Source organism: Phocoena phocoena, chromosome 10 (genome assembly GCF_963924675.1).
Source record: "Phocoena phocoena chromosome 10, mPhoPho1.1, whole genome shotgun sequence".
In the NCBI taxonomy this organism is placed as follows: domain Eukaryota; kingdom Metazoa; phylum Chordata; class Mammalia; order Artiodactyla; family Phocoenidae; genus Phocoena; species Phocoena phocoena.
Genome location: NC_089228.1, coordinates 91,303,693 through 91,447,871, shown reverse-complemented (window position 1 = coordinate 91,447,871; position 144,179 = coordinate 91,303,693). Strand labels below are relative to the sequence as shown.

At 40.9% G+C, this 144,179-nt stretch overlaps 4 protein-coding genes and 1 pseudogene across 5 annotated transcripts; 2 read left to right on the top strand and 3 right to left on the bottom strand.

The window, feature by feature from the left end:
• Positions 1 to 4,579: 4,579 nt before the first annotated feature.
• NHLRC1 (NHL repeat containing E3 ubiquitin protein ligase 1) lies at positions 4,580 to 5,929 on the bottom strand. Its single transcript, XM_065886217.1, has one exon. It carries the CDS (start codon positions 5,927 to 5,929, stop codon positions 4,742 to 4,744), a length of 1,188 nt encoding a protein of 395 aa, XP_065742289.1. The 3' UTR covers positions 4,580 to 4,741.
• Positions 5,930 to 10,172: 4,243 nt separating this feature from the next.
• Positions 10,173 to 33,688, bottom strand: TPMT (thiopurine S-methyltransferase). The gene is made up of 9 exons (XM_065885412.1): positions 33,641 to 33,688; positions 28,402 to 28,585; positions 27,278 to 27,370; positions 23,245 to 23,377; positions 19,814 to 19,866; positions 19,070 to 19,144; positions 14,666 to 14,751; positions 11,548 to 11,592; positions 10,173 to 10,888 (listed from the first exon to the last, which is right to left on the bottom strand). The coding sequence occupies exons 2-9, from the start codon at positions 28,539 to 28,541 to the stop codon at positions 10,776 to 10,778; spliced, it is 738 nt and encodes a 245-aa protein (XP_065741484.1). The 5' UTR covers positions 28,542 to 28,585; positions 33,641 to 33,688; the 3' UTR covers positions 10,173 to 10,775.
• A 3,901-nt stretch (positions 33,689 to 37,589) lies between these two features.
• KDM1B (lysine demethylase 1B) lies at positions 37,590 to 87,421 on the top strand. Of its 2 annotated transcripts, XM_065885872.1 has the most exons (20): positions 37,590 to 37,676; positions 38,531 to 38,658; positions 39,754 to 39,843; positions 40,372 to 40,483; positions 43,262 to 43,378; positions 52,585 to 52,623; positions 55,900 to 56,104; positions 58,107 to 58,291; positions 60,861 to 61,037; positions 61,407 to 61,481; positions 64,645 to 64,782; positions 65,674 to 65,845; positions 68,609 to 68,736; positions 69,751 to 69,882; positions 70,281 to 70,355; positions 79,342 to 79,458; positions 80,190 to 80,315; positions 81,226 to 81,348; positions 83,128 to 83,280; positions 87,338 to 87,421. In XM_065885872.1, the coding sequence occupies exons 1-20, from the start codon at positions 37,590 to 37,592 to the stop codon at positions 87,419 to 87,421; spliced, it is 2,463 nt and encodes an 820-aa protein (XP_065741944.1). The 2 variants fall into 2 exon arrangements, with proteins under 2 accessions (XP_065741944.1, XP_065741945.1); XM_065885873.1 differs by lacking the exons at positions 55,900 to 56,104; positions 58,107 to 58,291; positions 65,674 to 65,845; positions 68,609 to 68,736.
• Positions 87,422 to 89,657: 2,236 nt separating this feature from the next.
• Positions 89,658 to 120,282, bottom strand: DEK (DEK proto-oncogene). Its single transcript, XM_065885395.1, has 11 exons — positions 120,130 to 120,282; positions 119,618 to 119,771; positions 116,235 to 116,336; positions 115,885 to 115,994; positions 114,447 to 114,541; positions 113,443 to 113,563; positions 108,996 to 109,184; positions 96,413 to 96,548; positions 95,967 to 96,115; positions 91,900 to 91,968; positions 89,658 to 91,220 (listed from the first exon to the last, which is right to left on the bottom strand). Exons 2-11 carry the CDS (start codon positions 119,760 to 119,762, stop codon positions 91,209 to 91,211), a joined length of 1,128 nt encoding a protein of 375 aa, XP_065741467.1. The 5' UTR covers positions 119,763 to 119,771; positions 120,130 to 120,282; the 3' UTR covers positions 89,658 to 91,208.
• An 8,646-nt stretch (positions 120,283 to 128,928) lies between these two features.
• On the top strand, positions 128,929 to 129,576 carry LOC136129992 (frataxin, mitochondrial pseudogene; annotated as a pseudogene).
• Positions 129,577 to 144,179: the final 14,603 nt, after the last annotated feature.

Here is a 144,179-nt window from a genome sequence, read left to right as displayed (position 1 = left end):
GTTGTGGCCTCTCCCATTGCGGAGCACAGGCTCCAGATGCGCAGGCTCAGTGGCCATGGCTCACGGGCCCAGCCGCTCCGCAGCATGTGGGATCTTCCCCGACTGGGGCACGAACCCGTGTCCACTGACATCGGCAGGTGGACTCTCAACCACTGCGCCACCAGGGAAGCCCTAAAAGTTATTTTTTAATTGATAAACTTCCTGTTCCAGTATGGCTGAGTAAACTCCAACTGGCTCGTCTTTCTACAGAAAACAACTGTAAACTCTGGACACACACACACACACACACACACACACACACACAATAAATCTCCTAGGCCACTAGATTTCACTGGTGAACTCTATCAAACATTTAAGAAGAAATGACATCAATATCACACAAATTCTTTCAGGAAATAAAGGAGGAAGGAACATTTCCCAACTCATTTTATGAGGCCAGCACAACCTTAATGCTAAAACCTAAAGACATCACCAAAAAAGAAAAACAAACTCCATGAACTGATAAATTTCGTCCATGATCAGAATGCATTTGGCTATCCTCACGTGTTTGACGTGTACAAATAGTGCTTCCAGCAAATTTATATAAAGTATTTCTTACTGATTTGTCAGAGAAGAAAAATTACTAATTTTAAGATTTGTATTTTAGGGCTTCCCTGGTGGTGCAGTGGTTAAGAATCCGCCTGCCAATGCATGGCACACAGGTTTGAGCCCTGGTCCGGGAAGATCCCACATGCTGCAGAGCAACTAAGCCCGTGCGCTACAACTACTGAGCCTGCGTTCTAGAGCCCGTGCTCCGCAATGATAGAAGCCACTGCAATGAGAAGCCTGCGTACCTCAACGAAGAGTAGCCCCCGCTCACTGCAACTAGAGAAAGCCCGTGCACAGCGACGAAGACCCAACGCAGCCAAAAACAAACAAATAAATAAATTTATCTAAAAAACAAAAAAAAAAGATTTGTATTTTAGTGTCCGCCAGACGGGCCTGTATAATTTTGTGGAAATTAACTCCAAGATGTAATGGAATTGGCCTCCTGTATCACCAATTTCAGTCCATCCAGATTTATCCATCAGTGGTTTGAAAATGGAAATAGATTATATAGCACAGGGAACTATACTCAATATTTTGTAATAACCTATAAGGGAAAAGAATCTAAAAAAGGATGGATGTATATCTGAATCACTTTGCTGTACACTTGAAACACAACAGTGTAAATCAACTGTACTTCAATTAAAAAAGAAACAGGCAACCTCCGCCTCAAAAAAAAGACTCTAATTGGATCTCCTTGCCCCTTTTTGGAAAAACCTGTTCATCCCAGGCCAATTTGTAGGCCACTTTCCTGGTCTAATTAATATATTTGATGGGACATTAATGGACAGGCTGTTCTTCCGTTGGGTGCACACCCCTAATCCAATCAGCCATTGCTGGAGGGGGTCGGGTAGTAGGAAATATGGTGGCCAAGGGCTGGCTCAACAGCAGGGCCTGTGGGAGGGGAGGTTTTCCTTAGAAGGGGTTGTGGGCACAGCAGACACCATCATTGTTCAGCACGGTAGCTGTGGTGAGTTGTGGCAGCCTCCGTATCATATTTTCTACATAGTCTTCAAGAAAAGAGCTCATGTCCTTCTTAACCATGGCACGCCACCACAGTGGTCACTACTAGTAGAGCACTAGCCACCAGTCTACATTCCTTCTTTCTGCGCCAGGTGTAGGATGATTCAATCGCTATCATCAGGGGTTCCTCCTCGCTTTTCTGAGGTATATGGAATACTGCTTCTTCCTCAAAAGGCACATAATTCACTTTCAATGAGGTCTGCACTCCACTTAGCAGGAAAGGTCTAGACGAGGCACAAGCAAAATGGTGATGCTTTGGGTTCTGGGATCCGGAGTGTGTCTTGCTAAGGGAAGATTTATGACGCTGAACCAAAGTCCTTAGAAAATGCCAAGGAAAAAGACTGAGAAAATCAAGTCCAGGTGGCAAGTCCAGAGGGCAGAACAAGGTCAAAAACAGGAAACAATCCAAGGATCAGGTATCGAGCAAAACTAGAACAGATGGAAGGTGATGTGAGCGCCGCTGAGTATGCCTTTGCTTGCTTTTATGGATTCACCAGGTGGCGCGGGGTGGGTAGTGCTGGCCGAAGGGCACATGATTGAGGGGGACATTCAGGAAAAGTCTGTTCCTTCTTCTCCATTTACCCCTGGTCTCTGGTCTCTGGAGAGTCATTCCAACTCTCCTCCATCACCTTGGAACGGTTTACTTTCTGCTGTGATTACTCCCTCCTGCCTACCTCAGACTCCCCAATTCCTCTAATAACCTGGAGTTCAGTGGGGCATGGTTTGAGCCCTTTAACCAGCTTGCTTTAAAGAACACAGCCCGGAAGGTGAAGTTAGCATCTGCCTTGCGGGTTACTGAACCTGTTCCTTCAGCATGTGCACTGTTCGGCCTGTTCATCTGCCAAGGAGAGGCAGCCGTTAGCAAGGTCACTGGTTATCACCTCTCTGATTCGCTCCCACATCATTTTAGGAACTCACGCCCCGCCCCATTCTTCCGGTTGGGTAATCCACATGGTAACAAGTGATATCTCCACACGTGCTGCATATACCACACGTGGCCTGAAGAAGACATACGCACAGCTCTATAGGCAAATACGATGCCACTGATAATTCCAAATAGGAGAAGGTGCCTTGATTGGCTCAACTGACCCAGAGGCCATTAAAATGTCATTGTTGGGGCTTCCCTGGTGGCACAGTGGTTGAGAATCTGCCTGCCAATGCAGGGGACACGGGTTTGAGCCCTGGTCTGGGAAGATCCCACATGCTGCGGAGCAACTGGGCCCATGAGCCACAACTACTGAGCCTGCGCATCTGGAGTCTGTGCTCCGCAACAGGAGAGGCCGCGACAGTGAGAGGCCCGCGCACCGCGATGAAGAGTGGTCCCTGCTCGCCACAACCAGAGAAAGCCCTCGCACAGAAACGAAGACCCAACACAGCCAAATAAATAAATAAAATGAATTTATAAAAAATAAATAAATAAAAGATTTAAAATAAATAAATAAAAAATAATAATAAAATGTCATTGTTCCCGAGGAAAATGTTTTTAAGGTCAATCCACGGTTGCCCTACTCACAAATGACCAAGTCTGAACCCGTATCTCCACCTGAGACAACTTTTCTTGTTACGCAGCCCAGAATACCTGTGATGTCACAGACCCAAGGGCGATTTCTAAGGGTTGGGTGAGCGTGAGGGCTTGGGGCTGTTCCCAGAATCCCTATCTGGAATGCGTTTACAAATGGTGATCCGTCCAGGCTGCCTGAAATCTTATTAGCACTGCATGATGGGCTCATTGAAGCAAAATGGGCTTCTGTGGACTGGCACGGGAGCCAAGCTCACTCTTTCAGGACAAACTATAATCTTATTCATAATTTGGGGGCTATTCCTAGAATGTACATTCTATCTATTAAAATGCTTTGTAAAATAGAAGCCTATTGCTGATAAAACATCAGCTATCACCTAAAACAAACTCTCACCTTTCAGAACCAATATTTTCTCCCTGAGAAAAAATTTTTTCTGCTGCTTCTGAGGTGTCAGTTATTTGGTACTATTCCAACAGCCCTCAACTCTGAAATGTTTACACTAGCTAAACACACACAACTTACAAAGAACTGGCCACTTCACCCAAAATTTCCACCTATTCACTTAATCAATTGCAACGTTGAAGCAGGCATTACCTTGGTCAAGGCTATACTTCAATTCAAGAAGTATTTAACTGTTTACCAGTGGCTAAATGCTGACTCAGGAACAAGGGAATTGTTTATCGAGTACGCAGTGTTTGCAACACATGGGACAGATTTAAACTGGACAGAGAAAAACCCCATCACCAAAGTGCTTCAAGTTACCACTGATCATAAAAAGGCAGGCAAAATCACTTCTGCCATGAACTGATTGTGGTGACTTATCTCTTTATTAACATGAACAGAAATATCATGCAGCCCTCTAACACAGAGTATAGGGGTAGAGCGTTCAGCAGGAGTTTACGTCAACACAAGCCTTTCTCAACCAACCAAGTAGTATTTCCTGAGTACCTACAGCGGAGGAGATACAGGTACTAAGATACGCGTTGACCTTTTGAATAAGCAATTTCAATAGTTTTTCTCATTCAAGTAACTCAGGATCCACAGTTAACTCCATCTAATGAGCCACCAAAGGAACTGCAAGTTGAACTAAACTGATGTCCACCACAAAATCCTTTTTCTCTTGAACTCTATAGTGTCTCCTTTCTCTGTGCATCTAACTAAATAGCTACCTGTAAATAGAGTACACATAGCAACAATATACACCCACATATATTTTCCCACATCTGTTACCTTATTTAAGAGCAAGGGGTTTTGGAGTCAGAATTGAGTTCCATTTGTGACTGTCATAGTAAGTAAATGTGACCTTGGGTGAATCACTTAAGCTCTCTGGGTCTCAGTTTTCTCATCTCTAAAATGGGATTCGTAATAGAAATTGGGTAATTGTAAGGATTAAAGGAGCTAATATTAGCAAATTTCTTAGCACAGGGAGTACATAATCCATAAATCATAGATTTAATTATTATCCTTTAATAATTGTCCCAACCTTTGTAAGTCTACCAGGCACTTATAATTATCTCTGTTGAACAGATGAGATTAAGTAATTTATCTAGGGTTCAACAATTCAGCAGTGGCAGCTCCAGGGCTTCTGATGCCAGGCCCCAAGACTCCCACCATCACCCCCAGTCAACCTTATAGACTTTTATAGAATGGGCTGCACTGTCCAGCACAAGAAGAGAATTTTCCTTGGTGAAGGTCAGTGCCACAGGATGGGAAAGACCGTGGGTGATGATGGGCTTCAGTACTGGAAACTCCTCAGGTTTTCCTAAGCACAGGACAGCCAGATTAGAAGTATCGGCAACAATCACGTTCCCCTGGTGATCAAAGGTCACAGCGGAGGCGGTTATTTTGGAGGGGAAAAAGAGGCTCAGCCCAAAGGCATCCACCTGGCCGATGAGCTGCATACTTGCGCTGAACACCTTCACCGTGGTGCTGCAGGCCCCGGTCCCCACAGCCAGGGGGTGCTCTAGGACCGCAATGGCCCCGGTGAGCCAGGACACCGCCACCCCCCGGGGATGGCACAGGTGAGTTTGCAACCGTTCAGTTCTCCGGAGGACCCCTTCTGGAAAGTCGATTTCCAGGAGGTGCAGGGACCCCGCCTCCGCATCAGTTACCATGACCCCATTCTGAGGGGTGGTCTCCACACCCCAAGGCAAGGAGAACTGGCCTCCGATGACAAGCTTAATCTGGCCAAAGAAGTCAAACACTTTGATGGAGCGGTCGCCGGCGTCGGTGACAACCACATGGCAGTCGTTTGTGACGGTGACGTCAAGTGGATACCTAATGTCCTGAGCAGCGTCCCCCTTCTCTCCAAACTGATGCGCACATCCTCCCCCCGCGTCAAAGATCTTGACACGCCTCCTGCCGTCGTGCACCACCACGACCCGCCCCGTCTTCGGACACAGCGCCAGCCCAGTGGGGTTGACCAGGGTCCCCCAGCCTCCGAAGGCGTGGTGGCAGGTGAGGACCCCGGGGGCGGAGGGGGCGGCGCGGGGGGCCGCTGGGGCCGGGCGCAGCGCGGAGCCCAGGAGCTCCAGGAGGTGCAGCACCGGCAGGCAGTCGCTGGTGTCGCAGCCCCTGCAGGCTCGCCGGCAGAAGGGGCACTCGAGGGCCAGCGTCCGCGGGTGCGCCAGGGCGGCCACGCAGGCCAGGCAGACCACGTGGCCGCAGGGCAGGTTGCGTGGGCGCCGCTGCTGGCGGTGGCCGAACCGCTCAAAGCACACCTTGCACTCGAGCAGGCTGGTCTCGGCCTCGCGCACCAGCTCCCGCAGCGCTGGCCCGCTCCCGGAGGCCTCGGCACCCATCGCGCGGCCTGAAGGACTCCCGCCGCGCCGGCAGCCTGCGGAGCTGTACGCTGCCCCCGCGCCGCCCAGGGTCACGGTCACGGGGCGGGGCGCTGGTCCTGACGTCGACGGCGGCCGGCCGCTCGGCCGAGACCTGCTGCCCCCTGGTGGGCACTGCATCCTGAGGGTCTGACAGTGGACACTGACACGCTGTATCCACAGCGCATGGTCAGACCTGTAATCTTCACAACAGTCATGGATGGATAATCTCCAATTTACACTTGAGGAAACATACATATTGAGGACAAGCGGGTTGCTCCCTGGTACCCAGCAGAGTGCCCTGCAGCTTCCCGTCGGCAGCGCTGGGTGCTGGGGCCTGGGGCTGGCCAGGCATGAAACCTGGTCTCAGAGCTCACGATGCTTATGATCTGACTGGGAAAACACAGTCGTACAAGGGAAATTAAAATCCAAGGGGGTGAGGCAGGTGCACGTACTTCTTTTGGGTCTTCTATCACTCTTGGAGTACAGTAGATGCTTCATGACTACTTGTAAAATGAATTTATGTATGAATGAAGCAATGTTATAGGAAAATACATGCAATCCACTAGATGAATTTGTGTCAAGGCGGGGACTATGGCTGGGGATGTCTCCCAGAGAAATTAATATGAAAGAAGAAAGCTGTTAGTTAATAATAGACTTACTCCATGCCTGCCCTCTTTTAAGTGGTTTCCATAGGTTACCTTATTTAAACCACATGACAATCCTACTAGGTGTGTTACTTTCATCACCCATTTTCTACCATAGTCCCACACATGACAGCAGGTTAAATTCTTTCCACCTCAATCAATATGGAAAGCACAGAGAATCTACAATATGTTCAAAGATCCTCAAACAGGAGATAGCACAATCTCTCTCAGGAATCGCTGTGGTACTAAAAGCAATCATTTTCAGGAGTCTCCCCTCAATGGATCACGTGAACGTTGTCTTTGGCAAAACCACTTATCAGATCACTTCTCCTCATTTAGAGATAATTACCGTGATCATTCACCCTCTTATTTGCTAGACTTCTGAGAAAACAAGGGATTTTTATCCCATTAAATCCCCTGGAGGAAGCTTTAATGTAAGACAAGAAAGAACATTTTCTTATGCAGTGTTACAAGATTCAAAGATTATCTGTGTATTGGGACACAGTAACCAACTTAATATTATAATTTCAGACTACAATACATTTTCATTCCAAATAGAAATTACTTTCTGAAGTCATCCTTAAGTCAAAAAAAAATTCAGGAAATCTAAATCCGATCTAAAAATGGAATATTTTTAGAATTAGTACTAAAAGATATGTAATGAGAGCCATGTATAGAATATTAAATTTTCTAGTAGCCACATTTTAAAAAGGAAAAAGAAACTAATAAAATGAATTTAACTGCGTATTTTATTTCATCCAAAATATCCCAAATGATATCCTTATGACATGTAATCACTGTAAAAATTATTAGTGAGATATTTTATTTTATTTTATTTTATTTTATTTTTTTAGCACTAAGTTAAGTCCAGTATGTATTTCAAACCCACAGCACACCCTAATTCCATTCAGTAACCACATGCAGCTGGAGGTTACTGCGGGGAACAGAGATCTAGACCAAGTCTGTGATTAATTACCTTCTCAAGATGCTTTTCATACGGATTTCATTGATGTTTGATGTGCTTCTAACTTGCCTCTGCTCCAACATTGTTTTAAAACGAATCCAAAGACCCCCAACTCCTTGCTGACTGTGACGGAGCTTCTACCCCACCCCTCAGCGACGTCTTGCCAGTGAGTGTGAGTCTCAGTAGAGAGGAGCTCTGCTTGGTGAGTAGCCTGCCTTCTTCTTCTTGATCCTGTGCTGCCCCCGTGCGGCAACCAGTAGTACTGCACCAAGAGGCTGGCGGTGTTTAGCGAGGTAAACCAGACAAATCTGCAATAAATACGACTTATTTAAGAATGTTCACAGTCATCGCTCTGCCACTTGGTAGTTAGCAAAGCGGTTCTGGAAAGCATTGTGGCACATACACTGACAATCCACCCTGACGATTTGCTGTCAAGACTCTAATTGGTAAATTTAAAGTATGGAAATGTAATTTTGTGGCGTTTGATCAGAGTTAAAGCTTTCTCAGTGACACAAAGCTTCTGAACTAAACACAAGTAGGTTTGCGTCTTTCACACTGAGGATCCCCACATTCTAGCTGGGCATCGTTAGCAATCATTTTCTTCACTGTTTGCTGCCTCTCCATGGAGTTAAACAAATTCTGTTCCAGCGTTCCTGTCAACCCAACCCACACCCTCCCCCTCCCTTCCCTTTCCACTTGTCCTTTTTCTACTTTACCAAGTGTAGAGTCCAGTTTCTTTTTATCCAATCTTTAAATTGCTCTTTATCTTCATCCTTTCTTTCTTTTTCTGAAGACAGAAACTAAGTTCTAGGAGAGCAGGAACCATATCCGCAGTGCCTAGCGCATGCCTGGTACACAGCAGGAGTCAATACATGTTTTTAAAATGGATGAACTAATGAATACTTAAAAGGATACTACTTACAGGCAGCAAACTCCAGTGTTATACCTTTCCTTTGATAATTCTCTAGTATTTATAGGAAGTACTGTTAGGAAAATAGCACTTGCTTATCTCTAGAGTCGATGTTGGAAGGTTTCTCAAATACCTTATATAGTGCAATCCTCGTCGCATATATACACTGATTAATGAAAGAAATGCCCTGGGGACTTCACTGGTGGCCCAGTGGTAAAGAATCTGCCTTCCAATGCAGGGGACGTGGGATCGATCCCTGGTCAGGTAACTAAGATCCCACATGCCGCAGGGCAACTAAGACCACGTGCCACAACTACTGAGCTCGTGTGCCTCAGCTGGAGAGCCCACGCGCCCTGGAGCCTGCGCGCCACAACTAGAGAAGAGAAAACCCACACGCCACAACCAGAGAGAAGCCCACGCACCACAACGAAGATCCCGCGTGCCATAACTAAGACCCGTCGCAGCCAAAAATAAATTAAAAAAAAAAAAGAAGCGATGCCCTGAGTCTTAACATTCTGAGTTTCCTAGGAAGAATCATCCCTCCTCCATGGTGAAGTCTCCATGGATTTCCTCTGTGCTTCCCTCCAATACTTCTTACTTAGAGGGTCCTGGAATAGCATGACCGTCTCTTCCTCCTTCCACCTAGAACAAGCCCTGAGGCCTGTGGAGGGAAAGGATTTGAAGAATACATCTTGTGGTCAGTGGCTGACTCCTGTGCAAAGGACCACGTGGCAGAGGGGGGGAAATGGAGACCCAGCTCAGGGTGGTTACAGCAGAGAGGAGGGGGCGGAGGGCGACAGGCTGAGGAGTCTGGGGGAGGGAGTTAGTGTTTAGGCACATGGACTGCTGGTTTTGCACGTGTGGGAAGACATGCCACATACATGCAGTTGAGAAGGAACCCCAGAACGAGTCCAATGACACAGTTACATCTCAGATTGTACCTGACAATGACCAGAGAAAGGAAGAGAGCAAGCCACATAGAAGCATCTCAGTCCAGGAGAAGAGATGCAACCTTTGAACAGAGAAGGAGCAGACTGTAGGCGCTTTAGCATGGGCTTGTGAGCTCACAGGAGCAAAAGCTTGCTCCCATTACGAACCTGAATCCCTCCTGGGTTGGTGGGCTTTGAGTTTCAGGCAGCCTCCGGGCACCTCCTTAACAGGCAGATCTCCATCACCTGTGTGGTTCCTTGGACCCAACCTGGGTTCTGGTCTCCAGCTTTGCTCTCCCCCAAGGGCACCTGGTCTTCCAGCACCCACTCTGACCACCTATCTAATTTCACAACTCATGCCCCACGTGCTTGGCTTCAGGGGTGAGGGATTTGGTGGGGAGGGGAAAGTGGTGCAGGCTCGAAGGTTTTGAGCACACACAGAAAAATGAGCTGGAGATGTATGGTTGAAAGTGAGAAGCTGGAGATTTCAAAGTTTCTGAAATTTTCATAAACACACAATGAAATAATTTCTATAATACACACCATCCCATTAACATGAGCTAAACAATCTAAATCATTTAAATATTAGGTAGTGCAGTAAGAAAGGAATGTCTGATTTATCAAAATGTGATTTTTAATGAAAAAATGAAAAGTTCTGAATCTAAACTTTCATAATGAACAGACATGAATCCAGCCCTAAGTACACTGCACTTCGTAAGACTATCATTTAAACAAGATTAAATTACGAGAAACAAAAAACTGCCAAACAGAAAACAACTTTTAAAAATAATTTCTTTTTACAGTTTGGGAACAATATTTTTTCCATATAGATTGGTTAATTTCATTAATTTAAAAGTTTATTTCTTCATTCTGTCATATATAAAATTATATAAGGAGAAAAAATGTGAAAAGGAGTGCTAGGATTGAGTACAATATGAGGGTTTACAGTAAAAATTAATGTTTATATAATGTCTTAGACCATTATCTTTTACCTTGGACCCCATTAAAGTGTTACATTTACTCAATGGTTCTAAATTTCATAAAGAATGCCAATGTTTCTGTCTATTATATTTAAGTTATATGCATTATATTTTTCTTTTATTCTTTAATTATACAAGTAATACATGCTGATTGTAAAAAATTCTTGCAATCTGTAAGTAAGACACACAGGTATAATCGTTCGCCCCCCAATCACAGTCTCTTTTCCAAAGTACATGTTTTTTTTCCTAAAAAGTTATAAGCATTTTTGAGCAAAGATCTGTGATGTGATTTGTGAAGAATTTTTTTCCAAAAGTCACCTATTATATTTTCATGCCTTGGCACAATTTTCAATTGCTCAAAAACATGTTGATATTACTTGCTTCTATTTACATCTCATTTACTTTTCTATAAATAGATATAACTTTTCAATAATGTAGTCAATTCCCCAATTTTTATGTACTTCTTCAAAAGCATCAACCTTCTCCAGACAATGAATATTGCACACTGAACCTGAAACAAAAACAAAGTGTGACAAGTTAAAACTTTATGAAGAATGCAACCAGTTCTAAAAACATATCAGATGATTTTTATTTTTATTTATTTATTTTTTTTGCGGTACGCGGGCCTCTCACCGCTGTGGCCTCTCCCGTTGCGGAGCAGAAGCTCCAGACGCATAGGCTCAGCGGCCATGCCCCACGGGCCCAGCCGCTCCGCGGCATGTGGGGTCCTCCCGGACCGGGGCACGAACCCGTGCCCCCCACATCGGCAGGTGGACTCTCAACCACTGCGCCACCAGGGAAGCCCCTCAGATGATTTTTAAAAGAGTGTGCACTGAAGATCTTTTCTTTCTTTTTAACGAACATGGGGAAATAAATATTAAGGGTAAATTTTCTGCGCTCTGAATTGTTATTATCACTTATAACTCCTAAGAGCTAAAATAAACATACCATCTCTCTAGAAGAATTCAGATGTCTTTAACATAAGCATACCATTTAGCTAAAAAGTCCTATTACAGAGATGGGTTCCTTTTTTGGATATAATAGTCTCCAATTAATAGGCTTCTGACTTTTAAATTTTATATACTTCTAGATATTAATAGTTTGCTAACAGCTCAAAACAGTTAACTGTTGACTTTATTTCAAAAGTTACAGCACATGTCTGTAACTTACCAAACAATGTTTTAATTTCAGCATCTGGAACGTAAAATGGTGGACCTAAGTAAAAGAGAAACATGGTGAAGAATAAATTCTAATAGATCTAATTGTAAAGAGAAATAAATTCTCAGGGCCCACTTCTCAGCTTATTTCCAATGACCTTGGTATACACATTCCATACATAACTCAATTATCCAAATAGGTGAGGATGTGACAGGTTCTTCTGCTTCTTCTTTTGCACATCTGATACCAAAGACTGGCTTACTGAGGGGACTGGTAATGTTAGATGCCCATCTCCAGCTTACATGAGATGGCTGAGTCAGCTGGAACTTGGGAACAGGAAAATCAGAGTGGAGTTCATGAACAAATTTCCTTGGGGCTTCCTGCTTCCAGGGTAGAGATTTTCTACCACTCCTTCACTTACCCTCATCCTACAAACTCTGCCCACTTTTCTGTGGGCCATTTACTTTAGAAGAAATAGCTTCTGCCCCTTCCTAGAAGGGAATTCTTAGCCTCCACCCCAGACAAGGCCTGTTCTATCTTCTTCCTACAGGCCCTTCCTTAGGCCTACTGTTCAGGAAGGGAACTTATATCACATTCACAGAGTTGACATCTGTTTCCCTTATTTTCTATTTCCATCTGATTGTCCCAGACTTAATTATGGACACTAGGTCTCATCTTTTAATGAGTTTTTAAGATCTGACTTATTCAAACAGAAAAAAATACTAACACAGATATTTATAAAACAAAGCACTTTTTTTAAAAGGCTCAATTAAAAATCAAATAGGGTATTTTTACAAATTAAAAGTATATGTACTTCGTTTTCACTTCTTCCTGAAAAGCCACAACTTAAAGATCAGGCTTTGCAACAAAAACAATAAAATACCTAGGAATAAACCTACATAAGGAGACAAAAGACCTGTATGCAGAAAACTATAAGACACTGATGAAAGAAATTAAAGATGATACAAATAGATGGAGAGATATACCATGTTCTTTGATCAGAAGAATCAACATTGTGAAAATGACTCTACTACCCAAAGCAATCTACAGATTCAATGCAATCCCTATCAAACTACCGCTGGCATTTTTCACAGAACTAGAACAAACAATTTCTCTATTTGTATGGAAACACAAAAGACCCCAAATAGCCAAAACAATCTTGAGGAAGAAAAACGGAGCTGGAGGAATCAGGCTCCCTGACTTCAGACTATACTACAAAGCTACAGTAATCAAGACAATATGGTACTGGCACAAAAACAGAAATATAGATCAATGGAACAGGATAGAAAGCCCAGAGATAAACCTAGGCACATATGGTCACATTAATTTTGATAAAGGAGGCAAGAATATACAATGGAGAAAAGACAGCCTCTTCAATAAGTGGCACTGGGAAAACTGGACAGCTACATGTAAAAGAATGAAATTAGAACACTCCCTAACACCATACACAAGAATAAACTCAAAATGGATTAAAGACCTAAATGTAAGGCCAGACACTATCAAACTCTTAGAGGAAAACATAGGCAGAACACTCTATGACATAAATCACAGCAACATCCTTTTTGACCCACCTCCTCGAGAAATGGAAATAAAAACAAAAATCAACAAATGGGACCTAATGAAACTTAAAAGCTTTTGCACAGGAAAGGAAACCATAAACAAGATGAAAAGACAACCCTCAGAATGGGAGAAAATATTTGCAAATGAAGCAACTGGCAAAGGATTAATCTCCAAAATTTACAAGCAGCTCAGGCAGCTCAATATCAAAAAAACAAACAACCCAATCCAACAATGGGCAGAAGACCTAAATAGACATTTCTCCGAAGAAGATATACAGATTGCCAACAAACACATGAAAGAATGCTCCACATCATTAATCATTAGAGAAATGCAAATCAAAACCACAATGAGATATCATCTCACACCAGTCAGAATGAATGGCCATCATCAAAAAATCTACAAACAATAAATGCTGGAGAGGGTGTGGAGAAAAGGGAACCCTCTTGCACTGTTGGTGGGAATGTAAATTGATACAGCCACTATGGAGAACAGTATGGAGGTTCCTGATAAAACTAAAAATAGAACTACCATACAACCCAGCAATCCTACTACTGGGCATATACCCTGAGAAAACCATAATTCAAAAAGAGTCATGTACCACAGTGTTCACTGCAGCTCTATTTACAATAGCCAGGACATGGAAGCCACCTAAGTGTCCATCGACAGATGAATGGATAAAGAAGATGTGGCACATATATACAATGGAATATTACTCAGCCATAAAAAGGAACGAAATTGAGTTATTTGTAGTGAGATGGATGGACCTAGAGACCGTCATACAGAGTGAAGTAAGTCAGAAAGAGAAAAACAAATACCGTGTGCTAACACATATATATGGAATCTAAAAAAAAAATGGTTCTGAAGAACGTAGGGGCAGGACAGGAATAAAGACGCAGACATAGAGAATGGACTTCAGGACACAGCGAGGGAGAAGGGTAAGATGGGACAAGGTGAGTGAGTGGCATGGACACATATACAGTACCAAATGTAAAACAGATAGCTAGTGGGAAGCAGCCACATAGCACAGGGAGATCAGCTCTGTGCTCTGTGTCCACCTAGAGGGGTGAGATAGGGAGGGTGGGAGGGAGACGCAAGAGGGAGGAGATATGGGGATATATGTATATGTATAGCTGATTCACTTTGTTATAAAGCAGAAACTAACAAGCCATTGTAAAGCAATTATACTCCAATAAAGATGTTAAAAGAAAAAAGGTCAGGCTTTAATGTTCAAACATTTAAATGAATCCAGAAGAAAACATCCCTTCTACACGTTCAAAACAAATACAGTTATTTTTAAAATGCAATAAATTATAAAGTTCCAGAAATTAAAAACAGCAATAGTTTAGAGATTTTCCTGCACACCCCTACCTCCCCACGTCCACGTCTCACCCCATCCTCCTATGAGGATGTATTTGTAGGCATCAGCCCAATACATCCCATCCCCACCACCATGGATGACACAGACTGCGTGTATATCAGCAGTATGCCTCACAGGAGAAAATAATGCTATCCAAGTCATAGAATTAAATCACGAAACAAGGCAACTGGAAAAAAGAACAAGAAACTTTACCTGCATGTTTAGTTGGATCGTAAGAAAAAACAGACAAGAGGTACTGAAACCCAGTTCTTGTTAGGGACAATATTATATCTGCATAGCTGAAAAGAACATTGAAAGGCATGTGTTACATTTCTTTACAAAGAACGAGAGGCAGGGAGGGAAGCCAGCTTTTCCTTTCATCTCTATTACTGAGTTTAACTCTCCTAAAAAATCACATGAAGTAGATTCTCATTCTAAAAAGCTAGAAATGGGCTCAGCAAGTGACGTTACCTGCCTAAGCTGGGAAATAGCGAAGGATGGGAACCCAAAGGAGGCCTGGCTCTGGAGCCCATCAGACCCTAAGATGTCAAATTAAGCAGAACAGAGGCTCCTTCCAACGTGATGTGGTCCCCGGAGGCCCATCAGCTTTGAATGTATATTTCCTGAAGCACTGCCAGCTTTGGGGCAGTGGTTCCTAGACCAGGCTGGTATCAAGATTACCTGGGCACCTGCTGGAAGAAGAGATGCTCGAGCTTCATTCTTCCCAAGACTGAGTCAGTAGGTTTGCTGTGGGGCCTGGGATGCTGCAGCTTAACAAATATCCTGGATGACGGGGTCATCACCGGGGCACGAGTAAGAGGTACAAAACACAGTCCCTTTCCTCTCTTTAGTTGGAGAGAGAGAAGACTAATAAACAAGCCAAAATTCAAGGTACTATGACATTACAGCTCTGCACGGGTGGCATAAACCCTGAGTGCTACGGCGACTACCCTTTGGAGTAGGTGTCCTGAGGAGCAGGTGATGCCACTTCCCAGCCGTGTCTGATGGGTTCAGAGTGGGGACCTGCCCTAACAGGGCCCATCAGCAGACAGACCAGGAGCCAGACCTGGGTCTGGTACAGAATGACAAGTTGGACCAATCAGATGACTCCACTGGGAAACTGAGTTAAGAGATCCAAAGAGGAGCTGCTAGTTCGCTGTGGTCATTGGACCAAACGCTGGAGTTTCTGTGCTGGGTGGAGGCTGGAGCAGAGGAAGCTGAGTGCCGAGGTAGGAGGGCAGAGGAGGCATGCACAGGGAGGTAAGAGGCCATGAGAGACAGACAGACAGACAGAGGTGGACGAGCTGCACGGCTCTGAGTGAGGAGCCTTGGCTCTTTCCACGGGGTCCGGCTGTGCTGCCATCCCTGTCCAGAGCCCTGGGAGAAATCAGGGAGGCTGTCCTGCATGGGGGTTAGGAGTACGGACTCTGCAAGGTCCCCGAGCTCAAAGTCCAGCCCCTCCACTTACGGGCTATGTAAGCTTGACAAAGTCTTAACCCCTCTGTGCCTCAGTTTTCTCATCTGTAAAATGGGGATAAAACTAGTAAGCAACTCACAGGTGGTTGTGAGAATTCAATGAGTGCACACACATAAAGTGCTTAGAACACTGCCTGGTACGTGGTAAATGCTCGGGTCAGTAGCTTATTCCGTTAGCATCCTCAACATAAACTCCCTTAAAACTTGAGCTGGCTTGAGCTGGTCACTCTTCCTTGCAAGTGAAAGAACCAGACCTAAGCAAACTTCTGAGCAGAAACCTTTACTTTTTAACTTTAGATTCTTCTTAAGAAAGGAGGGACTTGCTGTCCCGATGAAGTGATCAGTCAGACAGGTTTGGCAGGGTTTCAGAGGACTCACAGGCATCCTTCCTCTTGGAATGCGGACTTTCTCTGTCAACCAGCCTCAAAAAATTCAGAAAAATGAGAGGTATGATTGATGGTAGGCAAGAAACCTGAGAGTCACAGCAGAAACCACATACATCCGTTCTCGCCCATGTGTAATCTCAGCAGGAGACACGCCGTAGTGATGGCAGGACTGGGAAAAAGCACTAAGTACTGTAAATGCTAAGATAAAGTCATTTATCTTCCTAATGGCTCAAAATAAGCAGTTATTCCGGAAACAAAGGCCAAGGCATTCTTGGGGCTGTGACAAGACACACACACACACACACACACACACACACACACACACGCGCGCGCGCCTGGAAGGGGAGGAAAGAGAATAGGGGGACCAGGAAGACAGAGTCTGTGACCAAACTAGAACTAGATTCTCCAAGAGCTCTGGAGGGGCCTCATGACTCTTTCTTACCATGAACTAAACAGTTCAGAGGCCACTTAGATGGCCTTTATTTCTAGGAGAGAGGAGGCAATGGTGGCTGGTGGGAAACAGTATATTTTCCTTGCTTTGAGTCAGGTTTGTTTTCACTCATTTACTCAACAAATATTTATTAAGCTCCTACTATGTGCTAAAATTTTATATACATATATTTATATTTATTATTATGCCAGATGATATCATTATCTATAAAAATTAAGCCAGATGGTGGAGAAATAACTGAACACAAGGTGCACGGTCTGTAGAGCGAGCTTTGTGATGTCGGGTTTGCTCCCCACTGCCTTGGGGATCTGAGTGACGCAACCAAAGCCTGCAGAGAGACTAACCTCGAGGAAGAGGGTAGACAACCTTAGGAAGCGGGGAACACCTACGATCTTAGAGACTCAGCAGAACTGAGTTTAGTGTATAAATGTGGTGTTCTATGGAGACGCAGAAGTCACAGGTGGTACTTTTGAGTTGATGACGGACACTGATGTCACAGGGAAATGCCGAGCAGACACTGGATATGGGATGTGGGTGTTTAGGAGAAAGAACAGAGCTGGAAATACAGAAACAACAAGGGCCAATACCATGCGTGACTTGTTCAGTTATCTCCCCAACATCATGTGTATTTAGACATAGTACGAACTTAATGTGTATTTGTTGAATACCAGAACGAAAGTAATAGGAGAACTGAAGCAATCTTTGAAGGAGCAAGTACAGGAGAGAGGACAGCACAGCCGTGCTGAGGGTGGTCCCTCCGGGAATGATGACTTCTAGGCATGTGAGGAAGGTGAGGGTCCCAGAGAAGAGAGAAAGGAGGAAGGTGTCAGAAAGAAAAGGGAAAAAGGGGTGTGAATTATCACCAGAGGAAAATATATATTAAGAAGATGTGGAACTTCCCTGGTGATGCAGTGGTTAAGAATCCGCCTGCCAATGCAGGGGACATGGGTTCGAGCCCTGGTCCGGGAAGATCCCACATGCCACGGAGCAACTAAGCCCGTGCATCACAACTACTGAGCCTGAGCTCTAGAGCCCATGCACCATAACAAGAGAAGCCACTGCAAGGAGAAGCCCGCGCACCACAACAAAGAGTAGCCCCCGCTTGCCACAACTAGAGAAAGCCCTTGTGCAGCAACGAAGACCCAGCGCAGCCAAAAATAAATAAAATTAAATCTTTAAAAAAAAAAAGAGGATGTGACAATGTCTAATTAAAATAAGATTAGGTTTGGCAACAAGCCTTACTCACCAAACAATTCTTTTTTTTTTTTGGCCCACGTGCAGCATGCGGGATCCTAGTTCCCCAACCAGGTATTGAACCCCCTGCGCCCCCTGCCATGGAAGCTCGGAGTCTTAACCACTGGACTGCCAGGGAAGTCCCAAACAATTCATTTTTAAAAAGAGAAATTTCATTTTGCTGATATGTTGAGTCTACCTCCATACAACGAAGTAATTCAGTATTTATGTGTTACACCCAAGTAAGGCTGTGAATGATATTTGGGTTGGAAAGTACACAGGAGGGGTCACATTTTACTCAGTATACTTTTGCATATTTTAATTTCATTTTCTAATAAGACCAGGTACAAAAGAATGGTCACCCAAAATATCTAGACCAAAAGCTCTAATACAATAGCAGCTAATATTTAAACAGTCATTTAGGGTCAACACGGCACTTGTTACACGTGTTATTTCTTTCCATTCCCACAACAACCGTGTGAGGGGGCCTAGTCATGGGCGTGACTTTAAAGCCAAAGTCCTTGGGTTTTAATCTCAATTCTGTCACGTACTTGCTGCCGCACTTTGGACAAGTAACTTAACCTCTTTGACCTTAGTTTCCTCCTCTGTAAAATGGGAATAATGATAGCGTAATACCTCACAGGGTTGCTTGGTGGATAAATTGTGTTGTTTCACATAAGGTATTTTAAGAAAGCTTGGCATGTGGCAAGGAGTGAACAAGTATTACCTGGTACTCTCAGTGGAGGTGGTGAGGGTGGTATTAGCAGGAAAATTACAGTTTTGCAGAGGAGTAAACTAAGGTGTAGAGAACTTGACTTCTTTGACCAGGGCAATACAGCTTAGAAGTGACAGAGCCACAAGCCTTGCACCCATGTCCCCGTGGCTAAATACTATACTTTTTAGACCAAGATGCTATTGGATTTAGGTCTTCTAATTCCAAATACAATACGCTATTTCAAACCAGCAGAAGTCTAGTAATCTTCTGGAAACCAGAAAAAGTACAATATAGCAAATTAAGGAGGCTAAAAAAGGGGGAAAAAACAACATAATTAAAGGAGCCAAATCACTAACCGTTTGCGATCACCTGGATTAATAGCGACTAATGCTCCTCTATCCCAAATTCTGTCAAATTTGCCAATATTTGCTCTACCAGAAAGAAAAAGATAAAAAAATTTACGTAAGAAAAATAAAATCTTTAACAAGACAGTGTTCCCCATGACACATGTCAGAACCTCACCAGCTGTTAAGGAACTGGGATCTCACATCTGCTTTTCCTCAGAGTCTCTAGGGATGTGCTGGGGTGTGTGTGTGTGTGTGTGTGTGTGTGTGTGTGTGTGTGTGTGTATGTAGCTGTCCATCTCCTCCTAGATCTAGGAGCTGGTGGCAGCAGCTTGGACTTGGGGGCACAAAGGAGGAACAAGGGACAGTTTGAGACAACTCTCCTCCCAGCCCCTGGAACAGGTATCAGGGACTTTTAGGAGATGAGCTCTCACCTCCATCCACACCCTGAAATGCATTTCTGTTACAGACACAGGTGTGAAGTAGAAGACACTTTCTTGCTCTCCCCTCCTTTTCCCTACCTTCCTAGGGTATAATAATTTTTCCAGAGCCTAGCAGCTACCCAAGGGCAAAGATAATCAAGTGTGCAGACATACAGGCTGCAGTTAAAAATAACTGCAGAACAGAGACTCAAATCAGTGCTTCATGGGTGCTACTGCAAGGGAATGGGAGTGATAAAAAGACCCTCAGCCCACCCCAGCATTGCCTAGCAAACACTCAAGTTTTTAAAAGTGCAGAGGTAGACATCAGTCCTACCTGGGAAGATCAAAAAGACTGCAACAGTACAATGAGATGTTCCCTGAAGAACTCTGCAATGAAAAAGTCAAGAAAAAAAAATCCACTTAATTAGGAGGTACTTGAATGGTCAAGGGAAAAAAAAGAGGGGCAAAGCAGCACATGGGTGGTAGAGAAAGAATGTGTAATTAAACATAAAGAACATAGTTTCACGGCAAACAATTTTTTTAGACATCTTACTTTAAATTTTTATTTTGGGGGGACTTCCCTGGTGGTCCAGTGGCTAAGACTCCACGCTCCCAGTGCAGGGGGCCCGGGTTCGATCCCTGGTCAGGGAACTAGATCCCACATGCCGCAACTAAGAGTTCACGTGCTGCAACTAAAGATCCTGCATGCCGCAACTAAGACCCGATGCAGCCAAATAAATAAATAACATTATTTTTAAAAAACACTAATCTATAAAAAATATAAATTTTTATTTTTTTAATTTTGAAATAAATATGGACCATGCTGCAGAGAATTTATAGAATAAAGAAAAAACCTGCATGCCACCCTCTGAGCACAGTGATTTTAATCATTTTGGTGAATTCCTCTCCATCTTTCCCCCCCTCACTTCCTGCACCTTGCAACCTATGCAAATATTTTTATAACTGAAAATAAAATACAATTTTACTGAAAATAATTTTTAATGGGACTTTTTAAAATTAAAAACCTATATGGGGTTCTTTTGGATCAACTCAAAAAGGAAAATCAGATTGGTTAATCCTGAAGATCAGTTAACTATTACTCATTTTGGAGCTTGTTATGTTTTAGCAATGTTTACTTTAGCAAAATCCTAATATTTTGACACCCCAATGACAAGTATACACATCAATCAATTACCAGGCAGACTGAGAGAGAAAGGGCAGACATTTTAAAAGTTACTCATGAAGGGCTTCCCTGGTGGCGCAGTGGTTGGGAGTCCGCCTGCCGATGCAGGGGACACGGGTTCGTGCCCCGGTTCGGGAGGATCCCACATGCCGTGGAGCGGCTGGGCCCGTGAGCCATGGCCGCTGAACCTGCGTGTCTGGAGCCTGTTGCTCCGCAACGGGAGAGGCCACAACAGTGAGAGGCCCGCGTACCGCAAAAAAAAAAAACAAAAAAAACCAAGTTACTCATGAAAAGTGCAGTTGTATTGACTCCCCAGTGTCCTCTCTTTCATTCACTGACTGATGAGCATTTATTTCCTGAGCACCTTGTAGACAGGACTAGCCCAAGTTCTAGATACTGCAGTGAATTTGACAGTCTCTGACCCCAGTGAGGACAGCCTGCTGGAGCAGAGAGGTGCGGGAACAAAGAACCATCACGGTACAGAATGGGCTGTACTGTTCTGGTTGTGTGCCCAGAACTGTGGGAACACAGTAGACGGAGCAGGGAACTCACTGCCCGAGCACCAGGAAAGGCAGAACAAAAGGTGGCCGAAGAACTGGCTGGATGCATCTGCTGACATCACGGGTATGGGAGGTGAGAAGTCTGGGAGGTGGGGGGAGGAGCAGTGTAGGAGATGTACTTCAGGATGTGAAAATGTTGGATTTTATTCTGAAATAAGGTGCAACAGAGGTGGGTGGGCCTTTGAAGACCAGTCTGGAAGCACAGTGGGGGTCAGCCCTGAGAGGAAGGGGTCGGGAGGCAGGGAGAACAGCCCGTGAATCTTAACCTTGGCTGCAGACTGGAATCCCCCAGGAGCTTTAAATAGACCTGATGCCAGCCAGGCCCCATCTCTAGAGGTTCTGACTGAATTAGCTGGAGGCAAGGCCTTGGCACTAGGAATTTTAAAAGATCCACAGATAATTTCAAATGTGCCACCAGGGCTGAGAACCACTTCCTCCAAGGAGTCTGGAAGAGGGCTAGCCTCTCCGGACTGAGCAAACAGCACTTCTTAGATGATCTCAGAATGGAGTGGGAGGAAGCTGTAAAATAAAGTCCTATCAAGTTTCCTAGTGACCTGAGCAATTAATTTCAATATCTAGAAAAGAGAGTGCTTTGCGAGAGACCGAATGTACAGACGGATGGTGGCCAGACCACATCTGGTAAGAGCTCGGACCCATAACCTCTGCATCAACTAGCCAGGGAAGCCTAACCACAGCCTTGCAGGATGTGGTCAGTGACTGCCAGCCTCCCTGATTTTTACGCCTTCCCTACACCCCTACGCCTCTCTTCTAGCTCAAAATCAAATACGCTTCCCAAACCAATCACAAGGGATGCCACTTCTAGTTAGCCAACAGCGCCAGAAGCCTTCGCATTTTTCTCTAGAAAGCTTTCCTACCCACCCCGCCAGGCTTTGAGCCTCTGACAAATTCAATTGGCAACTCCCTCTGAATTGACAGCCTCTGCTTGTTCTCATTTGGGTGGTCTCTGTTTATTTCCACATTATTACCCCAAGCTAGCAAAGCAGTTCCACTGGATCATTCTGGTCACAGGAGGAGGACAACTCCCAAATCTATCATTTCCAGCCCAAATGCTTGGCGCACGCTTCAGAGACGTTTGCCAGTCATCCCTTCATCATGCCACAGGTCTTTTCAACTCACCTCCAGAACAAAACTCATTTTCTCTGCTCTTCAACTTGCTTCTCCTTTATTCTCTGCTATCCAACCAGTCATCTGAGCTGGAAATGTGAACTCACCACCCCCTGGATTCCCACTCAATTAATCACTAAATCCTCCCAGTTTGACACCCTAAACATCATTTTAATCTATCTGTTCCTCTAAGTGCCCCATCACTCTCGTGGTGCAGCCCTTCAGGATCTCTTTCCTGGACCACTGCTCACAACCTCCTATCGGGTCTCTTTGCCAGGAGGCTACTGCCCTTCAAGCTCACTTCCCTTGAGGCCACAAGGGTGGTCGGTTACAAAAGAAAATCTGGCTGTGTCACGTTCAGGTACCAGCTTTACAGGACATCTGGACTGGATGACCTGACTCTCTGCCTGTCCTAGCCCTATCTGTCACCACACTTCAGGAAGCTCCTCCAGGCTGGGTTAGGAAACATTCCTCGCTGTTCCCTTAATACCCCGTGTCATTACACTTCGCTCCATGTATGACAAACAGCCTCCTCTGTTTCTCTTCTCTCCTAAGCTAAGCCATTCTTTAGGGCAGGGACTGTGTTTTCATCTCTTCAGTGTCTTATGCAGGGTGTGGCACAAGACAGGTTCTCAGAAACACCTGTTTCTATATTAAAAATCAAACAAACCCAAACCAAAATCACGACAAATAAGCTTTGACCTTGGCTTTTATATATATTTGTTCACACCTAGCTACTGTCTATCTTTTTATGCTCCTTACACTGTATAATATCCAGGTGAATCTGGTGATAAAGTGGGGTCATCTGACACTTGTATAGTATCCTCACTTACTCATGCTGAGAAAAACCTTCTTCTGGGGGTATGGAAATAACTATTTACCAAAATCAAAACACACCTTGAATACTTTGGCTCCAGGAATTTCCATAATTTGTTCTTCTGAGTAAGAAAGATTCTGCTCCATAAAAAATTCCCGTATCCCAAGTTCACTGATTTCCACACCAACTACACTGTGTCCTCGGTCTGCAAACCTGCATAAAATCATATAATTACACTTAATTTTTTATTTCAAATACAGTACTAAGTAAAAGGATATGTACCAATAAGCATACATTTTCCTTAATTTTAAGGGATTTATTTGAATTCAGACTCACAACGTTTCACAGAACATGTAGATACACAGAAAGTGGATCTATATATTCTCAAACCTTATGCTATGCGGAATTCTGAAAAAATGATTTATATGACCTTAGGAAAAATTTAACAGTTTGGAAAATTATACCTTAACATGTTGATTTACTACAAATGGATTTGACTGGAAGAGTTTCTGATTTAAAAGCATCCTATGAATTAGATATGCTTTTCAAGTTCTCTAAATCAGCTCTGTCCATTAAAACTTTCAGTGATGATGGAAAAATCTATACCTGTGTTGTCCAATCCAGCAGCCACTAACCACATAGGCTATTGAGCCCTTGAGACGTGGCTCATGTGACTTAGTTTAAACAGCCACATGGGGCTGGTAGATACCGTACTGGAGCACTCGGCTCTAGGACATTATCATCCATTTCTATAATAATCTTATAATTTCCACTTACACTAAACCCTATCCAAAAATTTATTTGATTACCATACGTAAAAGCTTACCGGTATTTTTCTGGTAAGGTTTATAATTACAGAATTCAGTCTTGGGATCTTAGACTTCAAAGAAAACAGCACTAGTGGCACAAATACCCAGGTACAGTATTGATTTTATGTTACATTAAATAACACATAAGTCAGTTATGCAACATATGCTTTTTTTTTTTTTTTTTGCAGCACGCGGGCCTCTCACTGCCGTGGCGTCTCCCATTGTGGAGCACAGGCTCCGGACGCGCGGGCTCAGCGGCCATGGCTCACGGGCCCAGCCGCTCCGCGGCATGTGGGATCTTCCCGGACCGGGGCATGAACCCGTGTCTCCTGCATCGGCAGGTGGACTCTCAACCACTGCTCCACCAGGGAAGCCCAACATATGCATTTTTAAAAATCACACACCATGCAAAATCATGCAGTAAAAATCATGAGGCTTATGGGGAAAATGGGGGCTGGAGTACACATTGAACAACTTTGTCCTAATGGAGTATATTCAGCCATAAACAACTGAAATCTTGCCATTTATGACAACACAGATGGACTCTGAGGGCATTATGCTAAGTGAAATGAGTCAGACACAGACAAACAGCTTATAATCTCACTTATATGTGGAATCAAAAGAAAACAAAAACCAGAAACAAGCTCATACATACAGAGACCAGATTGGTAGTTGCCAGAGGCTGGGGGTGAGCAATGGGTGAAATGGGTGAAGGAAGTCAAAAGGTACAAATTTTCAGTTATAAAATAAATAAGTCATGGGGATGTAATGTACAACATGGTAACTATAGTTAGTAGCATTGTATTGCATATTTGAAAGTTGCTAAGAGAGTAGATTTTAAAGTTCTTATCACACACAACACTATGTAGTTCTGTAACTATGTATTGATTAACTAGATTTATTGGGGTGATCATTTCGCAATATACGTATATACAAATATCAAATCATTATATTGTACACCTAAAACTAACATAATGTTGTATGTCAATTATACCTTAATTTTTAAAAAGGTTTTTTTTTTTTTAAGAAAAAGCTGCTGCACGTTTGCCATAACTCGTCTCTGTGAATCAGGATTTTCTCAATAATATGTAATTAAACAGTATTTAGAAATAAAATGGATTAAATAGTACTTAAGAAAAAAGAAACTTAGTGCCACATTAAAAAGAAAAAAGACAAGAACCTAATAGACATGGTGGCACAGTTTTACATGTTAAATGGTTACAAAATATATAAATACTACAACATGGCACTTTACCTTGAGAGAGACCTGAAGTTTACTTGTAGACTTGTAGGCGTTGGAAGGGCTGCAGCTTTTAAGTTATTGTAAAGTAACGGAAGGGGGATTATTGGCAGCCGTGGAAAGTTCCAACACTGGCTGTGGATGGAAGCAAGTGGCTCACAGCACACCGAGGTGAACTGAGGTATCGGGGAGATAGTTGAGGTTTGTGCATGGGTGCATTTTGTCTATTTGTACACGGTTTAGTAGAGCTGGGTGTTTCACCTCATGTTTCTTGCAGACAAAATTACATATAAGCAGATGTGAAATTCAAACCATGCTCAAATTGTTCCTTAATGTATTAGTGGAGTTAGAATGCAATTAGCATTTTCAAAACAATTGAATAATAGCAGAACTGATGGTACCTATTCCCTACACAAGAGGACACACTTTCAATGTGGTCAGAACATGAACTGTTTATAGTTCTAAAACGTACATATTAATAACTTGTCTTTCACATTTCCTGGGAAAATTGTAAGTTAACATACATGGAATATTTTTTTTTATTCTCCATACATTTTTTGTAGTTATAAAATATAAACAAAAAAGTTGCCCAAACCAGCTGCATGGATTTTTACTTCTACTCAACATATGGAAAAATGAACCATAGCCTACTAAAGACTGGCATAGGCTGGATTCTACTGGAATATACTGTCCTAAAAGAAACCCAAAACCTAAGGAAATGTCTTAAACATTTTATGTTAATGCTTTTGGGCTTCAGCTCATAGTTTATTTATTCACATCTGATATCTGTATAGACCTTAATAAACAAATTTGTTACATAAGTGAAAAATCCTCTAATATAATAACTTTTATACAATTACAGTAGCTTAGTTCTGGCATTTTTATTACAAAGGACTTTAGACCCTAAATCTTCAACAATCACATTTAATTGGCTGTTTCATAATACCATTTTCTAACCTTGTATCAAAGCCTCTGCTAGAACTAGATTGTTATCACTTATGACACAGCAATAAGACAATCTGCTCATAGAGTTAATGTTTTTCTTGCAGGTAGTTTGCAAAGTAATTCTTTCTTCTGCTTCAGTGAGTTGGTTAGGATATAATGTTCTCAATTTCGTGGCCACCCTAGAATCTTAAGCCACAGCAGCCACTCACAAATGCTCTCAGCTACAAGTTGAGGGAGCAGGGGGCTGGCTGCAAAAATGCCACCATCCCCACTCAGAAATCCACTCCCAATGCACACATGTTCTGTAGTTTGCCCACCTGTATTTATGTAGGGCAGAGAGCATTTTTAAGTTACTATATTTTTCATTTACTAATCATTTTCATATATTTTATTTTTCTTTCCTGCTTGACGATCAAAGTTCTCAACGTTCAAGCTTATACAAGCTTATGTCTTGGCATGTACGATAGCCTCTGTACATTATCATTACAACAAATTCTGTATAGGAAACGATTGCCAGGTTTGTGACTTTAGGGTAACCCATAGTGACAGTGGCTTGTGAATTAAAGTGAATTCTCACAAGAGAGAATTACTCACAAGAAATACTTTCTTTATCACTGGTTTTATTAGCAATGATTCATGAAAACAAAACCTCCTATGTGCTCGTAGAGGGACGGGAGAGTTGAGCTGAACTGTGGACTATACACGGTTTTGCCAAAAAGCTGTAATTCATTTTGAGCTTTTCTGTCCACCTCTATTTAAAATACCTAAAATTAACTTAGTTACATTCCAAAACCACCTACAAAAACTAAACCACCACAAAGATGAAGGAAATTTAAGAGGGAAGGCTGGTCCCATCCTCTGCCTCCCCCACCACTTTGGTTGTAGACTAATTCTTTTGCTTAGAAACTCAATACAGAAAGACTAGTTCTCCCCTCTGTTTCTGCACTGTCTTCCTGTTTGAGAGTATTATCTCTATGAACCCATCAGTATTAGTCTACTAAAAATATAGAATCCCTGTGCATTTCCTGAGAATGGAATTTTTTAAACTTACATCCTATTATTCACCCAAAGTGTTTACCATCAAGACAAGAAAGTACGTTCATGCTTATCTGCTCATACCATTTCATCTCAACTGCTTTTCCACAAAGAGGAAAAAACACCCTCAGTTCTTTCGCGCCTTTAAGAAAAGTATCCAAATGCTTCTTTAATAGCCTGGGGAGGAAAAAAAAAATTGTTTGTTTTAATTAGCCCAAGACACAGAGGAAAGGACTACAATTTTACAATGCTAAGTACATTTCATGTATTACCTCACTTAATATTTCCCAACCACTTTATGAAGTAGGTAACATTATTCATTAAAATCTCCAGTTCATACATGAAGAAACAGGAAGGTTAAGCAACTTGCTCAGTCAGGTAACTGGCAAGCAGTTAACGTGACTCAAACCTGGGGCTTTCCTGATTAGTAATTAAACATAAAAAATTATTTTTTCCTTGTTTGATATGTTTTGAAAACGTATATGTGTGTGTGTGTGTGGTGTGTGTCTTCTAAGGCCAGCTACATGACAGAGATAACTCATACAATGGTTCTAGGACCCCGACTACTACTTAGTGTGCAAATGTAATAATAATAATGATGTCCCCTGGGCAGTCAGGGTGGCTGCCTGGAAGAAGGAACATCTGTCGCGACCACTCTACTCAGCACTGACCCATCTTTATTGCTGCTGCTTCAAAGCCCACTACTACTACTACTATTACATGGCTTAGCATTCAGCTCACTGATTAATTTCTCTCAACTTCTCTTCTTCCACCATATAGATAATACTTTAACATTTGAACACATGCTATTGGAAAGCAAAGTCAGAACACCACCACTTTTCAGCATAAAGAGATGCCAGCATTAATATAACCTGAGCATCTGCATACGTATAAACGTGTATGCCCAACAAATAAATGTTATCGGGGATTAAAAAAAGGACATATTTCATAAATCTAAGATGTCATCAACTGTAAGTCACACCATTACTTATACTCCATGAGAAGAAATATCACTGCCAATTCACCTATGACATGCCACAGATGCATCCTGATTTCAGGGATGCTCCAATGTGAAAATCTAAAAATGTGCATCTTAAAATCAAATAATGGATATCTATATTATTATTTCTATTTCCAAAGTCAGTTTCTGATAGAGCATTTCTGTTATAGACCAACATTTGTTATAAAGAAACATAAACATTTCTTACTGATGTCCTCGTTCTTGGTGAAATGCAATTTTGTGATTCACCCACTTCTCTTGCCATTCTTCCAGAGTTAGCACTCGGTTTTTCTGTACCTCAGTGTTGGGGTACTCTTCAGCATCAAGTACTGCTCTTGTATTAGCCATGGTTTTGTAGATAGCTTTGACTCAGAAACAAATGTCTCCAATGCCTAAATGGAAAATGTTTGCAAGGTTGTCACTTAAGTGTATTTCAATTCTATTGATGAATGAAGAAAAAAACTATTATTCTCAGCAGTACGGCTTTTATTTTATTTTTTAATTAATTAATTTATTTATTTTTGGCTGTGTTGGTTCTTCGTTGCTGTGCACGGGCTTTCTCTAGTTGCAGCGAGCAGGGGATACTCTTCGTTGCGGTGCGCGGGCTTCTCACTGCAGTGGCTTCTCTTGTTGCGGAGCACGGGCTCTAGGCGCGCGGGCTTCAGTAGTTGTGGCTCGCAGGCCCTAGAGCGCAGGCTCAGTAGTTGTGGCACATGGGCTTAGTTGCTCCGCGGCATGTGGGATCTTCCAGATCAGGGCTTGAACCCGTGTCCCCTGCATTGGCAGGCAGATTCTTAACCACTGTGCCACCAGGGAAGTCCCAGCAGTATGGCTTATTTAAAAATATTTCAATATTCACGGAAAAGCTATACAAAAAATTACTTTTCAGTGAATCTGATGGTAGAGGCATATCTCATAATACACATTAGGAAAGATCTTTAAATAAATTGAATTACATCTTAGAGTAAAAGAATTTAAGTTTAAAAAAAAGAGACAGGGCAAAAAAAAAAAAAACAGGCATTATAACTTTTGTAAGCTTAGAATCTTTCCTAGCATCTCACTCTTCAATTTTTAAAATTTCCTTTAATGTTTACTTCTTATTTTTTTAATCAATGTTATAATGCACACAATTCAGAGTTCAACAGAGCTATGAAAGCAGCAGTCCCCATTTCCAATGAGACAAACATCTTTAACTCTTTTAGCTGAATCTTGAAATATAACTCAAAATATAACTCAAATAGCATGCTTATTTTGTATCTTCTTAATTTTTTATTTCTAGGAAGCATCTAGAAAAGATAAGCATTTAGTCCTCTTTCAACTTCCCAACACACACACACCACCTTCTCATTTTTCCTATCCTTTCCATATAGGTATAGCATATTCGTGATTAAACATTTCAAGTTCACATTATTAGGACTAGGTAAATACTATTCACAGGTAAGCCATATAGAATTCTATGATTACTTTTCCTTTTCTGTACAACTTTTTATTCTGTAGTTAATAACTATCTGGCTTTTTCATTTATAAAATTTCCATATATTTATTACTAATTCAACTCTAAGTTCTCCCAATCTCCTGTCAATACACTCTCAATCTCTTGGCTTATCAGATATCCTATCAACGTCATCTCAGAGAATAGCCTTCTGACCTGGATGCTGTCTTCTCCTGGTACACAGCTAGCCTTCTGCGATCTTTATCTACCGCCATCCTGGAGCCTTCCTTCTTATCTTTTGATGAATCTCCTGTTTCCTTTATTGGCCATTTTCCTTTTCTTTGGTTACCACCCTTATATTGGTAAAATACAACCTTTGGCAGCTTTCTGAGAAAGAGTGCATGGGAGAAAAGGTTTTTGGCAATTTTGCGTGTAGAAAATGTCTTCACACTATTTATTCCCCATCCTCGATGTATAGTTTTGCTGGGTAAGAATTCTTAGTTAGAAAACATTTTCTCTCACAATTCTGAAGAAATCATTCCCTTGTCATCTAGCTTGTAGAGTTACTGCTTAAATTCAAAGACATTTGGATCTTGATATTTTCCATGTGGCCAATATTTTTCTCTCTCTCAAAGCTTTTCTTTGCCCCTTAGTTTTTGCAATTTCGTAATTCTATGCCTTATCCTGGGTCTGCTTTCATCCATCTGGCTGACTTCTTTTAATCTGGAAGCTCATATCCTTCAATTATGGAAAAATTCTTGAATTATTCAGATGATGATTTTGGTCCTTTTTTTCTATTTCTCTTTCTCGGACCCCTTTTTATGGTTGTAGAAGCTCTTGACCCAATGCTCTAAATTTCTCATATTTTTTTCTATTTTCCAACTCTTCATCGTTTTGTCCTATTCTCTGACAGCCCACCTTATTTTTATCTTTCTACCTTGCTAGTTAGTTTTTCTTTTCTGCTCTCAAGTCTTTAATTCTCAAGAGCTCCTTTTTGTTTCTGATGTTCTCTTTTCATTTTATTTTGTTGTTACTTCATGTATAGAATGTATATAATGTTTTCTCTTATTTACCTGCATGGTCTGTTACTGAGTCATTTTTTTCTGTTGGTTTTGTCTTCTATCTTTCAAACTAGTGACTGTCCACAAATTCCTAGCAATTCTTATTATCTACTCACATTTAAGAGTAAATACCAAAAAGCTGATTATAAGTTTAAGTTTGTGGATGGGGCTTATTGACTGTAAGCTTGTCTGTAGGATAATATGAATAGATATTATTTGGAAACTTAGATGTCATTATCTTTATTCTCTTTGGACTCATCAGACTTTCCATAGATGGACTTCCCAATTCCTGTTGAAAGTTTGAGTCCTTGGGACTATGGTTCTATACTCACACGAGAAAAGGATAAAAGTGGGAAAGGGCCCCAGCATTCAGTTTGCCTGTGTTCAATTAATCCCCATATTTTTCAGTATGGTACTCCCATCCCCAGCTGTGAACTGTATCTTCCCAGTCCAAAGACTGTACCCTCTCCAGGGAATAAACCCCCCAAAGTCTGCTGGTGTGGTGAAGAAGAGATACTTGTTGCAGGGAATTGGGAAAGGGATCTGCGGACTTAGCCTTTTAGGAACCAGAATTTCAAGCAATCCTCCTAATTTCAACCATACCCTTCCATCTCCCTGAGGTACCTGGTGCCGCTAATTCCTGAGCATTGGGGGATTCTATAATGCAAATAGGATTGCTCATTGGCTTTCCCCATTGCTGGTTTAGAATTTAGCTTTCTTCAGTCTGCAAAATCCTTTATCACTCATCCATCTGCTTTCTAGTTTCAAATTTTTATTGCTTTTATCTTCTCTTCTGTCTTCCCTTTATGTCTTTAAAAATCCTACTGTTGTTTTGGTGGAGTTTCAGGAGGAAGCAAAAGTAGATGCACAGATTCAATATTCCTTATCTACCCTACAAGTTTGCATTTTCAAATAATTTTCTTATAGCTTTTTTTTTTGGTATGGGAAAATGCACACAAAGGCGTTGACCTAAAGAAAAACACACAACATAAGAGTTGTGAGTTTCAATTTTATTCGGGGACCTTACTGAGGATGATAGCCTGGGAGAGAGCCTTTCAGATACCTGAGGCACTGCTCCAAATATATATGTTCCACATGTATAAGATTTTTTTTTTTTTTTGACTAGGAGAAACATGTAGTCTAGCATACATTTTGGTAAAAGACTACTTTTTGTTTTGTTGTTTTTTTTTTTTGCGGTACGCGGGCCTCTCACTGTTGTGGCCTCTCCCGTTGCGGAGCAACAGGCTCCGGGCGCGCAGGCTCAGCGGCCATGGCTCACGGGCACAGCCGCTCCGCGGCATGTGGGATCTTCCCGGACCGGGGCACGAACCCGTGTCCCCTGCATCGGCAGGCGGACTCTCAACCACTGTGCCACCAGGGAAGCCCCCAAAAGATTATTTTTAATCACAAAGAACAGATACCTCAAGTTAATGATTTTAGTGATTTCTCTGTACAAGAAGATGCAAGAATCTGGGGCCATTGAAATTCTCCCTGAGGCATGCTATCTAGGGGCCATTTATACAAAACCCAGAATGCCTCACCCTTATTTTCCCTCCTGAAGTCCTAAATCGCCTGGGGTACATAACCCTCTGCAGGGGGTTGTGTTTTAACCCTTAGTATAACTGGTTGATGAGCAACATTCTTTGTTCCTTTTTTTCCCCCCTTTTACAAAGCGAACTGAGAAAAAAGGACATGTGAACATAACTGCAAATCTACCTGAAGGTATGAGGAAAATGTCTGTCCTTTCAACGTGAAATTTGTCATGTGAGGACGATACAACACAATAGTTGTAACATATCCTTTGAGTCGTTAGTGAAACTAATTTAGTTTGGATTACACTAGCAGGCTAATCTTGGTGGAGTTAATTTAATGATTCATCCATGAATCATTATTCATGGAAAAGCAGTTATTCAAGGATAAGTTCCCTTTATGGCAAAACTTGGCTTCAGTGTGCTTAGGATTTAAGAAGGCACCTCTCTTGGAATTGGGAACACAAATTCACTTCCCAGCAAACTTTTGTTAACAAATGGCTTTTGCAAGGCCCTGATGATGTCAAGAGGTGATGCTCAGGGTTTTCTGAGAGGTCAGAGGGAAGTATCTGATGTATTGGGTACAGAAAAGCAATTAGAGAGTTGCAGTTTTCCCATTTCCACATTCAGCCAGAAACTTTGGAACCTGAACTTGAGCCTTCATAAACGGTTCTCTACTTAAAACAAAAGGGAAGCATAATTTTATCACTAAGCCAGGGCAGCCTGGAATTGTTCAACTCTACCCCTCTTACACAAACTTGAAATATAACTTAACATCATGAATATAACTTAATCACTTCTTAGGTGTTCTCATAGCTTCTCAACCTGTACTTAACTTGTCCACATCCTTTTCTGGGGAAATAAAAAGTTTCTTTCTACAAGCAAGATAAAAGTGCAAAATTATAAGCATCAGGAAAGGCAAATTTCACAATCATTCTTACCCATACACAGAAATAGCAGATGTGCTAGTTTGGTCGCCCAAGTTCTCCTTGGGTGGACTCCCAAGACTGGTTTCCTCCTCACCTTTTCAAAAAGCATGTTTCTGCTTTAGATTTATTTTAAAATTTTGGTAAATTGAAGAATAACTTCCCTAAAGTGCACACATTTTTAAGAGTATGGCTCAGTGAATTTTAATACATGCATACAACCTATGCAATTACCATGGAGCAAGACAATACTTACAGCATCCCAGTTCCCCTCACTGTCCCGGCAAGTACTTCTCTTTTCTTAAAATCAACAATACCCGACAATGCTTTGGGGTCACTTTAACCATGGACTCAGAAGGATCATTCACTACCTGATCTCGTTATTTCCCGTTCCAACTCGGCTCCCTGAGCCCATTTCAGGGCGCGGATGGCTGGGACGCCCCGTTCCGGAATCCGATCACACACTCACACCTAGCAAACGTCCCATTGGTCATCGCACCCTCTCTGCACCCGGCGGAGCCTACCTTGTGCGCTGTCCATCGCCTGCTGCTGGTTCTGGCGCTGCCGCGGGCCTCACCGGCTGAGTCCCTAAGCCCCAGGCTCAGCCCTGCTATTGGACCCGCCCCTCCCGTGGCGCACAGACCCCGCCCCCCCCCCCACACGCTCCCCGGCTTGCTCAGCGGCGGAAATGGCCAGGGCGGGGCGAGTAGCGCGGCGAAGGCGAAGGCGGGGACCCTACTCCTCCCTCTTCCCGCCGGCTCCTCCCACCCCGGGTCACGTCGTGACAGGGGCGGAAGCAGCGGCGGCGGCGGCCGAGCGGGGGCTGCGGCTTGCTGCGCGGATCCTGCAGTCTCGTGCGCTCGGCGCGCGGTTTCGGAGAGGCGCCCGCAGCTCTGGGCGGCGCGCGAGGTCTCGCCTGCGCTCTGAGGTGGGGGGCACGCGGCTCCGGGGGCGGGCGTGAGGGCGGCGGCGGATTTCGGGTGACAGCTCTGCACAAAGCAGCTTGGCCGGGGTGCACGCTCTCCTGCCCCTGTGCAGCGCTCCTTGCCCGGGTGGGAGGCGGACCGGTGCCCTCGGGGCTATACCTCCTTCCCCGGATTGGTAGGGGGTGAGAGGTGGGGATCCCAGCCTAAGAAAGGGGGAATTCCCGGGCTGGGGTGTTGCAGCGACCGGGTTCCCCGGTTCATCGCGGTGCTGCGGGTTTCTCCTAACCCCCCCTCCCCGCAATATTTCCTTTCTGTACAGCGGTGCCTTCTCGCCGCGACTCCTTGCACGTCTCCAGCGCAAAGGTGAGCCCGGAGAGGCTGTTGCTTCGACTTCGGAGAAGAGACGAGAAAGCTTTTCAGAAAGCGTGGCTGCTGCATCTGGCACAGGGAACGTTGGGGCTCCCTCCTGGGGGCTGTCAGTGCCCTGTCACCTGGGGAGTACCTGCTGCGGGGAGTAGGAACTCCCTGGCTGTTCTTCCCAGCCGAGAGCGTGGCGCCGAGGAGCCGGCACGGCCTCGCAGGTGTTATTAGTTCGACTGCGGCGCCGCGACCACGCATTGAGACGCGATCGGCATTGCCAGGTTGCTGGGGTAACTCCGCCGGGACCTGGGACCCCTAGGGGGCGGCCCGATTACGGTAGCTGTTAGTCAACAGCCTAGCAGCTGGCAGGTGAAAGAGGAAGGAATGGGCAGGCCCAGCTGTAAAGAGTTGGGGTTCCGTAATCTGGAACCTAGCCAGTTGGAGGCCCAGCCCTCCCTCGGGAGAGCGTACGGGCGTCCATAGACCACTCCCTTTGGGGAGATCCGTCACTCCACCTGTGCACACACAACTCGAGGCTTTTACACTTTGGTTGGTTTTTTGGTTTTTTTTTTTTTTAAACCTATTTTAGTAAAAGGAAAGCGAGTGGGAGGGACGGTTTCGTCAGGAGGTACAGGAGAAAATGACCATTAATAATTATCTTCCACGCAGAGAAAGTAGTCAACAAAGCATTTGGGCAATTGAACTGGATCCATATTTCGGAAAATTTGATTATTGTGGGTAAAATTTCAGGTGGCCCAAAGGGAAACTTTTGCTCTTTTTGTCTCTGAAGAAGTTTCTAGTATTTTGTCCAGTTTTGAGAAATTACGCTAACACCACTATAAATTTTTATTCCAACCTGGAGTTCTTTAGATTCATATTTTTATGAATTCTGTGTCTTTTAAAAAAGTTTTTTGAATAAGCTACTTCTGAAAAAATCCTGGGAATTATTAAAGTAGAAATCTAGACATTGATATGTTCACCTATATATTTATGCCCCCCCAACCATTTTTTTCTTTCTTTTGTCACATTGAAAGAAAACCAAAGCTATGAATTTAAAATTAGGAAGAGATATGCCTATAAAGTCATACTGAACCTGAAACAAATTGATCATACTTAACGTTAGGTGAGTTTATTAATTTGAAGAAGCAGGTGGGAAAGCACTTCCAGTAAACTAATTTGTTTTAATGACACTTTTGATCATATTTCTAAGACTATATTTAAAAGCACAATTAACTGTAGTCCTTCCAACTTAAATATTTTTCCTCTATTTTAAGCCCCAAGAACCCAGCAACAGTGAAAATACAGAGATTACAGTAAGTGTCAAAAAAAGGATGAAGGTACATAACTGTTAATTGTATAATTAACTGAGACAAAATTACTGCCCTAAAAATCTTCAATCATATTTTTCCCAGACAACACAGGTTTCTTAATGGCTTTTATAGCTAATGTTTTCATTTCCTGTTAACCATTTCTTGAATTACATATTTCTTCATTGCAATCAAATACATGTTTTTCAGTATACAGTTGGGTTAAAATGTTTGATGAAATTTCCAGAATCTATGCTTTCTTTTGGGAGAGCTTTCTTTTGAGAGTGCTTTCTTGCCCAGGTAACACTTTCAAATGTTGCGTGAACCTGATTTTATTTATGTCCCTAAACCCCACATTAGACTCAAATATTTTTGCTGCAATACTTAATGTATACTGTATACATGTTTACACATGCTTTATTCATGGTCCATTTTATTAGTAATGTGGGATATATGTTTTACATAAAAAGATTGGTTAGATTGGACAAAATTTTGAAAATGTGATCCAGAAAGCCTTCTCTGGGTATAAGTATAGGTAGACAGTAGTACTTTTAAAATCATTAGTTCTTTATCCAACTGTATAATGAGTGCTGTGGCACTAATGGCAATTTTTTTTAATGGTTAAAGAACTGTAATGCATTTCAAAGTATGCGTAAGGTATATTTGTTCACAACTAACATAATGGTTTTGAGAAAGTGAAGACTGAGTCAAAGAAAAACCATCCATAACATCGGTGTCAGGATTTCTCAAAGTTGTTATAGATGGCAGACTGAAAGTCTTCACACGTGATGTTAATAATCCATGAAAAATGCGCTTATGAATGTTAGTGCAAACAATAGGATTACACTTTATAGTGAAACAATAGGACTACAGGCCCTTTAAAGCTTTTCCCCAAGATTAAGATCATATATGTGGGATTTATATCTTAAGATTAAAAACACTTTTCCACTTTTCATTTTCTTATCCATAGGTATGTCCTGTTTATTTCTCATGCTATCGTTTTTTGTAAGTGTATGTGTGTGTAGTAAATATGGATCAGGGAAGGAGATGTGTGATAATTGTAGGATCCATACACTGTTGAGTACTTATGCTAAGCATTTTTCATTCCTTATCGAATTTAATTGAAAAAATACTAATATGATAACTTAATCATTCATGGTTTTATGCATTATTTTTCTTGTAGACTTTTGGTTCTTAATGTTTCTTTAACTGTGCTGTTATTAGACTAGTTTGAGAACTCATAAAATTTGTCCAGTGGAAGATATTAGTGACTATCTAACCCAGATTCCTATATTCAGTAGTGACTAGACAGTGTGCCTAAGATTTATTTGTTGGGTTTTATTGAGAAGGAATGAATGAGTGTTCTTTTTAAAGTATAATAAGAGAGCAAAATTCAGGAACTAAGAAGTTGCAGTGAGATAGAGAGGAATATTACAAACAAAAATGAGATATTTTTACTCATTGAATTTTATAAACAGTAGTGTCAGTTGTTTATTGGCCATTCGTGTGGTTACATTTTTATATGTAAATATACATACTACTAATGGATAACATTTACTGAGTACTTATACCAGGCCTGGTGCTTTAAATTAGTTATTTTACTTAATCTTCACACCGATGCTAGGGTACACTCTGGCTGTGCCCATTTTATATATGAGAACACTGAGGTGTAGTCTTAGCGAGCTTAAGTAACTTGAAAGCAATAGCTTCACACTCAGGCCATCTGACTGCGGAACATACACTCTTGCCAACTAAATTACATAATAACTTGACTCCAGAGTGTTGAAAGTATTAGCAGATGCTAATATGTAATGTTTGTTTGGTTTTTTTTTTTTTTTTCAGATTTTCTGATACAATGGCAACCCCACGGGGGAGGACAAAGAAAAAAGCACCTTTTGATCATTCTCCAGATAGCCTTCCTTTGAGGAGCTCCGGTAGGCAGGTATCACTCATTTGTTCATTCAATGCACCCGTTTTGAAGGACAGGCTACTGTGATTGGGACTGAAGAATTAGAGTTGATATAATTCCAGCCCTCAAGGGGCTTGCGGTCTAGTGGAGAAGTTCACCTTGGGACAATCAGTGTGATAAAGTGATAGAATGTAGGAAAAAAGTGTATCTGGCAGAGGGAACTGCGGGGATAAAAGGCGCAGAGTGTGAATCAGCATGGGGTGTTCAGAGAATCACAGCTGTAAGGTTGCCTCCAGGATATGAGCTGGGGCCAGATCATGCTTCGCTTGGTGTCGTTCATAGGAATTTGGACCTCAGCTTGTAGTTGGTTGGGTGCTGTTAGCAGGTTACTTGCTGCCGTCTCTCTTGTAGGACTTTTTTTTTTTTTAAAGAAAAATATTGAATGATAGAATTCTTTTTCTAGAATTTGTCTAGTTTTTAAAATCTATAATACTGAGAGGATATAACTGCTCTAAGTAAAGAAAAAATCTTAATTTGAGAGTGGCTTTTATTTTTGATGGTGCAGCTTTTTAAAATTTTTAAAATTTTTTTATTGAAGTATAGTTGAAACAGCTTTTTCCTAAGAGAAGCTCATACGCATTTTAGTTCTCTACTCAGAGAGCTGTTGTCAAAGTGCTAGTTCTAAATTTCTAGCAAATTAGCGAGTTATTTGCACAGTGCAGTCTCAGGGAAATGGCTGTATCATCAACCCCTCCCCCACTGCCAGGATGCTGTTGATCTTCACGTTTAGAACTTCTAACGTGGAAGTGATTTCAGTAGTAAACCTCCCACCGCCTTTACCTTTGGCCCTGCCGGTGTACTCTTAACCTCAGCTGGTTCCTTCTCAGGTGAAGAAAAAGGCCACAGAGACGACAGACGAGGATGAAGATGGTGGGTCAGAGAAGAAGTACAGGAAATGCGAAAAAGCCGGCTGTACAGCCACATGTCCCGTGTGCTTTGCCAGCGCTTCTGAAAGGTCTGTTTAGATGGCGGGTCTTGGCCTCACCTTCCTGCGGGTGAGAGCCTTCATCCTCAAAGATAGTCTTCCTGAAGATACATAGAGATACTTGTTATCTAACAACAGAGACATTGTCTGTCTATTTTGTATACAGCACGCCCAACTCTGCCATTCCGTGTCCTCCAGTCCCATCCACAATGGCTGTACCTCTGGTGGTAGGGGATGGCAGGGGGGACAGTTTGAGGATGGGATGGGGGGTAAGAGGTGGAGGCAGAGGAGAGAGAACCTTGACCTCCCTGGAGAGACAAGTATACGCTTATTTCCCTGTGCTGCTTTTCTCCCTCATATAACATACCTTCTCCTCCAGCAGATATATACAGGTCTCATTAAAGCTGTGTAGCTAACTGTACTCTTGCCATTCTTATTAGGATGACCCAAGCATAACCTTTTACTTCCAGAGAAAAATCTTCAGTTAACATTCAGTAAAACCTGGAAAACATATCCTGGGTTGTTTTGTTGTTGTTGTTTTTGGTTTTTTGTTTTGTTTTTTTAATCACAAAGAGGTGGTGGTGTTACTGTTCATAGCATTATATTTCCTTCTTTGACTACATGATTGGCTGTGTGGTAGGTTGTATTTACTAGATTGCATGCTGGATGGTCCCATTCCAGCTGGCCAGATTCGTTCACTGTTCAGTATCGGGCCAGATGTTATCACTAAAGACCGCACTTCGCTCCTTCACTCCCATGCAGCAAGGCCACTGGCATCCCTTCTTCATGTCTAAAACCCTATCATCGCTCCGTGGAGTCTTGATAAAACTGCTAAGTCCCAGGCCCTTCTGATGGGTACCACTGATCTAAGTCGCTGTGTCCTCACCATGCACTGTTATGTATCAGTTGGCCTTTCCATTTCCCTTGTTGTAATCTGGTTGTTAGGATTCCCCTGTTATAATTCTGGTGGTTGTAATTCTGTCTGTTGGAGGTAAGGCAAAAGGGCTCCTAGGAGGTGCTTGATTAATTTTTTTTTTAAACAATTTGATAAATGTTAAAAAAAAAAAACAAAACGAGAAGAAATGTTTATTCATTACCAAAGCTACCCGTTTTTGCTGTTTTCAGATGTGCCAAAAATGGCTACACATCCCGGTGGTATCACCTCTCCTGTGGGGAGCATTTCTGTAATGAATGCTTTGACCATTACTATAGAAGGTTTGTTCTGATAATTGTTTGAGGTTTCCGTGGTGGAAGGGATGGTGGCTTGGGTGGTGGAGGGGGTCAGATGGTTATGACTGAGCCCCCAGGCTTACCGAATTATTCCACTGTTTCAGCCACACCTGTCCTGACTACCGGTGGGCCAGGACTTTGATGCTGTAGTTTGCATGTGTGTACACACTCAGCGCTCAGAAAGCATCTGCTGTGAGACAGTTATTCTCCTTAGTTTGCAAATTCTGAAAAATCTAGGAGCTGCTGCTTCTGTGCCAATGCCTGGGGGCAGAATGCAAAGATTAGGGGGAGGATGCTGACAACTAGAGGGTGCTGGACAGACAGGTAACCATCCCTTCTTGATAGTTTTAAGTACTAAAACTGATAGGAATGCCACCTGTTTTATGGGTGCCATGATAACTACCCCCCTCCTTAAAATATGGCTGGTTAAGTCCTTTATGTAAGATTTCTGCCACCTGTTTTGGAAACCTGAATAACTTATAGCTTGATATATTTATTTTTATTCTTTTTCAGCCATAAGGATGGATATGACAAATATACTACATGGAAAAAAATATGGACTAGCAATGGAAAAACTGAACCTAGCCCCAAGGCTTTCATGGCAGACCAGCAGCTTCCCTACTGGGTAAAGAAGATAACAATGCTTTACTGTTCTGTAAAGGATTTGTAGAGCTAAATGCAAGAGGAATGGATGAAAATACCAATTTTTAGGAAAGTTTTCTTTAATTACATTTATTCTTTCTGTAACTGTTAAAGCAAATCACATTTTTGATTTTTGTACAGAAATCACATAATTCAACCTATGGTGTAAAGAAGAAACTAAAGACTCATTACCAGCTGGTGATAGTCAGTGCCGTTTGGTGCATATCTCTCTCATCTTTTTTTCTATTCATGTTTTTCTGTGTATGTTTAAACACAATTTTATGCTTTATATACAAATCCTAATTAGGTTTAAAATCATACTTTGCATGTAAGTGTTTGCTAACTGAGTTTTTTTATTAATTTCACTTTATATCATTTTTCCATCTAGCCGTTCTTTGAAAACATATTTTAGCAATTGCATATATAATATAAATATAACATCATTTAATAAATGATTTGCTAATTTATTTAATATTACAGGTAATTTGAGCTTCTCTCTGCATACTTAAAAAATTTTTAATTGAAGTGAAATTCACATAACTTTAAAATTTATTTATTTTATTTATTTATTTTTGGCTGCATTGGGTCTTCATTGCTGCAAGTGGGCTTTCTCTAGTTGCGGCGAGGGGGGCTACTCTTCACTGCAGTGCACGTGCTTCTCGCTGTGGTGGCTTCTCTTGTTGTGGAGCACGGGCTCTAGAGCACAGGCGCAGTAGTTGTGGCACACAGGCTTAGTTGCTCTGTGGCATGTGGGATCTTCCTGGACCAGGGCTCGAACCCGTGTCCTCTGCTTTGGCAGGCAGATTCTTAACCACTGAGCCACCAGGGAAGTCCCCACATAACTTTCAATTCACAAAAAATTCACATAAAATTAACCATTTTCAAGTGTACACCTCAATGGCATTTAGTACATTCAGTGTTGTGCAACCACCACCTCTGTCTAATTCCAAAACATTTTCAGCATCCACAAAGGAAACCTGTGCCCATTCAGCAGTCACCTCCCATTCCTGCCTGCCTCCAGCCCCTGGCAACCACTAATCTGCTTTCTGTCTTTATGGATTTACCATTTTGATATTTTATATTAAGGAATCATGCAGTATGTGACCTTTCATATTTGACTTCTTTCACTTAACGTAGTGCACTTGAGAATCATCCTTGTGGTAGCATGTATTAGGACCACATTCCTTTTCATGGGGGAATAATATTCCACTCTACGGATTTGCCACATTTTACTGATCACTTCATCTGTTGATGGTCATTTGGGTCATCTCTACCTTTTAGTTACTGCAAACAGTGCTGCTGTGAATATTTGTATACAAATATTTTTGAACATCTGTTTTCAGTTCTTCTGGGTACATTCCTAGGAATGAAATTGCTGGATCATAGTAAATCTATGTTTAACTTTTTGAGGAACTGATAACTCTTTTCCATAGCTAACTGATGCACCATCTCTCATTCCCACCAGCAATGTATGAGAGTTCAGATTTCTCCACATCCTCACCAACTCATGTTTACCAATTTTTTAAATTATAGCTGTCTTGGGGCTTCCCTGGTGGCACAGTGGTTGAGAGTCCACCTGCTGATGCAGGGGACACGGATTCATGCCCGCCACAACAGAGGCCTGCATACCACAAAAATAAATAAATAATAAAAATTATAGTTGTCTTAGTGGGCGTGAAGTGGTATCTCATTGTGGTTTTAATTTGCATTTCCCTAATGACTAATGCATCTTTTCTTGTGCTTGCTGGCATTTGCATATCTTCTTTGGATAAATGTCTATTCAAGTCTTTTGCCCATTTTTAAATTGGGTTGTTTGTCTTTTTGTTGTTGAATTGTGAGTGTTCTTTATCTATTCTGGATACTGGGCCCTGATCAGATAAGTGATTTGCAAATATTTTCTCCTATTCTTTAGGTTGTCTTTTCACTTCTTGATAGTGTCCTTTAGTGCACAGAAGTTTCAAATTTTGATGAAGTTCAGTTTATCCATTTTTTCTTTTGATGCTTGTGCTTTTGGTGTCATATCTAAGAATCCACTGCCAAATCTGAGGTCATGAAGACTGACTCATATTTTCTTCTAAGAATTTGATCATTTTAGCTCTTTACGTTAAGGTGTTTGATCCATTTTAAGTTTTGTATGTGTGTTAAGTAGGGGCCCAACTTCATTCTTCTGCAGATGGATATCTGCATGCTTTTTTATTTTGGAATAATTTTAAATTTATAGAAAATTTACAAGGATAGTACAGAGTCCCTGTATATCCTTCACCCAGTTTCTCCTACTGTTATCATCTAACACACCAGGATTATATTTTGAACTAAGAACTTAACATTGGTACAGTACTAATAAGTATATTACAGACTTATTTGGATTTCTTCAGTGTTTTCATTAGTGTCTTTTTACTGTTCCAGGATGCAATCCAGGATACCACATTGCTTTTAGTGTGATACTTTTTGACTACCTGCAACTAAATTTAACTCTGTTTCCTTAGGTTAGAGCTAGAAAGCATTCTGACAACAGTACTAAGATCCCCTTTGCACTTCTGGGGGCCTGAGCTAGTATTGAATCACAAATTAGACTGATGGGGTAAAAGTGGATTTTATGGGTGGCGATGGCGCAAGGGGAAGAAAAGGTATTTACTTGGAAGTGCTGAACGGTTGTTGACCAATCATGTGAAGAAGATGGCAAAGTGAGAGGTGGAAGATAGAAATGCTATAGCTCACGAGGTGCCAACCCATTGATCTTGACTTCTTACTTTCCATCTAGGTTCAATGTACAAAACCTGAGTGTAGGAAATGGAGGCAACTTACCAAGGAAATCCAGCTGACTCCACAGATAGCAAGGACGTACCGATGTGGTATGAAACCAAATACTGCTGTTAAGGTATGATCTCTGTTGGTTTTCCTTCTGAATTAATTGATGTGTTAGTTTAGTTGTCAGTAAATAATAATGGTGTATATTTTTCAATAACTCCGTTGATCATTGTATCAGGATTATATTGTCCTACGCATAACAGAATCTCAACTACAATGGCTTAACCAATTAATAAGGCTTTTATTTTTCTCTCATTATAAGCAGTTTAGAAACAGGCAGTCCAGAGTTGGTGTAGGTATCCAAGGAAGTCTCCTTTTAGTTTCCAGTTCTGTCACAAGATCATTACTGCACTGTCAGCCATCATTCCAACTTCAAAGCAGAAAAGATGGGAAAGGCTGGGGTATTCCAAGCCAAGTCTCTCCCTCTTTTATTGGGAAACCAGGAGCTTTCCTGGAAGTTCCAGCAGTAGATTTCTATTTATAGCTCATTGGCCAGAATAGTATCATGCAGCTACTCTGAACAGCAGTAGGGACCAAGGAAGAAAATATTTTATAACTGTTGCGTGTTTTATATTTTATAAAATATTTTATAACTGGAAGAAAATATTTTATAACAGAATCAAAATTAGGATCTTGTTAGTAAGGCGAAAAAGATATATATGTTTGGACTGTTAGCAGTCTTCCATAGTTGGTATAGTGTGCCTGTTTTGAGATTTGATAATTACTTGCGTTTAGAAATGTGTTAATTGCTTAAATGTGTTAAAGCACTCATCTACAAAATGTCTCTAGTTCCATCAGCACATTAAAGAATATTAGGAATCATTGTAATCTCAGAAGCAAGAGGCTTTCTTTTTTGAAAATTTTGATTTAATTCACATAGCATAAAATTCACCCTTTTAAAGTATGTAATTCAGTGGTTTGCCGTATATTCACAAAGATATGTGGCTATCATGAGCAAAATATTTTCTTTTTAAAGAAATGATGAAAAGCTCTAAAGTTTATGATCAAGTTTTTAAAAGCCTGGGATTTAAGATACAAATATTATTACAGTGACTCATAATTATTGTAAATATATTTGGAAGATTTTGCAAAGTGAAATGGTGAGAAAAAGGGTATGAACATTTAGGAGTTCTGTGTTTTACTGTTTTAAATTTTACACAGTTATTACATGAATATAATCTCGGGTTTAAAAAAAGTAAATTGAATATATGTATGTATATGTAAATATATACACACACATATAATTTACAAATAAAAAATGAAAGTGCCCCTTAACCATCTCTTCCTTCCCACCCTAATAGATAACCATTCTTAATGACTCATTTATCCTGCTAGAACTTTTTTGTGCTTTGATTATGTATTTATGGTAGGCACTTTTTTTTAGCCATGCCATGTGGCAGGTGGGATCTTAGTTCCCCCACCAGGAATCGAACCCATGCCCCCTGCATTGGAGGCACGGAGCCCTAACCACTGGACCGCCAGGGTAGGCACATTTTTTTAAGGCACTTGATACAAATATCTAAAACTTTTTAAAGGTTTAAAGAACTATAGCTCACAGTGATCATTTTGTCAAAACCTTACCTACACTGAGTGGTGATATTTTTAATAGATGTAAAATTACATCTTGTTTTTTAAATTGAGGTATAATTACATATTGTAATTACATGCACAGATCTTAATTGAATTTCATTGAGTTTTGGATAACGTCCACACTGTGTAGCCAGTACCCCAGTCAAGATACACGATGTTTCCACCACCCTAAGAAATTCCAGTCATTTCCTTCCCTCCCTCCAGAGGCAAACACTAGACTGCCATACCCTAAACAGAGTTTTGCCTGCTCTTGAACTTTGTAAAATGGAATCAGTCAGTATATACTTTTTAGTGTTTGGTTTCTTTCACCGCGTAAAACAGCTTTTGAGATTCATCCATGTTCTTGCATGGATCAGTAGTTTTTTCCTTTTTATTGCTGAGCAGTGTTCCATTGTATGGATGTATCACAATTTGTTTATTCTCCTGTTGGAGGGCATTTGTGTTGTTTAAAATTTTTTGCTGTTATGAATAAATCTGTATGAACATTCTATGCAAGTGTTTTTGTGGACTCACGTTTTCATTTCTGAAGGGTAAATACACAGGAAATTGCTGAGTCATATGGTAAGTTTATGTGTAAGAAACTACTAAATGGTTTTCCACAGTTGTTGTACGAGACTACAACATTTGGAGGTGGTACTTTTTTTTTTTTTTTAATGTTAGCCATTCTAATGGGTATGTATTGTTCTATCATTGTGGTTTTAAAATGCAATTCCCTGATGACTAGTGATGTGGACCATCTTTTCATGTGCTTATTGGCCATTCATAGTTCCTCTTTGGAGAAATATCTGTCCAAGTCTCCTAAAAATTGGGTTTGTCTTGTCTTGTAGGAGTTCTTTATGTAATCTGGAAATGAGATACGTTATCTTGAATATTTTTCCCTGTCTTTGTCTTGCCTTTTCATTTTCTTAATAGATCCTTTGATGAGCAGTTTTTAAATTTTGCAGCCTAATGTATCCATTTTTTTTTTATGCTTAGAACTTTTTGTATTTTTTCTGCAAAATCATTGCAACTCTCAACTTGCACAGACAGTCTCCTATGTTTTCTTTGAGGAGGTTTATTATTTTAGCCTTTATATTTAGGACACTAGTCTATCTCAAGTTAATTTTTGGTTTTGATGTAAGATGTGGGTCAAGATTCAAATTTTATTCATATAAGTATCTAGTTGTCCAAAAGACAATTTTTTTCCCATTGAATTATTTTGGCAACATTATAAAAAAGTCAGCTGGCCATACCTGTAGGCAATTTCTGGACACTATTCCATTGATCTCTTTGTTTATCCTTAACCCAGTACCCTGCTGTCTTGATTATTGTATCTTTATAGTAACTCAGGTAGTATAGATTACTCCAACTTTTTTTTTTCCAAGATTGTTTAGGCTATTTTAGGTCCTTACATTTCTATAAAAATTTTGTTATCAACTTGTCAGTATTTACAAAAACTTTTGGAATTTTGATTGGAATGGATTGAAGCTATAAATTATTTGAAGGAGAATTGACATCTTTACATTTTTTTGTCTTCTAATCCAGGGGTCAGCAAACTATGGCTCATGGGTCAAATCTGGCCCCCTCCACCTGTTTTTGTAAATAAAGTTTTATTGGAACACAGCCATACTCATTCATCATGTATTGTGTATGACTGCTTTCATACTACAATGGCAGAGTAGTTGCAACAGAGACCATGTGATCCGCAGAAACTAAAATATCTACCATCTGGCCTTTTAAAGAAAAGGTTTCCCTGAATGTATGGGCACAAAGTGGGGAGCAAGGGGACGGTGGTGGTGGTAGGATAAGTTGGGATATTGGGGTTGACATATATACACTAATATGTATAAAATAGGTAACTAATAAAAACCAGCTGTATAAAAAAAATAAAATTCAAAAAAATAAATAAATAAAAGGTTTCCTGACCCCTGTTCTGACCTATGGGTGTGGTCTGTCTCTCCATCTTTTCAGGGTCTTTAATTTCTCCCAACAGTGTTTTCTAGTTTTCACCGAGAATGTATTCTGTTAAATTTATTTCTAGATACTTATTTTTTCTGTGATTGTAAGTAGAATTTATTTTTAACTTTTCAAGTTGTTTGTTGCAGTTATATAGAAATAGAATTTAATTTTGCATATTGACTTTATACCCAGAGACTTTGTTGACTTCATTTTAAATTCCATTTATATTTTTGTAGATTTTTTTTGTTGGGAGGAATTCTACAATATCAACTGTGAATAAAGACTGTTTTGCTTTTTTAAAAAACTATCCTTTTGCTCATTTTTTTTCCTTACCTTATTGCATTGGTCAGGACTACCAGTACAGAGCTGAATAGAAGTGGAAGAGCAGACTTCCTTGCCTTGTTCCTGACCTTAGGAGTGATGTGTTCAGTGTTTTATCATCATGTGTAATGTTGGCTGTGGCTTTTCACAAATGCCCTTTATCAGATTGAGGAAGTTCCTTTGTATTCCTAGTTTGCTGAGAACTTTTTATTATGAAAGGATGTTAGATTTTTTCAGATACTTTTTCTGTATCTTTTATGATGATCATACAGTTTTTCTCCTTTAATCTGTTAATGTGGTGAATTACACTGATTCTTGAATGTTAAAGCAACCTTGCATTCCTGGGGGGGAAAAATTCCACTTGTTCTCAATGTATTATCCTTTCATTGTGTTGGATTCAGTTTCCTAATATTTTGTTAAGAATTTTGTATCTGTGTTCATGAGGTTTAGTCTCTGTCATTTTCTTTTCTTGTAATGTTCTTGTCAGGTTCTTCTGTCAGAGTTACACTGGCTTCATAAAATGAAATGAGAAGTATATCTTCCTTCTCTATTACTGAAAAGTTTGTGGATGGTTAATATTATTTCTTATTTCGTGTTTGGTACAATTCACTAGTGAAGCCATTTGGACCAATTTTCTTTGTGAGAAGTTTTGAAATTACAAATTCAGTTTCTATAACAGATACATAGCTACTTAGGTGGTTTATTCTATCCATTTTAGAACATGGTGTTTTTCAAGAAATTTGTCTGTTTCATCTACATTGTCAAGTTTGTTAGCTTAACGCTGTTTGCAGTGTTCTCTTAATTCTCCTTTTAATGCCACTGGTATTTATGGTGGAATCCTTTTATTGTTGATATTGGTGATTTGGGAGTGAAGAGTGGAAAGCGTTGATCTTTCAGGGTCAGGGGTCAGGGTCCCGGAATTAACAAATCCTGTTCTAAAACCTTTCAGTTTAGCCCTAAATTGATTCTTGAGCTCAGCCTCCAGAGTAGAAGACCTCTCTGAGGGATAGAATAGAAAAAAATGGGAGGGGGCTTACCCCGAGGGAATGGGTAATTGATTTTCCAGACTGAGTGGGTACACCAAAGGAAACTGGGGTTTGAGTGATGAAGGGACCGTGAGCTTGTGTGGTGAAGGGGAGCATGTCCAGCTGGCGGGAACAGTATGGTTGCACTGAACTTAACCAGCACCTGTGCTCCAGATTACTTCTCAAGGGAAAAGTAGACTCAGTGGCATGTTATTATAACGTTTGAAGAAGAGTTCAGCCAAGGAGCAGTCAAAAATAGCAGACCGTTTTAATAGATACTAGCCTTTGGGTCATTTTCACTCAACCTATTTCTGTGAAGTTTCTGAACAGTTCCAAATATATATATATTGGAATATTTGCATACTAATGTTACCTTACTAAATACTAGGTGTGATTTTTATATTAAAAGTTCACATTAAATCATTTTGTACTGTGCTTTGACTAGCTTTGGTTTAACCACTGTTTAGAGTTATCCATAATCGCTCCTCTTTTTCACTTGCAGATAATTGAATCTAACTTTGACTTCATCTCTACTAATTGTTCAGATTATCCATGTTGTTTTTTTTGATTACTTGATTTTTCTTCAGGTTTGTCATTTACAATTTCTTCAATTTATGTTTTTTTGTTTTTTTATTTGTGGTACACGGGCCTCTCCCTGTTGTGGCTTCTCCCATTGCGGAGCACAGGCTCCGGACGCGCAGGCTCAGCGGCCATGGCTCACGGGCCCAGCCGCTCCGCGGCATGGGGGATCCTTCCGGACCAGGGCACGAACCCACATCCCCTGCATCGGCAGGCGGACTCTCAACCACTGCGCCACCAGGGAAGCCCCTATGTAGTTTTTGAAAAGTCTGTTTTCTTTATGTTTTCAGACAAATGATATTTGTTTATCATTGAAAAATTCAAGCAATATAGAAAAAAAGATTTTAAAAATTCATGCAGTCATCATCATGAAATAACCATTATTAAATGAGATTCATTCAAGAGAATTCATGCATGTATACAAGGAGGAAGCCTGGCAGATAGATAACTTCATATTAAGGAGGAGTGCTGTATATGCTTGTTTTATGTAAAATGATTCAGTTCAATACAACATAATTTAAAGTAAGTAAAAGAAGCCAAAGTGAAATACGAAATTGCTGGACATAGGACGGTTATTTCTTCATCTCAAGACATAGTAGTTTCTAAAAACTCCCTAAAAGGTTAAGAAAATACATGATGAGGATAAGTTGGAATCGCTCTAGCTTTTTAACAAAATTGCATGTTTCAATTTTAGGTTGTATCAATTGACACCCTGCTAAGACAGAGGGAAAAGTAAATGACACCATACTTCAGCCCACCTCCCCTTTTTCTCTCTCCCATTTTTGTTAGGGTTTTGCTGTTTTGTGTTAGTTTAGTTTGCTCTGTTGGAATATCACTTTTTTTCTGTGACCATATCCCATTCATTGTTTACTCTTGCACTTATATGCAATTACTGCTGCCCACAATTTCTGTTACTACAGTTCCTTCTGTCCCATTATTTTGATTCATCACCTGCTTGGATGTATTTTAACATCAAGTACTTTTTTCCAGGAGAGCTCTGAGGTGTCAGAGTCCTTGTTTTTGAAAAACTTAAATGCCTTTCTCTTCTTCCATCCATCTTCAAGTTGAAGACTTTATGATCTTCTTAGATCCCAGCCTCTAAGGATGGTATCACATCTTTTAAATCTCCTCCCCCACCCCCGCCCAAGAAATCCTCCTTTGAGACTCTCCTGCTCCATTGCGATTGATTACCACCCAGAGCCTGAACTTTTGAAATATTTATTTAAAGGGTGTTTATTGACCCAGAGTCCTTTTGGTTTTCAGTTTGATCTTCTGTCAAGGACAAAGTCTGGAAAGGTTTATTTGTAGAACAGCGTTAAAAAGAATTGTAGCAAACAACACACACTGTTTTGGAGCTTTTTGTCATTTAACATTTCTTAAAGATGCTTCTTAAAGATCTTTACGTACGCTTCAGTATGTAAAGATCTCTTTCTCTTTAAAGACTGTGTAGTAAATAGTCCACTGAATGGATATGTCATGATGAATTTGGTGTGACTGAAGGGCATTTAGGTGACTTTTAAACATTTACCGTTAGTGAGAGTGCTGTAATGAATAGCTTTGTATCTGTGCTATTTTTCAGTGTATTTGTAGTATCAGTTCCTAGAAATAAAATTGCTGTGTCAGAGTATATCCAGTTTTTTGTTTGGTTTTTTTTTTTAAATATTATTTATTTATTTTTGGCATTGGGTCTTAGTTGTGGCGCACGGGATCTTTCATTGCAGCACGCAGGCTCTTCTTTGTGGCGTATGGGCTTCTCGGGCTTCTCTCTAGTTGTGGTGTGCGGGCTCCAGAGCGCGTGGGCTCTGTAGTTGTGGTGTGCGGGCTCAGTAGTTGCCCCGCACAGGCTCAGCTGCCCCGCAGAATGTGGGATCTTGGCTCCCCGACTAGGGATCGAACCCATGTCCCCTGCATTGAAAGGTGGATTCTTAACCACTGGACCACCAGGGAAGTCCCTATCCAGTTGTTTTTAATATGAAATAATTCTTAGACCCAAAAGAGTATTTATAACTTGTGTGTGAGGAATAAAGGATGAAGGTGAACACTCACTGTGTGCCCCCCAACCTGGTTTTAGAAACAGAGCGTTACCAGTGCTTCTGCAACTCCCTGGGTTCCCCCCAGTAGTTTTCTTCCTCTGCCTCTCCTACAAGAGCAAACAGTATTTCGCATTTTGTATTCATTTTTCCTCTGCTTTTTGTTACAGAGTTGATAAATATGTATGACACTCTAAATAACATGTAAAGTTTTGCATATTTTTATATTGGTTGTAAATTGTATCCTATTGTGTGTATTCCTCTGCAGCTTTGTTCTCTTACTTAACTTTGAGGTTTTTCAGCTGCATCCATGTTGATGCCTGCAGGTCTGGTTCATTCATTTTCCCTGCTGTGTAGTTTTGCGTTGTGTGAATCTACCCCAACGTGTCTATTCTCCTGTTCATAGGTGTGAGGGTTGTTTCTGGTTTGGGGCTGCTACACACAGCGCTCTGTGAGCATTCTTGCACATCTCTTCCTAGTGCATGCACACATGCAAGAGTTTCTCTGGAATATATTCCAAGGGCCAGATTTCCCAGGCCATATGGTATGCCAGTCTTCAGTTTATTTAGGTAACTTTTTTTCATTGAAATATCACATACAAACAGAAAATGCACAAGTCAAAATGCATAGCTCAGTGAATTTTCAGAGTCCCCATTTAGCCAGCTCCCAGTAAAGAAACTGAACACTTACCAACCCCTCAGAAGCCCCCCTGCACCCCTTTTCACTCACAGAGTCCATCCCTTGCCTCCCCAGAGTAACTGCCTACTAACTCTTCTCCCCCATGCAAGTACTAACCAGGGCCACCCCTGCTTAGCTTCTGAGACCAGAGAGACTAGGCACATCCAGGGTGGTACGGCTGTGGATCTCTACTTACCCCTCTGACTTAACAACACTATGGCTGTTTTGCTTGCTTTTGAGCTTCATGTAAATGGAGTCAGACAGTATGTATGCTCTTGGGTCTGGCTTCTTTCGCTCACCATTATGTTTGTAAGGGGCATCCATATTGTAACATGTAGCTGTAGTTTATTCTCTTGACTATAATACAGTTTATTTCTCCATTCTACTCTCGATGGACTTCTGGGTTGTGTTTATCTTCTGTCTCTTAAAAACAGTGCTCCTTTGAACATTTTCTAATCCTTCTCTTGGTACACATGGATGAGGGTCTCTCTAGAAAATACAGGTGTGCCCTGTCTTATTGTGCTTTGCTTTTTTGCGCTTCGCAGTTATGCAGTTTTTTTTTACAAATTGAAGGTTTGTGGCAACCCTGCATTGACGGTTAGCATTTTTAGCAATAAAGTATTTTCCAATTAAAGTATGGTAATTTTTTTTGCTATTGCACACTTAGTAAACTACAGCATAGTGTAAACATAACTTTTATATGCACTGAGAAACCAAAAAATTCGTTTGAGTCACTTTTATTGCAATATTTGCTTTATTGCAATGGTTGGTCTGGAGCTGAACCCACAGTGTCTCTGAGGTATGTCTGTATAGCAAGGCTGGAATTGCTGGGCATAGATACAAGATAATGCCAAATTATCATGCATTTAAAAGTTTCGTATTTTGTCAAACTGTTCTCCAGAGTGGTTACATTCTTTTAGATTTCCACCCAGGACATCTTTACAAGAGAGGCTGTCTTCCCCGCACCCTCACTAATGCGGTGTTTTATCACACTTTTTTTTTTTTTTACCAGTCTAATCAGTGAAAAGGGGTATCTTATTGAAGGTAATTGACACTTAAGACTATATTTTATAATTAAACCTAATTAATGCTTGTTTTTTGTATTGTTTTTGCAGCCTGAGACCTCAGATCATTGTTCCCTTCCAGAGGATCTCGTGAGTATTTCTTCATGTTCTAGCCTAGAGTGCGTCACGCCTTCAGTGATAAGTGCTATAAGTAAATAACAGTAACAGTTTTATGAGTATCTCTCTTTTTTTGGTTGCTGATCCAAGGGGTTTTTATCTAACAGGATAACATGATGAAAATGCTAGCAATAGTGGTATTGTGGGTGATCCTCTCCCAACTTAAAAAAAAAAAACTAAAATGTTATTGCTCTATGTTAAAAGGAAACAAAAAGGAAGAAACGGACACCTTGCCTTCCTACAGGGACCAGACTTGTTATACTTGTTTTTCAAGGGCGACTTTATGACCTTCTCTCCACTTGAATCGTTCCCGGAAGAGAACAAGATGCCCATAATTTGATGGTCTTGGCCCAGATTCAGCTGTGAGAGTGTTTTTGTGTATTCTGACCTCAGCATAACTGCTTTGTCCCATCCCTGCCCAGATGTGGAAGGGGAAGCAGCTGGCAGAGCCTCATCACATTTCATCTGTCTTAGGAAACTTTGCCACCTGAGCTGGCCGATTTTGCCACATAGCTAGATCCAATAGCTGTTTCAGAAAATGATTTTTTAAAATTCTGAGTTTCTGAGTTATTCTGCATTACAGCGATCCAGGATAGTTTGTAGTTTTTCTAGATGTCTGAAACCCAGGGGCTGTGACTGATGTTTAGGCAAAGGGAGAATTGACACCTAGCATATCTATTCTGTTACATAAAGGGCTGTGTGAGATGCCTGCGCGTGTGCGTGTGTGCGCACACAGACACATTAAAAAAATAAAAACAGTTGTACCGTCAAACATTTCCATAGTAAAGCAGTGGCCTAAATAATTTCTGGATTTAGGGTACACAGGATGACATTACAGAAAAAAAGGAAAAAAATAACTTTAAATACACTTACAAATACCTTAAGAATATTTCCCCTAGTATTCAGACCATTTTGCGCGCAAGGAGTCTGAACTTTAGGACAGAGGCCATATTCTTGGGATCTAAGAACTTTAAAAAGCTTGGAAGAGTCCCTGGATGTTCATCTGCCCGTTATTTATTTTTGTCTTTGGTTAAGAAAGAGTCTGGAGCAGGTTTATAGCCATGTCACCTATACCTGCTACGCTTTTTCTATTCATACGGATTCTGGGGTTACCTTTAAAGCGGTTTCTAAATTTTGAGTGCCTTTATTAGTTTCCTAGGGCTGCTGGGACAAATTGCCACCATCTGGGGGGCTTAAAGCAACAGAAGGTTATTGTCTCATAGTTCCAGAGGCTATAAGTCTGAAATTAGGGTGTTAGCAGGGCCGTGTTCCCACTGACGTCTCTAGGGGAGGATTCTTCCTTGCCTTTTCCAGCTCTGGCATTGCCAGCAATCCCTGGCATTCCTTGGCTTATAGCCATGTCACTCCAATCTCTGTTCCATCTTCACATGACCTTTTTCCTCTTGTGTGTCTCCCAGTCCCTGTGTCTCTTCTCTTCTTATAAGGACACATTAGAGTGAATTTAGGGTTCACTCTACTACAGTGTGACAAATTACATCAGCAAAGACTTTGTTTCCAAATAAGGTCACATTCTGAGGTTCTGGGTAGACGTGAATTTGGGGAGACAACTTTTTAACCGAGTGTAGTGGGCATTTCATTAAATATGCTAATAGACTGTATCCAGCACAGTTTCTTCAGTGGTATGTGTATTAAAAGCGAGAGTGGAACATTTGATGGCATATCGACAAAATTATAGTCAGGTGTCCCAGAATGGTAAGTGTGCTAACACACTCGGAATAGCAAGACCACGTGTTTGTTTACCAGTCATTGAGTTTCTCCTACGCTAAGCCAGAGGCTGGTTGGCGCGCCCTCAGGTGGGCTTCCAAGGAGAAGAAAGCCTGGGGCAGGTAACAATGGCAGGGTCTCTCTTGGGTCCTGACTTAATTTCCCAACACAGCTACAAGGCCCAGGAAGTGGATTAGAATGGGAAGCGCTTGGGTATGTGGTTTGTTTTTGTTTTTTCCTCCCTTTTTTTTGGTTGGTTTACTTTATTTTATTTTGGGGGGTTCTTGTTTTTTTAAGGCATCTACATTCTGCCCTCTTTGGTCCATTTCGAGTGTCAGGATCTGAACACCCAGTTTTACTCTGTCTGAGCCAGGAAGGGGGTCCATAGAGGCAGCCCTGCTGTGTTGGAGAAGGAACTGAAGCTTTCCTTCTTTTTGGTCCAGCACAGGCTGCTCAAGGGTAGCCAAACCTAAAACAAGCCTTGAGGACAAAGATTGCAAACTGAAAAGCCTTCACGGGCCGGGCAAGTAAAATAAATGTGTGTAGCAGCTGGGAGTAACTTACGGGGGGTGTTAGGGTTTGTAGTAAGCCGAAAAATGCTTGCCCCAGATTTGGACTTTGAAGGGCAAATAAAATGCATCTTGAGATCACAAACCCCTGCTTGATGGCAAGTGGCATTTGCGTGGAGCCTGGATAACTAGCATCAGAGGGTCCCTGAGCCCAGAGTTCTCCTCTGTCAGGTTCCTAGAGTTCCTGGAGCGTACATTCAAGTTCATGTGTAGCAAAGGCTGCCTAACATAGGGTATGTGGCAGTTCCGCTTTAGAAGCCAGGTAAATTTTATTTTTATCACAATAGTTAGTCATCACAGGGCTGCTTTGATCGAATGACTCTGTACGTTAAATCAGCTCTGGAATATGATCACATATTTTAAGACTGAAAATAGCTTTTTCAGTTCAGTCCTACATGGAGCATTTTATTTTGATGATTGTCATGTACTTTTCCCTCTGAAGTTTTTTTAGTAGCCTCTGGCAAAAAGCAGTACTGTTTGGACTGCTACTCCAGAGAATAGTTTTTTCTGCTGAATTTTGTAATTTCAGTTATCTTTAGATCCTCAGTTAAAAGGCAGAAGGGATGGGTGATAAATGATTACGGAACAGAAATAAGTTTCTCATGTCAGACTCAAACAAACCTGGGCTTGCAGTATAGTCAGTGGGGGTAGCTTTAAGACTTACCTGGTGTTGGTGGGGTTTTTTGAGGGAGGGAAAGGGGGAGGCCGTTGCTGAAGGTCTGAAAAAACTCGGCCTAGGAAACATTCTCTCCAGGTCTCATCAGGCATTTTTTGTTTCTGAATCTTACTGTGCAGAACTCTGGTCTAGGACTATGGAGTGGGAGAAGGCAGAGTAGAAGGGTTAAGGATGAATGAGAATGGATGACACGACGAGAACCATCTGTCCTTGGCCGACTCTGCATGTACATTTCTTGGTTGCCATTGTCCCTCTTCGTTTTGCTCTGCCCCCTTGCAGAGAGTGTCGGAAGTTTCCAACCATTGGTGGTACTCCATGCTCATCCTACCTCCTTTGCTGAAAGATAGCGTGGCAGCACCCCTGCTCTCTGCCTACTACCCCGACTGCGTTGGCATGAGCCCGTCCTGCACCAGTACGCACCGCGCGGCCAGCGACGCCAGTCCTGGGAAGCTGGAACACTCCAAGGCAGTCCCCTGTGTGCTGGGTGAGAGCTGGTCCTGGCCCTCCCCGCTTTCCCTCCTCCCTCCGCCCTTGCCCTGGAAATATGTGGGTGAGCAGAACGGAAAAGATTTTTTGTTTTTAATGTGTGCAGCTTGCTACAAAGCACCTCATTATTTCATGGATCTGGTTTCACTGTGGATCGCTCGTATCATTTGTATATATTGGACAGTTAATTTTGCCCTCAGTCAGTGGGAAGGCTGTAACACTTGTCCAGGAATCATGCCTATGGAGTTCAATGAGCATCTCTTTGAAAGTTGGATAGCTGCAATAATTTGATGATAATACCTACTCACTCTGACATGCCAGAAGAAAGGTTTGACCCTCTGAGCCACCCTTCTTTTTTCTCCCCGAGTCTTTCTGCTTCTAATTATGCCATTGCTAATCTCAGCCAAACAACCCACTCTTGGAAAAACTTCAGGTCAAGGCAGGCAGACTGATAACCATTTACTTTAAAGGGATCTTTAAAATTCTCCGTCAGAATTCTTGGTGTACAAGCAAGAATTGTAGATCATCTCCTGCACACTGACAAACTTCATCTTTGATGGTGCAAGTAGGTTTTGACATTGTAGCCCTATCTTAAGGTTTTCAACTAATAACACTGGACCCTCTAAAAATGCAGGTGTGGTCAAAATCAAAGCTGAAGTGATAAATCCCAGTGTTAATGAAGGAGGAATAAAACAGGCAACTCAGATACCATTAGTGTATACATTTATGAAGGACAATTTGGAAGCATGAATCAAAAACCTTAAAATAGGGGCTTCCCTGGTGGCGCGGTGGTTGAGAGTCTGCCTGCCGATGCAGGGAGCGCGGGTTCGTGCCCCGGTCCGGGAGGATCCCGCATGCCGCGGAGCGGCTGGGCCCGTGAGCCATGGCCGCTGGGCCTGCGCGTCTGGAGCCTGTGCTCCGCAGTGGGAGAGGCCGCAGCGGTGAGAGGCCCGCGTACCAAAAAAAACAAAACAAAAAAAAAAAAACAAAAAAACAAAAACCTTAAAATAGATGTTCTTTGGATGTAGGAATTTATCCTCAATAAATTATCAAAGATTATCAAAAGTAAGTCCCAAGATTTGTGTGGCATTGTTGATAATAGTGAAGTAATTGGATGAAATTTAAGTGCCCAGCAATAGGGCAGTGGTTAAATAATAAATAGGATAATATTATATGTCCATTGAAGTCATATTTAATGACATGGGACACTGTTCTTGAAAAGCAGGTAGGAAAAACAGCCTTTTTATTGCCTTTTTTTCTGGCTTTGTAAGAAAAAATATCAGTTATATTTATATTCTCTATTCATAGAAACAGAACCAAGGTTAGACTATACTCCTAAATGTTAACACCGCTCAAGGATTATCAGTAGTTAGTGATTGTTATTTACTTCTATGAACCTATTAATTTTATAATCAGAAAAATTCCAATGAAAGTTGCTTTTAAGATATATTTCCATGGGGACTTGGCATTCAGTTGGGCTTGGAATTTTGGTCTTGCAAGATGGAGATGTTCTGGAGATCTGTTGGAAAACAACGTGAGTATACTGAACACTACTGAATGGTAACACTCAAACATGATTAAGATGGTAAATTTTATGGCACGTGTTTTTTTTAACCACAGTAAAAAATTTTTTAAAAAAATTCCAGACTTCCCTGGTCTGTGGTCCAGTGGTTAAGACTCCGTCCTTCCAATGCAGGGGACACAGGTTTGATCCCTGGTCGGGGAACTAGATCCCACATGCCATGTGGCGTGGCCAAACAATTAAAAAAAAAAAAAATTTCCATGCCACAGAAATTGAATGTTTGAAGAACGAATGGGAAAAAAAAATTGTTTAATTCACGCCTATTTTGTCTAACTGGACAGAGGAAGTGGAAATATTTATGTAGGACAGACTGGGGAGCTTGTCTAGGCTCTCCTTTCGGGTTTCTTTTTGCTCTTCAATTTAGCCAGATTTAGAATTTACAGCTTGTGAGGTTTGCCCATTCTGCGTCTTCTCTCAGTTCCAGGCATGAACCGGTACTTCCAGCCTTTCTACCAGCCCAACGAGTGCGGCAAAGCCTTGTGCGTGAGGCCAGACGTGATGGAGCTGGATGAGCTCTATGAGTTCCCAGAGTATTCCCGAGACCCCACCATGTACCTGGCTCTGAGGAACCTCATCCTCGCCCTGTGGTACACTAACTGCAAGGTGAGTGAAGGGTGCGTTAGCCAGCAGCACATGGACACAGACTTCTGTTAAGGAGAGAAGTTGCTTTGACTGTGGACGGAACCTTTGGATCCGGGTGTCTCCACCTCAGGACTCTTGACATTTGGGTGGCTATTCTCTGTGTCGGGGCTGTCCTCTGCGTCGTAGGATGTTTAAGCAGCATCCCTGACCTCTACCCCCCACATGCCATAGCACCCCTTTCCCCCAGCTGTGACAACCAAAAATGTCTCCAGATATTGCCAAGTGGGGGCAAAGTCTCCCACTCCTGAGAACCACCACTTTAGACCATATGTCATCAGAATTCTTCACTCTCTAGTTATATGCAAACTTTGGTTCGAGGAGTTCCAATGACAATACCAGGAGAAAAAAAGAATAAAACATTGAAGATTGGATTATAAACCCCTCGAGGGCTGGGATTCTGACTCACCTGGTTATCCTCAAGCATCTGAGACCAGTGATTTGCTTTTTGCTGGGACTGAATAAATGTTAGGGCCCTCACACAGTGCCCACCTTGAAAGGGATGAAGATAAATTAGAGGGTGGGCAGGGCGGGACCACGAGTTTTGTTTTCTTTTTAAAGCAGAGGCTTTCCTGACGCTAGTGTTTTTCCAATTTATTAATTTCTTCTGCAATTATCTGAGTGACTGCTGAATGCAGAACATTTTACAAGACTGCCAAAGAAATCTTGGTTAAAGAAAGATATTCCAGTTCCACCCCGGTATTTCACTGGATTAGACTCCAGTCTGAGATGACTTGATTAAGTTTTGGCTATAAATGCAGTTTATATGAATTACACCCAGGTGAGTGTATTGGGCATGGTAGAATTATTCATTTCCTCTCCAGCAGGCTTGAGGGAAGTATTCAACAAACATTTGCTGAACTAAACAAAACTGGTCAGAATTTCCTGTAAATAAGTTGTGAAGATGCACTTTTCAGAACCAGCCTTGGGTTCATTTTTCTTCCCATTTCTTTTTAGTTAACTTTGAAATTTGACTTATACAGGAGAAGAATCTTATAAAAAAACAAATCCTCCACTTACCAGTGTGGATCTATTTTAATTTGTAATAAGATAGCAAGTATTGTGTCTATTTAATACTCTAGTGGGAAAACTCAAATATGGTTGCTTTAAAGGGGTCAGACTTTGAAATGATTTTTTAAATCTTTATTTTATTTTTATGGCTGCGTCAGGTCTTAGTTGTGGCATGCGGGATCTTTCTTTGCAGAGCGCGGGATCTTTCATCGTGATTTTTTTTTTTAACGTCATGAATACAAACACGTGTTTCAATATTCTGCAGCAATCCAAGCCAATGTTGTACGTGTTATTTCTTTCACATTTTGAGTATATAGTCATCTTCCTGTGTTCAGGTTCTGTTGGAGCTGGGGCTTGGGGACAAGTAGAGGAAAGGCCAGGGTGGGCCCTCTCCCCCCTCCTCCACCGCCCGCATGGCCCAAGCCTGTTCTAACTTCGAGACACTGGGCAGAGGCCACATTACTCTTGAATCTTTGAAACAGACCAAGGCCTTGCCAAAGCTGCTGGGGTGAAAAGGGAAAGGCAGTGTCTTTTTTTTTTTTTTTTTTTACAAGTTCTTAAGTCCATTCCCCCCATGTCTTATCAGTGATGAGTGTCCAGCTTTTTCTGCTGCCAGTGCAAGCAGCATCCTGGGTTTCTGTAATGGCCTTTGTTGTGTGACTTATTGAATCAGGAATATATTTGTGGTATGGTCTGCCTCCACACTCCTGGGTCAGTCATTCGGGTCAGTCATTCTCTGCGAGGGGAAACTTAGGTGATAAAATGCAGATTGCTATGTGCTTCTTTTGTCCCTTTCTCCTTTTTTCCTTCGCCAGGCAGACCTTCCTTTGGTCTTACTATATCTTAGTGATAAATGATGGATTCCAATTACCTGGAGAGGTTTGTTTTTTTTTTTAAATTGTAGTAAAACACACACAACATAAAATTTACCATTTTTACCCTTTTAACCATTGTAAAATGGATAATTCAGTGGCATTAAATACGTATACAGTATTGTGTAACCATCACTTCTATGTAGTTCTAGAACTTTTTCATTACCCCAAGAGGAAACTCCACACCCATTAAGCAGAGACTCCCCATTCCTCCCTTCCCCCAGCTTCTGACAACTACTGTCTGTCTCTATAAGATTTGCCTGTTCTGGGTATTTCATATAAACGGAATCACACAATACGTGGCCTTCTGTAACTAGCTTCCTTGCTCAGCATAATGTTTTCAAGGTTCATTCCTGTTGTAGCATGCATCAGCACTTCGTTTCTTTTTATGACCAAATGATATTCCGTGTATGGATAGACCACCTTTCCTTTATCCTGTCATCCACTGATGGACACTTGGTTGTCCTGGCTATTTGAATAGTGCTTCTGTGAATTTTTTTTGAACCTATGTTTTTAGTTCTTTGCAGTAAATACATAGGAGTGGAATTGCCGGGTCATATGGTAATGCTACGTTTCACTTTCTGAGGAACCAGGAGTTGTTTTTGGTTGGTTGGTTGGTTTTAACAGTTTGGTTTTATTTCCAAACACAGGAAGCTCTTACTCCTCAGAAATGTATTCCTCACATCATCGTCCGGGGTCTCGTGCGCATCCGATGTGTTCAGGAAGTGGAGAGGATACTTTATTTTATGACGAGGAAAGGTCTCATCAACACAGGAGTTCTCACCGTCGGCACCGACCAGCATCTTCTTCCTAAAGATTACCACAACGTAGGTGACTGTAGCTCTAGCAATACTACCACCATCGGTCATGATAAATGCTAGTACATTAATGTTCATAATACAAGTAAAACTCCCGGAAGCACTATAAAAGTTATAAGGCAAGACTTTTGTAGAATATGCATTTCTCCAAGGGAAGGGAATATTAATCACTATTCCTCTAGGCGGTAGAAAGGAGGAAGGGCTGTCTCAGGATAAGTACTAATGTATTCTTTAGGGAAGTAACTTGTACAGACAGGACATCAAGGAAATACAGATGAACGAACGTTGCTTGGCAGCTAGTACATTCTATTACATTGTTTTCATTGCTCTAATTGGATTTTTGTTTCTTTTCTTTCTCTTTTTTTTTTTTTGGTAAAGAAATCAGTCATCATTATTGGAGCTGGTCCAGCAGGATTAGCAGCTGCTAGGCAACTGCATAACTTTGGAATTAAGGTAAGATTTGGGGGACATGGAGGCGGAAACAGATGGTTAACTGCTCCTTTGGTCCAAATGTTCTAAGACTTGGAAACTAGTTCCTGATTTTAGCGAAGAATGCTAAATACATTATATCTTTATATCTTTACAATAGATCTTAGAAAAGATACAAAATTTGAAATTGGTTTAATTGAAGAAAAGTAGAGGAAATAGAAACTCCAGCAGCTTTGGAGAGGATTTTAGACTATGATGGGCAAGACGCAAGAGACTCTAAGATGATATTAAAGCAGAAATTCTTGGGACTTCCCTGGTGGTCCAGTGGTTAAGACTCCGCGCCCCTGCTGCAGGGGGCACTGGTTCGATCCCTGGTCAGGGAACTAAGATCCTGCATGCCATGTGGTGTGGCCAAAAAATAAAATAAAAAGTAAAATTTAAAAAGCAGGAATTCTTGACATGTCATTATTGACACAGCAGTGAAGAAAAAGCCCTTGTTTCTGCAATAGTTTGAGACAACAAATAGCAGCTTGGAAATTCACCATTTCCTGCATCAAAGTTAATGAACTATCCAGTTACATTTTCTTATGCAAATCACACTTTGAACCTTACTCTGGAAAACAAAAATCTTTGCTTTTGGAAGCAGGATTGAATTAGTTAATCCAGGGTTAAGACAGAATTATGTGACTTTTAAAATACTGTATATTTTTGAGGTATCCTTCTTCCCCAAGGAGAAGGATATTATTTCTTTTTATCTAGTATGTTGCCTTATTCTAATTGTTCAAAATTAGCCAAAATAGAGACGATTACAAAAAAACAAAAATTGTGCAATTCAGTATCTAATTTCCACTCAAATCTTCCAAATTTCTGGGACTTGCTATGTCTGACTCATTTCTCCTTTTTTAGAAACTTGTTTTGCAAGGACTTTGGTCTTCCATTAAACCAAACGTGAAAATCAATTTGGTAGAATTGAATTAATCTTTCGCTGTATTCTCTCTGGCTGAAAGAAACAACTTCTTTTTCACAACGTTTTTCTCTGCTGGAGGAGTTTCAGCGATGAGAAAGTTTTCAGTGGCTCTGCCTAAGTGGTTTTCCTTTTGGTGGAATGCAAGACCTACGTCTTGGATTCTTATATATATTGCTGACAAAACAGAAGAATCTGAGTTGAATGTATAAGAAGTCTGTTTGCATTTCAAAATATTGTCTAAGTGGTATTAAGCTATGAGGTGTTTTAATTGGTCATTTATGTATCTCAGCATTAGATATTAGGGCCAAGGTTTCTTGTTCGTTTTTCACTTGGGAAACCCACAGATTATGTTACAAGGAAGGTTAGTCCTAGCCAAAGTCTCGGAGGGGTGCTGTCTTTAATGTTCAGCCTTCCTCTTATAGACTAAAATAAACTAGAAACGGATGGTTTTGAGTTCATCTGAAGTCAGAGAAAGAAGGTGGGGAGGGGAGAATCACAAGCTGTAGCCTTTCTAGTTGGAGAAAATGAGAAATATAGGTCCAAGGAAGAAGCATATTTAGGGGACCTCTGTTATTCTCCCCTTTCTCTAAGGAGACCCTGAGGAGGCCACCCCGCTCCCTCGTGGTTAGGAAGTAGACTCCTCCTAACCTAAGAGATGGTTAGCTCGGGGAACCTCCTGGAGCAATTTGCAGAAGTGCTTTTAGGGATCTAGAAATGAAAGGACTGATTTTGCCCTGAAGAGGATTCACATTTTCAGTTACTACAACCAAGAGCAGTGAAGCTCTTTGAGCCACAGGGCTGTCCACCTGAGAGCAGCTCCCACCACCACCAGCATCAGAAATTTGGAGGAGATAAAACGGTCTGGGTGTGGTGGGACCAACCTGCTTTGGCCAAGCCTGTGAGGCCATACTTAGATATAATGACATATGATTTTTTTTTTTTAATAATAGTCATAGGGAAGTTAAGGCCTGTTTACAATGCTAAAGGAATTTTGCTACAGACACAGATATTTCATAGGACAAAACCACCTCTTTAACTTAGTTTTTTTTTTTTGCGGTACACGGGCCTCTCACTGCTGTGGCCTCTCCCGTTGTGGAGCACAGGGTCGGGACGCGCAGGCCCAGCGGCCAAGGCTCACGGGCCTAGCTGCTCCGTGGCATGTGGGATCCTCCCGGACCGGGGCACGAACCCGCGTCCCCTGCATCGGCAGACGGACCCCCAACCACTGTGCCACCAGGGAAGCCCCTAACTTAGTTTTTAAGAGTGCCTTTTAATTTATGGAATACTATTTAATAAAAGCTTTCAATATGCATTTCACATGCTAGTTCATCCAGTCTTATCATTTTGGGATTTGAGAGGAAACAGTTTGAGGGGCTTCTCCAGCAGACCACTCACTTACTCCTTGCTAGAGCCTGCGTTGTTTGTTTTTAACATCTACTTGGGCTCCTATTCATACTGCCCTCTTTTTTAACTTATTTTATTGAAGTAGTGTTGATTTACAGTGTGTTAATTTCTGCTGTACAGCAAAGTGATTCAGTTATACATATAGGTATGTATCCATTCTTTTCCATATTCTTTTCCATTATGGTTTGTCACAGGGTATTGAATATAGTTCCCTGTGCTCTACAGTAGGACCTTGTTGTTTATCCATTCTATATATAATAGTTTGCATCTGCTAATCCCAAACTCCCAATTCATCCCTCCCCCTTGGCAACCACAAGTCTGTTCTCTGTGTCTGTGAGTCTGTTTCTGTTTTGTAAATAAGTTCATTTGTGTCATATTTTAGATTCCACATATAAGTGATATCATATGGTAGTTGTCTTTCTTTCTGACTTACTTCAGTTAGTATGATCATCTCTAGGTCCATCCATGTTGCTGCAAATGGCATTATTTCATTCTTTTTTATGGCTTAGTGTTCCATTGTATATATATACCACATCTTCTTTATCCATTCGTCGTTGGACATTTAGGTTGTTTTCATATCTTGGCTATTGTGAATAGTGCTGCTATGAATATAGAGGTGCATGTATCTTTTTGAATTATAGTTTTGTCTGGATGTATGCCCAGGAGTGGGATTCCTGGATCATATGCACACTGCCCTCTTTTTAAAGTTGTTTCTCTAATAATATAATAATACATTAACCGGATATGAAACTCATTTAACAATGTCACTGTACATTTATACTGCATCCTATTCAGCTTCCCTGATTGTCTTTTTAGGTGACTGTCCTGGAGGCCAAAGACAGAATTGGAGGCCGAGTGTGGGATGATAAGTCTTTCACAGGCGTCACAGTGGGACGAGGAGCCCAGATTGTCAACGGCTGTATTAACAACCCAGTAGCACTAATGTGTGAACAAGTGGGTTTCTTTAAGATTTGTATTGTAGATAAAGAAAAGAAAAAATGGTCTCAGTTTGCTTGTGTGCAGTATTAATGTGCTTCTAAATAATATGTAACAACCCCAAAATGATTTCTTGCCCCCTCATGCCCTCTGAAAAGGAAATAAGAACAAGTATAGTTCTTCCTTTCTGCGAAGGTGGAACTAGAGGACTTAAAATATGCCCCCCCCCGCCCCAAGGTCTTTAATTGTATTTGTGCATTATTCGCAGGCCACTTGATTAGGGTTGCCAGGTTAAGCAAACAAAATTACAGAATGCCCACTTAAATTTCACTTTCAGATAAATAACAATAATTTTTTTAGTATAAGTATGTCCCAAATATTACGTGGGATATTTTGCATGCAATATTTAGGACATACTTATCTAAAAAAAAAAATGTATTCATTGTTTATCTGAGAATCAAATCTTTCGTCAGGCAAACCTACCTAGTGTCTTTGAAGACCTATGGTAGGCCCAAGGATTTTTCTGAACTATTTATTGACAGTCAATTCAATTTCAACTTCTGTGAGTGTTCGTGTGTTTGTGTGCTCTTTCACATGAGATTCCATAGAGGAAATAGGATGTCAGAGCAGAGAGAGGCAGTGCACAGCTATAGCGTCTGAAACATTGATAAATATTGGCTGGAAAGCTGTGGAGGGCATGGCATAGAAGCTGTTGCTGGCACCCTTACATTCTCAGATTCCATGCTGGTTTTTCACTGCCTTACTTTGCTGCCGTTCCCCAATCAGCATTTGTTTTTGAGAGGTCCTAGACCCTTTTCTCCATGAGAGCTCTGTCTGATTTCAGCTTAGAACCTGTACCTGTTTTTTCCAGGGAAAACTTTTCACCTTCTTATTCTTATTATTTTGAAGCTTGGCATCAGCATGCATAAATTTGGAGAAAGATGTGACTTAATTCAGGAAGGTGGAAGAATAACTGACCCCACTATTGACAAGCGCATGGATTTTCATTTTAATGCTCTCTTGGATGTGGTCTCTGAGTGGAGGAAGGATAAGACTCAGCTCCAAGATGTCCCTTTAGGAGGTATGGGGAGAATGGTGTTCTGATTGTTCCATCTGAGTCTCATTCTAACCTAAGCTTGATTAGCGGTAGCATCATTCATCCACAAGCCTGGATGGATGCAACAAGAATGGTCCTTAGGAGCGTTCCTTTTGAACTGACCGTTCCACAGAAGGGAGCAGAACTGCCTCAGGGACCTTTAGATGCGTGTGTGTGTGTGCACACACGCACACGTAATTCTTTACACAATAGCCAGTGTTTAAAAAATTATTTAAATGTTGAATTTTCAATTTCCCAGAAGAGCTTACCTTTAAGGAAGCATGTGGTAAGCTCTATGTGAATAACAAGCCACCACATAATGACTCTTCTAGATAAGAGTTCCTGTGTGAAAGGATTCCTTTTCTTTTTTGGACAGTAGGTTAAGATTTTTTTCCAGTATATTTTGTTTAAGAATGCAAGACTCTGTATTATGATTTAAGAACTTTAATTCAAAGTTTTTAGGCTTTGGTACTAAATGGACCATATTCACCCTTTAGAAAACCTGACTGTAACAGCTCATTTCCCTGCGGGTGCCCGCTGAAATCTTACTATATTGCTTCTTAAATTGATATTTATTTAACCTACAATTTCATGACCTGAATGTATTCACTTGTAATTCTTGGAAGCATGTCGGAGTTTCTTACAGTACGAGCATTTGAATTCAATTGGCAGGGTATTAATTTGCTTCAGCTCTGTGTTTCTGTGCAAGGGGTCTCAAGTCTCCATCCTGGAATACACTCTGTCTCTGTTTGGGGTACATTTCTCAAGAGCAGGGACTGTCTGTCTCCTCTTTTTATCCTCTCTCCCCGCCTGCCCCCCGCCACCAACCCCCCTCACCCCCCCCTCCCCGCCGCGACCTCAATTCTTCGCCTCTGAGACCAACCCACATTCTAATCGCCCTTAGTAAGTGTTGACTGACAAACCGTAACAGAACATTTTTAGAAACTTACTGGGGTTGACAGGGAACATTTAACCAAATGTGGTGTCCAGACCAAGTGGTGAGTTGTTGAATTTTCTGGAAATGAAGACAGCGACTAGGCGGACTTACATTATGTTGTCAGAATCTGATTAGTGTTTTTGCCCATGGGTGATAGTCGCTGGGTGGGGTTTTTCTTTACGATTCTTTCAGGGCCACCAAATACAAAAGTTAATAATATTGCTTTGTCTTGGCTTTACTTAAAACAAGTTATTAAGGGAGGATCAGCAACACTTACTGTGTAAGTAGTTGTTTCATCCCATTAGTATATTTTTGGAAAAGCTTTAATAATAGTGTGTGCATCTCTCCATGAGGTTACAATTAGAGCCTGCCTAGCCCTGTCTCAGCTGTCTGAGCTCTCACCTTATTAGCATTTAGCTGAAAAGACAGAAATATAAATACTAAGAAGCTAGAGTGAATTTCACAAAGCAAATATACTAAAGCTTTTAAATGTTATTTACGTAGAGATCACACTAAGGCTTCTCTCAGTCTGTTTATACTGTTCTAGCAGTCTTGGTTCTTCCCACACCTCTACAAAACCTAGAGGAAAATAGAACCTACCTAGCAGGAGGCAGGAATGGGATTGCTACAAAAAGGTATTAAAAGTGGAAAAAAGCCCAGTGGTCTAGGGGCAAAAGCCTAGCACAGAGGTGCCACAGACATCCTCATACTACCGTCTAACATAAGAATGGAACATTTTAATGAGAACCTTGAGTTGTCAAAAAAAGGGAAGTTAACTGATGCTCAGTTCTGTTTCTAGTCAAAAGCACGTGCACAGCACTTTATAGAAGCTTTGAGACTGAGTTGTATCTGTTGGGTGGTTGTCACCACTGGGAAGGTAGTAAAGAAGTAACCTGTGCTAAGATTCTTCTACTTTGTCAGGCACAAGCTTTCCCCCACCCCCCAAAAAAGGAATCTAAGCCAATCATTGGAACGATGTCAGGGGGCGGTGTATATGTAGTTGAAAGTTCCGGGTGAATGGGATAGATAAGTGCTGGGGGTTGATAACCAAGGAGCGATTCCTGAGGCTGGTAGTGACCAGGCGCTGCCGGTCTGTAAAGGATGGATGGGACTGGGGTGGGGAGGGCATTCCAGGGAGGGGCGTGGTAGTAGCAGACTTTGCAGGGTTGGCATTTACCAGGAAAAGATTGAGCAGCAGTGCAGCAGAGCCTGTGAGTGGACAGGTGGTGTTCGCTGTCTTTGCAAAGGCTAAAAATGTGCTAACACTGTCAGGCTGTGGTTTTTGGAATTTATTACATAGGCAATGGAGAACCAGTAATTAAAGGTGTTGAGCCAGAGGGTTGGCATGATGAAAGTCCATGATGGAATATTGGGAATGTTTGGGAGAGAAGATAGCCAGTAGTCAGTCTATGATAGGTCTCTTAGTTGAGGTGAGCTGTTACAAGAACTTGACTTTAAGGTGATGGCAATAGGACCAGAAAGGGAGTGGGAATCCTCTCTCTGTCTTTATATGTGCAAGGGTTACTATTCCTTTATCTTGAGCAAAAGAAGAAATAGTTTCTCAACTAAGCAGAAATGAAACATGGTTGAAGACATAGAACGTGCATAGTTTTGTTCCCTATTAAGATAAGCTTTTACTTCCTGAGAGAAACCAACCTTATCAAGACAGATGCTCTTTCTCCCTGAGTTTACCTGGGAAAGGTCTTCAAAAGTTTGGGGCCTTGCAGGTTGAAGGAGGTGGAACGCAAAAGATAAGGAATTGGAGAATAATGTTAAAGTTTTTTTTCTGCTTTGCTCCATTCCCATTGCAGAAAAGATAGAGGAGATCTACAAAGCCTTTATTAACGAGTCTGGAATCCAGTTCAGTGAGCTGGAGGAGGAAGTCCTTCAGTTCCATCTCAGTAACCTGGAATATGCCTGTGGCAGCAACCTCCATCAGGTGGGCTTTGAAGACGCTTGTTTCTGTGTATGTGTGTGTTTTATATATTGAGATATTTAGCCTGGGATGGTCTGGATAAACGGGGAACAATGGGTCTGCTGCTTAAAAGATCAAACACCAGGACTTTAGAGTATATGAAACCCACAGTGGTTTTGAAAAAAAAATTTTTTAAAGCAAGAGAAACCTGTCTTCAAATCATACCTGTGAAGACACCCAGTCCGTAAACCTGAATACAGGAGGGCTGCTGGGCTGAGTCAGGGAGGCGGCAAGAGCCAGTGTCCTTGCCTTCCCCTTGCCCTCCTTGGGGGCCCTCGAGCCATTTCTGTGCAACTGTGGGCTGAAAACACTGCTCCTAAGAAACCAGAATAGAGCATCTTTGCAATTAGGATCTGTTCATCTTGCTAAAATAAATTTAAACTTGCCTAATTCATGTCACCAACTGTGATCGCGATACTTGGATATGCTGTACATTGAATAGCGGTTCTGTGGATGACCCCTGACTTAATAATCCTCTTTGGTGGGGCGGGCAGGGACAACAATTCATGTTTCCATTTGATGATTCTTTGCAATCGGAATCACACTTTTCCAAAATCATGCTGCATTTCAGTGTCTGTGGAATTTCCATGTTGAAGGCATCTAGGTGGCATGTTTATATATGGAGTTGATTGAATGCAATTCTCCTCTCATGGAATTCTCCTTATCCAGGGTTGTTGATGTATAATACACCTTTCATTTTTATCAGGGAGTGGTACCCATGCCCAAATCTTGTCTACCTTTTGTTCTAAAATAAGCTTTCCTGTGCTTTATTGAGAGATCTCCTTTCCCTGGCAGCAGTATCCACCTGGGTTTATCTATTCACACACCCCCCCCCCCACCCCGACCTTTCTGTTTTGCCCTCTGCCCTCTGGCCTGAGGTGGCCTTTCCCACCCTGGGGCTCCTGTTTTTGTCCCTCAGGTGCAGGCTTCAGGGTTTACACCACCTCTTGTTTCCCAACCTCTCCTGATGTTTCCCAGGTGTCTGCTCGCTCCTGGGACCACAATGAATTCTTTGCCCAGTTTGCCGGTGACCACACCCTCCTCACTCCCGGATACTCTGTCATCTTGGAAAAACTGGCAGAGGGACTGGACATTCGGCTCAGATCTCCAGTGAGTATCCACAGTGGTGGGAGGCTCTGGTTTGGTGGTGTTTGGAGAATGTGAAGTTCGGGGCATGTGGATTACACAGGAGACAGGTGCCTGCTTTGATGTTCAGCCAGTGTCTGCAAATACTTTTGATACTATGATCAGTCACATTACCCTTGTTGATGAGGTAGCTGCTGCTGTTTGGAAACAATAGTGGCTGAGATGCATTTTCATTAATAATCAAGGGGCTGAGTGAGAGTTCCCTGAAGTTGCAATACCTGTTGTTTAGTTCTTTGAATGCCAGGAAGTGATTCCCCATAGCCTTGGAAATGTAAACTCCCATAATAAGAGAATTGGAAAGGATCCTGGATCATATGGTTCCATCCCTCATTATGTTTTTCATAACTGCTTTTCTTGAGCAGGTAAAGAGTATTGATTATTCTGGAGATGAAGTGCAAGTTACCACTACAGATGGGGCAGAGTGTACAGCACAAAAGGTAAGTGCTGTGATTCCACTAGGTGCTACCAGGGGCCTGGGAGTAAGGGAGACCAGTGTTTTCTACCAAGCAGTTTGCCTTTGGCAATCTGCCCAGAGCCTTGTTCGATTTCTGGAGAGCTCTGTATCTCTACTTGTTGTGTATGGATATGCAAATCAGATTTAATTATTCAAACACTATATAGATTCATGGCAGATGGAATTCTGAATAGTGTTTCTCAGAGTGGGTTCTATGGTACATTAGTTCTGAGAGTTGACAAGAGAAGAAAACTTGGCCAAATTAGTTTGTAAAGTATTATATGCTACAGTCTAAGTTTAGGGTTAAATAAGAGCACATTAAAGGCTCTGAGAAGTCCTGCATTTTAAAAACCTGTTTTAGTTTGTGTAATTCAGTGGTTTCCAAGTTGGTGGTGTTTTTTGTTTTTGTACCATGGAAACTTTTTTTTAAATCAGATCAAGAACACTCTGCATTTTTATCTTGAAAGTGGCAGAAGTACTTTTATATCATTTGAATTTTTTGTAAACAGCTTTAGTAGGCGGACAGTGAAAGGTGCTGTAATGTAATATATGAAATCACACTGAGATTTCTGTAGTGTTGGGAAATAAAGTGTTGGGGGTGGAGGGGGATTAATAAAACCCATAGATTTATTTAAATTTAGTTATGTCTGAAGTGATTACCAAAAAGTGTAATTGATGAACCATCATAAGTTCCTAAACTAGCTGTGTTTTATGCTTTTCAGCTAGCTAAAAAAACATTTCACAGTCCTTGATATTCATACAGAAATGAAGGACTACATGTCAAATGGGAAAGACGGGGTAGAGTGTATGAGCCCAGGGGGATGGTTCCTCATATTATTCCTGCCATTTACTAGCTGGATAGTGAGTATTGGTCATATAGACTTTGGAGTAGCAGTAGTTCTCAATCCTGGCTGCACCTTACAGTCACCTGGGAGGTGCTTAAAAAGAAAGCTTGCCAAGCCCCACCCTGCAGAGATTCTTGCTGAATTGTCTGGTCGTGTTTTTAAAGCTTCCCAAGTGATTCCAACATGCGACCAGAGTTAAGAACCACTGGGCAACAGTGTTCTTATCTGTGAGTCCCCAGGTGAGAATCAGGCTAATATCTAACATTCTTCCTGGTGGTAAAAAAATTTTTTTAATACCACCTTATAAAATTGGAAGTCGGCTGATGGCTCAACCTCTGGCATTTTGTGACTTTGCATCCAGGACAACATGCTAGGTGTGGTTACCCTGCTGGGTCACCCTCTGCCTGACCCTGACCAGGCATATTTGCTTGCTTTCTTTGTATTCTGGCTCTTTAGAATAATTAGAACATAGTTTCAGGCTGTGATTCAAAGCCTGCTCTGAAATGAGAAAAGCAAATATGTTTATTTTTAGTAGTCAGCACAAATCACAGAGTTTCAATTGAAAGCTTCCCCAGCTTATAAGTGAAAGATCTCCAACCCAACAGCATACACCGATAAACACTTAACAAACTGTAATTCAGTCTAGGCTGCTTCCACTGAGACCTAGCATTAGTTCCTTACCAGGGTATGTTTATATCTTTTGCCTATTTGTTTACCTGAGTTTGTGTGTTTCTGAAAGCTTTTTTGTTTTTTGTCATTAAGAAAACATCTAGATCTTATTTACTTATAGTCTTATATACCCAAGAGGGCAATTGTTCCTTTTTTTCTTTTTGTTGCATGGTGGCTATTATCTATAACCACATTGAGGAGAGAGAGCATGTTTTATATTTTATAAAATTTTCACGTGGCAGAAAATAGTGACAAAATCACAGGAAGAGCTCTGAACTTCCTGTGATCCTGGAGTTGGGGTTTCAATAGACTACATCTTTGATGAGGGTAGCAGTCGATATGGTCCTTGGTGTTCAGCTCCTTTCTTATCCAACTGTGTTATCCTGTACTACAGATGATGGAAAGTACACACACACACATTTCCCAGTCTCCCTTGCAGCCGAGGGTCTAAATATGAATTGGGTCCAGCCAGTCAGATGTACTCGCATGAGACTTGGGAGGTGTGGTATGGCTTTTGCTTCACTTCTGCTGCCTTTGCTGCCAGGCAAAATGTTCTAGGTGTTGGGTTCTTCCACAGCTGGAACATTAGAGGTCCCAGGATCCACTCATTTACTACCTGGGAGTCAAGAGCCAGGGCATGAGGTATCCCTTTTGCTGGTGCAGGTTGTTCGATAAGTGACATGTTTCTGGAGCTGGTAGCCGTAGTAATGGCTCCTGATTGTGACAGTGGTAACACGGTTCTGGAGCCAGAAATTTCTTTTTCTTTTTTTTTTTTTCTTATTAGTTATCTATTTTATACACATCAGTGTATACATGTCAATCCCAATCTCCCAATTCATCCCACCCCCACCCCCACCCCCGCTTTCCCCCCTTGGTGTCCATATATTTGTTCTCTACATCTGTGTCTCTATTTCTGCCCTGCAAACCGGTTCATCTGTACCATTTTTCTAGATTCCACATATATGCCTTAATATACGATATTTGTTTTTCTCTTTCTGACTTACTTCACTCTGTAGAACATTCTCTAAGTCCATCCACGTCTCCACAAATGATCCAATTTCATTTCTTTTTATGGCTGAGTAATATTCCATTGTATATATGTGCCACATCTTTATCCATTCATCTGTCGATGGGCATTTAGGTTGCTTCCATGAACTGGCTATTGTAAATAGAGCTGCAACGAACATTGTGGTACATGACTCTTTTTGAATTATGGTTTTCTCAGGGTATATGCCCAGTAGTGGGATTGCTGGATCATATGGTAATTCTACTTTTAGTTTTTTAAGGAACCTCCATACTGTTCTCCATAGTGGCTGTATCAATTTACATTCCCACCAATGGTGCAAGAGGGTCCCCTTTTCTCCACACCCTCTCCAGCATTTGTTGTTTGTAGATTTTCTGATGATGCCCATACTAACTGGTGTGAGGTGATACCTCATTGTAGTTTTGATTTGCATTTCTCTAATAATTAATGATGATGAGCAGCTTTTCATGTGCTTCTTGGCCATCTGTATGTCTTCTTTGGAGAAATGTCTATTTAGGTCTTCTGCCCATTTTCTGATTGGGCTATCTGTTTTTTTAACATTGAGCTGTATGAGCTGTTTATATATTTTGGAGATTAATCCTTTGTCCGTTAATTCATTTGCAAATATTTTCTCCCATTTTGAGGGTTGTCTTTTCTTCTTGTTTATAGTTTCCTTTGCTGTGCAAAAGCTTTTAAGTTTCATTAGGTCCCATATGTTTATTTTTGTTTTTATTTCCATTACTCCAGGAGGTGGATCAAAAAAGATCTTGCTGTGATTTATGTCAAAGAGTGTTCTTCCTATGTTTTCCTCTGAGAGTTTTATAGTGTCTGGTCTTACATTTAGGTCTTTAATCCATTTTGAGTTTATTTTTGTGTATCGTGTTAGGGAGTGTTCTAATTTCATTCTTTTACATGTAGCTGTCCAGTTTTCCCAGCACCACTTATTGAAGAGACTGTCTTTTCTCCACTGTATATCCTTGCCTACTTTGTCATAGATTAGTTGACCATAGGTGCGTGGGTTTATCTCTGGGCTTTCTATCCTGTTCCATTCCATTCTATATTTCTGTTTTTGTGCCAGTACCATATGGTCTTGATTACTGTAGCTTTATAGTATAGTGTGAAGTCAAGGAGTCTGATTCCTCCAGCTGTGTTTTTTTCCCTCAAGACTGCTTTGGCTATTCGGAGTCTTTTGTGTCTCCTACAAATTTTAAGATTTTTTGTTTTAGCTCTGTAATAAATGCCACTGGTAATTTGATAGGGATTGCGTTGACGCTGTAGATTACTTTGGGTAGTATAGTCATTTTCACAATATTGATTCTTCCAATCCAAGAACATGGTATATCTCTCCATCTGTTTGTGTCATCTTTGATTTCTTTCATCAGTGGTATAGTTTTCTGAGTATAGGTCTTTTACCACCTTATGTAGGTTTATTCCTAGGTATTTTATTCTTGTTGTTGCAATGGTAAATGGGAGTGTTTCCTTAATTTCTCTTTCGGATTTTTCATCATTAGTGTATAGAAATGCAAGAGATTTCTGTGCATTAATTTTGTATCCTGCTACTCTACCAAATTCATTGATTAGCTCTAGTAGTTTTCTGGGAGCATCTTTAGGATTCTCTATGTATAGGATTATGTCATCTGCAAACAGTGACAGGTTTACTTCTTCTTGTCCAATTTGTATTCCTTTTACTTCTTTTTTTTCCTCTGATTGCCATGGCTAGCACTTCCAAAACTATGTTGAATAATAGTGATGAGAGTGGACATCCTTGTCTTGTTCCTGATCTTAGAGGAAATGCTTTCAGTTTTTCACCATTGAGAATGATGTTTGCTGTGGGTTTGTTATATATGGCCTTTATTATGTTGAGGTAGGTTCCCTCTATGCCCACTTTCTGGAGAGTTTTTATCATAAATGGATGTTGAATTTTGTCAGAAGCTTTTTCTGCATCTATGGAGATGATCATATGGTTTTTATTCTTCAGTTTGTTAATATGGTGTATCACATTGATTGATTTGCGTATACTGAAGAATCCTTGCATCCTTGGGATAAATCCCACTTGATCATGGTGTATGATCCTTTTAATGTGTTGTTGGATTCTGTTTGCTAGTATTTTGTTGAGGATTTTTGCGTCTATATTCATCAGTGATATTGGTCTGTAATTTTCTTTTTTTGTAGTATCTTTGTCTGGTTTTGGTATCAGGGTGATGGTGGCCTCATAGAATGAGTTTGGAAGTGTTCCTTCCTCTGCAATCTTTTGGAAAGAGTTTGAGAAGGATGGGTGTTAGCACTTCTCAAAATGTTTGATAGAATTCACCTTTGAAGCCATCTGGCCCCGGACTTTTGTTTGTTTGAAGGTTTTTAATCATAGTTTCAGTTTCAGTGCTTGTGATTGGTCTGTTCATATTTTCTGTTTCTTTCTGGTGCAGTCTTGGAAGGTTATACCTTCCTAAGAATTTGTCCATTTCTTCCGGGTTACCCATTTTATTGGCATAGAGTTGCTTGTAGTAGTCTCTTATGATGCTTTGTATTTCTGTGGTGTCTGTTGTAATGTCTCCTTTTCCATTTCTAATTTTATTGATTTGAGTCCTCTCCCTCTTTTTCTTGATGAGTCTGGCTAAAGGTTTATCAATTTTGCTTATCTTCTCAAAGAACTAGCTTTTAGTTTTATTGATCTTTGCTATTGTTTTCTTCGTTTCTATTTCATTTATCTCTATCTGATCTTTATGATTTCTTTCCTTCTACTAACTTTGGGTTTTGTTTGTTCTCCTTTAGCTCCTTTAGGTGTAAGGTTAGGTTGTTTATTTGAGATGTTTCTTGTTTCTTGAGGTAGGATTGTATTGCTATAAACTTCCCTCTTAGAACTGCTTTTGCTGCATCCCATAGGTTTTGGATCATCGTGTTTTCGTTGTCATTTTTCTCTAGGTATTTTTTGATTTCCTCTTTGATTTCTTCAGTGATCTCTTGGTTATTTAGTAACATATTGTTTAACCTCCATGTGTTGTGTTTTTTACATTTTTCTCCCTGTAATTGACTTCTAATCTCATGGCGTTGTGGTTAGAAAAGTTGCTTGATATGATTTCAATTTTCTTAAATTTACCGAGGCTTGATTTGTGACCCAGGATATGATCTATCCTGGAGAATGTTCCATGTGCATTTGAGAAGAAAGTGTAATCTGCTGTTTTGAGGTGGAATGTCCTATAAATATCAATTAAATCTATCTGGTCTATTGTGTCATTTAAAACTTGTGTTTCCTTGGCTTCCCTGGTGGCGCAGTGGTTGAGAGTCTGCCTGCCAACGCAGGGGACATGGGTTCGTGCCCCGGTCTGGGAAGATCCCACATGCCGTGGAGCGGCTGGGTCCGTGAGCCATGGCCGCTGAGCCTGCACGTCCGGAGCCTGTGGGAGAGGCCACACCAGTGAGAGGCCTGCGTATCACAAAAATAAATAAATAAATAAAATAAAATAAAACTTGTGTTTCCTTATTAATTTTCTGTCCTGATGACCTGTCCATTGGTGTAAGTGAGGTGTTAAAGTCCCCCACTGTTATTGTGTTACTGTCGATTTCCTCTTTTATAGCTGTCAGCAGTTGCCTTATGTATTGAGATGCTCCTATGGTGGGTGCATAAATATTTACAGGTGTTATATCTTCTTCTTGGATAGTTCCCTTGATCATTATGTAGTGTCCTTCTTTGTCTCTTGTAATAGCCTTTATTTTAAAGTCTATTTTGTCTGATATGAGAATTGCTACTCCAGCTTTCTTTTGATTTCCATTTGCATGGAATTCTTTTTCCATCCTCTCACTTTCAGTCTGTATATGTCCCTAGGTCTGAAGTGGGTCTCTTGTAGACAGCATATATATAGGTCTTGTTTTTGTATCCATGCAGCAAGCCTGTGTCTTTTGGTTGGAGCATTTAATCCACTCACATTTAAGGTAATTATCGATATGTATGTTCCTATTACCGTTTTCTTAATTGTTTTGGGTTTGTTTTTGTAGGTCCTTTCCTTCTCTTGTGTTTCCCACTTAGAGAAGTTCCTTTAGCATTTGTTGTAGGGCTGGTTTGGTGGTGCTGAATTCTCTTAGCTTTTGCTTGTCTGTAAAGCTTTTGATTTCTCCGTCAAATCTGAATGAGATCCTTGCCAGGTGGAGTAATCTTGGTTGTAGGTTCTTCCTTTTCATCACTTTAAATATATCATGGCACTCCCTTCTGGCTTGTAGTTTCTGCTGAGAAATCAGCTGTTAACCTTATGGGAGTTCCCTTGTATGTTGTCATTTTTCCCTTGTTGCTTTCAGTAATTTTTCTGTGTCTTTAATTTTTGTCAGTTTGATTACTATGTGTCTCGGCATGTTTCTCCTTGGGTTTATCCTGCCTGGGACTCTCTGTGCTTCCTGGACTTGGGTGGCTATTTCCTTTCCCATGTTAGGGAACTTTTTGACTATAATCTCTGCAAATATTTTCTTGGGTCCTTTCTCTCTCTCTTCTGGCACCCCTATAATGTGAATGTTGTTGCATTTAACGTTGTCCCAGAGGTCTGTTAGGCTGTCTTCATTTCTTTTCATTCTCTTTCTATATTCTGTTCCATGGCTGTTTATTCCACCATTCTGTCTTCCAGGACACTTCTCTGTTCTTCTGCCTCAGTTATGCTGCTATTGATTCCTTCTAGTGTATTTTTCATTTCAATTATTGTATTGGTCATCTCTGTTTGTTCTTTAATTCTTCTAGGTCTTTGTTAAACATTTCTTGCATCTTCTCGATCTTTGCCTCCATTCTTTTTCTGAGGTCCTGGATCATCTTCACTATCATTATTCTGAATTCTTTTTCTGGAAGGTTGCCTATCTCCACTTCACTTAGTTGTTTTTCTGGGGTTTTATCTTTTTCCTTCATCTGGTACATAGCCCTCTGCCTTTTCATCTTGTCTATCTGTCTGTGAATGTGTTTTTTGTTCCACAGTCTGTAGAATTATAGTTCTTGCTTCTGCTGTCCGCCCTATGGTGGATGAGGCTATCTAAGAGGCTTGTGCAAGCTTCCTGATGGGAGGGACTGGTGATGGGTAGAGCTGGGTGTTGCTCTGGTGAGCAGAGCTCAGTAAAACTTTAATCCTCTTGTCTGCTGATGGGTGGGGCTGGGTTCCCTCCCTGTTGGTTGTTTGGCTTGAGGCAACCCAGCACTGGAGCCTACCCGGCTCTTTGGTGGGGCTAATGGTGGACTCTGGGAGGACTCAAACGCCAAGGAGTACTTCCCAGAACTTCCACTGCCAGTGTCCTTGTCCTCACGGTGAGCCACAGCCACCCCCCGCCTCTGCAGGAGACCCTCCAACACTAGCAGGTAGGTCTGGTTCAGTCTCCTATGGGGTCACTGCTCCTTTCCCTGGGTCCCGATGCACACACTACTTTGTGTGCCACCCAAGAGTGGAGTCTCTGTTTCCCCCAGTCCTGTTGGAGTCCTGCAGTCAAATCCCGCTAGCCCTCAAAGTCTGATTCTCTAGAAATTCCTCCTCGCATCGCTGGACCCCCAGGTTGGGAAGCCTGACGTGGGGCTCAGAACCTTCACTCCAGTGGGTGGACTTCTGTGGTATAAGTGCTCTCCAGTCTGTGAGTCACCCACCCAGCAGTTATGGGATTTGATGTTATTGTGATTGCGCCCCTCCTACCGTCTCACTGCAGCTTCTCCTCTGTCTTTGGATGTGGGGTGTCCTTTTTGGTGAGTTCCAGTGTCTTCCTGTCGATGATTGTTCAGCAGATAGATCACCAGAAATTTCTTGATTGTATGGAGAGACAGCAGCTCTCTTTGATGGTCTGGTTTTGTGAGTTGTTCTTGGAGGCTCTAAATGATTCTGTAAACTAGTTGAAAACCTGCAATAAATTGTTTCCTCCTTTAAAAAAAAAAAAGGTATGTGGCTTTACATGATTATAATAATCCCTAATGTTTGTGATGTGCTTTACCATTTATGAAGCATACTGATGTATATTGTAAGAGTTTTAGTTTTAAGCATGTCCCCAATCCTTTAAGGTTAGTAGGGCAGGTATTAATTACCTTGGCCACGCATTAGAAAGTGTCAGGAATGATACACAAAATCTGGTTCTCCTGACTCTGTATTTAGGGCTATTTCCTCTTACAGCATTGCTTTTCAGGATTGAGATCTGCTGACTCTTCTTACCCAGGGTTATTAATGCATCAAAACCTTAATGCAGATTCCTCCATATGAATGTTGCTTCTGCTCAGCCAGTCCGCTCTTGTGCAGTGAACAGCCTGCACAACTGTACATGGCCGTTATTCTTCTTACCAGTGTAACAACATAGGATGTTGATAATCTCATGACTGGCAATAAAAGGCAGGGGGGGCAGTTCTTGAGGCATGAAGATTTTCCTGGAAATGAACCCACTGAGTATTAGATTCAGTTGCTGTTTGTATGTTAACTGTTCATTATTTCCCTCAGGTGTTAGTCACTGTGCCCCTGGCCTTACTGCAGAAAGGTTCCCTTCAGTTTAATCCACCGTTGTCAGACAAGAAGATGAAGGCTATCAACAGCTTAGGTGCAGGCATCATTGAAAAGGTAACTGAATCACTTAAGCCTCAGAACTAGAGAGATGAGTATCAGATGACAGGGGTTCCTTAACGTCTGATATTGGGAAGCAGCAGGTAATTTTTGAATCCAAATCAAATTCGAAGATTTCCTTTTCCTTTGAGTAATTGTTCATGAAGAATATGAAAGGATATTAACAAAACAAAAAGAGGAGAGCTGGCTAAGGTCTGCAGGTTTTGATTTTAGGAGAATGACTCTTGCTATTCAGAATTTGAACTGGGTGTATAAATAAGCAATTCTTTTTTTTTTTTTCTGCTTTCCATGTCTACCCTGCACTAATTAGCCCCAGTGACGAGAGTGTTTTATACTTCTTTTGCCTTGAAAAGCTCCTTTAGCAGAATCTCTCAGCGCTACAGTAGATACCGGCAGACCTATGATTAGTAAGAATTTATCTCATGGACGTAAGGTTCAAGAGCAGGTCTCAGGGATGCTCTGCATCTTCAGATTAGCCTAGAGGTTGTCAGTGGTTCCCACCATTATCTGTGGGAGTACAGGACTGAATGGCATAAAAAGCCAGATGGTCACAAAGAGAACAAAGGAGGTAGGAGAATGGAAAGGGAATATTTAGAAATGTTTGAGTTTTTTGAACATCTTTTTTTTTTTTAATTGAAGTATGTAAGAGCTATAGGTGGCTTCTTAGAGATTGCTGTACTTTTGATTTCAAGAAGCTGTTAACCACCTTTCTCTTGCTCGCTTTCCAGATTGCCTTGCAATTTCCCTATAGATTTTGGGACAGTAAAGTTCAAGGGGCTGACTTTTTTGGTCACGTTCCTCCTAGTGCCAGCAAGCGAGGGCTTTTTGCCGTGTTCTATGACATGGATCCCCAGGTAAAATCATTGGTGGAATGTGGTATGAATTCCCTTATTACAGTTTAGAATTTGGTTTGGTAACTACTCGTGTGTCCAGCCCAGGAACTAATGGACATTGTGGACACTCCAGATGTCTGTTTATATTCTGGAGGGACACTTGGATGGGACATTTTCCTGTAGGAAAAGTGCCCCAATATCTGCCATGTTTTCTTAAAGTACTAATATTGCTCCCTGGGAAATGAATTTGTTGCCGTGGAAATGTGTTATTTCAGGCTGATGGAAGGATTCCTTTTAGGGAGAATTGGTGTCAGCACAGTAACGAGTGGTACTTGAAATGTACTCCCCAAGAGTCTGCCAGGGAGCCCTGGTTAGGGGTGGGATATGCCTGGCGCAGGTGAGGGCAGGTCTGGGAGTCGGTAGATGTGATTGGTGGGGCAAAGAAGACGAGGAGAGGACATACCTGGGGCTTTGCAAGTGACAGTTGTGGTGATGTCCTGCCAAAGAATCACAGTTGTTTTTCCTCCTGCCTCTTTGTTCCAAGACACTTTATCTTCAAAGGTTCCACGTGGGAGCCAAGGGCAAAATGTCCTTACTGTTTGAGAAGGTTTTCTCCCATTATTTGACCAGCAGACTTCCTTTCTCAATGGCTTTCTACTTATTCTAAAACAAGTTCTTAGAAGGGAAAAGCCAAGAGAACCCAGAATTTGATATTCACATGACTTCTGGAGTTTTTCCAGCAGGGAACAATAAAATGCGTAAATGAATAATAAGTCTGTGTGGCCTGGGTGATGGAAAGGAGGCTACAGGACAGTAGGAAATGATGACATTTGATGTGAGAATGAGGTCCTTCTCTGTTTGGAGCTGTGCGTCTAGAGACTTCGGTGCCCGAAGTCCAAAGTGTAAAGTGCTTTTCCCGTCACGTGTCCAGAAGCAGCACAGCGTGTTGATGTCGGTGATCGCGGGGGAGGCGGTGGCGGCCGTCAAGAGCCTGGAGGACAAGCAGGTGCTGCAGCAGTGCATGGCCACCCTGCGCGAGCTCTTCAAGGAGCAGGTCAGACACCCCTCTTTGAAAAGAGAAAGACTAGCCGCATAGCACAGGGAGATCAGCTTGGTGCTTTGTGACCACCTAGAGGGGTGGGATGGGGAGGTGGAGGGAGGGAGACGCAAGAGGGAGGGGATATGGGGATATACGTAAGGCGTACAGCTGATTCACTTTGTTATACAGCAGAAACTAATGCAACATTGTAAAGCAATTGTACTCCAATAAAGATGTTCAAAAAAGAGAGAGAGAAAGACACTCTTGCTGCTAACTTCACTCTTTGGAGTGGTTTGAACCCAAAGCTAATCCATCAATACCAGAAATGAAGGGGCTTAAGGCAGTGGACCACATTCTTCTTATTTCTTTCAGTATCCAGCTTGCCACTTAAGTACCTGGATTAGTTTGCTCAGGCCGCCATAACAAAATGCCACAAACTGGGTAGTTCAAGCAACAGGAATTTATTTTCTCACAATTCTGGAGGCTAGAAGTCCAAGATCAAGGTGTCGCCAGATCAAGGGGTTGGTTTCTCCTGAGGCCTCGCCCCTTGGCTCACAGATGCCTGCCTTCCCCGTGTCCTCACATGGGCGCGGCTCTGTCTCTTGTCTGTGTTCTAATCCTCTCTTCTTAGAAGGACACCTGTCACACTGGATTAAGGTCCACACTAATGATCCCATTTTGACTTAATTACCTCGTCAAAGGCCGCATCTCAAGTACAGTCACGTTCTGAGGTACTGGGGGTTAGGGTTTCATCATCTGAATTTTGGGGGGACACAGTGCAGCCCATAATAGCACCCCATTCCTTTTACATGATTGCCTTCCTCCCTTTTGTCTCACATCATGCACACCCCCATTCTTTCCTAAGGAGGTAAAAGGCTCAGCATTTTCCACAGATTCTGTATTGACCCAAACCCTAGCAAGCTTTGACGACAGTTTTCCAATCAAAGGGACATTGTCCAGAATTTTCTGTATCCCGCAGCGAGTCTCTTCTCTCCCTTTTCTCCAAGAAGCTCACGGTACTTTCTATTTGCCAGTTCACTAAATCTCACAATCTCTGGAGAGTATAAATGGCGTGACATGTAACTTTTTCAAATAAAGGAGGAGAAGTACAAAGAAATGAAAATGCCTCAAATGTTACATACATTCAAGAGAGGGGGGCCCTCAGGGTATTGCTTATTTTACATGATGTGATTCTATCTCACAGTAGTTCTTATTAGCTTGGGGCTTTTGTTCAAAAATTTGTTTTCACATCAGTTATTTGGAACTTAACACAGGCTCCGTAGAAATCTATTTCATGGTGGCTCTTGGCAGAGGTCAGCCTAGAAAATTATTTGAAACGTAGAGTGAAACCTAACCTGTGTAGCTGCTTTGTGGAGAAGCCTGTTGAGAATTCCAGTTAGAGGTCCTAAGACCCTGCCCGTCCCTTTCCTCCCCTGGTCCAGCGCGTTTCAGGCGACGGGAAGGGGAATGCCTGGGCTCTTAGCTGTTGGTGATGGCCCCTGGTAGGTGGGAGAAAGCATCTCTGGCAGAAGGATAAAGTGTTAAAGCGAGGAGGTGTGTGTGTGCTGGGGAAGGTCAGAGAGGTGGGGCAGCGAAAGAGGAAAATGCATGGAGACGGCGCCTGGGCAGAGCAGCAAGGGGGCTGGAGGGTCATGCTGAGAACTGCTGTCTCAGAATGCTACGGGGATTAACTTACTTTCTAGATGGAGGAAGAACTGTAATTTTATACATTGGGTCGCATCAAGTCTAAGTCCCTTCTTGATCCCGTTTTCCAATTCCTTCTACGTGACACAGGAAGTCCCAGATCCCACGAAGTATTTTGTCACCCGGTGGAGCACAGACCCCTGGATCCAGATGGCCTACAGCTTCGTGAAGACGGGGGGCAGTGGTGAGGCCTACGACATCCTTGCTGAGGAAATACAAGGAACCATCTTTTTTGCTGGCGAGGTGTGTACGGGGACTCCGACCCCGATGGCTTTCATTTTGATCACCTGCTTTTAATTAAAGTGATCTATGTCCAGAGTTTAAAAGCAACATCAAATGCTGTCAAAAGCCTTACGGCAACAAGCCCCAGGTACCCTGACAGCACCCTCCTCAAACTCCCCGAGCAGCCATTTTTAACTCTTTCTCCTGTTTCTTCTGGAATTTACTTCATGCTTTAAGTTTTTTTGTTTTTTGGGGGGTTTTTTTGCGGTACACAGGCCTCTCACTGTTGTGGCCTCTCCCGTTGCGGAGCACAGGCTCCGGACGCGCAGGCTCAGCGGCCATGGCTCAGGGGCCCAGCCGCTCTGCGGCATGTGGGATCCTCCCAGACTGGAGCACAAACCTGTGTCCCCTGCATCGGCAGGCGGACTCTCAACCACTGCGCCACCAGGGAAGCCCTGCTTTAAGATTTTTATACTGTTGTCTTCTGATTTAAGAAGTTAGACATATCTCCCGACTTCCTATCAGGTTAAAGGTTTAGCCCACCCTGGTTTTTTCACACTTTTCACTAAATTGGTGTCAGTGCTTATATGGTGTGGCTGCTTACTGCTGAGCCAGGAAGGAAGGCGTTCACTGATTCCTTTCTTACACAGCTGTTTTCTCTTCGGTCATAATGGCCTCTTTTTTCACTAGCTTAATTCTTTTTATACCACTCCTTAAGCCTCCCCACTCCTTTTTTTTTTTTTTTTTTTTTTTTTTTTTGGCCACGTTGTATGCATGACTCTTAGTTCCCAGACCAGGGATGGAACCTGTGTCCCCTGCAGTGGAAGCACAGAGTCTTAACCACTGGACCGCCAGGAAATTCCAAAGCCTCCCCCTTCTTGAGTCATCTCTAATTCACAGTTGAATCCCTCTGGCCGGCCTGTAGGTTCTGTTTCTCAAAGCCCCCTTTCCTGGCATCTTCCCTCTGCTCCAGGCTGCACTGATTGATCCCGGGGACCCCTGCAGAGCTGTCCTCCCAGCACTGCTCCTTACCACTTTCCAGGCTTGGGGTTCTTATTTCCTAGATCCCTCTCTTTTTTCTTTTTTTTAATATTTATTTTTAAAATTGTGGCAAACAACACATAACAAAATTTACCACCTTAACTATCTTCAAGTGTCCAGTTAAGTGGCATTAAATACATCCACACTGTTGTACAACCATTGCTACCATCCATCTCCAGGACATTTTTATACTGCAGAACCAAAACTGTGTACAACTCCCCCTCCCCCAGCTCCCAGCAAACACCATTCAACTTACTGTCTGTCTCTCTGAATTTGTTCCAGGTCCCTCATCATGTAAGTGGAATCATAGAGTATTTGTCCTTTTGTGACTGGCTAATTTCGCTTAGCATAATGCCCTCAAGTTTCATCCATGTTGTGGCATGTGTCAGAATATCCTTCTTTTTTAAGACTGAATAATATTCCATTATATGCACCTATCCCATTTAGTTTATCTGTTCATCTGTCATGGACACCTGAGTTGCTTCTGTCTTTTTTGGCTATTGTGAATAATGCTGCTGTGAACCTGGGTGGACAAATATTTCTTCGAGAACCTGCTTTCAGTTATTTTGGGTGTATACCCAGGAGTGGAATTGCTGGATCATATATGAGTTGTTTTTTAGTTTTTTGAGGAACCACTACACTCTTTTCCACAGCAGCTGCACCACTTTACCTTCCCACCAACAGCACGCAAGGGTTCCAGTTTCTCCACATCCTTGTCAACACTTAACTATTTTCTATTTTTTTTATGATGGCCGTCCTAATGGGTGTGAGGTCAGCCTTTCTTCTTTCTTGATTTACTTCTGTTGAGAAGTGTTTTGCGGTTCTAATTCCTAATCCTTTCTGTGCCTTTTTTTTGCATTCCTTATAATCTTGGAGCTCATGTCCTTCATCCTCTAGATTTTTTTTACTCTGCTCATTTTGTTCCTACAATTTTTCTCTTATTTCTGGATCTTCTATTTCATATATTGGAACTGTTGAATTGATTATCTACTTTGCTGTTACTCTTTGCTGTTTTTCATATTCTAACCCTTGAGTCGATTTTTTAAACTTTGGCTCCGTTACTTTATGAGCACTTTTCTTGTTCTAAGATTATTCCTTTTTGGTAGCATTTTCTTCTTGCTTCGTAACTTGTTCCTTACATGGCTCCCGAGTTCCTATTTTGTTTACTTTAGCCTTTGCCTCCCATATGTCCGCATGTCCAGTCCTTGACTGTTCAGATTTGAGTGAGGCACTTTTTAAAAAGCCAACTGAAGGTTCCAGCAAGCTTGTCAACTGGAGGTTGGGGGCCCAAACATCAGGATCTATCTATAGCTCTTTTCTCTTAGTTTCTCGTTTGCATGATAGAGGCTCACCTCCTGGCATTCTGGGAACTCGAAGCCTCACTCTTAGTTATACTTAATTGCATTTTGTTTGGCACCTCACCCTGCCCTGTACCTCAGAACTCCTGGGGGTTGCAGCAGGGGGAGTGGGGAACCTGATGAGGGACCAAATTGCTCTTCAAATTCTTTTTATTTTTTATTCGTTTTGGCCATGTTGCATCTTCGTTGCTGCGCATGGGCTTTCTCTAGTTGCATCTAGCGGGGGGGCTACTCTTCATTGCAGTGCGTGGGCTTCTCATTGCCATGGCTTCTCTTGTTGTGGAGTACAGGCTTGAGAGCACAGGCTCGGTAGTTGTGGCTCAGTAGTTGTGGCTCAGTAGTTGTGTTTCTTAGTTGCTCAGCAGCACGTGGGATCACCCTTGCCAAGCCTCTGCCTCCATGATGGCACCAATGGCTGAGATTTATAAAGGATTTTTCAGGGTGCATTGGTTTCCCTTTGCTATTTCCCACCCACACACACACACATCCACCCAGTTTAGCAGAATAAAGTGAATTCTCAGCACTCTTTGATCTGCCTTCATACTTTGTATATTATAGTTTGGGATTATACAGGTCTTCCTGGTTCATCTAAAATAGTGTTTTTCATTTTTCGCTTCAGGGTTTTTGAATTTTTACAAAAGAATGTAATTTTATAAACAGCTGTCTTTGATTCCTCCTTGGCCTGTGAAGAGCCAACTTTGTAGGAACAGAGCATAATGGTTGCATTCCAGGCAACAGCTGTGAACTGCTTCCAAGAGATGGCCCTATTAGACTAATGTGCCAAAGGGTCATGAACAGGGTTTGGAAGTTTTTGACTTTCCTTTGCTGCTTTGATACAGTTACCTCATCTTCTTATAAAAGCCATTTCTTTGAAGTTTCTGTCACTCTGTGACTCCCCCCCTCCCACCCCACCCCCCCGTTTAACTGTATTCCTACTGACCTCCTGGTCATTCCCCCATTTATTAACGTCTTTGGCACCTGGATGTTTTCCATTCATCAGTTTAGGTGACATGGAACCTAAATTAGTTCACGTGGAACTTCATCTGTTTCTTATCCTCCCTTTTCTGTGATCTACTCAACTCCCATTTCAGCTACTCTTCCCCATAACCACATCCCAGACCTTGTCTTTAATATCTAACGGCCATGAATTCAAGTTTCCTGTCCTCCTGGTTTGCTTATTCTGTTCCCACTATAACCTCCTTGAAAGTGAGGTTCTCCTGTTAACAGTCCTCACCTTTTGTCTTTTCCCTTCCTGTTGAACTGATCTATCCTTGGAGTAACCCAACTCTTTCTGTTATACCCATCTAGCAAAACTCCAGCCGTGGATGAACTGTGATTCACTTTTTGTGCTTGTTTTACTTATCACTGATTTTAACAACTAAGATTGTCTGATGGGAGGGGACTGTGTCATTATCGTTAACTCCAGCACCTGGCACACATAGAAAATATCTTACTGAATGTCACACAGTATTTCACGGGAGCACTGACTATATTGTAGAATAAATTTGGTGAAACATGGTGCTGTGGATGGGTGAGTAGTGTTCATGTGAGCACACAGGAGCGACAACAGTCTTTATTTTAGGAGGATCAGAGAAAGTGTAAGTTTGTATTTACCTTTTGATTTTCATCTAAATTCTTTATACATGATCTCAAATTATACAATTATTTTTTTTTTACAGGCAACAAACAGGCATTTTCCACAAACTGTTACAGGGGCATATTTGAGTGGTGTTCGAGAAGCAAGTAAGATTGCGGCATTTTAAACAGAATTTATCTGGACCCAGCTTTCTTCTCCCAAATGGGAGAGTCTGAAAAACATGTTAAACCTCACTTTGATAAAATCAAACAAAAAATCCTCTCTGGGTAGCAAAACTGAAATGTTCTAAGGTGGCATGGTAACGTAAACCCATTTTACCACTCTGAAAGCACTAGCCCCAAGAATCCTTCTGTAAGCACTTATATTTAATGGCATTTTCCATAGGTCTGACTAGCACTAAATCTTCCGGATCTCAGAATAAGGCAGAATATAACCTTAAATTAAGACCTTGGATATGATCCTTCCATGGTTGGAGATTCCCTTTAAATCTGACATTTTTTTGGCTGACCAATTTTCACACATTGAGAAACCAAGTCAATCAAGCAGGATTAAAAAAAAAAAAAGAGCCATGTACTTTTCCTCTATGACAATTTATCAGTATCTTTGCCAATGAGCCTTAAGATTTTTATATAGCTCCAATATTGAGCTTTTACCTAAAATTTAGATAGAAATCTTTCCGTTTTGAATACAGCACAAACTCTTCAGTCAAAGGTAAATGAAACTTCTATTTTATATTGTACATATTTCTTCCCATTGGGTGTTCAAAAGAAATTTAAATTCAGGTATCTTTTATAAAAAAAAATTTTAGATTTGTGCACTCATTGGCAAACAGCAAAATTTTCAATTCCTTCAACAGTACGTGTTATTGTATCGCTGTGAATTGGGAAGAGATAGTGTGGTCTTCATACTTTAGACATAGAATATGGCTATTTTTCTTAGTCATGTTTGGGTGGATGGCACACTTTAAATAGCCTCAATTTTGGCAACCACTAGCAGAAGGATCTTGTCAGAATAATTAAGCCTCTCCCCACTGCCTCTTTTTAAAATAACTGATTACATCTCTAGGAATATTTTTTATAGAATTACGTTTTCAGTATTCCATAGGCAGGTCCACTGGAAAACTGCAGAAAAATGTATAATATCCTGGTAAATATTACACATTTTATAAGCCATATCTTAAAAGCCTGAGTACATGGTAAATATTTACTTTTTCCTTCTTTCACTCATGACAAGAAAAAATAAACATTGATTTCAGGGTCTTCAGGATGCCCATCTTGCCAGGAAACTTCAGTTTACAGGTTAGAAATATGGGTAATTTATGTGCTTTTGTTTTAAAAAGTCTTTGAATAATTCTTTCAATATATTGGTCAGCTTAAAAAAGGACTCAAAATGACTTTAAAACCACTTTTCAAAATATTAGGTATTTCTAAAATTTAGCTTATAAGTAGAAATCGTATTTTATAGAAAGAACATACAGTGAACTTTAGACAGAGCTGAGACACACCTCCCTCCCCAGCAAAGTATTATACAACTGAAAGAAAGCAAATAGCAGTATATTGGTTTCAAGGTTAACACAGGAAAATGTTGATATTTAGGTTATCTGATGAGACTCATTGGTACTGACTGGGAAGTATTCTGTTCTCAAGTGTTTTATGTGTTAAAATGTTAAAAGAATAGCATGTGTCGAGTGATAAATGCAAAATATTTTAAGGTGAAATGGTTCACAGTACATTATTACTTTAGTTTCTGGGCACTTAAACTTGTATAGTGCTATAAGCAAACAAGGGGAAAACCTACCTAAATAAAATATGGTAAAAATTTTTTTAAAACCCCTCATTTCCTGTCTCAAGTGACATCAACTAACATTTTGTCCTTTAAAGAACCACGGTACCTTTTTTTTCTTGAGTTATTTGAGTTTGTTTTTCACTGCTGTCTGAAGATTTTGTAATTGAGTAGCAGTGAATATACACAATGTTTTAACTGCAGACTGTGAACCGCTGATTGTGTAAAACTGCTTAATAAAACTTGTTTTTCAAATACACTGTGCACTGTAGTGGTGAATGCACACTCTTAAGCAGAGACATCTTCACCACAAACTTTCACAGACAGACACCAAATCAATCCCCTCAACCTCTAAACCCTCTTTAGACTTTTTAGGTCATAGGCATTACTGCATATCCCTTTCAAGTAAATGGTCACGCATAATTGTTAACTTTGATCAACTTAGTTTCATGAGAGCACTTCAAGTTTTCCCTAGTGATTTCTTTGTAATGTATTTAATTCAAAGTAAGATCAGTCAGTTACCACTGACGAGCACTCCAAATTATATAGGCTATGGGGCTAAATCCATTTAAAATTCTGAAATACATGTTAAAATATCAAGTGCAAAGAGACAGAGGTGGTGATTTATTATTTTTATTGACAAGGTTTATAGGAACAAATTAAATATTTAAAACCAAATGCCAATTATTAAGTCTCATTTAGTTGTTTATTCCATTAATTTGTATTAAGTATACCTTTCTCTAATGTCTTAATAACTTTATCAAGAAACAAGTCAAACCTGTGAAAACACCTGTTAACAGTCAACATATCATTTTTATATATTTCTGTTCTATGATGCAAAGATATTTTAAACACTCAATGGTTTCTCAAAGGCCTAATTCTTGTATAAGCAGCATGTTTTATTTTAAAATTAAGAGATAATTTAATAAACCGATTAAGACAATTAAGTTAAAAGACAAAATTAGTCTCATTCAGGAGTGGTCCATACGTTGATCACCTAGAATCCTAATTGGCCAAAATTTAAAGCCTGACACCCCTGATTCCACAAATACATTAAGTTTCTTTAATGTTAAAAATAAGTCTGTTATCACTTTTGAGAAATACTTTGTCAGATACCCACTACTGTCTACACATTATCTTAATCTGGAATTACAACTGGTACTTTCACCATAATTATAAAGGTGGCCAGGTTTCCTGTAAATATCAGCATTTTATATGGGCAAAAGCAGTTAATAAAAATCAGTTCATTTATTATAAGCAAAATGTGCTTCTACTTAATCCAACTCTCCCAAATTTTTGAAGTTTTGATGTGTTGATTTTGGTCTATCCTCACTATAAAATGTATCTACAGACACTGTTGCAGGGTTAACACTAAAACTATAAATTGATGACACTTCCAAGGCAAAGCAGAGAACTATATGTTCCTTCAGTATTTTCTTCACTGAATTGACTTTCACTGCTCCGTCATACCATCTGGCTGAACACTGATGTTTCATAGTTTATAATAACTGTAAAGATACGTACTTATATGAGTTTAAAAATTGATCTGCACAAAAGAAATAAAAAAACTTTATATACAACAAATTCGTTTTTAAAAATACAAAAATAACATCTGTCACTCTTGTCATGCTGACAATTTGACATATATACACATGCAGGAGAAAAGTTCTGATTCAGTCATCTGGACGGCTGAAGCTTGTGTATTTTTAATATGATGAACACACACTGAGCTTTCACACTGACAGATGTGTATTCAAAATATTTCATATGCTAAATACTGCAATAGTCTCTGCATGTATAAATGCCAGTTATGATCGTTTCTGTTCTACGATTAAAAGTATGTCTTAAGCTAATATTGCGCGCACACTAAAAACTACAACAGTTCAAGAATCTATAGTCTTATATAAAGAAATCCAAAATGTACAAAATACAACTATAAAAGCGAGGGACAATTACTGCCATGCAAAAATTTAAACTAAAAACTGCATAGAAATGCAATTTAAAACGGCAAACGCAAATTCACCTAACACTCAAGATAAAAAGGTCAGAAGGAAGTTCTACCAACACAATGCTTGCAAAGGTTTATAAAAGGAAATACATTCTCTTTGCTGGTATAATGGTATAAATCAGATCTTTAAATCCATGGGTACAGGTCATCTGTTTCTGTCCTCTTAAGAAATTAGCTGTAATGAAAGAGAAACGTTATTTCCTCATACCCAACACACAATAGTTGGAACACATAAAACCTCATTTTTTTTTTTTTTTGTGGTACGCAGGCCTCTCACCGCTGTGGCCTCTCCCGCTGCGGAGCACAGGCCCCGGACGTGCAGGCCCAGCAGCCATGGCTCATGGGCCCAGCCGCTCCGCGGCACATGGGATCCTCCCGGACCGGGCCTGGGGCACGAACCCGTATCCCCTGCATCAGCAGGCGGACTCTCAACCACTGAGCCACCAGGGAAGCCCTCATTTTATTTTTTAACTTCTATTTTACTACTGTGACCTTGGGAAATCAGCTGGGATCAATATAAGACTACAGCTACTGTTGATCTTCTCCTGCCTTTAACTGGTGGACAGAAAGGAACATGTGCTCAAGTGGTTGTATGACCTCTGAGATGCCCAGCTACCCATGTACACTGAACCCACATCTTCATCTGAGGCCAGGTTTTGTCACTAATGTTCAAACTTTATTTTTAGCTCTAAAATGGGAATGAAAATATCTTTCCCATTTTGAGGAAATCTGAGCATCACATGTGATATTTAGTGACATAAATATTTTGAAAAATACGCAGTATTTGATACATGTAATTTCTTTTGTCTTGTAAGTCCAAAATGATCCAAGTTCAAAAAGTTGGATATAGTTACCTCTTTAACAGTTGTTTTTATGAACTCTTTTCTTTCAGTTAAGTCATAAGCAGGATAATTTTCATATACCTGTAGTGAAAAGGAAAAACAATGTTAAAAGTAGATTTAAAAATCCAATAATATTCTCTATCTTTGGATAATGAAGAAATGTGTGCCATGGACAAGAGCCGCATGTACGTTTGAATAGTACGTTCTAACCACCAGTGGTTCACCATGTAGCATTCTACAACAAATGAGTAGTTTTAATAATACTGTATATAGAGCAGTAAACCAGCATGAAAACATTCTCAGTGTTTTATAAAAGTGGGAGTTTCAGTTGAACTAACAATAAACATGGATGAGGAAAACTTCTTAGATAGACCTTAGGTTAAATGGATTAAATTCTTTATATTGGTAGGTTATCTATCAGATATTTTAGGTATCCTCTTATTCTTTCTGTTACATCATCTAACACTACTTATGATTCCTGAACTTCAACTCTAATGAATTTCAGCCTCCAGAGCATTGCTCAATCCCCTCCCCAAAGTTTTATCACTGAGATCCAGTTGTATCATTGAGTCCTCCACTCCTAAATTTTTACTCTCTAAATTTTCCAACTTGATACCTGCTGCTTGGCTTCACAATGACTTCTGGTCCTGAACTGCCATATACACCAAGCTGGCTTCACTCCTATTGTCTAATTCAAGGTCAGCAAATGTTTTCTGTAGAGGGCTAGACAGTATATCCAGCTATCCAGTGACAGTTTCCGTCACAACTACTCAATTATGTCATTGTAGCATAAAAGCTACCATAGACAACACTTAAAGGGATGGGTGTATGTCTGTGTTACAAAGGCCCACAGGCTGTAGTTTGCCAACCTCTGCAAATATAGTCAATCATTTACATTACTCTAATTGTTTGCCCTTTGTTCTTTCTCTGTAAAACTCCAACCCTTAATTGGTCTAACTACCAACTTTTATATGGTTAAATTCTGTGCAAAAATGTAACAAATTTGAAAAGAATGGTTCCATTTTATCAACTATACTTGAATAAAGTTAAAAAAAAAAAAATGGTCCCACTTGGTATTCAATGTCAAAGCCTCCCTAGAAATCCCAAGGATTTCTAATCAGGTCCCCCTTACATTCTCATCAGTGGCAATTTCATCCCCTTATTCAAGTGTCCCAAACTCCTGCTCTCAGCCAAGAAGCCATTACTATGAATTCCTTCAACTTCCTGACGTGCCTGTTCTCCTCCAGTTCATTTGTGTCTGGATTCATCAACAGTCCTGTTTCCTCTACCTCTGCAGGGACCCAACACTCAATGCTCCTGTACCTTCATCTTCTTTCCCAGAATTGTCCCTTAGCCTAACGCATGCTTCCACTCCCCTCTGACCTTAAAAAGTATTTTATCAACTTGTATCTTCCCCCAATTTAATTACTAAATTAGAAGCTTTCACTTTCCTCACTATTAATTCTGAGTCCAAGGGACAACCCTGGCATTTACCACCCTTCAAAATTGCTATTATGTGAACAACTGTCTCTTAATTGCTGAGTCCAAAAAAACCCTTACGTTCTTCTCACCTGACCTCTCCATGTTATTAACAATCCCCTTAAAATTACACAAATGTATTCACAAAACTCATTCAAATGAACAGAACTAGTCTCCCTTCAATTTTCCTTCCAGTCTGCCCTTGTCCCTCTCCCCTAAAGGAAACCAGTTATCAATTTGCTGTGTATTCTTCCAGACCTTTAAAAATGAGTTTATATACAAACATATAAATATATCAATGGCAATATAGTTTTTCTGTATTTACACAAATACCTCTGTTTTAAAAATCTGACAATACCTGGAAGGTTTTCCATATTCTTTTGAACTGCTACACAGTTCATATTCCAAAAATATGGATGTACAGTTTAAACATTTTCCTACTGATGACCATTTAGGTTGTTTCTGACTTTTCAGTATTACAGACACGCTTAACATTACTGAAACCATTTTGTGCAGGTGTGACTATGTCTTTAGGATACAGACCTAGAAAAGGAACTGCTGGGTTAAAGGGTATTTGCCATTTAAATTTTAATATACTACCTAATTATTCGCCAAAGTTATTACAACTTAAAGGATGAGAGTACATTTCCCTATTCCATTGCCAACCTTGAAAACTGTTAATCTTTATAAAGATTTTGTTAAAGCTAATAAGCAAAAGTATTTCCTTTTGATTTCTATCTTCCTCATTAGTAGGGAAGGTTAATGTTTTCACGTTTACAGGTCATTTATGTTTCTTTTCTGTGACCTGACTTTCCACAGCCATTGTCCAATGTCCCATGTAAGTTAATTACCTTTTCTTAGGCAGGGAACTACCCCTCCCTGCCCCTTCTTGAAACTCTCCTCGCTTGGCTTTTACAGCACTATTCTCTCTGGCCTTCCTTCTACTACTGACTCTACAATTTCTTACATTTTGTAGGAATTACTTCCCAACTCTTTGATGATAATGGTCTCCAGGACTCTGTCCTTTGCCTTTCTCATCCTTTACCTTCTTCTCTAGGCCACCTTATCTTCTGGTTTTAACTCCCAGCAATATCCTAGTCTAGGTTTCTCTCCTACCCTGGAGAATTACAATGTTCACCATTTCTCCCACTTGGATGTTTCAAATACTCCATCTTAAAAGGTCTAGAACAGAACTCACCTTTTCCTCAAGAGATAGCCTTGTTCTACTCCCTATTATGATTAATGCACCCAAGCCCTTACACCCACACGGAGCAACCTATCATCAGGCTCTCTTGATTTCAGACTTGGATTACGGCAGCCCTGTAACTCTGATTATCATGTAAAGGTTTCTCTTGACTCTTGTCTCATTCTTCACCAGTCCGTTCTTCTTGATGTGTCTAGGATGACACTTAAAAAATAAAAATCTTTTTTTTTTTTTTTTTTAAAGAGTCATCCTAGACTGCTCCTGCCAAATACCTTTTAATAACCTACCCTGCCTCCCAATTCCTCATTAGCTTCAGGGAGAAAAATCAAACTCTGTAACAACACATATAAAATCTGCAGAATTCTTTAGTATTCTCTCCTAACTTCTGTGATGAATTCCTTCCAACTCTAGTCTTCAGCCAAATTAAACTAATGACTATTCCTTGCAAATTAAACTAATGATTATTCCTCGCAGTCATTATGTGTCATGTTTTATGTGAATGTGTTGATGTTCCTCAATTGTATGGAAGCTGAAGCTCTAAGACCTCTTCCAAGATGCCTTTTCAGACTCCCCCAACCCCCATTCCCAAGCAGGTACCCTCTGTTCTGTGGTGGTGTGGCACCCTCTGTACTCTTCTAACACAGCTTTCACACACTGTACTAAGTGACTAAAACAGCTGCCTCTTTCTACCCACTAGATTACACAAGACCCCGAAGCCAAATAATGGCTTCTCCTGCTCCATCTCTAACATCTATCCCAGTGCCTGATATGTAGCAGAGGCTCAGCGAATGCTGAATAAGAAAAACGGTATGTCTTAAAAAGGTAAAGAATATTCCACCTTTGGTACATTTCAAATTTTAATTTCATTTTACTGTAAGAAACTAGATTTTAAAACCTTCCAATTTTGGTCTACAGTATGGAATCACTACAGAATCATATTCAAGACTAGATCATTTCATTTCCTGAGACGCATCAGAAGAACTTAAGAGAAGTTTGAGCTAAGAGCCTAATCTATAACATCTCATTTATCATAGTAATATTGAAAATAAGGTGGTCCACAAGATCCTGCTTATTTAAACTAACATAATCTAGGGGTGCATCAATAAAAATAGTTGCTAGATCAGGAAAAGAACATCTACGGAGTTTGAAATGTATTACCTTAACTTTACTCACTGTATACATTCAAATGTTATTTACGAAATGACTCCAATAGGGCAGGTTTTGACTATTTTACTGAAAGTGGTATCCCAGCACCTGTAAGAATACCTGGCATGTGGTAGTTCAATAAATATTTGTTCAATGAATGAATGCACATAAGAATCTAGCTTCCAAGTGAGGGATGGGTGAAAGAATTTTTCAAACAGAAGCAAAATGATCTCAGCATTTGTCCAATTACCTCTTTGCAAATCTGTTTCATTGTGACTTCCTCCAAGTTAGCACTGGCCAATAATTTCTTTACTGTTTCCTTTAACTCTTCATCTGTAGGAGGCTTCTTCAATTTTTTAATTAAAGGTTCATCATCTGAACTATCCTCAGATTCACTTTCTAAAAGGAAGACATTTTATGACATGAAAATAAATTTTTCTTATATAGCAAAGTAAATTAATATTCAAGACACATTAGGAAGAACTCTGTAAGTATTCATCAGATCCTTGAAAAGGTATTAGATTAAAAAATTAAAAACTATAAAAAACTGGTATACTATTTCCCCCCTCAAACGTTCCTCAGATTTTACCTATTTTCCACACATGCTTAAAAACTGTATTATAAAAAAAAAAAACCTGTATTATAGCATATAATGTGTATCTTTAGGCTGCTGAAAATGTGTCATTTCTAACATACCTTTTTTGGAACTATTTTGATTCTTCTTGGTGGTACTGCTATCTGCCTTCTTAACATTAGCACTTTTTACAGACTTTTTACTTTTAGAAGTGGCTTTCTGTTTGGGTTTTTCTCTTTTGGATGTCTTTTTTGGTGGCTGTTGGAAAGAAAAACAAAGTACATACACTGATGAGAGATTACCTGTGATCCCTCTACTCCTCCAGACCCCTCAACAATATTAGAGAAAATTAATGTGTTCAATATCACCAATGAAAAATTATTACTAATTATTAATTTTTGAGATGACTAATACACTCAATGAACTTAATTTTATCCCAACACAAGACTAGTCAGGTAAGGTCAAGAATCAAACATTAAAATTATTAAGTGCTCACATTTATTACACACTATAGATAGAAAACTGTCTACCCCTCCCTTAACTAAGGTCTACCCCATCAGACCTTAATCTTGAAAAAAACTCTAAAATATAGGTACTATTAATATTCTGTTATTTATTGTCAGTCTCTCCCAACTAAAAGGTAAATTCCATGAGGACAAGGATTTTTTTGACCTTTTTGTTTTCACTGACATATCCCTAACTCCTAAAACAGTGCATGGTGCAAAGGAGCTGCTCAAAAACTATTTATAAATGTATGAGGAAACGAAGGCTCAGAGAGGTTTTGTCCAGTCACATAATAAAATAAAGAAGTGAGATTCAAACAGATCTGACTCCGGAACTTGTTTTCTTAAACACTAACTCACAGATAATAAAATGAAAGCAAAGTATACACATACGGTTAGATTAAAATGACAAAATTATAGTTCACTGTAACTTTGTCTTAAGCAGAGTCTATGAAATTAGGAAACGTTAATTCATTAACGTTCCTGAAGGTAAAAGTACCTGTATATAAGGCAAGTACCTCAAGATAATTTAAAATCTCATCTTTACACACCAAAAACACTGCAAATCACTTTTGACAGAATGTTTCTCCAAATGTTTTATACTCTGAATTTCAGATTATCATCAAAATTCAACCTTTTTTTTTTTTTTTTTTTGCGGCACGCGGGCCTCTCACCGCTGTGGCCTCTCCCGTTGAGGAGCACAGGCTCCGGACGCGCAGGCTCAGCGGCCATGGCTCACGGGCCCAACCTCTCCGCGGCATGTGGGATCTTCCCGGTCCTGGGCACGAACCCGTGTCCTCTGCATCGGCAGGCGGACTCTCAACCACTGTGCCACCAGGGAAGCCCTCAACCTTTTTTTTTTTTTTAAGGACAGAGACATTATGTTGAACGTAAAGAAAAATTAAAGTACATAGACCAACCTGTTCTAAACTTAGGTGGGCTCAAGCTATTTCTAAGTGAAGTTCATTGGATTTTAGTGCTTGTCTTTCCTTTTGCTACACTGCCATCCACTGTACATATTTACTTAAGTATAGTATCACCCTACACTACCTCAATAATACACTGTTGGCCGGAAACTAGCTAACCTATCTAGTTTAACTGCGACTAAAAAAATGGATTTAAGCAGTGTCAAAGGGCCAACATGCTTCTAAAAATAGTCTATAAACTTCACCTATGGATTTTTGCTATTTAGAGGCCATTTATACTTTTTTCCTAATTCTCAGAGGTGTTCCAGACATGGGGGTTGCTGGAAAGGCATCAATGGTTCATCAATTTTCTATGACTAACCTGAACTAAGTTTTAAGTTTACTAAGCATCCACTTAATTCCTAAGAACCACACGAGGCTCTGAAAGGAAATACTAAAAATTCATAAGTTCTGTTGATGCACTTAATACACAGAATAATGACTATTATATATCACTCATCAGTCAAAGGTTAATAAAATCTGGACCTGCGGGTCATTCAAATATTTTATAATAAACTTAAGTTATTACAGAAAGCATGGGGGGGGATGAGGAAGGGAGAGCAACAATGTTATAAGCATTACCACTTGATCCCCATTCAAATCAGATAGTTAGAATCAGATGATTAAAATACTTTCAGAGCCTTTAAAGGCCAGGGTATAAGGTAAAATTTTAGAAAGAACACACACTATGGTGCCATTTTTAAACCTGCATTTGGGAGTAGTAATAGTTCAATAAAGCATAAAACTGTGCAGTGATAAATAAAGGCTAATCAAGCCATCTCCATAAAATGTTACTATTGGGGCTTCCCTGGTGGCGCAGTGGTTGAGTCTGCCTGCCAATGCAGGGGACATGGGTTCGAGCCCTGGTCTGGGAAGATCCCACATGCCGCGAAGCAACTGGGCCCATGAGCCACAACTACTCAGCCTGCGCATCTGGAGCCTGTGCTCCACAACAAGAGAGGCCGCGACAGTGAGAGGCCCGTGCACCGCGATGAAGAGTGGTCCCCGCTCGCCGCAACTAGAGAAAGCCCTCGCGCAGAAACAAAGACCCAACACAGCCAAATAAATAAATAAACAAAATAAATTTTTAAAAAATGTTACAATTGGACAAACAAAAGAAATTAAAGCTAAGCTTCTTTCTATATTTAAATCTTCTAAAAGGGAGAGTGTTCTACAGTTTTTTAAATGGACAACTAGCCTATTAACATCTATTAACAAAAAGGTTGCAAACATACTGTCAAAAGTACTATAGAAGATACAACCTAATAGATAAGAGTGTAGGCTCTGGAGGCAAGCTGCCTAGTTTCAAATTCTAGACCCAGGGGCTTCCCTGGTGGCGCAGTGGTTGAGAGTCCACCTGCCAATGCAGGGGACGCGGGTTCGTGCCCCAGTCCGGGAAGATCCCACATGCCGCGGAGCGGCCTGGGCCCTTGAGCCATGGCCGCTGAGCCTGCGCGTCCGGAGCCTGTGCTCCGCAACGGGAGAGGCCACAACAGTGAGAGGCCCGTGTACCGCAAAAAAAAAAAAAAAAAAAAATCTAGACCCAGTACATATTTGGGCCCTAGTTCCCTTGTTTATAAAATGAGGGAAATCATAGTACTCAGTCTTAGGGGGAGTAAGTACATTAATACACGAAAGTACTTTTAATGGTGCTGGGCACAGAGGAAACAATAAATATTAGCTATTACTATTATGAGTGCTTCCTTTTGTAAAGGAATTCTTTCATCATACAAATGTAATTTCCTCCAATAACCTGAAGTTTTCTTTAAAAGGCAAACACATAGAATAGATACATAGAATAGCAGTAAGACTGCCTCAGTGACACCTGTGTTAACTAACCATGATACATCATGCTTATTTCATTACATTCGGGTAGAACTGGACCCACAAATAACCGAATCTCTGTAATAACAAATTATGTTATTTACACTGGAATTCGCTTATCTTTAGTAACCAGTTACAAATTACTCTGTGATAAACTTAAGGTAGGAATTCAGTAAAGTATCTTTTTCATACTGGTAAGTGTTGGCATGGGGAAACAGTGAAAACTGGGTGGTAAAATAAACTGTAGAAACTCTGGGTTTCATCTTGAGCAGGGAGGCAGTCAGATAAATAACTCACATCATGTGCTTTAGCCCTGCAGCTGCTAAGAATCATCTGAGCTGCCCTGAAGATGAGATATTATGTATAGGAAAAAAAGGTAACTGGGAAACAGGGCATCTCAAAAGACAGACCTTGATATTGGAACCCAACGTACAATTTTTGGCAGTTAAGGCAAACATGGCAATCTGGTATTTCCGAGGTAATGAAAAGGGGCCCTGGGAGAACTGAGAAGTAAAGTTAAAAAACATGCCTACTTAAATTTTACATGACCTTTCAAGTCTTCATTACTTTCATTCCCCCTCCTGTACTTACGAAAACCTCACTCATGAGTCTAAACCCAACTTAGCAATCACCTCCTCCAAATCTTTTATAATACCACCAATTTGATTAATCTGTAATCCCACAGTACTTGACCTACAATTCATTTGCCCCTTCTTTCTGGAAGGCACTGTGAAGCAGTGAATTAGAACACAGGTTTTTAGAGCCAAACTTCCTTGGTTCAAATCCTGACTCCACCAGTGACTAATTTTGCATTCTCAGGCAAGTCACTTACCCTTCTGTATCTGATTCCACATCTGTAAAAATGGAGGTAATAATACCAGACTTTGCTAAATTTAACACTCCCCCCTCCCACACCTTATCTCAGATACTGGGGTACATTTTGCAATCTACATTAAAATGATGCCTTACAGGCATTGCAGATTTGACAAACTATGGCCATGTTTGTAAAATTTTGTGAGGATCAAAGGAGTGAATACATAAAAGGCACCAAAGAAATATTTAACGTATTTATGTTTTTTAAACTGTAGGTAGTTGCATGTCTCTTCTCCCACTACACTACAAGTTTCTTAAGGGTGTTATCTGACAATCTCCACAAGAGACACCTATCTAACTTAGCTCTATCTGTCCCTAACAACCACAAGAGTGTTCGCCATAAAGTAGCCATGTAAATATTTCTTGCCATGTTCACCTCTGTATATCGTTTGCAGGATCTGGTTTACCTGTACTCTGAACCCAGGACATGGTTAAAAATGTAATTAAAAGGAAAAAGAAAAAAGGCATTTGTATAGCACTATTTTCACATACACGATCTATGACCTAAAAAACAAAACAAAGCAAAAAAAAAAAAATCCAAAGACAGTTGATCTCATTATAAATAAGGAAAATTTATCTGTGTAGTTAAGTGAGCCAATGTCTTACAGCTAGTAAGAAGCAAGACCTTGATTAAATTCAGTGTGCCTCCTGCTGCATTAGTTGCTTATAGAAATGACTAATGTACCTATGTATTTCTTTAAGCCAGAGGTGAAACTACTGAACTAAACCAATGCAGTAAGTCAATGATATCATAATCTATTTATCATACTGTTAAATTTAACTTTTTCTGTTACATACAAATGTTACTGATAATAACAATGAATAAAAAATGTTGGCAGAAAATACAGAAGGGCAACAAAGGACAACCAAACTCAGTATCAGGGCTGTCTCTGGCCCTCACCTCCTAACTTTGTATGGGCTCAAGATCATTTCTCTAAAAAAAATTTTTTTTTTTTTGAAGCCAAGATGGGCCTTCGGTGTAATCCAATTTTACATAGTTTTCTCCAAATCTTTCTTTTGTTATGCCAACCTCTCCTGTTTATCCTTTAAGGCTCAGATCAAATTGCTACTTCCTATGATGTTTCCCTGTCTGGATCTTTGCTCCCTACCTGCCCCTAGAAAGAGATAAATACTCCATCTTGAGCAAACCACTTTCTTAGCTCTTAAGTTATACTTTACTGTACTTTCTCCCTCCTAATCTTTGACCTCTCCCCTCCTACCAACTAGATGGAACGGCTTAACACAGAGACTCTTATTTGTCTCTTGATCTCCACTGCAGAGCTTAGAACTGGCACACAGCAATTGCTATGTAATTATTTGGAAAACTGGGATGGGAAAAGATCCTTGAAGACTAGATAACTTTAACGATCTATTCCAACCCTGAGGTTCTATTTCATTAGAATCACTCTGCTTGCTAAGACAAACATTTTTTCTATCAATAGCAGTTAGCCAAACTTCTTGATTTTTAGTATCAGTCTTCTGGCACAACTTACCTAAATAGGTTGTACATTTAAGAGAGAGAGAAAAAAAAGTGTGCAGCCTGGGGACCCATGTATTTTTTAAAAGCACCACAGTACAATGAGAGAGAAATATATGGTCTAGATCTGTCACCAAGCCTTTTCTATGAAGTGCCAGACAGTAAATATTTTAGCTTTTGCTGGTTCATATGGTCATTGTTGTACATTCACCTTTTTTTTACAAATATTTTAAAAATGGAAAAACCATTCTTAGCTTCTCGGCTGTACCAAAAAAACGGATGTGGCATACAGGCCATAGTCTGCCAACTCCTAGTCTAGATCATGAACTGCTGGAGATATATAGGGAAAAGGCAGAGCCAGATAAAGAGATCAATAGGATCCTTTATGTCAATAGCTTTTAGTTTTAAATTTTTTCCAGCAGAAGTGGATATATGCCCATATTAACTTTCCTAAAGCTACTGCTTAAAATCAGATTTGGACATAGAGCTGAAGACAAAAAGTATGACCTAAAGCTCTGGAAAGTTGGTTATTTATTGTATCCTCAAAGTACAAAAATGAGGATATATCACCTTCTCTCATGGAGTCAAGACTAAATAAGAAGCAAGATGTGAAAGTACATGGCACACAGCAGATCTCAATAGTATCCTCCTTGTTACATACCAATAAATGCTTATGGAATGAGTGGTACTTCTCCCCAGATAGACTGTCAGTTCCTGGAAGACAGAGGCCATGTCTCTTTTCCCCACTTAGCAAAATGCTCAGGTAGAATAAGACAACCATTCTGAAGGAAGGAGAATGATCAATCTACCCCCAAAGGTTGTATTACACAGCCATGCCCAGCCACGTGGGTTCTCTATAGTCTGGCTTCAAGGTACGTTGCTCTAGCTTCATCTCTAACTGCTTTACTTCTGGAAAAACTACCCAACCACAAACAAGCGTGTCTGTCACAGTACTTTCCTACTCCCCATCTTTGTTCACGTGTCCAACTTTCCTTTCTATCCCCAAGGTCAATTTCAATTGGTATTTCTTCCATCTCTCCCCAAAGCTGTCACTCATCAACAGAGAGATTCTCTTTCTTTTGAAATCCTATATTAAGCGTCAATCAAATGGTATTTGGGTAGGAAAATATTTTCTGTAACCCCAACAGCACTTAGCACACTCTCAATTTATTGAACTGAGCAATCAAAAAGTGATTACATTAAAAACCAAGTACTGGCCCCCTATTTTAAGTCTTTTTTTTTTTTTTTTTTTTATGCGTTACGCGGGCCTCTCACTGTTGTGGCCTCTCCCGTTGCGGAGGACAGGCTCCGGACGCGCAGGCTCAGCGGCCATGGCTCACGGGCCCAGCCGCTCCGCGGCATGTGGGATCCTCCCAGACCGGGGCACGAACCCGTGTCCCCTGCATCGGCAGGCGGACTCTCAACCACTGCGCCACCAGGGAAGCCCCTATTTTAAGTCTTTTTAAAAATATTCCGAATATTTCAGTAATTAAACACAGTACGTGGCATTATAAAGCAAAAACCTTGGAAGCACTTATGATACTTAACACCTTTGTTATTTAATCAAATAGGAGGCAAGACTGTGAGTCTTTCAGCAAAATGTATGGGGAAAAATTAGGTAAAAAAAAAAAAAAGAAAAAGCTAGTTTCCAAATTCTCATAGGATTTATTTCTAAGATTCTGGCTTGCCATTTTTGAATATGCTGTGAGTGGTTCAATCAGGACCATCCAGTACTGTAGGTATTTTTTTACATGCTAAAGGGAAACAGATAAAACTGAGAGCTGCCATTAATTTCAGGTAGTACAATGTACCGTCATCTAAACTTTTTACAATGTACTGTAGTAATATAAATTTTTAAAAATTTGAAGATTTTCCATGTGTCTGATAACCGTGAAGGTATAGAATCAGAGGAATGACACGAGCACTTTTTGAAGGAAGGCAAAAAAAATTCTTGGGAGAAGGCTTACCTATCTTTTATAGGCAGCAGGGCTATTGAAGGAGGGTCTCCAAAAAAGACGCCTGTCACAGAGCCAGAATCCTGTCCTCACAGCAGAAAGGTTGTACTGGGTGAACAGATGAACAAAATAAGTATTAGCTTAAAATACACTATTCTTTTAACAACTTGGCTGAGAAAACTCGAGAGTGCCAAGAGTAAAGAATGTGCAAACCTTGCTATATTCCACAAAAGATTATGAAAGCAAGTTTAACCCTAAACAGATTTTATTATGGTAATTATTCAATTTTGCCTTCCAACAAAAGGTTTCAATAGTTTATATAATTCTGTAATTCCTCTGATCAGATTGAGATGGGGGAATTCTTATTTTTTAGAACATATTTAAGGACTAACAAAGCTTTCACGTTCACCCTCCCACCACTACCAAATAATTTCTCAAATGGCCCAAATGTTTATCAAAACTATAACTGAAAATTTCTCTCACTTGGTAAACATTGTAGGATGGCTCACTCAACATTACACTTTTTATCTGCCTTCCTCCTATAGACGCAGGAAAGCTAACACTTGGGTCTTACTAGCCTCCCCTACAACTAGAGGTGGCTGGGTAAAAAGTTCTGGCCAATGAGATGTACCTGGAGATCTCTGGTAAAAGGTATCCCTGCCAGTGGGGGAAAAAGCCAAAACATCACTAGAAAAAATCCCTTTACTCTTTTTTTATCTGGAACAGGGATACAATGCCTAAAGGTAAAACAATCATCCTGAGATCATGAGGTTTAATGCCACATGTAAAGATGGTGGCTCAGGAAGAGACAGTCCCCAAATTCTTAGTACCTTTCTTGAGCCGCTCTACTAGCCCAGAATTGCCTCTCTGCGGACTTCTAGTCCTGAAAGAAAAAGGGAACTCCTGTTTTGGACATTATCAGTAGGGCTTTTAAGTATTCAGAGCTGAAGATATTCCTGATGTATCTGGGAACATTCAGATAAATTCAATACTCACAAAGTAAATATCTATAGTTTGTTTTATACTTTCCTAGAGATAAAGAGTATTTATAAAAACACTAGGAAACAAAAACTGAAGAAGCATTAAACTAGCTTTTAAGGGTCTAAAATATAATTAGAATTGTTTTCTCTAATGTGGAGAGCACTGCTTCTCCGTTCTTTTTTCTGTACTCTCAATAATTTCTCTGTACCTAAGGTAATACCTGTTGTGAACGGCATGCCTGAGTATGATTTAATCTCACTGGTTCATTTCAGGAATCCTCCCCTAAAGATCTACTCCAATGTGTAAATCAGCTGATTTTCATAATAAGTTTATAGAAAATAATTAAACCTCTATTCTCTCATTCTAAAGAAATCTCATCTATCAGTTTCTTCCTGGTTCCAAATTGCTCTCCTTCTACTGCCCTAAGTAAGCAAATGTCCAAGAGCCAAGGTGATAAAGAAGTTTAGACCAGCTCTTTTATAAAGGAATTATTACCCAGGTCACACTCAGAAAGAGCACCTCCTTATGTGAATTAATTCTAAAGAAAAAGAGAATTTCTTTTTCTGTAACCCCAACAGCACTTAGCACACTCTCAATTTATTGAACTGAGCAATCAAAAAGTGATTACATTAAAAACCGCTTTTTAGTACTTGTGCCAAGTACTACTCTTAAGTGCTTTAAATAAAGGCACTTAATACAACCCTTGGAGGCTGGTACTATCATTATCCCCATTTTAAAGGTGAGAAACAGGTACAGAATTTACAAGTAACTTGCCCAAAGTCAAACAGTGACAATCAGAGTACAGCTGGGATTTGAACCCAGTTTCCAAGAGATGGAACCGCTCGCTGCATATCATAGAAGCAGAGGTATAGGTACAGAGAACCTCAAACAAAATGTCTTAGCAATTGCTGGCTAACATGCTAAATGTGACATATTTCATATAAAAGACTTAAAAAAAAAACAAAAACCCTGTCAATTCTGTTTTAACTGCAGTTTTCAGTGATTTCAAACATATATTTTAAAATAACATTTACTTATAAATTAAGTATCCTATTCTTTCACACAGCTAAATATGGAAAGTAGCAGGTGAATAATATTCAGCCTCATATAACTGGCTAATGAACAACTATAACTTGAACTGGATTTCTGCTTAAAACTTCTGACTTCAGCAATATGATACAGATTATTTGGTCCAAAGCTCTCAATTTACAGAGGAAACAAGAAACAAGTTCAGTTATTTACTCCAAGAATCTAAAATAGAACAAGCAGCTGATCTTAACAGGGAGAACTCTTATCTATGAAGGAAAAATTCATTTCAGGAAATAAAAATAAATAATATTAACCCAGTAATTTTCCATGAAAAAAAATCTGCAAAAAACATTACATCTATAGGGCTTCCCTGGTGGCGCAGTGGTTGAGAGTCCACCTGCCGATGCAGGGGACGCGGGTTCGTGCCCCGGTCCAGGAAGATCCCACATGCCGCAGAGCAGCTGGGCCCGTGAGCCATGGCCGCTGAGCCTGCGTCTGGAGCCTGTGCTCCGCAACGGGAGAGGCCACAACAGTGAGAAGCCCGCATACCACAAAAAAAAAAAAAAAAAAAAATTACATCTATAAGCAATCCTCAACTTTTCCAATCAACCTGCAATTCCTCTGTATAGCCTTAGAAAAGAGGTCCTTTCATAGTATTGACCAAAAATACCTCAGTTTATGAAGTCCCTAACAAGGATGCCACTTAACAGACTCCTCAAAAAAACAGAATAAGGGAAAACAAAGTTACTATAGAAATACTATCCTTCCTGCCAACACTTACCTTTCAAAGGCATTCAGAGCCTTTCACAGCAATGGAATCAGCAATAAAGTTTTTGAGGAGGATGGCCCTAAATTTGAAGGAGTCTTTAAAGAAATGAAGAATACCTATGTTTGCCAGAAGGTTATTTATCAGGAAAAAAAAAAAGATTTCTCAGTCCAGATTTTACTGGCATTATATTTTATGAAGTCTGTCAATACCAGTCCAAGTAGAAAAACCAAAGCAGAAAACAGAGCATTATGATATAGCTTTTAGATTGTGTTGCTTTACATACTTAATGTCTGAAAGGCATTTTTGTGGTTTTTTTTTTTTCTCCATGGATTTTCATCATTTGACCTGGGTTTCTAGCAAATGATCCTCATTTAAGGCAATGAAGAAAGAAAGGCTTTGATCTGTAGTGGGACAGTTCCATTTGTGATCATTATCCAGGAACCAATATGGTTATAAATCAGGAGTCATCTACATTCACAGATGTCAACTAACTCTATTCAGAACAAAGGGACAATAATCTGGAAAGCAAATGAGAAAACGAGTGTAAAATATCCTCACTTTTTAACCTGCACCTTAGTAATGACAAGAAGACTGGATTTATAAATCTTGCATATGGTAAAATGTCATCTTAATACTAACAGTAATAGCAGCAGCTAATACTTATATAGTACTTGTGCCAAGTACTACTCTTAAGTGCTTTAAATAAAGGCACTTAATACAACCCTTGGAGGCTGGTACTATCATTATCCCCATTTTAAAGGTGGGAAACAGGTACAGAATTTACAAGTAACTTGCCCAAAGTCAAACAGTGACAATCAGAGTACAGCTGGGATTTGAACCCAGTTTCCAAAGGCCATGCTCCTAATCATCTTGCTTCTACAAAAAAAATTAGATGTTTATATTCTACGACAACTTTTCATGCTTTAAGTCTGCCTTTAAAAAGGTCTTGGGAAGCGTGCATAGTGAATACACAATAGTAGATAACCCAAAATTTGCTGAATGAGGAAATCTATTACTGCAAAATTGCCACTATTTATATTCACATATAAATAACACGTTTTCCTCCTACATGTCCTTAAAATCTATTCCATAAAAACCCTAGTGCTCAGATTACTCATCTTCCTTCATACCAAAAATATATTAAGATACTAGTTATGAAACACCTGCTGGATCTGTAGTATCCTTTTTAAACTTATGAAGCATTCTATACTTAGCTTTATAGAAGTCTTTATAAACTCTGACCTTAAAACAAGCATGGATTTTAAATACCTAAAGACAAGTATACACAAAATGCACACCTATAAAATCACAGTTCACCACATCTTTATTCTCTCTAATCCAGCAGTTATCAACTGAAGGTGATTTTGCCCTCAGGGGACATTTGGCAATGTCTAGAGACAGTTTTGGTTTTCACAGCTGGAGGCTGGGGGCAGGGATGTGCTACCGGCATCTAGTGGGCAAATACTCTGCAATGCACAAGACAGCCCCCTCCAACACCAAAGAATCATCTTGGTCCAAAATGTCAAGCCACATTAATCAAGCCCCTACATAAGACAAGGGGGATTACCCAATTTACAGAGCAAGTTCTGATCATTAAAGAGAGCACCAAAACAAGTTAAAATAGAGCCAGCAAAACACTGTTAACAATAACAGGAAATCACCTCCTTGTACCCTCTCCCTCATCTACTTGATTGAAGATACATATTAAGGAGAGGGTAAAGCTAACCCCTTACATGGTTCAGCAGCTCTCCTCTTCCCAAAGTTTTTCTTCAGAAACTAAATATTCTCAACATTTTATAAATACTGCCAAGTAAAAGAAAATGACAGGCATTCCTAAGTGACACAAAATTTGCCCATCAATCAAATAAACTTCAAATGCCACTAGTCTCATTAAATAATCCCAAACTGAGATAAAACGGTGGTCCTTAATCCTTGCTTTTTGCATAAAGCAGAATAAACTGGTACAAGTCAATCATAAAGTATTAATATACTACGAAAAATTTCTTTAAAAGTCTCCTTTGTGTTCCTGTCAGGATATGTACTCCTCCCCCTTTATTTACCTACTCTAGTCTTCAAGGTCCAGCTCAAACAGTGCACAGCAACTTCATTCTTTTCCAACTCTTACATTCTGGCATGGCAATAAAACTAAAAGCTCCTTAAGGGAAAGAAAGGGTTTACACTTAATCCTTTCTGTGTCTTTGGAATTAAAAACAACCAACATGGTACATATATAGTTCCTTCAAATCTATGCTTTCTGTCTTAATCTATTATATAGCAGGAGTATTTAATTCTCTCCATGAAAAGAAATGAAAAAACCCCAACATTTTACCTCCTCTTCACTTTCTTTATCTTCATCATCTGAAGACTCTTCTTTGTTTTTCTTTTCCTCTTCATCACTGCTAGACTCATCTGACAGAATTTCAGGACATTTGGTTCGCTTAGCTTTCCTGGACATTCCAGAACTGTTCCGTTCCTTCTTGTTGCCTTTGCTAGAAGTTTTTTTAGATTTTGGCAATGGCTGCATAAAATAAGGATAACATCAATGAGGTATTATATTTCCAAGTCAATCATGTCTTTTTGATAACTACTTCTCAACTTAATTCTTCTTGTTCCTGTCTCAAGAAATTTTATTTCCAAGCTTAGCAGCTTTACAGAGAATTCATCTTTAACTGCATGTGTCGAGTCAACCTTTTTGTCTGCACTACCAACACCCTTTCATTTTTTTTAGAACCTTAGGTTCTAGGCAAGACTCTTCACATATTTGAAAGAAGTATGTGTTCTACATTCTGACAGGGGACTAGAAGCCCAAGTGCACACTGTGTTAAGTTCAGATATTTGTTTATACTTCATCAAGATGATATTTCCAGTTAGACTTGCTATTTATTTCACTCCTACAAGCATTAAAACTGTCACTGCCTTCTTGCTTTAGGGGACCCACTAATCGACCAGGAGGAATCATCCATAAAGGAAATAAAACCTCACTTTACACATCTTGAATTGATGAAACATACAGTTTATATTCATATTACCTATGGGTTCTACTTTCAATAATGCCAGGATTATATTCTCACTGATTTTAAATATGCAATAAGTGTCGAGTATGTTAATTATGAAATGAATTAAGAACCACAAAATAAGTGCCACTGCCATTACTCTGATATTCAATTAAACCATGTATATTTAAAAAGCAGAGATCACATGAGGAAAATAATTTAATTAACTAAAAAATTTAATTTTTAAATGCTTTCTTAGGGGAGTATTTACTAACTTCTGAAATTGAAAACTATAAAATAACCTTGCATAAAGGATCTGAAAAGACTAAGGAATTAAAATTATTTACTTCTAAAATCATGGGCATCTTTTGTCTTTATTTTTGCCTATGTTATTTTCTACAATAAGGAAAATTCTGTAACGTAACCTTAAGATACGCGATTGTGTAAATGTTACTGGTAACTCTAAGCTATCTCTCATGAAACTAGCAGAACCACAGGTCCCTTCTCTTTCAGGAAATTTCAGTCTTAGGGGTCAATGTTACCTGTACAAAAATTAAGAAAAGGTGGCTGCTTTGTGTAATGTGGCATTTTCAGGCTATCTACAACCCACAGGACAGCCTCTAGCTTGCCCAAACAACCTACCCTTCTCTAAAGACAGACTGGGAAACAGCCAATCTAGGTACCTCCAGAAAATAAGTTAGTGGACCAAAGATATTCCTCAGAGAGGTTCTCCACAAGAAACCTCCTAGAATGTATACAGATAACCTTGTTATGTGAACTACTGCCATTACCATCTATTACCAGGAACCAAATCCATCTGGATAAATTCTTTGATATGCTTGTTTGGAGAAAAGGTAACTCACCGTCCAAACTCTCACTATTCACTAAATGAAATCCAAGACATGAATATATTTGAAAAATGTGATATCCCTATGTCAGCTCAGAAGCCAGATGCAGGTTATAAGAATATAATCTGTATGTGAAATCAGTAAGATGAGGACTGGAATGGGTGCTGGATAAATTTATACAAGAAAGTGGAAGAATGCTGCATCATTCAAGAAACCAATCAAGAAAATGCAACTTCTAAAAATAAACGAAGAGACTTTCATTTTTAAAAAGTAATAATATATAAATGCCTTAGAGCTTTCCTATACTGGTTCTAAAAATAGCTGAATAAATTAATCAGAATCCAATGTCAAGAGCATCATCCCTTTTTGGAAACAAAATCTGATTAACCGTCAAGCTAGAAGTACAAAAAGATAGTAAAACAATGTTAAATCAATAATTTTAAGACTATCCTAGAGCAGAAAAAATTAGTATTAATGACTTTATAGTGTTTTCCTCAAATGATGGAAGTATATGGTAGCACAGAAAATAGCTTGAGATTGATACCATTAGACTAAGGAGTAATCATCACAGAATCAGATATGAAAAATGGATATAAGAGTAAGATTCCATAAAAAAGGATAAAACAGTGGTTCTCAAAGTCTGGTTCATGGAACCTGTGGTTTCCTGAGACCTTTCCAGAAGCCCAAAAGGTCAGAACTATTTTCATAATAATACCAAGGCATTATTTATTCACTCTTTTCACTGCGTTGACATTTGTAGTAATTGTGCAAAAAGCAAAGGTGGGTAAACCTACTGGTACCTTATCGAGATGGAGGCAGCAAACTGTGTTTGTAGTCATTATATTCCTCACAACCACACACCAATTCTTGATGAAACAGTAAATACTGTGTTAACTCTCAACCTTTGAGTACATGTCTTTATACCATCTGTATAACAAAATTGGAGGTACACACAGAGTACTTTGGCTACATAAGGAAGTTCACTGATCTTCTCAAAGAAAAGCACTTGCACAACTGAGCAGTGAACTAAGCTACCTTTTTTCATGGAATATCATTTTTAAAAGAATAATTAAAAAACTATGCCTATTCAGACTTAGGTATTTGACAGACATAGTCTCAGAAATAAATGTGAGCCTGTCACCTCAAAAGAAACCTGACAGTATGTATTGCCAATGATAAATTTCAAAATTTCAAGTGAAAATTAAATTTTGGAAAGTTCACAGCCACTCTCATGGACCTGACAGCCTCCCAATACCTAATGATGAGACAAAGGTTATATTAATGAATGTGACTTTTTGACAGTGTTCAATGAAATGCGCCAGCATTTGGAAGATATGCATAATTCAGGGAACCAACATTTTCCAAATGGAGAGTGCATATTACAATATATGCATAGGTAAAAGGTCCAAGTTTATTAACATGGTTTTAGATACCACATTACAACTAACCTTTAAGAACCTCCCCACTGTGGAGTTTTGGTGTTATATCAAACGAGACTATCCATAATTAACTGAAAGGGTTTTTAAAATATCCTTCCTTTTTCTACATACACAGCTGTGTGTGGCTGGATTTTCTTCATGTACTTCAAGCAAATCAATACATTGCAACAGAAGGAAATGCAGAAGCAAATGAGAATAGAGCTGTCTTCTCTCAAGACAGACATAAACAGATTTGCAAAAACAGAATGCCATTCTTCTCATTAAAATTTTGTAAAGTATAGTTATTTTTCATACAAATATTACTTTTGTTAACATGTAGTGAGCCTGTTATTTTAGAACTTTTCAGTTTTAATTCAGAATACAGTAAATATCAAAATAACCCACATAAACAAAAGCTCTTGAGGTCCTCATTGATTTTAAAAGGGTAATGGGGTCTTGAGACTAACACACTTGAAAATCACTGAGGAAACGTTGAATATAAACATATCCCTCATATCTCAGGCAACTTAGTAACTGCTTCTGGGGAAATAGTGTTCAAACTCATCTTTTAAATAAATCAACTAGAACCCCTCCTCCCCCATTACCATATGCCTTCAGTTTGTGGCTGTATGACAAAAATATCCTTAAGTATCACTATCCAGCTAATGGTCAACAGGACCAAGAGCAGACAAAAATAAAGTCCCAGAGCTATTTTCTGGTTTCTAATCTTAATGCCCTTCTCCCCTCACTGATGGTGTTCCCCTGAACTCCTAGGCCCTCTAGATCTCTTCCCAATTTCTTTCCTATCAAAATGAGAAAATATGAAAATATTTGCTAAAAGATTGAAAACAAACTGAAAATGCAAGGTCATATAATTAACACTTCAATAAACATTTTAACTCAGTGATGTCCTTTGTTACTGTTGAACAATCAGGGCAAACCTAATCCAGATTTTAGAAGAGTAGTGAAAACTGTAAGACTTTTACTTCCCTGTCCAGCTCCTGGGCTCTCTTGATGATTCTGGAAATACAGTCCAAGCAACTTCAAAGAGCCAGCTTTTTTCTGTCACTTTCTCATAACCTTATTCCAGTATCTAGTAAATGTCCAGCTTTAATACACCATCTTGCCTTTCCTGATCTGATTATAGGTCGCACACCCTCCCTCACCAGCCCAACACCTCACCCTCAGCTCAACCTGTTTCTGTTCTTCAAGTGCTTCTATATACATAACTCTGGATACTTCCTTTGTATTTCTGTCCCATTTGACATTTAGTTAACAATTATTTTTCTTAATCTTACATCCTTTACATCTGATAAGGGAAAACACATCCGTATGCCTTCTCTGTTATTTCTATCATGAAATTGTTGCAGATATGTCAACGGAAGGCATATTCTTTGAATGTAAAAGATATTACTGAATGTTGACAGCAATGCTAATTAAAATGTTCCAGAAAAAAAGAGAATGGAGACACTACAAATAACTGATTTGTTACTGAAATAGTAAAAAGTGATCCTCACTTTGCCAGAAGGCTTTGGATGCATTAAGAAATTCAAGATCCTTTTCACCAGTTCACTATTTACACCTGATCGCTCCAAATCAAGAACCTCGCAGATGCTCTTTAACATGGCATTTCTAAATCTGAAACAGAAAATGGAAGAAACCAATGTGATTATGTAGGAAAGTTTATAAACATTCTCCACAATATAAAGATAATAGGTAACCAAACTGGCTCAGCCACAAATATTAAGAAAACAGCCAATGTTTCTCTGAATCTTAGAAGTACTCCCGATAATCTTGACTACTACACAAAATACAACCAGATGTAATTATTAATAAATGGAAAACATCATTTACCAATTAAGTCTTAAAGGTGGTATGAAAATAAATTCACTTAGTTCACTGAAATATAACCTCAAGTTTTCAATACTATAAAATTCACAGACCTGTTAATTCTTCTGGCTGGTGATTGATTAAACAACACATTTTCCCCTGAGTATTCCTACTGACAATGTCTCAAAGAAGGTATAGGTAATGACCTTTAATACTTAGAGTTTTTAAACTACAGGTGACTTAACAAACAAAAACTCTTATAAGAATATATCATCACATTAAAAAAATTTTTTTAAAGAATATATCATCTTGTTTGCATTAGAATGGACATGATTTCTATCAAATTGATTAACTTCAAAATAGTTTAAATGGTACCTATAAGTGGGAGAACAGAGTGGCTGGCAGGGAACAGGAATGGAAGAGTTTTCACTACACTTCCTTTGGACCTCCTGAATTTTGGACTGTGTGAATGATTTACCTGTATCATTCTTCTAAGAATCAGAAATGTCTTTAGAGTTTTCAATAATCTTGACAGCCGCTATTTATCAGAAATAGTTAATACTTTATGATGACATGCTCTTGGAATTTAAAGCAAAGAATCATCAGTCTACTGAAAATGTAAGGGCAGTTATATTTAAATGTTTAAAATTAAGTGTGAAGCACATTAACTATATTTATAAAAATAACTTACTTTTTCAACATTTCTTCCTTCTTTTTATATTGCATACTTCCTTTTTCAAATGGAAATCCACTGAACTGACCCACATTCTTCTTTAATGAGGACACCTGAAAATGTTTCTCCTATTATTAATGCTACTACTTATTACCCAGTAATGTACACAAGAAAATTTTCAAAGCCAACACCTTTATTTTCACACCTGTCTCCACGCTATAATATTGGTGTAGTCAACATTTTTTCTTCACATTGGAAAACTGTATTTGCTACTAAAATATTAACATTATAAAGTGTTCAAACTCAATTCTTTGAAAATAACAATTTGAATTGAAATGCATTTCATCTGGGAATTTTTACTAGTAATTATAAAACCACAACTAAATGTTACCTGACAGCATCAGGGGACGTGGAAAGTTACTAAAAAGACAGCCTACTCCCTGGCGGTCCAGTGGTTAGGGCTCCGTGCTCTCACTGCCAAGGGCCCGGGTTCAGTCCCCGGTCAGGGAACTAATATCCCACAAGCCGTGCAGTGCGGCCAAAATAAATAAATAACATTTTTTAAAAAATGACGTCCTTTCCTTAAATAATACAAGTTGCTAGTAATATTTCTTATTTTCCAACAGAAAGTCAGGGATTGATTCTTTAAAAAGAACAGAGCACCTCCAAAAGTTAATACCATTTAGCAGTAATGGGACTTGTGTAGATTAGATTGTTGTCAGGGTCGACTGAGGTAACACACATGAAAATAAATTTTACCATGCTTCAGACAGTCAAACAATGTCAAACTTTACTTTGTCCACTCAAAGTCTCCTCACTTATATGAAATACTGAAGTTGTGTGTACAGTATAGTAATTCAGTAAATGAAACACTGATTTATTCTAACACTGGCAAAAAATTACCACCTAACAGATATTTCCTCAAAATGAGATACAATATGCTGTAATCATTTATTTCTGAATGGTCAGAAACATCCAAAAAAGGGAGTTCCCTCGTGGTCCAGCGGTTAAGACTTCGTGCTCCCAATACAGGGTGCCTGGGTTTGATCCCTGGTCAGGGAACTAGATCCTGCGTGCCACAACTAAGACCCAGCACAGCCAAATAAATAAATAAATATAAATTAATTTTTTAAAAACCAAAAAAACAGATTTCTTCTAATACAGTTAAAAATCACTAAAATCATCATAATTTTGATTTCACAATGTGAAATTTTAGTTTGCCTTTAAAACAACTACAGTATGAAGAGCCCTGGATGTTAAAATACTAATGGCTAATATCCAGCTACATCTCCTGTGATAAGTCATTCAACTGTGTGCCAGCTGGCTCACTTGTATGGTATGGAGATTGATCTAGTTGATTGCTTAAGTCCTTTCCAGAACTAAAATTATGCTTCCATTGTGAAGTATTTTAACACATAAGTAGACTACTAGGTAAAAGGTATAAAAAAGGTCTTACTGTGCCTGGTCTGTTGTAAAGCAGTTTATGTAGATTTCTAAGTTCATCCGTTTTCTTCTTACTCAGAAAAAAATGTATCCTTTCAATTTCACAAAGTTTCTGCCCCTTTCCTAGGAAAAAATACCATGTTAAAGTTAAATACCCATTATGTGTTAGAACATTTAATTTAATGAGAATTGTTTTTTACAGCATAATTTACATATAACTTCTATTCTAATAGGGCAAATTAAATAGAATTACACCAGTTATATATTGCTACTTAGTAAACACTAAAAACTAATAAGCACTGCTATCCATCATTTTGTACATTTAGGCGTTTTCACTATAAAATGAAAGGAACATAAACTTACCTTGTACAATTGTAAATGGCTCTCTTTGCAAGGAAGAGACTTGCATTGTCAACCTCTCTACTTTTTTCTTTTCCCTCTTGCCTTCCACGATGAGACTCTTTTCTAGAAATCAATTTAATACTTCTTAAATAACAAAAAGCTTAAAGAAGGTATTAACTTTATTACATAAACATAAACTCTTCTCCTGAGCATGATTTTGAGAAGTAAATGATACAACAGAGATGAAAATACATGATAAGTTAATAGCGTTGCTGAAGTTTTTTAAAAGTAACACTTTACTTACCTGGCAACCCCACAGGGGAAGTAGTTTTTAAAAAAAAAAATCAGAAAGCAAACAAACTTCTATCCAGCTACAATTATTGCTATGGAAGTCCAGTCATTTTATTTGTGAAAAATCACCAAGGTGCTCATTAAACCTACTATTTGACTAGACATAATTCTATTAATTGGGATTCCATTTACCGTACATCAGAAAACAGCAAGTTTAGATTGAGATTTTAAGAACTTCAAGAGATATTCAGGGCAAAGCAATAATTTAGTAAGCTGACAGAAGAAAAGCAACAGTAAGGCAGAGCAGTCTGGAGTTACTATGGCTAGGGTAAAATTCTACAAGTTTACATTTAAGGCAATCAATTGGGAGGGCATTACTTTGTAGTTCAATAAATGATGTTCATAATAATGGTCATAAAACCCTGTAAAAAAGTTTTGCAATGTTTAGTCCAGACTGCTTTTTTTCCCCTAAGCTAGGTAATATATATATTTTACAATTTAAACATTATGCTGGATTTTCTTTTTTTTATTTTTGGCTGTGTTGGGTCTTCACTGCTGCGCACAGGCTCTCTCTAGTTGCGGCGCGCAGGCTTCTCATTGCGGTGGCTTCTCTTGTTGCGGAGCACGGGCTCTAGGCCCACGGGCTTCAGTAGTTGTGGCTCGCAGACTCAGTAGCTGTAGCACACGAGCTTTAGCTGCTCTGAGGTATGTGGGATCTTCCTGGACCAGGGCTCGAACCTGTGTCCCCTGCACTGGCAGGCAGATTCTTAACCACTGAGCCACCAGGGTAGTCCCTAGGCTGGATTTTCTAAAACCCACTTACTTTCTGACTGAGATAAAGTCAGATAAATAAGAGGACAGTATAGATTGCTGGAAGTGCTTCCACTCATTCACCTGCATGCCTATTTTGTGCCAAGTTGCACTAGATACTAAGGAGGCATCAATAGATGATTAAGAAACTGAATATTTCTTGAAAGAGATCACGTCTACTGGGGTCCGTGAGACACAAATATACTCCAAAGTAGAAGATGATAACACACTTTAAGAAAGATATAATTGAAAGTCCTCTGAGTTGATGAAAGAGTAATTCTTTTTCGATTATGGAAAAAGGACCAAAACACTGGATCTGGCTTTGAAGGACAGGTAAGATTTGGAGACATAAGGATCTGCCCACAAAGAATTAGTAAAAAGAAAGGGATTCCAGCAGGTGTATGCTGGCAATGGTGTGCGGCAAGGAGAGAAAGCACTCTAAAGCAACGCTGGTGACCACTCCGCTTCCTTTCCCTGAGTGATGTAAGCCCTTTGCTTGCTGCTGATTACCATCTATAAGCTAAAGACATTCCTGGTCTACCTCCAGTCCAGAGCCTTCTCCTGAGGTTCAGGCTGTCAACTGAACAGCTCCACTTCATGTCCTACAGGCACCAAACTCAATGCATCCGAAACAGAAGTCATAATCATCTCCAAACTCACTCACCTTCATGAATTCTATCTTTCAGAAAATGGCAGTATTATCCACCCAGCTGCCAAAGACAGAAACCTAGGAGTCATCTTTTACAAGCCATCTCCTACCGCCCTTCCCCTCACTCCCCAAACCACTGCCAAGCTAAGTCAATTCACCCCCTTACTTGGCACAAATTTCAGTGTCTTGTTTCTATGATGCCTCAGTAGTAGAGTTAAATTTTCAGGGCCAAGTAGGATAAAAACATCCACAATTTCAACTGCTCCACAAACACCTCAAATGAGGAAAAGGAGAACAATAATAAATTAGGACAACTATAGAACTGCCTGGGGCTATTTTTTTTTAATTGTCATGTTAAAAAAAAAAAATCACAATTTAAACTGCCATCAATCTCCCGAGCAATACTGTACCGGTCATTTATATAATTTTTACATGACTTCTATAATTTCTTCCTGATGTGAAGAAATTCATCATCTCGGTGGTATCCAAAACCAAAAATTGGAGGAAAAAGCGCTGAGAAAGTCTTGGACTAGTAGTGAGATACTGCGGCCAATTTCGAGTTATTATATTATGAATAATTTAAAAATAATTCATATTTTTCCTAAGCATTTTTGTACTTAAACGTGGACATGCTTCCCCTTAGAGCACATACCACTTTAGACAAACAAAAGGCACACCGTGTAATCTCAACCCAGATTGTATTTATAAAAAGTGCTGACGGTGGACTGGTTTAGACTTAAAAAAAAAAAAAAATTGACAGTGAAACCTGGGTTTGGGACGAAATCCTCAAACCTCTTCCCAAGTTTGGTTGAGCGGTAGTCAAATATTAAACAAACCTAGATTGGGCTAACACCAGGAGAGAAGGATAAGATCTGTGACACGGAGCTTTAAGTGGTTAGAAACATTTTAGGAAGCGGGCACACCTAAGGGGCACTGCCCCATGCATCCTGGATAAACTGACGCAGCATACCACTCAATTCTCTAAGACTCCTCGGTTTCGTGCGTCCAAATAGGCTACTACCACTCTCTCTCAACACCAAAACTGAGACAGCTCTGAGCTCTCATTTAACTTTCTTTCACAGTTCACTGCTTTCGTATTTAACTACTTTCTAAGGGAGCAACAGCTTTCACCGGTGTTTCCCCGTGAAAGTAACTCCCCTAAGCCTTTGAAAAGAACGTCTGCTGAAGTTCGGCAAATAAATTAAAACTATTAAAATATTTCCAGGACTCGTATTAATAACTTTTTCAAGTCTTAATATATGATTTCAGTTAGGACCCTACAATAACTTCAAAAGGCAAAGGACGTGTACTTAAATTAGCAAAAACAAAACATTACCTTAGGAACTCCCAAGGCTAGCACTTTTAAAAAAACAGATCTGAAACTTACAAACTTCCTGTCAAATGATAAAATGTTATGAACTTCTCTGTTGCTGGCGAGAAGTAAACTGCACTCCAAAGTAGTAACGGAACGAGTAATTTTTTTTTTAATTGGAATTCCCAAAGTTATTTTCCCTGCTACTGCTCAACACGAAAACCCCTAATTCCGCAAACACTCTTACTGAAAATCACTCCGATTTAGCGTCTTTAAGCGCAAAAACAGCCAGAAAACCGTTTTCGGGAAAATCGATCACTAGCAACGAGACTTCCTCCCCACCTTTCTCTTCCTCTTCCTCCTCCTCCTCGTCGTCCTCGTCCTCCTCTTCACTTTCTTCTCTCGGGCCGGGCATTTCGGGCTCTTTCTCGGACGCTGGCTGGGCGGGGGCTCCCTCTCCCTCCGCAGCAGGGCCGGAGGAGGACATGCTGTGGACCTGCGAGCGGGGAGGAAGCCACACGTCTCGGTCCCCTCGCTCCAGGCTGGAAGGACGCGGCGGCTCCAGCCGGCCGCCCCCGGGAGCCGCGGGAAACCTGACCGCAAAGTTGCCTCCCAGCGTAGCCGGGTCTGCTGCTCTCACTCCCCGAGGGCGGCTTCCCTCTTGCCCCGCAGGCAGTCCGGCCGTCCAGAGGCGGGAAAGCGCGGGCGCCTAGCCGCCCCTCCCACCGCCCGGCCCGCGCCGCCGGCCGCCCCGCGTCCCCTCCCCCGCCCCAGGCCGCCGTCCAAATGGCCGCGGCGGTGCGGGCGGGCCCCGCGCGCCCTCTCGGCCTGTCCTTCGCCAACGCGGCCCTCACCACGGGTCCCGGCCGCCGCGGGCCTGGCGCGCGAGGGCACGAAGACGCTCCGGGCGGTGGCGACGGGCACCGAGGAGGACGCGCGCTGGCTGCTCGCTGGCGTGACGCTTGCGCCGCTCTCTCGAATGCCCAGAATCAACAAGATTTTCAAAATGGCGGTTCGGGAAGGAAAGCGGGAATGCGGCGGCCAATCAGGGCCGTGAGCTGGGAGTTGGCGCGCGCGGAGTGGGGGAGGCGGGGCGGGCCGGCGCCTCTGTGGGAAGCCCCAGCGGGCTAGGCTGGGGCGGGGGCGCGAGGGTCGCCCTGGCCGCGGGCGCAGGGGCCGTGCGCTCCCAGGCGGCCCCCGGCGGCGTCCGGCGTCTGGTCGGCGTTCTGCCTGGAAAGCCCCGGGCGGCGGGCGGGAGCGGGCGCGGGACCGGCGAGGCGGCGCCGAGCGGAAGAACGCTAGAGGGCCTGCATGTGTATTGTCTCCGTGGCTCGTTCCCGGAAAAGAGGAGCGGCCGCGGGTCCGCGAGGGGGCGGGCGGAGGGTGGTGAAGAAGTTTACATCCCGTGAAGTCGCTGCTACAGTATTTCCCAGAGGTTGAGGGGAATAACTAAGTGAGCGATCTCATTTGGGTCCCAGAGATCACGCTGGTGATGACTTCCGAATCTGCTGTATTTCGGAGGACCCCGTCGCTTGTAAGGTGCACCGCAAGGGAAAAGCCGCTACCACGTTGAAAATTCACAGTCACCGGAGAGAAAAAGATTTCCAGACCTGTAAATGTAGGGGGAAATCATGTGTGTTAGTTATAATAGAGGAAATACGGTATCACCCAGTCCAGGCTCTTCTCCCAGAGTTCTAGGCCAGCTCCGCAGAATCCTTTAAAACTCAACGTTTAAAAAAGTGAACACATTGCTCCCATACCCTTGAGTTTTCGGGCTTGCAGGTCGAAACCCTAGCAATAAACTCATCTTTTGGCTTTGTTTAAAAACAAAACAAAACACAACACAGTGCTTTCCCCCCCCCCCGCCCAAATGCTCCCCCTTACTGTGTTTGATTCCCTTCATTTCCCTCCCCCCACCCCGAAGTCCTCAACCACTGTCTGCCCAAAGGGTCCTTTTACTGGATGAATTTAACAGAAATATGATCAGTTAAATTTCCCTGAATGGACTCCGGTTTGTAAGGCAAAAGTTAGACATTTTCTTTGAATCTTCTTTTTTCCTTTTGTGCCCCTACTGAAAACATAAGCAAATCCTGTCACTTATACTCTCAAATTTAAAACCGTTTTTCACTCTACTGATGTCACTCAGATCCTGTCCACTCTGTTGCTTGGATTTGGACATAGTCCCTCACTGGTCAGGTGGCTTCCACATTGCTAGCCCCACCTCCTACTAATCACGTAGCAGCCAAGGTGATTTGTTTGTATTTTTGTTTTAATTATCAGATTGGGTACTCGCTTGCTTAAGACTCTCCAATGATTCCCCATCATACTTGGAATAAAATTCAAAATACTTATGGTTGTCCACCAAAGAAAAATGCACAACCTAAAAGTTGCGAGTTACTTTTTTTTTTTTTAATAAATTTATTTTTGGCTGCATTGGGTCTTCATTGCTGTGCCCGAGCTTTTCTCTAGTTGTGGCGAGCAGGGGCTACTCTTCATCGTGGTGCACCGGCTTCTCATTACACTGGCTTCTCTCGTTGCAGAGCACGGGTAATAGGCACGCGGGCTTCAGTAGTTGTGGCACGCGGACTCAGTAGTTGTGGCTCGCGGGCTCTGGAGCACAAGCTCAGTAGTTATGGTGCATGAGCTTAGTTGCTCCACGTCATGTGGGATCTTCCCAGACCAGGGCTCAAACCTGTGTCCCTTGCATTGGCAGGCAGATTCTCAACCACTGTGCCACCAGGGAAGCCACGAGTTACTTTTTATTCAGGGAACTTGCTGAGGACTATGGCCTGGGAGACAGCCTCTCAGATAGCTCTGAGGAACTGCTCTGAATAAGTAAGGGAAGAGCCAGGATATAGAGGAGTTTTTGCTGAACGAAACCCACAAAACAACAAAACCCAAACAAAAACATGTAGTCAAACATCAAAAGATTACTGCTAATCACAAAAAAAAGATATCTCAAGTTAATGATTTTACTGCTTTTCTATGAATGGGAAGATGCAAGAGATTGGGCTCATTGGAAATTATGCCTTAGAAATGCATCTCTTTTTTAAAAATAAATAAATTATTTATTTTATTTTTGGCTGCATTGGGTCTTTGTTGCTGCGTGCAGGCTTTCTCTAGTTGCAGTGAGTGAGAAATAAACTTCTGTTAAACAAAATTGTTTAACTGCAGTTAAATAAACTTTAGCCAAAAGAACCTGTCTCATCCTAATATACCATCGCATCACAATAAACAAAAAATGCTCTGAATCTTCACAATAAGAGTTTATTTTGGTTTGCATGCATTTGGCAAATCCCTATTGATCACTTACTATGCGTCAGGCCCTGCTTTATGTGCCAAGAATACTGTGATGAACAAGACAAAGTCCCTGCAGCCACAAGGAGTATACATTTTAGTGGGGAAGACAAACAATAAGCAACTAAAATTTTCAGATAGTGATAAATGCAACAAAAGAATCAAAGACCTTACTTCTTTTTTTGTTGTTGTTGTTATAAATTTATTTATTTTTATTTTTTATTTTTGGCTGCATTGGGTCTTTGTGGCTGCCCGCGGGCTTTCTCTAGTTGCAGTGAGCAGGGGCTACTCTTCGATGCGGTGCGCGGGTTTCTCATTGCGGTGGCTACTCTTGTTGCAGAGCACCGGCTCTAGGCACATGGGCTTCAGTAGTTGTGGCATGCAGGCTCAGTAGTTGTGGCACACAGGCTCTAGAGCGCAGGCTCATTAGTTGTGGTACACAGGCTTAGTTGCTCTGCAGCACGTGGGATCTTCCTGCACCAGGGCTTGAACCCGTGTCCCCTGCATTGGCAGGCGGATTCTTAACCACTGCGGCACCAGGGAAGTCCTTAGAAATGCATCTTAACTATCTAGGGCCAGTATCCTGTTTTTCTCTGTCCTGAATTCCCCTCAGGATGCAGTGGCTGATGGCTTGATGGTGGTAACATTTGCTGTTTACTGGAATGACAGGCAACATTCTTTGTTTACTGAAATGGCAGGCAACAATTTTTTTTTGTCCACATGGTTTATAAGGTCCTACATCATCCAGTTGCTGACAATCTTGATTTCATCTCTCTGACACTCTTGGCTGTTTCAGCCACACATACCTTTGATGTTCCCCCATAAAGCCAAGCTCACCCCTACCTTTGGGCTCTCCACTTTTTTTCTGCCAGGACTGCTTTCCCCTCAGAATCTTCAAGTGATTTGTACCTTCACATCATTTAGCTCTATGCTCAAGTGCTTCTTCTATCCCAATAGCATCACTATTCCCTTTCCATTCTTTTTCAGTCATTCACTTATTCATTCAAAAATATTTATTGAGGGGCTTCCCTGGTGGCGCAGTGGTTAAGAATCTGCCTGCCAGTGCAGGGGACACAGGTTCGAGCCCTGGTCCAGGAAGATCCCACATGCCGTGGAGCAGCTAAGCCTGTGCGTCATGACTGCTGAGCCTGCGCTCTGGAGCCCACGAGCCACAACTGCTGAGCCCACGTGCCACAACTACTGAAGCCCGCGCACCTAGAGCCTGTGCTCTGCAACAAGACAAGCCACCAAAATGAGAAGCCTGCTCACCGCAACGAAGAGTAGCCCCTGCTCTCTGCAACTAGAGAAAGCCCACGCGTAGCAGCGAAGACCCAACACAGCCAAAAATAAATAAATAAAATAAAATAAATTAATTTAAAAAAAAAATTTGTTGAGCACCTACTCTCTGCTTGTCACTAGCACTAAGTCCCTGCCATCTTCAAGTTTACATTCTAGTTGAGACAGTGAACAAACAAACAAGTGAATTTATTGTATGACAAATAGCTATTAAAGTAAAGCAGGTTAAAGGAGATAGGAGGTACCAGTAGGATGGATGGGATTTTATTTTACATATTTGATAATTAAGGAAGATCTTGTTAATAAGATGGCATTTGAAAAGAGATCTTAAGTAAATGAGAGCAGTGGAGAAAGACTAGATATATTCTAAAGAATTCTCTAGAGTACTGAATTTGGGTTATGATGACCTTGGGTTTTTGGTTCAATAACCAGAACAGAGTATGTATTTGCTGAGACGAGGAAGACCTCAGGGGTTGGGGGAGGGTGCAGGCTCTTATTAGGGGAGGGGCAAGGAGTAGTGGAGAGGGGAGTCAGTTATTTTTTAGCCCTGTTAGGTCTGAGATTCCTGCTAACATCCAAATGGAGATTCAGTCTAGGCAGTTGGATACGAAAGTCTGCCATTCAGGTGAAACTCTAGCCCAAGATATAGATGTAGGAGTTGTCAACACGTAGTAGATGGTATTTAAAGCTCTGAGCCTGGAGGAGCGCACTAACAGAGTGAACATCAGCAGAGGTGAGGAGAGGGTCAAGATTGTACCCTGGAGCTCACCAGTGTTTAGAGGTTCAGGAGAGGAAGTGGAACCAGCCAAGGAGACAACAAGGAGCAACTGAACCCAGTGAAGTGGGAGGAAAATCAAGCGAAAATGTCGAGCTTCAGAAGCTAAGTGATTAAGAAGTATCTAAGCTGAGAGAGTGATCAGCTGGGTCAAAGCTACTAAAAGGTCAGGTGAGATAAGCACTCAGAATTGACCGTTGGGTATAAGAATGATGAGTTATCAGTGGCACTGACAAGAGCTGTTTCTCTGCAGTGGTGAGTATGAAGGTGCCAGGAGTGGGGTTAGAGAGAGACAGGTATGTAAGGAATGGAATCAGACACTTTCCAGGAATTTTACTATTTCAGGGGAGCAGAAAAATGGAGCAGTAATTCAAAGGGAGTTTGGTTCTTTTTTTTTTTTTATAAAGTTATTTATTCATTTATTTTTTTTGGATGCGTTGGGTCTTGGTTGCTGCGCGCGGGCTTTCTCTAGTTGCAGCGAGTGGGGGCTACTCTTGTGGTGCATGGGCTTCTCATTGCTGTGGCTTCTCTTGTTGTGGAGCATGTGTTCTAGGCGTGCGGACTTCAGTAGTTGTGGCACGTGGGCTCAGTAGTTGTGGCTCGTGGGCTCTAGAGCGCAGGCTCAGCAGTTGTGGCGCACGGGTTTAGTTGCTCCACGGCATGTGGGATCTTCCTGGACCAGGGCTCCAACCCATGTCCCCTGCATTGGCAGGCAGATTCTTAACCACTGCGCCACCAGGGAAGTCCCGGGAGTTTGGTTCTTAAGTAGGGAGATATTACTGTATGTTTATGTGATGATGGGAATGAATCAGTAGGGAGGGGAAAATTGGTGATGAAAGAGAAGGAGGGGACAATAGCTGGAGCTGACCTAAAGTTGGTATGTCAAGTTGGGCTCTGTAAGCAGATGCTGAAACAGAATCTGGGGTGTCAGATATTGATTAGGAATCAGTACCTGTGAAAGGAAGGGGGAGAAAGCAAGAGTGGGCAGAGGAAGAGGTCAAACTGTAAAGCAGAACTGGCCAAGCCTCAGCCAACTCCATGGGGAGTTCTGGAGTGAGTACAGCTCTTCAGAGTGTCCTGCGTGGCTGAGCTTTTATACCCCCGCCTTGCCCAGTCACTGCATGCAAGCTGCTCCAGGAAGGGCATGACCTGGGATGAAGTTGACCACAGATGGGGCAGCCGCTGAAGAAGCTGACCATGGAGGCTGTCTGCTGGCTGCGGGCTCTGCAGCTGAGCAACAGGTCCTTCCTTGAAGGGGGATCTAGGTGACACATCTTCATGTCTACATGGGAGATGAGAGGCAACGGAACCTAGTACACAAGTGGAGGAGCTGTCCTTAGGACAATTTCTACGTAGTAGCAGAAGGGAAGACAGAGGATACAGCTTTAGACAGTGGGTGGGGTTGGCAGATTTGTGGGAACTTCAGAAGTTCTTATTCCTTTGAACTTCTCAGTGAAATCAGGAGCAAAATCATTGACTGTCAGTATGGGAGAGGACAGTTGGAGGTTTCAGGAGAGAGGAATGTGTGCTAGTCATATAGGAGAATGGGAGACGAGTGGACAAGAGAATGTAGTAGGGTTGCCAGGCAGCGGCAAGGAGGAACAATTGAGGTTAGTGGCCATGAAGTCAAAGTGAGAACAGTCAGGATTATTGTTTTTCTGCAGCCATATTCAGCTACTAGGATTAGGTATAAAGGTGGCAAATAATTGGATTTAACCAGGTTGGCCTTTTTTCAGACAAGTATGAAGAGAGGAGAGAAGGGTGAGTTGAAGATATGGGTGCGACAATGAACATAATGATGGAGCATGGAATAGGAGTTGAGTAGGGAGGAAAGTAACAATGTGAGAGGGATGAGACGTGGTGAAAATAGGGCAAGATTAAGAAGTAAGGTCTTGGACTTCCCTGGTGGCAAGTGGTTAAGAATCTGCCTGCCAAGGCAGGGGACATGGGTTTGAGCCCTGGTCCGGGAAGATCCCACATGCCGGGGAGCAACTAAGCCCGTGTGCCACAACTACTGAGCCTGCGCTCTACAGTCCGTGAGCCACAACTACTGAGCCCTCGTGCCACAACTACTGAAGCCTGTGTGCATAGAGCCTGTGCTCTGCAGCAAGAGAAGCCACTGCAATGAGAAGCCCGTGCACCACAACGAAGAGCAGCCCCCGCCTGCCACAACTAGAGAAAGCCTGTGCACAGCAGCAAAGACCCAATGCAGCCAAAAATAAAAAATAAAAATAAATAAATACATTTATAACAACAACAAAAAAAGAAGTAAGGTCTTTGTTTCTTTTGTTGCATTTATCACTACCTGAAATTTTTAGTTGCTTATTGTCTGTCTTCCCCACTAAAATGTAAACTCCTTGTGGCTGCAGGGACTTTGTCACATTGTTCATCACAGTATTCTTGGCACCTAAAGCAGGCCTGGCATAGTAAGTGATCAATAGGGATTTGCCAAATGCATGCAAACCAAAATAAACTCTTATTATGAAGATTCAGAGCATTTTTTGTTTATTGCGTTGGGACAGTACATTAGGATGAGACAGGTTCTTTTGGCAAAAGTTTATTTAACTGCAGTTAAACAATTTTGTTTAACAGAAGTTTATTTCTCACTCTATAAAACTCTTGGTCAGTTCAGGCAACTCTACAGGGCTTCCTTTCCTGTGATTTACTCATTGCCCTAGGCTCCTTTTGGTCTTGTGATCCACCATCACGATGTGAGTCCTGAGTGTTCACAGTGTTAGGGGAATAGAGCAAGACACGAACTCATACCAGCTCCTCTAGGGTTCTGCTCATTGGCTAGTGACCATATGGGTCATGCTACCCCACCTCACTGCAAAGAATCTAGGCAACATGGGGGCACATATGGAACAGTTGGTGAGCTTTGCTGTCTCTGCACAGAGGGGATGATAATTACAACCAAATAAGGTACAGTTGGGATCAACAGGGGACCGTGCTTAAAAATATTTGTTGGTTTAATTTTGGAAATGTTAAAACCCTGATTCTTAAATTGGTTCCATTTCTGCCTTAAGAAGTTTTTACATCCACTGCACACAGACATCTTATCTTTCTTACACACATATCTATCTTTCCCAGATGACAAGCTTCATGGGCAGGGACCACATCCATGCTTATTATTCTCTCCCAGTCCTTGGCACAATGCCTAACACAAATACTTCTAAAATATGTGTTTAATTGAAATGCATCCCCTTTTGGTTCTAAGACAGTGGCATGAGTCTGTTGTCTGGATGCCACTTAAAGACCTTCCAGCAATACCAGCTCCGTAAATTAACGTGGCTCGAATAAGCTGATGACCAGATTCTCTTTTAAACCCGGTCATAAATATAAATATAGTAACACATTTGGTTCTTCTAAAAACAAGATATCATACTCTATTCTGGTAGAGTTAGCCAAAGTATTATATGCAGGTTAGTAATTTGAGATTAGGTTTGAAAATATGTGAATGCAACGATATCCAGTTGGTTGATAAATGGGATATTCTAGCTTGGACGATGGCCAGAGAAGACTATTCAAAGTAAGTAGCAGGAGAAGGTGAGGGATATGGTGGTAAGACAATAACAGTTGGAGAACAAAGGATAAGTGGTTACCAAATTTTCACCCTAGAATCTAATTCTGCTCTAAATTTAGCAAATATCTTTTGTAACACATTTTGTTAATATATCCTTAGCAACTGTTTCATGGAATGAGGCCAAAAAAATAGAGACGACAGAGCTTTGGTATTACTTCCCTTGTTTTCTGTAAAATAAAATCATCTCTGTTGAAAGGGGCTTTTCTACTTATGGACTAACATTGTTTAGATTATATGAAATGCCATCACTGTTGGTAGAATCATAACATCAGAGGCAAAAAAGTGTTTTCCACTACAAGTTGGCTAGAAATCCTCCACATTGTCACAAGATTGTCAAAACAGAGCATTATCTTAGAAAGTTGACGTGAAACTCTAAAATATTCCTATGGGGGATCCACTGGTGGTCCAGTGGTTAGGACTCTGTTCTCTCACTGCTGAGAGCCTGGGTTCAATTCCTGGTTGGGGAACTAAGATCCCACAAGCCAAATGGCCAAAAATAAATAAATATAAAGAAAGAAAGATAATTCCTATTTTGAGTCTATAGACTTCTATAAATAAAATATTTCTTTTTTAAACTTATTCTTCATTTAAAGGAACTAGAGAAAGTTTGGGTGGGTATCTTCCCCATAGGCAGCTTGGGTTTAAAAAATTAAATTTAGAATAAACAGATGTTTGCAAGTTAGGAAAAAAAAAGGTTTTTCGATGTGGACGCTTGGGCGCCGAGCGGCCGCCAGTCTCTTGCCCTGCTCGGCGCCTCCAGGCTCTACCTAGGCCCGCGCCGGGGCCCCGCGGCCAACGAAGGACCCCCGGCTCTAAGGCTGCCGGGGCCTGCGCACCGGGACCGCCGCGGCCGGCACACCCAGTCAGCCCAGTCTGAGTCTCTGCTGCCTCAACCGGATCCTGAATGTCAAAAAGCAGTGCGTCTGTTGGATGAATTTGAGGACAACGGGAACTTTGGGTGACGCTGGCCCTCAGGACAATACCGCCTATGAAAGACTGGCCGAGGAGACGCTGGACTCCTTAGCAGAGTTTTTTGAAGACCTTGCAGACAAACCTTACACAGTTGAAGACTATGATATCTCCTTTGGGAGTGGTGTTTTAAGAATTAAACTGGGTGGAGCTCTAGGAACGTACGTCATCAACAAGCAGACCCCAAACGAGCAAATCTGGTTGTCTTCACCATCCAGTGTCCGCAAGCGTTACGACTGGACTGGGAGAAACGGGGTGTACTCCCACGACGGTGTGTCCCTCCACGAGCTGCTGGCCACAGAGCTGACTCAAGCCTTAAAAACCAAACTGGACTTATCTTCTCTGGCCTACTCTGGAAAAGGCACTTGCTGCCCAGCCTAATGCTAAAGACAGTGAAAGCTCTAAAGCCAAGACCCCAGCTTCGTTCTGCAGCTGAATGGCTAGTCTTCTCCATTCCTGCTTTGGAGGACAGTTGCATTATGTGTAACGGCTCTGTGAAAAGACCGTGTTGCCTCTTGCCCTGCCCCTGAGTTCAGGTTTTTAATTTCCGTAGGTTTCTTTGGATTTATTGTCTGATTTCCTCCCTCCCGTGATAGCCCTTATCTTTCGTAATGTCTGTATGCCCATACCTTTAATATATAACCTCACAACAAAGAAAAAGAAGACAAATTCCAGGAGGATAAATGAATTGGCTTCACCATTCATTCCCTGAAAGACTTACTACAAAAACTGCATGAAGAGTGACCAACCTTGCCATTCTATCTCAAAATGAGACTCATTAAAGGGAAGCCTAAAACATTCCTACTCCTCTTGAAAGTGTAAACACTTCTAAGCTCTTTAGTATTGAAGCATCAGTGGCAACTTGGGAATTCTGAAACCGAAGACCATTTTCTGTTGGTGCTTTGTGACTGCCAGGGTGTGGCCCGCATGGGGTTAACACAGGGAGATGTGGTGCCGTGTCTTCCATATGTGCATATATATGTACACACACATTTACATGTGTGTGTACATATATATATTTTAAATTTAAGAGTCAGTATAGAATAAGCTATTGCAACACTGGTCTGAGGATGCAAAAAATCCCCCAAAAGCCATCTCTGTAAGTTCATGGATATAGTATAATAAATGAGGTCATGGAGCTGAGAGGTGCTTGGTAAACTGTGAAAGGCCACATAAATGAAAAGATGTTGGTGTTAATGAAAGGTACCCTGGTCTTACACTTGACCCAGCACAAAAGTTGTTGTCTCTCTCTGGGCCAGTTTCTCGAACTCCCTGGACCTCTGTTTCCCCGTGTTAACAGAAAGGGTTAAACTGGATAGAGTATAGTTGATTCCCAATTTAGACATTTAGTGGTCCCCTCAGGCAACTTAACAGGCCAGCTTAATTCCCTCTAGTAGAGGAGATGACAGTGAACAGTTTTTTTTAAGCTATAGAGTAAGTAGATGGTTTTGGGTTTTGTTCTACTTGAATTTCAGTTGAATTCATGTTCAAGTAATCATCTTTTATTGTGCCATTACTGTGCTAAGCCTGGGCTGTAGGCTGAATGCTAAGGTGTTGATCCTAACCCCCAATCACAGCCCTCATAAATGAGATTAGTGCCCTTATAAGAGAGACCTCAGAGAGCTCCCTCATCCCTTTCACCATGTGAGGACACAGCAAGAAGACAGCTGTCTATGAACCAGGAAGCAGGCCTTCACCAGACGCCCAGTCTGCTGGGGCCTTGATCTTGGACTTCCCAGCCTCCAGAGCTATGAGAAATAAATTTCTGTTTATAAGCCAAAAAAAAAAAACAAAAAGAAAAAGGTTTTTCAAAGATGGTGCTGGGCTTCCCTGCTGGCACAGTGGTTAAGAATCCGCCTGCCAGTGCAGGCGACACGGGTTCAAGCCCTGGTCCGGGAGGATCCCACATGTCGCAGAGCAACTAAGCCCCTGCGCCACAACTACTGAGCCTGCGCTCTAGAGCCCATGAGCCACAGCTACTGAGCCCGTGAGCCACAACTACTGAAGCCCGAGAGCCTAGAACCCGTGGTCTGCAACAAGAGAAGCCACTGCAATGAGAAGCCCACGCACCTCAACGAAGAGCAACCCCAGCTCGATGCAACTAGAGAAAGCCCGCTCGCAGCAACGAAGACCCAACAGAGCCAAAAATTAATAAAATAAAATAAATAAATTTAAAAAAAGAGATGATGCTGCCTCCTAGTAATATTTTTTGGAAAAATACATTTGTTTTGTCTCTCTCCCATCCACATCTCAATCTAATGCAGTGAGTCTCAAGTGGGGGAGGGGGCATTATGCCCCCAGGGGACATTTGGCAATGTCTGGAGACATTTTTGGTCGTCCCAAGTAGGGAGAGGTGCTACTGGCATCTAGTGGCTAGAGTCTTGTGACGCTGCTTAAACATCCTTTAATGCACAAGACAGCCTACACAACAAAGAATTATTTGGTTCAAAACATCAATAGTGCTCAGATTAAGAAACCTTAATCTCATGCAATGTACAGTACTTTCTTTTCCTAGCACTCCACTAAAACTGCTCTCATAACGACCAGTAATGATCTCCAAATAGGCAATTGAAAGACTTCTTTTGAATGCTGCTATACTTTTACTTTATTTCTATGCAGCATTAGGTACTGTTTAGCATCCCCTTCTTTCAAAACCTTTTTCTCTTGACTTGCATGCATGACAGTGTTTTCTCTAGGGTCTCCTCCTTTGCTGGCTATCTTGCATCTGTTATCCTCTTAAATGTTGGTGTTCTCCAGGGATCCCCATAGGCCCTTGCTTCTTTCCTTAGACATGATTTTCTTGGGTGATCTCGTCCACACCCCTGGTATCAATGACCTCTAGATAAATAAAATCCAAATCAATATATTTAACAACTTACTTTCTCTTTGAGCATCATACTCTTATAATTGCCTATCAGATTTCCTCGCTTAATATCCTATTAATATCTGAAATTCAACATATCACAGCTAAACCCATTCTCTAACAAATCTCTCTTCTTTTTATTTTTATTAATTAACTGATTTATTTATTTTTGGCCACGCTGCGTGGTTTGCAGGATCTTAGTTTCCCGACCAGGGATTGAACCCAGGCCACGGCAGTGAAAGCACCGAGTCCTAACCACTGGACTGCCAGGATATTCCCTCTTATTTATTGGTGAAGTAGAAAAGAATAGCTTTATTGCTTTGCCAGGCAAAGGGGGCCACAGCAGGCTAATGCCCTCCAAACTGTGTCCCGACCTGGAAGGGGTAGTGAAGAGTTTTATAGTAATGGTTCAAGGAGGCAGGCAGGATCAGCTTGTGGACATTCTTCTGATTGGTTGGTGGTGAGGCAGTTGGGAGTCAGCATCATCAACCTGGTTCCAACCAGTCTGGGGTCTGTCTACATGCTTGTGGGCAGCACACAGGTAACTTCTCCCACCTGTGGGGCTTTCGGTATCTGTCAAAGTTCAGGGGGAGATGTGAAGGTGCTGCAGAGGGGTTAAAGGCACAGCACTGCAGAGGCTTCCTGCAACATGGCCGCACAGAACTTTAGAAATTGCTCCTCTGGGAGATCCGAGGTGTGCGCAGGTGGTCAAGGTCAACCCTCAGACGTGTCCTCTGGGTCCTGCCTCAGACCCTGGCTCTGTGTGCTGTGTGAAGCACCCCTCTAAGCGCTGTCTCCACTGAGAAGTGCTGCCACGACCACTGACAGCCTGGGCAGCTGGTGTCAGGACTTAAACTCAGGTTCTTTATGTCTTTTTGTAGGCATGTTTTTACATCATGATCCTGACACCTTGTCCTCCTTGACTGGGCATCTGACCAAGTAAGGTCAGTTAGTCCCCTCCCTGGGAATTAGGAATTGAGACAGAGAATGAAGATAAAAGAGAATCAAGAGAAGGGAAGGAGAGAGAGTCAGCACTGTATTCAATTCCCATTTCAGATTGCTGTCTGTATCCATATGTTTGGCTCCCAGGTGACAGCCCTGTTACCTCTTAAACACTTCCCCTCCCCCCGACCCCCAAGTTATCTTGACTGCATTTCTATTACCTGCAATCATAGAGTCCTCATTCATACATCAACTGGCTATGAATTCAAGGGTTAGCCCCTTGCCTTGGTCTTCTCTGTAGATCCAGCACTTATGCCAGTAACAGAGTAGATTGTACTATATAGATACAAAATAGATACTGGATACAAAAATATCTGTGAATCAATTAATGAAGAAAGGAGGAAAGGGAGAAAGGAAAGAAGGAAAAAGAGAAGTGAAGAGAGAGTTAAAAAGAAAAGAGGAGGGACTTCCCTGGTGGTGCAGTGGTTAAAAATCCGCCTGCCTATGCAGGGGATACGGGTTCGAGCCCTGGTCTGGGAAGATCCCACATGCCATGGAGCAACTAAGCCTGTGCGCCACAATTACTGAGCCTGCGCTCTAGGGCCCGCGAGCCACAACTACTGAGCCCGCGCACCACAACTTGCAAGCCTGCATGCCTAGAGCCTGTGCTCCGCAACAAGAGAAGCCACCGCAACGAGAAGCCTGCGCACTGCAATGAAGACCAAAATAAATAAACTAATTAATTTAAAACAAAAATTTAAAAAGATTAAAAGGGGAGAGGAGAAATAGGAAAGGAAAAATATGAAGGAAAATTGAGGATAGTAGAAAGAAGAGAAAAGAGAGAGAGAAAGAGAGAGAATGCAGCAAATGATCTCAAAACAATAACAAGCAAAGCTAGGGGTAAAATGTTTGGCTTTCCTCCTCTGGCTCTGGTCAGCCAGCTTTCCCCCTGGATTTTACGTCTGCCCCTGTGCTCTCAGAGTACAGAGAAGGTCTAGCAGGGAGCCCTGGTACCTCCAAACACCTTAGCGCTAGCACTTAAGCTTTCCTTTAGATCTTCTGATTACAGCCCACCATGCTTACATCATAAGGTAATTCAGCTCCCGGGGCAGCCACAGGTGTCTAAGACCTAAACTAATCTAGAGAGCGTGGCCTAGTACAAGTAGCATGAACTTTGATTTCCGACAGATGGATTGAAATCGAGGCAGGTCATAAGACAATTAGATGGCAGGAGTGAAAGATAATAGGAATAAAACAACTCTCTCAGCAGGAGAGGCGAGCTCCTTCTTTGTTGGGGTAGGAACATACTGGTTTGCTGTCCCAAAGCAGGAAATTTGGAATATGTATATATCAGTGATTCCTGTGTGTCCAATTTTCCTTTAATTTACTCCACTACTCAGTAACAAATCAACATTCTTTTTATCCTTGAACTGTATGAGCTAGAGTTATGTATAAACAAAATATCTTGTAAAAAAACAAAACCCAACCCCCCAAACATACCATTCTCTCTCTCTCTCTCTAATTTCTATTTACCTCTATTGTTTCTCAATTGTTTCTCACGCTGACTCTCCTCCCTCCGCACGTCCCTTCAGGAAGAGCTCCTCTCTCCAAGGACTTGTGGTGGGGCGGATTTCACAAAGGCATGAGGATCTACGTGCTGGTACTCATTGACCATGTCTCCCTTCTAAAGCTCTTCTCTCATTCCCTCTCATCCCTACCCCCCATCCTCATCTTTTTCCTGTCTGTAGGCAGTAGTCTTTCTCAAGCAAAAATCTGATCTCGTCATTACCTTGCCTTAACATTTCAATGTCTCCCCACTGTCTGTGGAATAAAGCGCAATTTTATTTTTATTTTTGTATTATTGTTTTATAAGATGAAGCCATTATTTTGATTTGTTTTGTTTTGTTTTTTGGCCCTGCCGTGCTGCTTGCAGGATCTTAGTTCCCCAACCAGAGATTAAACCCGGGCCCCCTGCAGTGGGAGCACGGAGTTCTAACCACTGGACCGCCAGGGAATTCCCTAAGATGAAATTTTAAAACAGGGCCTAGAAGACTCTACATGATCTGGCCTCTGCTTACCTCTCTAGCCTGCGTCTCCATTCTTCCTCTCAAACACTCCCACTCCCACTCTTTGGAAACAATCTTCCGGCCGCAATCAATGAGCTTCTTTAAATTCTCTGAATTACCAGGCTTTTCTTACCTTCCGGTTTTCCCTGCATGCTTACCCCTCCCCCAACTCTTTCTCCTCCTATGGCCTCATGTATACTGCCCTCTGTGAGTGCCATCCTCTATCAGAGCATCTACTTTCAAAAGCCTGTTTACTTGCCTATCCCCTCTTCAGCTTGCCGAGGTTAGGGATGTTATCTTTCTTGCTATCTCTTCTATCCCTAGCCCTGAGCAGTGTCTCGAACTAGTAAGCATTCAATAAATATTGGCTGAATGACTAAGAAGGCCAGAGCCTTTGTGCTAACTTCCCCCCCCCAATCTTCCTCTGTCACCTAAGGGGGTCCTTTCATTTGCAATAACTTGTTTAATGAGTTTATCTTCCAGCACTGGCCTCCTGCCCAATAGAGAACCCTGACAATTCTAGTAAGCACCAATTTTTTTTTCCAGCCCTTAGATTAAAAAGTTATCTGATAAGTTTAGGAAAGATAGTGGATTAACATGGAGTTAAAACGTATTTTAACGTATTTGCATTTCCCAGCGCTCTGTTATAAACTGGTTGCTTCTCAATTCCTAGTACCCTTAAAGTATAACATGACTATGAATAATGTTACACTCTAACCTACTCTATAAACGTATATTGATAAGTAAATGAATGAACAAACGGAGCGCCATTTAACGACTCACCTTCCACATTCCCAGTAGGGATATGTCACTCCCAGGTCCTGCCTGTTAGTGATACAGTGATGTTTTCACATATCGCTTCCCATCGCTCTCATCTTTTATATTATTCAGTATGCTCTCCCTTTTGCTAGCTCGTTTGCCGTTAGAACTCTCTTTGAATACATCCACCTGCTCCTCCCCAGAGCTTTGGCTTCAAAACTGCATCTCTCCTAACCGGGAACGGAGGCATGCTCCAAGCCAGGTGAAATTAACTGCCCTTGCCCTGACGTGGGGCCCTGACAGGTGGCAGGTATCGACAATGCTAGCAAAAGAAACTTGTCCTGTCTTCTACAGCTGAACATATCCTTCCCAGGGCCAATCGAAAGTCCTTACCACCTAAGGGTAACTAGTGGGGACGTCTACATTTTTAAAACAATAAAATGGAAGGAGCAATTTTGGAAAAACAAGAATGACTGGCAGCAGATTCTCAGAGCACAATCTACATGAATATCAACTGTCGAGTGATGCTGTGATTAAAACAAATGAGGACGGAGGCAGGGGATGAATGGAAGTGGTGTCTGCCTTGAACCTCGGTGGGCAGATCAAAGATTTTAAAAGGGTTTTTCTGAAATTGCCCAGCCCCAGAATTTCCAGGATCCCGTTCGCGGCCAGCTTCCTAAAGGGAGTGCGTTTCTGGGGGTGTGTGCGTGCGCGCGCTGGGGGAGGGAAGGCTCGGGAGAGGGGCCACCGCTCTCCAGAATAAACAGCAGGGGGAGAAGGGGAGCGCGCGAAGGGCGGCGGGAGGGGATGAGGAGGTAGCCGCGGGGGCGAGGGCCGGGGGAGGGGCCCCAGACGCGCGCAGGGGCTGGTAGCCGGGAGACCCGAATGCCTCCGATACCTGAAGCCGCTGCCTGGAGAAGCTGACAGCTGACGCCAGCGGGCGCACGCGCTCGCCGGAGCCCTGCCCCTCGCGGTCTCCCTGCCCCGGGCTCCGACCTCGCGCGCATGGTAAGGAGGGGCGCGGGTTGCTGCCCTCGCACCGGCGCTGCAGGCCCGCGGTGCCAGCTGCCGGCTCGGCCTCCCCAGGCTGTCACCTCCTGCTCCCTCCCTCGCCCCCTCCCCGGTCCCCTCGGCGCCCGGCCGAGCCCCAGGCGGGCGGCCCTCAGGGACTCCGGCCCTCGCGGACCCCCCGCCTCCTCTCTGACCTCACCCCTCACTTTTCCCCCTTCCCCCGGGCAGCTCCGAAACCCCGCACCCCCGGCCCCGGACGAGAGGGCGAAGGAGGAGGCAGGAGGTCGTCCAGCGTGTCCAGGTGTGTGGCGCAAACACCGGCGCACCGTTTTCCCCCTCGAGTCTGCAATAATTTCCAAGCTGAGAAATCACAACTCCACTCCTTCCAAAACATACCTCTTTCCCCTTTTGTTACTATACCAACTTTGGGAGGATATTAACCCGTGGTCAAGGTAGGTGTCTTATCTTTTGTATCTGCACCAAACAGTGATGGAGGTTCGTTGGTTTTGGTTTTTGGGTTTTGTTTTCCTGAAAATTAAATACTGTGATGAGTTTACAAGGTTTTCTGGGTGACTGCGGTGCGAGAACTTGATCACAGCTTAAAGCAATAGCTCCTACGCGGGCGCTGAGATCATGATTAAGAAATTGGGATGTGTGTGTGCGCGCGCGCAGGCTTCTGTGTATTTAAAAAGCACTCCAGGTGATTGCGATGCGCTCTCCCCTCATATACTTGAAAATATCTGTAAGGTCCTTATGAGGAGAGGGGGCACCCAACTGTTGGTAAACATCCCCTGAAAATAGTAGTGTGAATAGGGAATTAAAACGGAGTGAAAGCTGGTTCTCTTCAAGTTGGTGAATTTGGTGCAGTGTCATTGGTTTTAAGATGGCAATTTTGGGACCGGAGGGTTAACGTTCTTTTGAAACTCAGATATAGGATGAAAAGAAATACCCCACTTCTAACCGCCCTTGTTAAAGAGTTAGTTTTTAAACATAAGCTTTTAAGATGTAAGAATTCCTTCACAAGTACTCTGGCATTTAGAAAGGACGGGGGCCTATTCTCCTGGGAATCAGAAAAGCTTCCTTCACTGAGCTTGCATTGGCTGACTTTCTGTCAATGACCACTGGCATTTTTACATGTTGGTTATTTTGAGGCTAAAGACCCTAATGGACTATATCTCTAGGAACCCAAAGAGGAATTATCATATAAATTGATTTAGTTCCTGTTTACATTCCTATTTGAACCAAGCTCTTCTACCCTGAATTGGTTAAGAGTGTAAATTATATTGTATTTGAGTTTGCACTAGTACTGTTTCTCCATCTTGAACTTTGTCATAGATGTACATCTGCTGCTTTTCATGTATATCTATACCTGAACCATTCTAAGTAACTAACAAACTCTGAGTGTAACTACCAGGGAAAATAAAGATTTTTGTTTATCTGTCTTTTGGAAATTTGAGGTGAAGGACTAATTTTTTTTAAATACCATGAAGTAGGTATGATAGTAAATCATACAACATTTTATGAAATGAGATGCTTGTTATGAAATAGGGATAATATTTGATATTGCTTTCAAGGATATTAAGGGCAAGTAGGTGACTAAAGCATTTTGAACCTTTAGAGTCACTGTCTAGGTATTGAGCCAATGGCATTGTTTTCCTGGCGAACTTTTTCACCTTTTTCTAAAATTAACTTTCATCTAGGAAAAATAGTGCAGATACACACGATTCAGCCAACCAAGTCCAGAAACTACTGTGTTTGAATTTTAAAAGTGACCTTAATTCATTCTAATACATCTAGTGTTTGCAGCTTATGACACAAAATATGCAGAAATATTCACTATTTGCTGACATCTTCAAAGCATTGGCTTAATGAGGGGAGTTATGAACAGAGTACAACGTTGTGTTATACATTTTGTTGGCTTAGGGAAAACTATTATTTTCCTAAGGTTTTTGTGTATATATGTGTACACTGGGTCTGGGACTTACATAATTATGTACATATATGTAACACATGTTTTTAATAGAAATGAAAACCTGCAATATTTTTCTTTGTGACAGGACACTGTAAGCATTGGGTTTTGATTACTTTTTCATGGAAATTTTAATATGACAGAACTAAAAACTTCAAGGAAATAATTCCACCAAGAGCTATTTGGAACTGAAGGCCTTTTTTAATGAAAGATGTTTGAAGCCCTTAGTCTGTGTGCTTAGCATCCACCGAGCAGTTCTTTGTGAGCGAGTTAAGGGTGGTAGATCCAATTCTGGCAGCCTCAGTGGATGATTAGACCCTGCCACTCTTCTCCAGACCTTTAATTTGGTCTGTAACTTGATGCTTCACTGACCCCACACTCCCCCTGCCGCGCTAGCTCACAGAGCAATTGCTGGCACTCTGGATTGAATTTTTTCCACTCCCATCAATTAGGACGTTTGCATTGGTTGCAGAATTCAGTTACATTTTTAGCTCAGTATTCTAAGAAATACCTTTAGCCACAAAGAGAGTAGGCTTAGGGCAGCCTAGATCACAAATTGCCTTATTTAATGGTGCTGTGTTAATTTCCCAATGATTCAACCTGTATAGAAATAATCGAGTCATACAGTATTAAAGTTGGAAGGCACTTTAGAAGTCATCTAGATTCTAATAATTTCTTTCTACAGATGAATGTTGATGCAATCGTAGCCATAATCCGAACTTTGAGAAGAGACATTACATTTCATATTCTTTTCATAGACATTAAATTTTATACTCTTTCCAGTTCTTGTAGTAGTGAGGACTTTGCTCATTTGAAATGAATGTCTATACGAGTTCAGTGATGTAGGAATGGCAGTAAAGTAAGTTGCAAATGTCTGATTTCCAATGAAATTCAAAGTGTGATCTTAAGGGCAATGTAAGTCACTTACAAAGGTGGTGTACGACTATAAACTAGCATCCTGTGTTTTTCATTATCTTGGATGGGGACTATTTCAACCGACTGACAGAAGAAAAGGAGTACCCTAAGAAAGATGAGGGCAAAGAGAGAAGAGCAAGGTGGTGGGATGTGTGAAGAGCATGACTTAATGAATCAGCAAATCATTCAGAAATGGTTGGCCTTTAGACCCCTCCCCAGAGATTTTAATCTGAAATAATGGAGACAATTACTGGGGTTTCTAGCCCTCAAAATCCTACTTAAATGAGACTTGGTTTTTGGAAGTTCCACCTCTTGATGTTTCTGCCTTTCAAGATCTTCTATCTTAAAGATCTATCTTCCCAAGTTCCTAGGGTTGAGGATTTACAAAAGAATTTATCCTGAAATATAGGCACTGAAAGGATTGGATCCAATCTTAAGAGACCACATAGAATCTAGGGGCGTACTCTTGCTAGTGGGGCAACTCACCACCATTTATTTATTTAGGTACTTTACATACATTAAAAAGTATCTTCATAGTCCTAACAGATAGACATTATGGTCCCCTTTATATAGATCTGTGATTCAGAGAAGTTAAGCATCTTGACCGCACACACATACCCCTTTCAACACCCCACACTGCTTCCCTAGAGTCAAGCTGTTGATTGAATCTGTAGATGATAGTATGCTAATTTTGGAATATCTGGCAAATTTCCTAATTCTGCAAAGACCTTATAAAGTCTTCACATGTTTCTGTATTTCAGTGTAGCTGTGTTCAATGTGTGGAGCTCAACATTCTTGCATAGTTAAAGACTAAAGACAATTACTACATTTAAAATACGTGTTCCAAAGTAGAATTAATCCTCAACAATCAAGATGCCTTTTTAAAAAATATATATTTATTTATTTTTATTTTTGGCTGTATTGGGTCTTCGTTGCTGTGCGTGGGCTTTCTCTAGTTGCGGCGAGCTGGGGCTACTCTTCATTGCGGTGCACAGGCTTCTCATTGCCGTGGCTTCTCTTGTTGCGGAGCACGGGCTCTAGGTGCCCAGGCTCAGTAGTTGTGGCTCACGGGCTCTAGAGCGCAGGCTCAGTAGTTGTGGCGCACGGGCTTAGTTGCTCCACGGAATGTGGGATCTTCCCGGACCAGGGATAGAACCTGTGTGCCCTGCATTGGCAGGCAGATTCTTAACTACTGAGCCACCAGGGAAGCCCAAGACGCCTTTAAAAATATATTTTCTTTATAATTTCATGACATTTTGGTGATTCATATCTATAATATGACTAATTGCTGCACCTTCCATTACTCCCTACAAGTGATTCTGTATTACATGGTACCACTTCCTTCAAGGCTTTTTTAGAAATTCTGTTTTCTAGTGTCGTCCTGCCAGAGCAGTTATAAATTAAAATGTGTAATAATTAAATTTACTTTCTTTTTTTTTTTGTGGTACGCGGGCCTCTCACTGTTGTGGCCTCTCCTGTTGCAGAGCACAGGCTCCAGACGCGCAGGCTCAGCGGCCATGGCTCACGGGCCCAGCCGCTCCGCAGCATGTGGGATCCTCCCGGACCCGGGGCACGAACCCATGTCCCCTACATCGGCAGGCGGACTCTCAACCACTGCACCACCAAGGAAGTCCAAATTTACTTTCTTTTATGTCTCCTATATATTACAGTTAGGATGTTATATTTGTTTGGTTTTGAAAATATGTATGTAATTAGACTATATTTTCTATGAATTTCATTTCAAGACAGCAAAGGAGTAACTTACAGAATATTTGTTATAAAAATGAGCTTTAGTGTGAGAGGATTGAGAGTCATTGCCCTCCCTATAAGGAATATTTCTACTGAATCGGACACAAATAGAACTATTTAGCAGTAAAAGTTTTACCATTAGTTTCATAAATTTATGTTTTAATCAACTTCTTTTGGCTTTTGTTATTCTATCTGATCAACATTAAACCTTATGTAAAGAAGTGAAGCGTTGTCTCCTTAAAGTTTCACCTTGAAGCTTCTACCCCAGGAGAGAGTCTTTGCACCTGTGGAAGGCGTCCTTCCTTCGCAGTTTCTTCCATATCCTCAAAGGCAGATGTTATTCTCTGCATTAGTTGGTTCATAGAAAATCTTTTTTGTAAACTGTTTAAAAGGTTCCACTGCTAGGTCTAGTACAAACAGCAACTGTCTTGGCCATAACGTTCATATAGCCCAGCTTCTGGGTCTCCAAACTGGGACTGTTTCTGCCAGCAACTCAGGCAGCGTTTGCCCTGGTCCTCAGCTCTGCCGCCTCTTGGAAAGTGCAGAAGTGCCTCAGGAAATTTCGCTTTAAATCTTCAAGCAAGTTCTTGTAACTTCATACCTCTTTCCTATAGTATTTAATTAGTCCAGACTTTTTTCCTTTTTAAAATAATACTCTCCTTTAGCATACTTTAGTGTCTTATCACTATTGAAATTTTTTTTGGAAACCATGTGAGCAGAAAGAGGTAAGAGTGTTTGGAGTATCATATGTAAATTTATATCTAAATATATTTAAGTTTATAAGTAGGCTTATAAAAAACGTTAAGGGGCTTCCCTGGTTGAGAGTCCACCTGCCGATGCAGGGGACGCGGGTTCATGCCCCGGTCCGGGAAGATCCCACATGCCGTGGAGCAGCTGGGCCCGTGAGCCACGGCCGCTGAGCCTGCGCGTCCGGAGCCTGTGCTCCATAACGGGAGAGGCCACAACGGTGAGAGGCCCACGCACCGCAAAAAATAAATAAATAAATAAATAATAACACTAAAAAACGCTAAAGAGCGTGTCAGACTCTTGACTAATTTTACATCTTGGTTTTGGAAAATACAGAAGAGTATAAGGATGACTGTCAGAACCACCTCTAATCCTACCATCCAGAGATAAGCACATCTAACATTTTGGCATCATTTTTCCAGTTTTATTGATAAAAGTATCCATGTGAACATATATGTGTATGAATGTTGTTACAGACTTTAGATTTTTTTCTATGCATTCTTTTTATTTACTTAAAAAATTTAACAATAGGTCATAAGAATTGCCCATGCTATTCAACAGTTTTCTCTAGCTGTCTGGACTGTATTTTATTTGCTAACTTTTCTTCTGATAGATTAAAAGGTATAGATCATATTTTAAAGATCCAACTATAGCTGCCTTTAAGGGTTTTGTTTTATATATATATATATATATATATATATATATATATATATATATATAACCTTGTCTTCCCTAATCAGTGCCAGGGAGAAATGGTATTAATAAACTTTCTTTTGTAAGATGAGAAATTTAACACATTTACTACCTTTCTTTCTCCAGCTCTGCCATTTCCTAGTTTTGTTGTTGATGTCATCTAGGGTTATTAAAATCAAATTTATTACCGTTAATAAATGCTGAAATCATTTATTTTCCATTTAAGGACTTTGGACAATTTCTTTAAGGTTTGTGCCCATAGTGACCAAGTTTATTTCGACTTAACTCTGTTTAAGCTGTTCTACTGCTTATGCCAGCTTAATAGAATTACAGTCCCTCCATCCTTAAGTTCATAGCAAGACAAATTTAAGTATATATTCAAGTAATTTTTTAGGAGGTCATAAATAGCTGAGAAGTTTTTAAGAAACTGTTTTCAGGAATCCTTGTACAGATGGGAATACTTTTCTGTTTTTCTTGCTTTATATGAAATTCTTGGATCACAGTCTACCTCAGTGCTCTCTAGATGTTGCTCTATTGAATTCTAGAGGTTAGGATTGCAGAAGTCTGAGGTCTGCCTGATTGCTGTTCTTTTGTAGATAATCTGTTTTTCTGTCTTGACGCTTAAAGCATCATTTAAAAAAAAATTGAAGTATAGTTCATTTTCAATGTTGTGTTAGTTTCAAGTGTACAGCAAAGTGATTCAGTTATATATATTCGTTTTCAGATTCTTTTCCATTATAAAAGCATTGGGTTTTTTTTTCTCTGATACTATGAAAATTTTTACCGTATCATATCATGGTGATAATCTATTATATCAATTTTTCTTGGTACTCTTTGAGTAGTTTTTGATTTGAAGACTTAAAATTTCTTTTCATCTCGGAATTCAATTTTTTCCTGATTATTTTTTTTGTAATTACATTTATGTATTCATCTCCCGTATCTCATTTTTTATTTACTACATTTAATCTTTTGCCTTTTCTCTGAATATGGGCAGAATTTCTCAAGCTTAATCTAATCAATCTACTTTGATTAGATTTTCAATCATTTCCAATCTGTTACTCACCACCTCCATTGCAACTTTTTATTGGGTCATGATATTTTTGGTATCCAAGTTGCCTTACCTAATCTCAGATTCTTTCCGCTTTATGGCTACCTGCTTTGTTTTCATAGCTATGATGTCCATTTTCTTCTTACTGAGTCCACTAAAGAGAAAATCTATGAAAGTTTCTACTGTTTCCACTTTCTACTGTTTCCACTTTCTTTCAGTAGA

Bases quoted from the DNA above. Each gene is read 5' to 3' on its own strand.
- NHLRC1 (XM_065886217.1), bottom strand. From the start codon at position 5,929: ATGGGTGCCGAGGCCTCCGGGAGCGGGCCAGCGCTGCGGGAGCTGGTG.
- TPMT (XM_065885412.1), bottom strand. From the start codon at position 28,541: ATGGCTAATACAAGAGCAGTACTTGATGCTGAAGAGTACCCCAACACT. The intron at 23,378-27,277 runs GTATGAGCAGAT...GATTTTATGCAG, and splicing joins AAAGCAGTTGAGATGAAATG to GTTTGCAGACCGAGGACACA. The intron at 19,867-23,244 runs GTGTGTTTTGAT...TTTTCATTGCAG, and splicing joins CTGGAGCCAAAGTATTCAAG to AGTTCTTCAGGGAACATCTC.
- KDM1B (XM_065885872.1), top strand. From the start codon at position 37,590: ATGGCAACCCCACGGGGGAGGACAAAGAAAAAAGCACCTTTTGATCAT. The intron at 39,844-40,371 runs GTTTGTTCTGAT...ATTCTTTTTCAG, and splicing joins TTTGACCATTACTATAGAAG to CCATAAGGATGGATATGACA. The intron at 68,737-69,750 runs GTGGGCTTTGAA...GATGTTTCCCAG, and splicing joins GTGGCAGCAACCTCCATCAG to GTGTCTGCTCGCTCCTGGGA.
- DEK (XM_065885395.1), bottom strand. From the start codon at position 119,762: ATGTCCTCCTCCGGCCCTGCTGCGGAGGGAGAGGGAGCCCCCGCCCAG. The intron at 114,542-115,884 runs GTAAGACCTTTT...AAACATTTTCAG, and splicing joins TTTACAACAGACCAGGCACA to GTGTCCTCATTAAAGAAGAA. The intron at 113,564-114,446 runs GTAAGTTATTTT...TTTCTGTTTCAG, and splicing joins AAGGAAGAAATGTTGAAAAA to ATTTAGAAATGCCATGTTAA.